Here is a 121,896-nt window from a genome sequence, read left to right on the forward strand (position 1 = left end):
CTGTTGATGAAAATTAACGTATTTTATGAAGCTGCCATCTGCTGACCAAAAAGAGGTAACAGAGCAGTTTGCAATTCCCCACTTTAGTCAGCAGATGGCAGCAGAAGTTGAAGAAAGAAATCCTCCCGCACCCTCAGTGCGAGCCGCGAACCATTTGAACCAATCAACGTCAATTTCCAGATTTAGACTGCGGTTACACACCGTAGTACCACAGATGAGACGATGAGACAGAACGATGAGACAGATATTTCTTTCGATGTATAAATGTGAAGCATCCGCTTGGCGTTTCCACTCACTACCAAATATGGTAGTGAAAGGAACCCCACTGGCGGGCAGAGGGAGAAGATGGAACGAGATTAATTTTGGCCGATATTATGCACATTTTCTCATCGATGAAACATTTGATCTCAATACAGTTTTCTGTTCCCAAACTAAAATCTGTTATGAACAGAGTGGACTAAGGTGTGTAGATTTTACCCTACCCTATATCGTTGTTTAGAAGGAGTGCAAATGCGAATTGAGTCGTTGCACACGTAAACTTCACAGAGTAGGCGTTCCCAAATGGAAATATCTAGATGATGCTAGAACGCGCCAATAGGATCTCGCTAGCTGTGCTTGGCTCTACCCCCCTCCTTGCTTGTTCTGCCCACTATGGCTCGTTTGTTCCCATTGGAAACGACAGGCTTTGTTTTATCTTGGTTCAGTTATAGAAATCTTTGGTAGTACCGTACGAAATATGTTAATTTACATTTCGTTATGAGAATTAGGTATTGGTTAGGGAAAGGGTGAGCTAAAATGCAACTGACTGAAATGATTTAAATATATAGCCCATCCATAATCCTGAAATGAGAGTATGACTCAGGCGCAGCAGCAGTTTTCACATGCCACATCAGCAGGATTTTAAAGGTGCAGCCTATGTACTTTTGGCAATCGTTTATTGATGGGTAAAATACATTTATTTGTCATTTTAGTAACCTAACCACTGAATGTGTATTCTAACTTGCATTGTCACCGATACCCAATTTTAAGCTATTTTAACAATTGGCATCAATTCAGAATTTGTATGAAAATAAAAGACAGCACATATTTGCCTTCTAAGTTTTATTGACTGTTTCAAGTAAAATATTTGACAACAAGGCAAATATAGTAAATAAAGGAAATTCCTAAAAACCATTAGACAAGACAACTGACAACAGTTGTCTATGGTAAAGGGCCTTCTATGATGTAGACCAGTCAGTTTAGCTAATATGGTTGAGTTATGACACTTGAAATTGCACTTGAAAACAAGGATGTAAAGCAGAGTGAGCAATGGGTTGTTTTTAATGGTTGTTTTCAACAATATATCCGTGTTTATTGTTCACCTTGTAAAGTGTTTTGTGCTAATGATATTAAACTGTTAGCAACAGCTACTCTTCCTGGGGTCCAGCAACATTAAGGCAGTTATATACAATTTAAAATATTACATGACATTACATTTCATAACACTTTTCACAACACATTCATTGGGTTCCCTCAAGCCACTACTCTACTATCACATATCTATAATACAAAATCCATGTATACGTGTGTGTAGAGTGTGTGTCTTATCATGTGTATTTCTGTCTGTGCCTGTGTGTGTCTCTTCACAGTCCCCGTGTAACGGATGTGAAATGGCTAGCTAGTTAGCGGGTACGCGCTAATAGCGTTTCAATCAGTTACGTCACTTGCTCTGAAACCTAGAAGTAGTGTTCCCCCTTGCTCTGCCTTTGTGGAGTGATGGGTAACGATGCTTCGTGGGCGACCGTTGTTGATGTGTGCAGAGGGTCCCTGGTTCGCGTCGGGGCGAGGGGACGTACTAAAGTTATACTGTTACACCCGCTGTTCCATGAGGTGTATTTTTACCAGGGGAATAAAGTTCCAGGTAGCCATGGCTCTATGTAGTACTCTGCACCTCCCATAGTCTGTTCTTGACTTGGGGATTGTGAAGAGACCTTTGGTGTCTTGTGGGGTATGCATGGGTGTCCGATCTGTGTGCCAGTAGTTTAAACAGACAGCTCGGTACATTCAGCTTGTCAACACTTCTTACAAAAACAAGTAGTGATGAAGTCAATCTCTCCTCCACTTTGAGCCATGAGAGATGGACATGTATATTATTATTGATAGCTCTCCGTGTACATTTAAGAGCCTCTCCGTGTACATTTATTCTGAGGTCCCTCTTTGTGGTAGGTGTGACAAAGGCCTGTAGGACTTGCCTTGTTGATAGTGTTGTAAAAAGGCAGAGTAGCGCTTTATTATGGACAGACTTCTCCCCATTTTAGCTACTGTTGTATCAATATGTTTTGACCATGACAGTTTACAATCCAGGGTAACTTCAAGCAGTCAATCAAATTAAATCAATCAAATGTATTTATAAAGTCCTTTTTACATCAGCTGATGTCACAAAGGGCTATACAGAAACGCAGCCTAAAACCCCAAACAGCAAGCAATGCAAATGTAGAAGCACAGTGGCTAGGAAAAACTCCCTAGAAAGGCAGGAACCTAGGAAGAAACCTATAGAGGAAACAGGCTCTGAGGGGTGGCCAGTCCTCTTCTAGCTGTGCCTAGTAGAGATTATAACAGTACATGGCCAAGATGTTCAAACGTTCATAGATGACCAGCAGGGTCAAATAATAATAATCACAGTGGCTGTAGAGGGTGCAACAGGTCCGCACCTCAGGAGTAAATGTCAGTTGGCTTTTCATAGCCGAGCATTCAGAGTTAGAGAAGGCAAGTGCGGTAGAGAGAGAGAGAGTCGAAAACAGCAGGTCCAGGACAAGGTAGCATGTCTGGTGAACAGGTCAGGGTTCCATAGCCGCAGGCAGAACAGTTGAAACTGGAGCAACAGCACGAGCAGGTGGACTGGGGACAGCAAGGAGTCATCAGGCCAGGTAGTCCTGAGGCATGGTCCCAGGGCTCAGGTCCTCCGGGAGGGGAGGGAGAGGGAGAGAGAGAGAATAAGAGGGAGCATACTTAAATTCACACAGGACACAGGATAAGACAGGAGAAATACTCCAGACATAACAGACTGACCCTAGCTCCCCGACACATAAGCTATTGCAACATAAATACTGGAGGCTGAGGCAGGAGGGGTCGGGAGACTAAACCTTAACCTGGTCAATTTCCACATGATTTATTACATTTATTATTTATTTAGTTAAGGTTTAGGGTTTAGTTAATGATTTGTCCCAAATACAATGCTTTTAGTTTTTGAAATATTTAGGACTAACTTATTCCTTGCCATCCATTCTGAAACTAACTGCAGGTCTTTGTTAAGTGTTTCAGAGATTTCACTCTCTGTAATAGCTGACATGTATAGTGTTGAGTCATCCGCAGACATAGACACACTGGCTTTACTCAAAGCCAGTGGCATATCATTAGTAAAGATTGAAAAAAGTAAGGGGCCTAGACAGCTGCCCTGGGAAATTCCCAATTCTACCTGGGTTATGTTGGAGAGGCTTCCATTAAAGAACACCCTCTGTGTTCTGTTAGACAGGCCACTCTTTATCCACAATATAGCAGGAGGTGTAAAGCCATTACACATACTTTTTTCCATCAGCAGACTATGATCAACAGTGTCAAAAGCCGCAATGAAGTCTAACAAAACAGCTCCCACAATCTTTTTATCATACATTTAATTTGTGTAAGTGCCGTGCTTGTTGAATTGTCACGTTCCTGACCTATTTCTGTTAGTTTGTTGTATGTTTTAGTTGGTCAGGACGTGAGTTTGGGTGGGCATTCTATGTTTTCTGTTTCTATGTTGGTTTATGGGTTGCCTGGTATGGCTCTTAATTAGAGGCAGGTGTTTGGCGTTCCTCTAATTAAGAGTCATATTTAGGTAGGTTGTTTCACAGTGTTCGTTGTGGGTGGTTGTCTCCTGTGTCTGTGTTTGTCGCACCATACGGGACTGTTCGGTTTGTTTTGTTATTCGTCATTTATGTGTAGGCTTTTTTCCCTGTTCGTGCGTTCTCGTGTGTTATGTGAGTCCGTCGTCCAGATCTGTCTACACCGTTTGTTGTTTTGTTAGTTTATTAGTCAAGTTCGTGTTTTCGTGTTTTTCTTTAATAAATCATGTCTTCAAACTCCGCTGCATTTTGGTTCCCTCACTACTCCTCCTTTTCGGATAAAAAGAAGGAGGAAAACCGTAACAGAACCACCCACCAAATCTCCAGAACCAAGCAGCGGTGTAAACGGAGTAAGGGACATAAAAAGAAGGAGGAAAACCGTAACAGAACCGCCCACCGATCCAGAACCAAGCGGCGCGAAGTCGAGCAGGATTATACACAGGACTACTGGACTTGGGAGGACGAGCTGGATGGTAAAGGTCCTTGGGCTCAACCAGGGGAATATTGCCGCCCCAAAGCTGAGCTGGAGGCAGCGAAAGCAGAGAGGCGGAGATATGAGGAGGCAGCAAGGAAGCAAGGCTGGAGACCGGAGAATCAAGCCCAAAACCGGTGTTATGAGGGGACGGTCTTGCACGGAAGCCCGAAAAGCCCGTGAGTACCACCCAAAAATTTCTTGGGGGGGGGATAAGAGGTAGTGGGCCAAGAGGTAGTGGGCCGAGGGCAGGTAGGAGACCTGCGCCCACTTCCCAGGCTTACCGTGGAGAGCGGGAGTACGGGCAGGCGCCGTGTTACGCAGTAGAGCGCATGGTGTCTCCTGTACGAGTGCATAGCCCAGTGCGGGCTATTCCACCTCCCCGCACTGGTAGGGCTAGATTGGGCATTGAGCCAGGTGTCATGAGGCCGGCTCAACGCGTCTGGTCTCCAGTGCGTCTCCTCGGGCCGGCTTACATGGCACCAGCCTTACGCATGGTGTCCCCGGTTCGCCTACATAGCCCGGTGCGGGTTATTCCACCTCCCCGCACTGGTCGGGCGACGGGGAGCATTCAACCAGGTAAGGTTGGGCAGGCTCGGTGCTCAAGGGAGCCAGTACGCCTTCACGGTCCGGTATTTCCGGCACTACTTCCCGCCCCAGCCCAGTACCACCAGTGCCTACACTACGCACCAGGCTTCCAGTGCGTTTTCAGAGCCCTGTTCCTCCTCCACGCACTCTCCCTATAGTGCGTGTCTCCAGCCCAGTGCCTCCAGTCCCGGCACCGCGCACTAAGCCACCTGTGCGTCTCCTAAGTCCTGTGCACACTGTTGTTTCTCCCCGCACTCGTCCTGAGGTGCGTGCCCTCAGTCCGGTACCACGCACCAGGCATATAGTGCGCTTCGAGAGGTCAGTGTGTCCTGTCCCTGCTCCCCGCACTAGGCTTGAAGTGCGTGTCCCCAGTCAGGAGCCTCCAGTTCCGGCACCACGCACCAAGCCTACAGTGCGTCTCAGCCGGCCAGAGTCTGCCGTCTGCCCAACGGCGCATGAACTGCCTGTCTGCCATGAGCCTGCAAAGCTGCCCGTCTGCCATGAGCCTACAGAGCCTTCCGCCAGACAGGAGCAGCCAAAGCCTTCCGCCAGACAGGAGCAGTCTGAGCCATCCGTCTCCGCAACGCCATCTGAGCCATCCGTCTCCGCAGCGCCGTCTGAGCCATCCGTCTCCGCAGCGCCGTCTGAGCCATCCGTCTCCCCAGCGCCGTCTGAGCCATCCGTCTGTCCCGAGCCATTAGAGCCGCCCGTCTGTCCCGAGCCGTCAGAGCTGATAGTCAGTCAGGAGCCGCTGGAGCCAGTCGTCAGTCAGGATCTGCCAGAGCCGCCAACCAGACAGGATCTGCCAGAGCCGCCAACCAGACAGGATCTGCCAGAGCCGCCAACCAGACAGGATCTGCCAGAGCCGTCAGTGAGCCATGAGCGTCCAGAGCCGTCAGCCAGCCATGAGCGTCCAGAGCCGTCAGCCAGCCATGAGCGTCCAGAGCCGTCAGCCAGCCATGAGCGTCCAGAGCCGTCAGCCAGCCATGAGCGTCCAGAGCCGTCAGCCAGCCATGAGCGTCCAGAGCCGTCATCCAGTCATGAGCTGTCCCTTAGCCCAGAGCGGCTATTTATTCAGAACTGCCCCTCAGTCCAGAGCTGTCTCTCTGCCCGGAGCTGCCTTTCAGTCCGGAGTTGCCCCTCTATCCTGAGTTACCTCTCTATCCTGAGTTACCTTACTATCCTGAGCTATCCCTCTGTCCTGAGCTATCCCTCTGTCCTGAGCTATCCCTCTGTCCCGGTGCTGCCCCTGGTGTCGATGTTACCAAAAGGATTTAGTGGGGGTAAGATGAGGGTGGTCATTCATAGGGGGAAATGGAAGCTGGGAATGACTATGGTGGGGTGGGGACCTCGCCCGGAGCCTGAGCCACCACCGTGGTCAGATGCCCACCCAAACCCTCCCCTAGACTTTGTGCTGGTGCGCCCGGAGTTCGCACCTTATGGGGGGGGGGTTATGTCACGTTCCTGACCTATTTCTGTTAGTTTGTTGTATGTTTTAGTTGGTCAGGACGTGAGTTTGGGTGGGCATTCTATGGTTTCTGTTTCTATGTTGGTTTATGGGTTGCCTGGTATGGCTCTTAATTAGAGGCAGGTGTTTGGCGTTCCTCTAATTAAGAGTCATATTTAGGTAGGTTGTTTCACAGTGTTCGTTGTGGGTGGTTGTCTCCTGTGTCTGTGTTTGTCGCACCATACGGGACTGTTCGGTTTGTTTTGTTATTCGTCATTTATGTGTAGGCTTTTTTCCCTGTTCGTGCGTTCTCGTGTGTTATGTGAGTCCGTCGTCCAGATCTGTCTCGTTTGTTGTTTTGTTAGTTTATTAGTCAAGTTCGTGTTTTCGTGTTTTTCTTTAATAAATCATGTCTTCAAACTCCGCTGCATTTTGGTTCCCTCACTACTCCTCCTTTTCGGATAAAAAGAAGGAGGAAAACCGTAACATGAATGTCCTTCCCTATAAGCTTGCTGACATCTGCTGACAGCCTTGTTGTCAATTTGTTTACAGTAAAATAGCATTGTTTCTGGTCAAACACAATTTCTTCCAAAAGTTTACTAAGGGTTAGTTGGTCGGCTATTTGAGCCAGTAAAGGGGGTTTAAATATTCTTGGGTAGCGAAATTACTTTTGCTTCCCTCCAGGCCTGAGAGCACACACTTTCTAGTAGGCTTAAATTGAAGATATGGCAAATAGGAGTGGCAATATCATCCTCTGTTATCCCCAGTAGTTTTCCATCCAAGTTGTCCGACCCCGGTGCTTTGAATCAATGAATGATTCAAAGCTATTTACTATCATTCTTTATATCATTCATCTTTGTTTCATAGTGTAGTTTCTTCTTCATTTTATTCAGTTTAGTCACATGGTTTCTCAATTTGCAGTACATTTGCCATCAGCCAGACATTTTTGCCATTCCTTTTGCCTCATCCCTCTCAAACATACAATTAGTTAATTCCTCATCAATCCACAGGGATTTAACCATTTTTACAGTCATTTTCTTAGTTGGTGCATGCTTATTATTAACTGGAATTATCAATTTCATAAATGTGTCAAGTGCAGGGTCTGTTTGCTCCTCATTACACACAACAGACCAAAAAATATTATTTACATCAACAACATAGGAATCACTACAAAACTTATTGAATGACCTCTTATACACTAAACATTTATATGCAACATAAGTGAAAGTACTATTTCACTTATAGTGAAAATATAATGTAAACAACTGCATCCCACCTGATGTTGAGCACACCAACTCAACAGGTCTGTGTGGCTGGCTGCACTGACATCAGATACGGCAGCTTATGAGAAGGTTACATTGGTGTGGAGAGGCTTTTTGCGATTGTGACGTGGGAGGCAGGCAGGGGCAGAGGTCCACAGGACTGATGGTACTTGGTGTTCAGAGATAGGAGAACAAAGAAGTCTGGATCCTTGAGGAGATGCAGAGTACTGTTATCCATGGAGGAGATCAAGGTCTCTGATTTAGAGCAAGTCAAGAGGACAATCGGGGGACATGTCTTGGGGGTGAGATTTGTCGTGGTTCTGCTCAGAACTCTGGTCTTACCAGGGCCCAGTAAGGGTGCTGCTGGAAACTTCTTCTTCTCAAGACTTCTGGTCTCTGACTGTTCTGCTTGATACAGCCGCTGGAGTACACTGTGGGAGTATGTTTGCCTGTTCTGCAAGTTGGACTCCAGACCCTTCAGAATCTGGCCTGTGTAGACTTGCATTTCTATCCGCAGTTGGGTTATCTGCTCTTTAAACTCACCCCTCAGTACCTCTTTACTGGCCTCCATCTACTGTTGAAATAACGCTATAAGCTCCTCCCTTTTGACATCCATCTCACCTGTACACTCGTCTTCCAAAATCTCTGCACCTGCCTTCTCAGTGTCATTGGGGCCGTTCACCTATGCCATCTCCAGCTCTCTGCTTTTGACCTTCTGAACTAGTTCCCGAATGCCATTCCTTGGGACGTTCATGCTCAGCTGGGATTTGACCTGCTTGCGCACCTGCTGGAAAACAGACTGCATCTTTGCTTGAGTAGTCCTCTCTGCAGGGATGCAGTCCTCCAAGCCTTCGTCACTGAGTTTGACAGAATTAATTAGGAGAGAGATGGGTCGAGAAACGTCCACTGCTTTGTCAAGAGACTCCTCTCCATCCTGTTCTCCTGGTGTCCCCGCATCTGAAGATAACTCACTCATTGTTATACCTCAACTCTGTGCTTGGTCTGTGCTGCTGTCTTGTTCTCCTGCACTAAATAGATACACTGATCTGTAAACTCTGTGACTATACACTGTTCTCTAAGCCCTGTGACTACAAGGGTCTTAATTGACTGAGGTGTTGCTTATTTCCCCTGAGGGGTCAAAATGTCATAGGAATACACTGCAATCTGCCTCATATTCAGTTATATGAATAGTTCTCACAAAGCTGGAATTTGTCACAGGCCTTTGTGTTTAAAGTGAACAATCACTTTTGTATTTTTTAACAGTTTGGATAATTTAGGCTTAGAAATAATGACAGCATTTGTAACACAGTCTTGTACTCAGCTGGCCTCTCCCCGGATTTTGTGTTAAACTCTCTACAACAAAGCTTTCTTAGTGTCCAACAAGCTTTCTCTGCCCTTAACCTTGTTCTGAACACCTTTAAAACAAAGGTAATGTGGTTTAGTAAGAAGAATGCCCCTCTCCCCACGGGTGTGATTACTACCTCTGAGGGTTTAGAACTTGAGGTAGTCACCTCATACAAGTACTTAGGAGTATGGCTAGGCCTCCTGGGTGGCGCAGTGGTCTAGGGCACTGCATCGCAGTGCTAACTGCGCCACCAGAGTCTCTGGGTTCGCGCCCAGGCTCTGTCGCAGCCAGCCGCGACCGGGAGGTCCGTGGGGCGACGCACAATTGGCACAGCGTCGTCCGGGATAGGGAGGGTTTGGCCGGTAGGGATATCCTTGTCTCATCGTGCTCCAGCGACTCCTGTGGCGGGCCGGGCGCAGTGCGCGCCAGCCAAGGGGGCCAGGTACACGGTGTTTCCTCCGACACATTGGTGCGGCTGGCTTCCGGGTTGGAGGCGCGCTGTGTTAAGAAGCAGTACGGCTGGTTGGGTTGTGCTTCGGAGGACGCATGGCTTTCGACCTTCGTCTCTCCCGAGCCCGTAAGGGAGTTGTAGCGATGAGACAAGGTAGTAATTACTAGCGATTGGATACCACGAAAATTGGGGAGAAAATGGGATAAAAATAAAAAATAAATAAATAAATAAAAGGAGTATGGCTAGACTGTACACTGTCCTTCTTTCAGCACATATCAAAGCTGCAGGCTAAGGTTAAATCTAGACTTGGTTTCCTCTATCGTAATCGCTTCTCTTTCACCCCAGCTGCCAAACTAACCCTGATTTAGATGACCATCCCGTGCTAGATTACGGAGACATACTTTATAGATCGGCAGGTAAGTGTGCTCTCGAGCGGCTAGATGTTCGTTACCATTCAGCCATCAGATTTGCCACCAACATGAACTCTATACTCCTCTGTAAACTGGCCATCTCTGTATACCCACTGGTGGATGCTTATTTATAAAACCCTCTTAGGCCTCACTCCCCCCCTATCTGAGATACCTACCGCAGCCCTCATCCTCCACATACAACACCCGTTCTGCCAGTCACATTCTGTTAAAGGTCCCCAAAGCACACACATCCCTGGGTCGCTCCTCTTTTCAGTTTGCTGCAGCTAGCGACTGGAACGAGCTGCAAAAAAAGCACTCAACCTGGACAGTTTTATCTCCATCTCTTCATTCAAAGACTACCAAGCTGTGTTGTCATGTGTTGCTGCCATGCTACAGTGCCTTGCAAAAGTATTCACCCCCTTGGCATTTTTCTTAATTTGTTGCATTACAACCTGTAATTGAAATAGATTTTATTTGGATATCATGTAATAGACATACACAAAATAGTCCAAATTGGTGAAATTAAAAAAATTACTTGTTTCAAAAAATTATAAAAAATAAAAAACAGAGAAGTGGTGCTTGCATATGTATTCAACCCCTTTGCTATGAAGCCCCTAAATAAGATCTTGTGCAACCAATTACCTTCAGAAGTCACATAATTAGTTAAATAAAGTCCACCTGTGTGCAATCTAAGTGTCACATGATCTCTCACATTATCTCAGTATATATACACCTGTTCTGAAAGGCCCCAGAGTCTGCAACACCACTAAGCAAGGGGCACCAACAAGCAAGCGGCACCATGAAGACCAAGGAGCTCTCCAAACAGGTCAGGGACAAAGTTGTGGGGAAGTACAGATAAGGGTTGGGTTATAAAAAAAATATCAGAAACTTTGAACATCCCACGGAGCACCATTAAATCCATTATTAAAAAACTGTAAGAATATGGCACCACAACAAACCTGCCAAGAGAGGGCCGCCCACCAAAACTCACGGACCAGGCAAGGAGGGCATTAATTAGAGAGGCAACAAAGAGACCAAAGATAACCCTGAAGGAACTGCAAAGCTCCACAGTGGAGATTGGAGTATCTGTCCATAGGACCACTCTAAGCCGTACACTCCACACAGCTGGGCTTTACGGAAGAGTGGCCAAAAAACATGTGGGAGACTCCCGAAATATATGGAAGAAAGTACTCTGGTCAGATGAGACCGAAACTGAGCTTTTTGGACATCAAGGAAAATGCTATGTCTGGCGCAAACCCAACACCTCTCATCACCCCGAGAACACCATCCCCACAGTGAATGTTTTTCATCGGCAGAGAATGGGAAACTGGTCAGAATTGAAGGAATGATGGATGGCGCTAAATACAGGGAAATTCTTGAGGGAAACCTGTTTCTGTCTTCCAGAGATTTGAGACTGGGACGGGGGTTCTTCTTCCAGCAGGAAAATTACCCTAAGCATACTGCTAAAGCAACACTCAAGTGGTTTAAGGGGAAACATTTAAATGTCTTGGAATGGCCTTGTCAAAGCCCAGACCTCAATCCAATGGAGAATCTGTGGTATGACTTAAAGATTGCTGCACACCAGAGGAACGCATCCAACTTGAAGGAGCTGGAGAAGTTTTGCATTAAAGAATGGGCAAAACTTAGCGTGGCAAGATGTGCCAAGCATATAGAGACATACCCCAAGAGACGTGCAGCTGTAATTGCTGCAAAAGGTGGCTCTACAAAGTATTGACTTGGGGGGGTCAATAGTTACGTACGCTCAAGTTTTCCGTTTTTTGTCTTATTTCTTGTTTGTTTCACAATAAATAAATAAAAAATGCATCTTCAAAGTGCTAAGCATATTCTGTAAATCAAATGATACAAACCCCACAAAAATAAATTTTAATTCCATGTTGTAAGGCAATAAAATAGGAAAAATGCCAAAGGGGTGAATACTTTCGCAAGCATGTATGTTGTTGTCTTAGGTCTCTCTTCATGTAGTGTTGTGGTGTCTCTCTTGTCGTGATGTGTGTTTTGTCCTATATTTTTTATTTCTTTATTTTTTTATCCCAGACCCATCCCCGCAGTTGGCATTTTGCCTTTTGGAAGGCAGTCATTGTGAATAAGAATTTGTTCTTAACTGACTTGTCTAATTAAATAAAATGTAAGCATTTCACGCCCAATTGTCTCATTCTGACTTGGGTTTTTGCAAATGACACAAGCCATTCATTGCAAGGCTATCAAACTGATGTTAATACAGTTGAAGTCGGAAGTTTACATACACTTAGGTTGGAGTCATTAAAACCCGTTTTTCAACCACTCCACAAATGTCTTGTTAACAAACTATAGTTTTGGCAAGTTGGTTAGGACATCTACGTTGTGCATAACATAAGTCATTTTTCCCCAAAAATTTACAGACAGATTATTTCACTAATAATTCACTGTATCACAATTCCAGTGGGTCAGAAGTTTACATACACTAAGTTGACTGTTCCTTTAAACAGCTTGGAAAATTCCAGAAAATTATGTAAGGCTTTAGAAGCTTCTGATAAGCTAATTGACATCATTTGAGTCAATTGGAGGTGTACCTGTGGATGTATTTCAAGGCCTACCTTCAAACTCAGTGCCTCTTTGCTTGACATCATGGGAAAATCAAAAGAAATCAGCCAAGACCTCAGAAAATAAATTGTAGACCTCCACAAGTCTGGTTCATCCTTGGGAGCAATTTCCAAACGCCTGAAGTTACCACGCAAGTATAAATACCATGGGACCACGGAGCCGTCATACCGCTCAGGAAGGAGACGCATTCTGTCTCCTAGAGATGAACGTACTTTGGTGCGAAAAGTGCAAATCAATCCCAGAACAACAGCAAAGGACCTTGTGAAGATACGGGAGGAAACAGGTACAAAAGTATCTATATCCACAGTAAAACGAGTCCTATATCGACATAACCTGAAAGGCCGCTCAGCAAGGAAGAAGCCATTGCTCCAAAACCGCCATAAAAAAAGCCAGCCTACGGTTTGTAACTGCCCATGGGGACAAAGATCGTACTTTTTGGAGAAATGTCTGATGAAACAAAAATAGAACTGTTTGGCCAAAATGACCATTGTTATGTTTGGAAGAAAAAGGGGGTAGGCTTGCAAGCCGAAGAATACCATCCCAACTGTGAAGCACGGTGGTGGCAGCATCATGTTGTGGGGGTGCTTTGCTGCAGGAGGGACTGGTGCACTTCACAAAATAGATGGCATCATGAGGCAGGAAAATTATGTGGAAATATTGAGGCAACATCTCAAGACATCAGTCAGGAAGTTAAAGCTTGGTCGCAAATGGGTCTTCCAAATGGACAATGACCCCAAGCATACTTCCAAAGTAGTGGCAAAATGGCTTAAGGACAACAAAGTCAAGGTATTGGAGTGGCCATCACATAGCCCTGACCTCAATCCTATAGAAAAGTTGTGGGCAGAACTGAAAAAGCGTGTGCGAGCAAAGAGGCCTACGAACCTGACTCAGTTACACCAGCTCTGTCAGGAGGAATGGGCCAAAATTTACCCAACTTATTGTGGGAAGCTTGTGGAAGGCTAACCAACACGTTTGACCCAAGTTAAACCACTTAAAGGCAATGCTACCAAATACTAATTGAGTGTATGTAAACTTCTGACCCACTGGGAATGTGATGAAAGAAATAAAAGCTGAAATAAATCACATTATTCTGACATTTCACATTCTTAAAATAAAGTGGTGATCGTAATTGACCTAAGACAGGGAATTTTTACTCTGATTAAATGTATTTGGCTAAGGTGTATGTAAACTTCCGACCTCAACTGTATTCGTTTTTCCTAAACTGCCTGTATTGAACATATTTGGATTATGTATTTGGATTATGTCATTATATATCGTATGTGAATTAGACAATAATGTAATATTTGTGCCTTTTCTCGATCAGTTGACTTAAAACATAGAATAAGCAGAAATCAGTAGGCATTGTGTCTAAACCATGAACAATCCTTCTTTATTTTAACCTCCTTTGGGCTAGATGTGTCAATTTGTAGTTCATACATGCATTATCTATGAGCAGAATTACTGTCTTACCTCAATTAGCCATGAAATCCCTAGCTGTGCAGTGCTATTTTCCCTACATTTTCCCTTAAGCGGGCCATCCCCCCAGCAATTCAAGTTCCAGCCAATGAGCTTCAGCCCCTCCCCATTTGAGTGACAGCTAGCAAGATGCACACACAGCAGAGCAAGAGAGAGAGAGAGCAATGACGTGGTGCACATATCTGCAAATATGTGACGTAGTACGCAATTTTCGGGGACCACTTTTTGCTCGTGAGCACTACTTTTAGAATTTCTGGCTAAAAAGTATACAAACGTACCAGAGAATCTCTTTAATGTACAAAATGTAAAGAGTAACCATCTACCACTCCAACATCGCACTGTTGTGTAAGCAGCACCATCATCATTTACTGTCTCTAATTGCATCTCTTGATAGCAAAAGGCCTCCTGGTATTAGTGAGAAAAACAAACCACATCAGGGACAGTTGCAGAGGGAGGGTGTCAAATGCTAATTAGTGTGCACTTTCATTAATCAAATCAAATCAAATTGTATTTGTCACATGCGCTGAACACAATAGGTGTAGACTTTACTGTGAAATGCTTACTTACTAGGCCTTTCCCAGCAATGCAGAGTTAAAAAGTAAGAAACATTTGCCACAAATAAAAAAGGTTACACAATAGTTACAGAATAAAAGAAGAGTAAAGAGACTATTTACAAGGAGGATCGGTACCGATGTAATTGAGGTAATATGTACATGTAGGTTGGGCTAAAAGTAACTAGGCAATCAGGATAGATAATAAACAGAGGAGCAGCAGCATATATGAAGAGTGTGAAAGAGTGAAAGTGTGTGTGTGTTGGGTGTCAGTGTAGTATGTGTGAGTGTGTGGGTAGAGTCCAGTGAGTGTGCATAGAGCCAGTGCAAGAGAGTTAGTGCAAATAAAAAGGGGATCAATGCAAATAGTCGTGACCAGCCTTTCAATGCATTTCATGGCTACAAATATGAGTGCATGGGGCGATAGTCATTTAGACAGGTTACCTTGGCATTCTTGGGCTCAGGAACATGCTTGAAACGTTACAGACTGGATCAGGGATAGGTTCAAAAAGTCAGTGAAGACACTTGCCAGTTGTTCAGTGCATGCTCTTGAGTATGCATCCTTGTAATCCATCTGGCCCTGCGGCCTTATGAATGTTAACCTGTTTAAAGGTCTTACTCACATCGGGTACATATTGGGTACATATTGTTACACCAGAGAGCTTGCATGGTCAAACGTCAAATAGGGGTTGCTTATATTCCACACCTCTCTGGTTCAGAGGGGTTGGGTTAAATGCGGAAGACACATTTCAGTTGAAGACATTCAATTGTACAACTGGCTAGGTATCCCCCCTTTCCCTTTCCCTATATTTGTCTTGTGTCACACATGTACATGTGTATAACCTGTACAAGTGTGTTGGGGGGAAATGGAAATTCGTTTTTTGCATATACCACTCGCCCTGGGACTGGGGTCACGGCCAGAGATCAGCCATTATTGATGGCGACCCTGGAGCAATAAGGGTTACGTGCCTTGCTTACGGGCAGATTGACAGATTTCACCTAGTCGGCTCGGGATTCAAACTAGCAACCTTTTGGTAACTGGCCCAACACTCTGACCACCTGTCGGATAGTGTCACTTATTTCCCGAAAACTGAGTCCTATGAATACAAGGGGTCAGTCAGTGTAATGACCCTATGCTTGAAGGAAATTACAGGGTTATGAAATGCATTGTTTCATTGATGTACTTAATCCTATTCACCCCCATTGGGACATAAAGCCACATGGCTGTAAAAAAAAAACTACAATATAATAATCACTATGACAAGGTGCAACCTCTTGTTGTGTCGATCTGGTTGACTCTATGAAACTTAAGCGGCTCACTATCTAGGAAGCAATGAATAGCTCGATCAGTGTCTATTTCTGCTGTAGTGAAATTTGACAATCTGTCAAATGTCATCTTCTGTAGGAATAATACATTTTTCAGCAGCCATCCCATTACATTTCCACACTATGGTTACATGGTGTCCCCATTTATGTAGGAATTTAAACAGTTTATTCCCATCACATTTTGAGACTATTAGGTCACTTGAGAGAAGAACTGTAGTGTTGTAGTGTATCATATTCACTACTAAGTAAATCAGTTGTGCGGGCTGTCAATATTGGCACATTGGGAAAAAGTACATTGTATTCACACACACCAATAGATCAATGAAACATCTCTGGAAGAACCATTTTCATACGAATGTTGATGATAAAGGATTTATAAAGAATGATGTAAGAGGTATAAAACACTTTCTCATACATTCATTAGGCCTATTAATGAATTAACAGATTAGGCCACTGATTGTGAAAAGGGGAGGGGGGCTATTGTAGCCTACCAATAGTAATTACTGCAATGGTCCACAATAAGCATAAACTTGTTTCATGTCAAAATTGTGGATGACTGACTCCAACATACTTCCCAACGAACAGCCAATAGGAAACCTCAATGAGTGAACCTCCTCTCGAGACTAAATACAAACACATGGCCTGACTGTTGAAATTATTGGGAGTGCATTATGTCTGTGTCTTTGCATTTCATTTTGAAATATAACATAAGAATTTAGGTGTTTGAGTAGAGAAGGTAAGTGCGTGCTTTTCTGATATTACTTGATATTATATGTGATGTACACACCTTTAAGTTATGTGATTCACCCAATATAAACGTTTGGTATAAAATGTCTTCAAAGCTCTATGCAGAGTCAAGCGTTCGATAACTATGATTTGTTTATGTATATTATGATGCGACATGATTGTGTAACCTAAAGTGAGCATCACTGTTCTTCTCTCTATCTTTCTCGCTGTCTTTCTCTTTCGCTCCCACTCTCCTCCTCCTCGAACACCGGGGGCGTGGAAGTTCGAACTTGATTCTGAACGTTTAAACACTCGACTTTATTGTACAGATTATATTTTCAAGCAGTTGAAAGGCTAAGGGTACAAGATGGTAAGATAAAATATATATTTACTCGAAAATTGTCTTATTCAATGTCTTATTTCAGTTTCACATTACAAGATTTTGAGCTATTGAAAGAATGGTCTTTAACGTTAATGCTTATATGTAATGTTTTGTATCTATCTATTTAGACTTCCTACATGGACAGAGGTGAAAAGGTTAGTCCTTTAATTACTAATATTTTTGAATTGCCCATAGACATTTAAATGAACACATAATTATTATTAGGACTTTCAACAAGTTCAAAGTATGATTCAGTAGTTGAGAAACTTAAAAATGTATTTAAAATGTGCAAATAGCCTACCAATATGTTTAAATGTGCAATAATATTTCTCTTACATCTAAGAATGTCTAATTGCTATGTCATAAATTAATGAATGGGCTGATGCGAAGTGTACCCCCCCCCCCCCCCCCCCCCCCCCTTACATACCGGTATTCAATTGTTCTGGATTTGTTCATAGCACGACCACGGCAAGTTCGTCTGTTTCGACCACATCACATTCTGGGTTGGAAATGCCAAACAGGTATGAGAATCATGTGCCATTGTGGTTGCTTTTCACATTTTTTTGCATGTGGTAAATATTTTCCTGAACTTTCTCCAAGTTAAAGGAGTATTCACTGAGGGGTGGCTATTGGCTCTCTTAAGGGGTGGGGGAAATAGGCATGAAACCTCAGAGTAGACCCCACCATTCTCCCTGCTCTTAATTTGATCCAGAAACTGTAGGTTTTCCACACCATCACCAGGAGGTGGCGCTCCCACCACAGTCCTTTACAGTTCACAACACACTATTATTACGTTTTTTTGCCTGATAGTAAATGTACAAATATTGTATTGCTTGGGGATTGATTGTGAGTGGCAATAGTGTTTTTTCTTCTGTTTCAACAGGCAGCATCTTACTATTGTAACAAGCTTGGATTTGAACCGTTGGCCTATCGGGGTTTGGAGACAGGCTGCCGTGATGTGGTGTCCCATGTGGTCAAACAAGACAAGGTGAGCAGAGTTGTGGCATTCTGAATTCATTATGGCACATGTTTATAATAGTGAGGTAACTTGATACAAGTGATGGAGGTCCTTGGTTGTCCACCATGAAACTTTTTGGCTTTTTTTCTTTCACAGATTATTTATGTATTCGCATCCGCCCTCAATCCTGGAAACAAAGGTACAGTATGACACAAAAATGTCATCCTTCATGTGGTCAGATATGATGAGATTGGTTGTCACTGACTACTTCACTCACTCCGATTTGAGTATACTTTTGTCCATCTCCTTTATTCAGAAATGGGGGAGCATTTGGTCAAACATGGGGATGGAGCCAAGGACATTGCATTCACTGTGGAGAACTGTGATTACCTTGTGCAGGTACCATAGCAGGCTTACCGTTTAAACCAATATCGCTGCTCTTTCTGGAATGAGGAGAATGCCTCTTTCCTAATGAGATGGGTTAAAGATATTCTGTTGGATTGCAATCGTTTTCTTTGATTTATTGAAAAGATGATTATTTTTTAATCTTCCTGGATCTTCATCACATGCATATGTTTATCTGTCTATTGTACTCTTCAGAAAGCCAGAGAGCGTGGTGCCATCATAGTGAAAGAGCCGTATGTACTGGAGGACAAATATGGCAGGGTAAAACTAGCTGTTCTCCAGACGGTAAGTCTATCAATATCTGGTGAAACTGAGTGCCGAAAAGTAAATTTACAGTTTGCTCAAGATTTGGGATTTTCTCTTATATCTCTATAGTATGGGGACACCACACACACATTTGTGGAGAGGACTGCCTACAATGGGCTGTTCCTCCCAGGGTTCCATACTCCTCTCCACCGGGACCCCTTGTTGGCCAAGCTGTGAGTATGAACTATTTTATCTGGTGTTAGAGATGAGAGTGCTCTTTACAGACCATTGTAAACAAGACATAATTTGAGTGACTGTTTCAGTTAAACAGTTGACATCACTGTGAGGCCTTATCTAACGTTACAGACCCAGTGGATTACTGAACTTCATTGACCATGTTGTGGGGAACCAGCCGGATGATGAGATGGTGCCTGTAGTGGATTGGTAAGGCATTGTGGTAAGGGCACAGGGATGTATTAACACACACACTGGCCTGTACATTTTATTCCAGACAAAAACATCCATGAACATCAGAGTTCTTCTACCACACACTGAATGCAGTATAAAAAACAGCAATGGGTGGATGGGGGAGGTGTCAGTATTATGTAACCCAGGCTGTTTGGCATAGGCCAGATGCTACTATGACTTAACAGTTTTTGAGCTGGGTCCCTGGGGTTCCCCACATCTGGAGTCAGTTAGAGCTCCACCATGCAGCTCTGAGATAAAAAACAGGGATGGGTTTGATCTCTGAAGGGAAGGGCCAGGGAAGAGGGCTGTAGGATAGATATATTGTGGTGTCTCATCTGTCCATCCAACACACAGGGGTTCCTGAGGAGTAGGTTTTGTTTCCATAGGTACCAGAAAAACCTGCTCTTCCACCGGTTCTGGTCAGTAGACGACAAGCAGCTGCAGACAGACTTCAGTGCACTGCGCTCCATTGTTGTGGCCAATTATGAAGAGACAGTGAAGATGCCCATTAATGAGCCAGCCATGGGTAAACGCAAGTCCCAGATCCAGGCAAGTCATCGACATGTTATTCAATATATAATATATTAACTATGTAAAGAGGTGTTTACCAACGTAACAAAGACATGCCATTGTCATCCATACACGTATTCAGTACCGTACCTTTCAAAAACTCAGCATTACAAAAAAAGTAATGAGTAGAACTTGTACCTCGCTAAACTCACTGGACTTAGCAGGAGTATGTGGAGTACTATGGTGGCCCAGGTGTCCAGCACATCGCCATGAACACATCAGACATCATCACCGCAGTAAGTCTTTTCACACATAAAGGCTAAGCTCAACCTGGTTACTTTTACATACACATTAATAGAAGATTGAAAGATTGGTGTGGTTAGTATATTCTCTTTGTTGTAGATCCGTAACCTGAAGGAACGTGGCATGGAGTTCATGTGTGTGCCTGACACCTACTACCAGCTGCTAAGAAAGAATCTCCAACAATCGCAAGTCAGGGTCACTGAGGACCTGGACATTCTGGAGGTCAGAGACACAATTTTCTCTGATGTTTTAATAAATGTTTCAATGATTTATTATATTTCAATTATCAAAATACCTGATAGTTATTTGCATTATAATGATAAATCAGTTCATTTGAACTTCTATGGTAGGTTCTTAGCTACGCAGCCTGACAAGCACTCTTATGTCCTATTGCTCTGACAGGAGCTGAAGATCTTAGTGGATTTTGATGACAATGGCTACCTGCTCCAGATCTTCACCAAGCCTGTTCAGGACCGTCCCACGGTGTTCCTGGAGGTCATTCAGAGACACAACCATCAGGTGAGAGGAGCATGAGATTTCAGAGAGCCTTACCAATGAAACAATATATAACCAGTTTGATTTTAGGACTTTGTTAGTGTATTGAAAACCATTTACAGTATGTAATGTTGATAAAGATTGATGTCCAGATCTACATTTAAACTATGTGAAAACATGTCTTTGTACTCTTCCTAGGGCTTTGGTGCAGGCAACTTCAAGGCTCTTTTCGAGGCCATCGAGGCAGACCAGAACGCTAGAGGGAACTTGACTATCCTGACCCCTAATGGCGTGTCTAACCAAATTTGAAGTATTTCTCTGATTTACACGATTGATATAATGTCCATCATCTCTGAAGCTTACATTTAATTCAGAAATATTGAAAATAATTTGTTCAACAATTTATATCTGAGGTGAACCAGAATCTAGTTGAATGACTTTGATGGATAAATTGCTGCTCTATGCACACACTATTCAAATTTAAATTATGATTGACATGCCTTCTGGAATCAAACGTAGGAATGATTGTTAACTATTCAAATAATATAGTGATGCTAAAATAACATAAAAAATATTTTTCACTTGATGCCAATTTTAAATACAGTGATTTCAGAAAGTATTCATACCCCTTGACTTATTCCACATTTTGTTGTGTTACAACCTGAATTCAAAATATTTATTTTTTACATTTGTCACCCGTCTACACACAATACCATATAATGACAAAGTGAAAACATGTTTTTAGACATTTTTGAAAATGTATTAAAAATGAAACAGAAATATCAAATTTACATAAGAATGTTAGAATCACATTTGGCAGCGATTACAGCTGTGAGTATTTTTGGGTCTCTAAGAGCTTTGCACAACTGGATTGTACAATATTTGCATATTATTATTTTTTTAATTCTTCAACCTCTATCAAGTTGGTTGTTGATCACTGCTAGACAGCCATTTTCAAGTCTTGCCATAGATTTTCAAGTAAATTTTAAGTCAAAACTGTAACTAAGTCACTCAATGTTCAATGTTGTCTAGGTAAGCAACTCCAGTGTATATTTGGCATTGTTTTTTAGGTTATTGTCCTGCTGAAAGGTGAATTTGTCTCCCAGTGTCTGTTGGAAAGCAGACTGAACCAGATTTTCCTCTAGGATTTTGCCTATGCTTAGCTCTATTACGTTCCCTTTTATCTTAAAAAACTCCCTAGTCCTTGCTGATGACAAGCATACTCATAACATGATGCATCCACCACCATGCTTGAAAATGTGAAGAGTGGTACTCAGTGATGTGTTGGATTTGCCCCAAACATAACGCTTTGTATTCAGGACATAAAGTACATTTCTTTGCTACATTTTTTACAGTTTTACTTTAGTGCTTCATTGCAAACATGATGCATGTTTTGGAATATTTATATTTTGTGCAGGCTTCCTTCTTTTCACTCTGTCATTTAGGTTAGTATTGTGGAGTAACTACAATGTTGTTGATCCATCCTCAGTCCTATCACAGCCATTAAACTCTGTAACTGTTTTAAAGTCACCATTGGCCTCATGGTTAGGTAAGACGCCTGTATCTTTGTAGTGACTGGGTGTATTGATACACCATCCAAAGTGTAATTAATAACTTCACCATGCTCAAAGGGATATTCAATGTCTGCTTTTTTTGTTTTGTTTTTACCCATCTACCAAAAGTTGCCCTTCTTTGCGACACATTGGGGAAAAAACCTGGTCTTTGTGGTTGAATCTGTGTTTGAAATTCACTGCTCGACTGAGGAACCTTACAGATAATAGTATGTGAGAGATGACGTAGTCATTTAAAAGTCATGTTAAACACTATTATTGCACAAAGACTGAGGCCATGCAACTTACTATGTGACTTCTTAAGCAAATTTCTACTCCTGAACATATTTAGGCTTGCCATAACAAATGGGTTGAATACTTATTGACTCAAAACATTTCAGCTTTACATTTTTAATACATTTGTAAACATTTCAAAAAACATAATTCCACTTTGACATTATGGGGCATTGTGTGTGGCCAGTGACACAAAATCTCAATGTAATAAATTCAGGCTGTAACGCAACAAAATGTGGAAAAAGTCAAGGAGTGTGACAACTTTCCAAAGGCTGTGTATTTGTTTTTGGCTTTGATAGTCACAAAAACACATTTTTGTGACTATCAAAGTATGATGATGTTGATGTACAATCCAAAGCAACAGCAAAAGAGCAGACAACGTCATTAGATTTGAGCCAGCTATGTTATCAAATCTGGTATTAACAAGCAATTTTTAAGTATGACATTAACTCTGTTGTCTTAGCTTCACATTGTCTTATTTGCCTTCTGAAAAAAAAATCATATTTAAGTGGAAGGAAGTAATAAACCACAACATATGACTCAATAAGATGCACAATGACAACATGTCAGTTTATTGTATCCTTTCCATGAACTAAAAGTCATTTTTACACTTGTTCATTTTGATTCCCCCAATTGCTTTCGTTTACTTTGGATACTTTCAGCATACATTTTTAAGTGTGTGTAATAAAAAATGCAACTGCATTGTGACTCCTTCCTCATTCACAGTGTTTGTGTGTGCGAGAGAGAACTTGTGAAAAAGACATAATGAACCAAATCATTTATAAATATAGTGATTACTCTGCCTAAAACAACCAACCCGAGAGAACAATTACCAAAATAACTTAATAAAATGCTTGACACAAGCTGAATACATCTTCATTAGCTCTCATGAATGAAAACATTTAACTCATCATGTACACATTTGCACAAGAAGGCAATATCATACCCCATCCTGTATAGTATTTTTAAGGGAGAGGAGAACAGCGCCCATCCCTGGTGCAGGGGGTGTGTGTTTTTTCCACAAACTGTTTTAACAAATAACTTTTTTTTAAAGGAACTTCAATTGTCTGCAGAAGAGTTGCTGTACATTTTTGATTCTTCAGCTTGCTCCACTCTTCATGAACCTTGGTTGGAAAGGGAGTTATTATTTTTCCTTTGTCAGGAACTGTACGGCAGCAGAACAGTCAGGAGTTTGAGAGGAGGGCTGGAGACAAGGGTTCAGAGTTCAGTTGAGGGAGCCCTGGCAGTTCTCTGCTCCACACAGACAGGGAATCTTCTCATCCTCGATGGGGAACTTGTAATCATACGTGATCTCCTCATTGACACTGATGGACTGCCGGGAGTAGATCACTATCTTCTTCTGGGATTTCACTGTGATTATCTTTGCATAGCAATTAGGCTGAAGAGAGAAAATATATTACTAAGTCATCAGTGTGATTAGAGTTGCAAAGCTACCGGTAATTTACCAAAGTTAAAGTAATATTCAATCATTTTGGTGATTAACAGAAAATATATGGCAATCTATTATAACTTTGGTAATTTATACTTGAATAACTTTTGGAAAATGTATTAATGTATAGTATTCATTTTTTATATCTATGTCCATATTGTCCATGAATTTGTAGTGGATATAACATATGGCTAAAGAGAAAATATCCTAATGAATGAAAAAGGCATCTAATCAACAATGGCATTATTTTCAATGAACTCTGAAACTCTTCCAACTATTGACTTTTTTCACAACTGCCACCAGTTTGACGCCAAAACATTTACAACAAACACATCTTGACATAGTAAAGTACATAAGTCTGTAAAAAATATAAAGGATATTTCATGCTGAAAACTTTATATTAAACATCAATGGTATTAACTAAGTTGATGGTAAATATTTAGGATAATGTTTTACAGCATTCATCTTATTTAAATATTTAATCAATTATTTAATTAATTGAACACACAGAGAACCAGAGATAATTCAAATGCACTGAAAAGATTTGTCATGGGTCCTCAGATCCTCAAAAGGTTCTACAGCTGCACCATCGAGGGCACCCTGACTGGTTGATTCACTGCCTGGTATGGCAACTGCTCGGCCTCTGACCGCAAGGCACTTCCTGCCATCTAAGTCCTCAATACCAGGCGGTGTCAGAGGAAGGCTCAAAAATGGTCAAAGACTCCAGCCACCCTAGTCATAGACTGTTCTTTCTGCTACCGCACGGCAAGCGGTACCCGGAGCGTCAAGTCTAGGTCCAAGAGGCTTCTAAACAGCTTCTACCCCCAAGCCATAAGACTCCTGGACATCTAATCAAATGGCTACCCAGACTATTTGCATTGCCCCGAACCCCCTCGTTACACCGCTGCGACTCTCTGTTGTTGTCATCTATGCATAGTCACTTCAATAACTCTACCTACATGTACATATTACCTCAACTAACCGGTGCCCCCACACATTGACTCTGTACCGGTACCCGCCTGTATATAGTCTCGCTATTGTTGTTTCACTGCTGCTCTTTAATTACTTGTTACTTTTATTTCTTATTCTTATCCGTATTTTTGGAAACTGCATTGTTGGTTGGGGGCTCGTAAGTAAGCATTTCACTGTAAGGTCTACATCTGTTGTATTCGACGCATATGACTAATAAAATTTGATTTGAATTAGACACCTGTAACAATCTGAAGTACCCAAAAAGGGCCACTAGGTGTCTTGTGCTAGATTGAAAGATGCCAAAAAAGATCTGGTATTTTACTGGTAAACTTTGAACGTTTCCAGTAATATACCCACCATTTGCAACCCCTATGTGTGATAGTCTGACCATTGTATCTGTTTCCAAAATGTTTAATAAATTATCTGTACTATAAATCAAACCATTTACAACACATAATAGTTCTGAAATGCAAAACATTTCCATAGACCATAAACCACTCACATTGCAGCTGTGGTTGATAAATCTGGCCAAGTTCCCATATTTAGTGGCGTCGATGATGGTATCCTGATCGACCCGGAACAGGTAGCTGCTCCCAATCCCCTCATCTTCATAGCGCTTCTCCCGCATATCTGCAACCACCTAATGAGAGGGGTGGCGTGCCCATTCACACAAGTCACTCAGTTAAGAATTAGCTCTAGATGAAATGTACATGTAAATGAATATGTATCAAAATGTTACACCAGTCAGCTGTGCCCCTTCATGTCCCTTATTGTCCTACCTATTTACTGTGTACTTTGGCCCAGTCTGTGTCTCACCTGTCTGATGCACTGGCCCACATACTCAATCACCATCTCATCTGCTGCTATGGGCTCCAGGGCAAACAAGCCCCAGTCATGGATGTGACTGCGGCAGAAACGAATCCTCTTCTTGCGGAACTGAAACACAGGAATATCATCTGTGACTAAAGCCTCATGTTGTCTGCAGAGAGATACACTGAACTGTACTGTCTGTCTGGGCACAGATGAGTGGTTGACTGACCTTCAGCTGGTTAAACCTGAGCAGGTCACTGTCACAGCTGAAGGAGGAGAGCAGACGGCGTTGTTCAGACCTGAACTCAGACCCAGACCGCAGGGAAGGGTGCGGCTGGGCTGAAAGACTCACCCCCTGCAGAAATTAAATATTGTCCATTATCAAAGCTGTCAATTATCAGGTATGGCATACATTAACATGGGGGAAGAGCTGTTCCTCTCTGAATACCTGGGTGTCTGCAGAGGGCTGGTCTGTAGTCAAACACGTGCTTTTGAGGTATTTTATTTTGTCATTCTTGCTGATTTTGTAAAAGCCCTCGCTGCGGGCAGATCCTGTCACATGGTCCCACATCCAATCATTGAGCTCCTTCCTCTTCTCCGTCAAGACTCTGGTGAGTGCAAAGGGGTCAAGGGAACTAGACAATAATTCACTGATGTGTAGAGGAATATGTATGCAATTCTTTTTTTCTTTTTTTTTTTCTTTTTTCTTTATACATTTTTATCCCCTTTTCTCCCCAATTTTCGTGGTCTCCAATCGCTAGTAATTACTATCTTGTCTCATAGCTACAACTCCCGTACGGGCTCGGGAGAGACGAAGGTCGAAAGTCATGCGTCCTCCGAAGCACAACCCAACCAAGCCGCACTGCTTCTTTAACACAGCGCGCCTCCAACCCGGAAGCCAGCCGCACCAATGTATCGGAGGAAACACCGTGCACCTGGCCCCCTTGGTTAGCACGCACTGCGCCCAGCCCGCCACAGGAGTCGCTGGAGCGCGATGAGACAAGGAAATCCCTACCGGCCAAACCCTCCCTTACCCGGACGACGCTAGCCCAATTGTGCGTAGCCCCACGGACCTCCCGGTCACGGCCGGCTGCGACAGAGCCTAGGGGCGAACCCAGAGACTCTGGTGGCGCAGTTAGCACTGCGATGCAGTGCTCTAGACCACTGCGCCACCCGGGAGGCCCTTATGTATGCAATTCTTAATTAATTTCAAAGTGCTCAATGTGCAACAGTTAGTATATAAGAAATTCATTCTAAAACATACACAATAACAGTTGAGATCCCATTAATGTATCAGTGTCCAGTGACAGTATGGTAATAACAGCTCTGTAGTAAAGGATATGAGGGTGGGGGACCCAGAGAGTGTCACTGAGCCAGCTGAAGCCATTGTCCTGCTGTAGCAGCCTGTCATAGGTGACCTGCAGCAGCTTGGAATCCTCCTCATCCAGGCCCTCCTTCCAGACACTGTGGAGGACAGTCATCTCCTCACTTCGTGACCGACGACAGGGACTGGCCGAGAAGACAGAGGGCATGGCTCTCTGCACTGACCTCATCCTTTGCCATCGCCTCATCCTCCGCCTCATCCTCTGCCTCATCTTCCGCATCATTCTTGGTTGTACCCTCCTCCAGGAGCACTTCTCCATCTCTCTCTGGTTCTCCACATCCGCCAGCCCTGACCAGTTCTCCAGGCCCTGCAGGGGTATCTTCCTCTGGGACCCAGGATTAGGATTAAGCCACACACACCCATGGCCAGGAGTCTCTGCTGATGACTCAGACAGGCTGCTAGGAGAAGAAGCTAGAACAGGTGAGTCTGTAAGCATTTCATCACAGGATAAAGGAGCACCATTAGTCCTCTGTGAAGAGGCCAACATAACGGTGGTATTCCTGTGTGTTATCTTGGTTGGGATGAAGTCCCTCCCAGGGGTTCGTGGGGTCCTGATGTAGAGGCCGGTGGACAGGGAGGGGAGGGGGAAAGGGCTACAGGGAGTGGGACTAAACCCCTCTCTGCCCGGTGTCACTGGCACCCTCCAGGGGGTAAGGGGATTCCATAGACCCCTCTCATCTCTGCCTGGTGTTTTGGGCATGTCCTCGTATGTTGGGTACGAGGCTAAGGCAGGGGGATGAGTGGGGCGGCTCTGGGACAAAGGCTCACTGTTTGTGGGGGAGAGGGAGAGGAGGTGGTCCATAGAGTCCTCCTCACTCTCAAGGAGGGCCTCTGCTCCCCGACCAGGAGTGTGTGGCAGTTCCACCTCCTCCACAGCAGGGGGGGTTGGTTTGCTCTTGAACAGCAGGTCTGAGTCGCTGTTTCCCAGAGAGCCAGTAGGGGTGAGAGGCCGGAGGTTCTCCACGTTATCTGGTGACTCAACGCTCCATTCAGGGCTATCTATCTCCACTGCAAAATCAGGCTCCACCACTGCTGGTAGAGGAAAACAAACACTCTGTTTTGTTGAATCTAATCCCTGTAATTGCTGTCAGGCTTAAAATGCATACATAAGAGTTGTTTGAATGTTATTGATGAACACTTTTATTATTATTTACCAATACATGCATGTCTTTAAAATCTACCTGTCAGTCCTATGGGTGAGGGGGCCTGGAGATCATGGTGGTGCTCACTGGACAGGAGCTCCATCCCTGGGTCAGATCGGCTTGTGCTGCTGGTGCGCCCAAAGACATCTCGAGTCAGACAGACTGAGTGCTTCTCCTCCCCAGGCTGATCCCTCGGGACCGGCTCTGACCCATCCAGTAGGTCCAGCTCAGTCCCTGGGGTAAGAGGGGCTGAGGGTGTGGCCGGGGGCTCCAGATCCATCTCCTCCTCATCTGATGACAACACCACACACTCTACCTCCCTGTTGACCTCATCAGCATCTCCATCTGTCTCCTCCTCTTCCTCTGTCTCCTGGTTAGAACTGGAGTCATAGTCTGAGAAGTCTTCACTTTCCTCAAAGGAGGAGTCAGACTCTGAGAGGTATTCACTGTCTTCTGAGGAGTAAGACTCTACCTCTGAGAGGCTTACCCTGGCAACTTCTGGTAAATGAGAAAACCATAATGTGCATTTCAGTATGTGTAACAAATTTATTGAAGTAGATTTATTAAGCAACTATTAAAACCCCTTAAGACAAAAACTCAAAGCTTCTTAAACATTACCCTCATTTGGAGACTGTAATCCTCTTGTAACTTTAGAGAAGACCACATCTTCATCATTCTCTTCATCATCGTCCACTTCTTCCTCTTTTTGTTCACTGTCAGCATCTTCATCCCTCTGCTGAAAAAAAATAAAATGAACTGGTTAATGCAACTTAAACATATAATTTGATAAATACATTTGGCATTTCGGTACTGCTGTTGATTGACAGCTGGAAACCTCTGTGTACCTGGTGTTGGGGAACCTTGTCTGCTGCCACAGTATCCTCCTCTTTGTCTCTTGTTGGCTCCCCCTTTTTCTCTCTGCTCTCCTCTTCCCCCTCGCTGTCCAGCTCCAGTGGCCTTGCATGTCTTCGCCTCACAGCTGGAATACTTCCAGTTTTTGGGGACCTGTCCAATGTGTGATTCGTTATATTACTCTCCAGCTCTGAGGGGAAAGAGAAAGAAAGCGTGCTAAGCATTCACAATATTCTCATTGTAAAACCAATTGAAATCGTACTGTGGAGTAAATATGTTGCCTTGTCCGAATGCACAGCACTAACCAGCACTCTCATGCGCATCATTAACAGGTGTGTAGGGACACTTTCTTTTGGGGTCCTCTGAGGCAGTCGGATCGTCGGACTCTTTCTTCTTTACCTACACATGAACACAAGTCACGATCATCATGATAATCACCTCCACAGACACAGTCACGCTGTACCTTGTTTGAGCTCCTTCATGATACGTTTAGTAGTAGCAGCAGAAGCCTACCTTGAAGGAAGGCAGGTTGGTGGCACCACGTGGGCCAATGTTCTGTCTTAGGGAGTCTCTTGGTTTGGTCCTCACCTCCACTCTACCCTCTCTGGCACTCACAAGAGTTACAGCAATCTGAAAAATGACGAAATGAAGAAGCATTATAAACATTATAGCAACAAACCACAAGTATCAAAACAGATAATTTGCTGTGGTGTAGAAGAGTTCTGTATCTTCAACTATACTGAACTTCAACTAGGTAGTAGCTCACCTTAGCTTTCTGCTCCTGGCCATCCCACCACTCATCAAATGCCCTGAAGGCTACCCCCTCAACCATTTTACGGTTGATGTCTCTCTTCACGATGGACTTAAGCTCCTCCATAATGACTGCCAGCACCTTTTCCACTGTGGCCTTATGTAGGTTCTCCTGCGGAGGCAGGTAGCCTGGCGGGGGCACAGAGGGGTTGAAGGTGGGCATGAAGGGAGGCAGGGGCCAGGGTTGCCCAGTAAAAGACACTGGCACACTGCCACACCCAGGCAGACCATTCACCTTGTCCATATGCACCGTGTGCAGCGTATTCAAGGGATATGGGTAAACTGGATGTAGGATAGAGGGAGGGGCTGCCATAGTTGGAGGAGGCCCAAGGATAGTGAGAGGGGGAGGAATGTGTGGAGGAAGCAGATGGAATCCTGGAGGTGGGATTGGAATAGAAAGAGGTGCAGAAATGGGATGGATGGAAGGGGGGATTTGAGGGTGAGGGTTGGAGGGAGAGAATCGAATGGGGAGATTGGAGTGGGTGATTGGTGGGCGAGGATTGGAAAAGGAAACTGAAGAGTGAGGATTGTAGGGAGGGATTGGAGCAGGGTGATGGAGAGAGGAGATTGGAAGAGGCTGTCGCAAGGAGGGAATGAAGGAGTTGACTGTGATGCTCTTGGAACAATGGCTTTTGGGATTCGACATTGCAGATTGCCTCGCATTTGAGATGTCCTTGTCTTCCCCTGGCAAATGGAGACCCTGTGAAAGAAATGTCAAATTAATAGATTGTAACCCCTCTCCCCAATGTGCAATGCAAGAAATCTGTGCATAATTCTTTATCTATGATGTTGTTTGTTAAATCTCGTTAAAAATATCAATGTGTTCATACTCTCTATTTTCTCCAATACCTGAGAAAATGATAAGGAATGGAGTGCCCGTCCCATATACTTTTCACTAGAGGTTGACTGATCTGCATGGTCCATCTCTGTTCCTTTACTTCTCTCCCTTTGAGTGAGAGATAGCGTCCCAGGAGGCCAGGGGGGCTGTGAGGTCCATATTAGAGAAGGCATCCCTGGAAGGGACTCGTCTCCTTCCCACTCAGGGAGGGGAGTGGGACTGACATCCTCCAGACCATCCCTGGTGGTGGGGTGGGTACAGTTCACAGGACATCCACTACGGGCTGGGGTGTGGTCAGACTCAGGAGAGTACATCGAGACAGGGGAGAATGGCGAAACAGGGCTGTCCTGAGAGTGCACTTCAGCATCCAAACCCCTTTCACCATGTAGAGGGAGGCAGGAACTCTGAGTCTTGCTGAGAAGCATCTCAATGCGTGAGTCCAGGCTGTGGCTCTCTGCCTCTGGGACGGGGCTTCCAGGAGAGTTATTGGGAGGGGAAGGGGGCGGTTCTATAAGGCCCGCATCGTGTCCAGAAGGGGGAGACTGAGGTCTCTCCCTCAGAGGTACCACGTTCATACTTGTGGCACTGGCAGAGCTGCTGCTCAGAGGGAAAGCCTCAGAGGCAGGAGGTAGAGAGGGCACCCTCCAGGACTCCTGTTCAGGAAGGGAGAGGTGGAGGGGAGGCTCTGTGGCAGGGTTATCCTCAGTCGAGGGCAGGCGGTTCTGATACCAGAAGAAGGAAGATTTGTAGCTGCCGCCAGCAACCTGGGTTTGGGGCTGGAGAGGACGGTGAGGTTGGAGGTGTTTGAGGAGAGAGCTCAACTCTGAGCTCTGATGGTGGGATCTCATATAAGGTCTTCCTGGTTGACGATAGCAGACATCGCGCCTCAAGCGTCTGTGAGCACCATATGAGGAGTGTTCACCCTGAGTGACTTGGTGGACTGGGGTGGTGTGCTGGCTAGAGTAGCAAGAGTCCTGAGAGAGTGGGGTCCCAGACAGGCAGGGGGTATGAGGGGTGCCCTGAGAGAGGGGTGTCTGCCCAAAGCTGCCCGGTGTGTCCTGCCAGATACTGGAGTAGGCTGTGTCTAGGGAGAGAGGTGTAGCCACGCTGGTGGGACTGGAAATAGACCTTGTCAATGATGAACTCCCATCAGTCAGTTTCTGCAGAGGTTTGCTGTCCTGAAGATGAAGGAAACAAAACAGACTGGCTAAAATGAAGCAATGAAGCATCTCACATCGCCTCAGCCGAGTCTACTTACATCACCATAACCAAAAGTTGTTTTTGAGCTATTGCTCAAGCTATTGCTCACCTGAGGTAGAGTATCTCATGATAAGCTGTAGACCACACTATCTACCTAGAGAGTTTTCATCTGTATTGTTCGTAGCTGTTTACATACCACCACACACTAAGACAGCATTGAATGAGCTGTATTCCGCTATAAGCAAACAAGAAAACGCTCACCCAGAGGCGGCGCTCCTAGTAGCCGGGGACTTTAATGCTGGGAAACTTAAATCTGTTTTACCAAATTTTTTATCAGCATGTTAAATGTGCAACCAGAGGGAAAAAAACTTTGGACCACCTTTACTCCGCACACAAAGAGACATACAAAGCTCTTCCTCGCCCCCCATTTGGCAGATCTGACCATAATTCTATCCTCCTGATTCCTGCTTACAAGCAAAAATTAAAGCAGGAAGCACCAGTGACTAGATCAATAAAAAAGTGGTCAGATGAAGCAGATGCTAAGCTACAGGACTGTTTTGCTAGCACAGACTGGAGTATGTTCCGGGATTCCTCCGATGGCATTGAGGAGTACACCAGATCAGTCATTGGCTTCATCAATAAGTGCATCAATGACATCTTCCCCACAGTGACCGTACGTACATACCCCAACCAGAAGCCATGGATTACAGACAACATCCGCACTGAGCTAAAGGCTAGAGCTGCCGCTTTCAAGGAGCGGGACTCTAACCCGGAAGCTTATAAGAAATCCCTCTATGCCCTCCGACGAACCATCAGACAGGCAAAGTGTCAATACAGGACTAAGATCGAATCGTACTACACCGGCAATGGCGCTTGTCGGATGTGGCAGGGCTTGCAAACCCTTACAGACTACAAAGGGAAACACAGCTGAGAGCTGCCCAGTGACACGAGCCTACCAGATGAGCTAAACTACTTCTATGCTCGCTTCGAGGAAAATAACACTGAAACATGCATGAGAGCATCAGCTGTTCTGGAAGACTGTGTGATCACGCTCTCCGCAGCCAATGTGAGTAAGACCTTTAAACAGGTCAACATTCACAAGGCTGCAGGGCCAGATGGATTACCAGGTCATGTACTGCGAGCATGCGCTGACCAACTGGCAAGTGTCTTCACTGACATTTTCAACCTCTCCCTATCCGAGTCTGTAATACCAACATGTTTTAAGCAGACCACCATAGTGCTTGTGCCCAAGAGGTAACCTGCCTAAATGACTACCAACCCGTAGCACTCACATCTGTAGCCATGAAGTGCTTTGAAAGGCTGGTCATGGCTCACATCAACACCATTATACCAGAAACCCTAGACCCACCCCAATTTGCATACCGCCCCAAGAGATCCACAGATGATGCAATCTCTATTGCACTCCACACTGCCCTTTCCCACCTGGAAAAAAGGAACACCTATGTGAGAATGCTATTAATTTAATACAGCTCAGCGCTCAACACCATAGTGCCCTCACCATAGCTCATCAATAAGCTAAGGACCCTGGGACAAAACACCTCCCTCTGCAACTGGATCCTGGACTTCCTGATTAGCCGCCCCCAGGTGGTAAGGGTAGGTAACAACATATCTGCCACGCTGATCCTCAACACAAGGGCCCCTCAAGGGTGCGTGCTCAGTCCCCTCCTGTACTCCCTGTTCATTCATGACTGCACGGCCAGGCACGACTCCAACACCATCATTAAGTTTGCAGATGACACAACAGTGGTAGGCCTGATCACCGACACCGACGAGACAGCCTATAGGGAGGAGGTCAGAGACCTGGCCGTGTGGTGCCAGGGAAACAACCTCTCCCTCAACGTGATCAAGACAAAGGAGATGATTGTGGACTACAGGAAAAACAAGACTAAGCACAGCCCCATTCTCATCGATGGGGCTGCAGTGGAGCAGGTTGAGAGCTTCAAGTTCCTTGATGTCCACATCACACTAACAAACTAACATGGTCCAAGCACACCAACACCAAACCTATTCCCCCTCAGGAGACTGAAAAGATTTGGCATGGGTCCTCAGATCATGGGTCCTGTAGAACCCTCAAAAGGTTGTACCCTCAAAAGGTTCTACAGCTGCACCATCGAGAGCATCCTGACTGGTTGATGCACTGCCTGGTATGGCAACTGCTCGGCAGAGGGTAGTGCGAACGGCCCAGTACATCACTGGGGCCAAGCTTCCTGCCATCCAGGACCTCTATACCAGGCGGTGTCAGAGGAAGGCCCTAAAAATGGTCAAAGACTCCAGCCACCCTAGTCATAGACTGTTCTCTCTGCTACCGCATGGCAAGCGGTACCGGAGTGCCAAGTCTAGGTCCAAGAGGCTTCTAAACAGCTTCTACTCCCAAGCCATAAGACTCCTGAACATCTAATCAAATGGCTACCCAGACTATTTGCATTGCCCCCCTCTTTTACACCGCTCCTACTCTCTATTGTTATCATCTATGCATAGTCACTTTAATAACTCTAGCTACATGTACATATTACATCAACTAACCGGTGCCCCCGCACATTGACTCTGTACCGGTACCCCCCTGTATATAGTCTCGCTATTGTTATTTGACTGCTGCTCTTTAATTACTTGTTACCTTTATTTCTTATTCTTATCCGTATTTTTTAAAACTGCATTGTTGGTTAGGGGCTCGTAAGTAAGCATTTCACTGAATACCTGTTGTATTCGGCGCATGTGACTAATACAATTTGATTTGATTTTAATGAGCAGTAATTAACATAAGATTGAATTCTGTCTGTCGAAGGTCTATAAATGGAACACATTAGAACAGTAGAGCAGTAAAACTCTATTACCTGCAAGCTATCAGTTAGGCATTGGAGGGTGTGCTCATCGCTGTCCAGTGGCAATGTTGAAGGGGTGTAGAGTCCACTAACAAGAAGATGGAAGTACCGCATTCTGTTTTTACCTAAAAAAGGATTAGAGTCAGATGGATCACCACCCAAAAGAAAATTGAAAATCATAAATCATAATCTATTATCACATTTATTGACATTAGTTATGTATGTGTAATTAAGCCTATTTTCAATTATCAATCAATTATATTAACCTACCCTTTGGATCAAGTTCCACGTGGATAATGTTCCCCATGACAGAGGTGTCATGAAGGTGCTCCACAGTGTCCTTTGCAGCCTTGACTGTGGCGAAGATGACTTTAGCAATTCCTAAATGCTTCTTGTTTTTAGGATTATACAAGATTTCCACTTCCTCAATCTGTCCGTACTTTATGCACATGTCAGTCAAGAAACCCTCCCTTACGTTGTCATTTAACCTGGCAAATGTCACTTCCTTGGGTGGGCCGACATAGCATTCATCAATCTATAAACATTAATCAGATAACAGATTGTCATTTGGTAAACAATAATATTATGCATCTAAGATTGCATTTCACATGATGTCATCACAGAAAATGAGGTGTTACCTTAAATTTGGGGACCAGCAGGTCAGTGTCTCTGAATTTGGTCCAAAGACGACAGATTCTGGGATCCCTGACAGTATCCACAGGAAATGCCCCTAAGTCCTGAACCTGATATAGCATACATCAAGGAGGTAAATACACTCATGTGGGAACTGAAAAAAAAGTGTGTTGTCAAAAGAAAGTTTAGGTCAAGGGCTACAGTATCTGTAATAACATTTAACAAGTAGCCTAACACAACTAGATGTAAAAATCCTAAATTAAATTTACTCACTGGCATGTTGAAATGTTGCCCATCGTAACGATACACTTTATAAAACCCATTCTTCAACGCAGGGTCTACGATCAACTTGCAGCTCCTCCAGTGCTGAGGATGTTTTTCTCCGTGACTTCCCTGATGGCTGTTTTCCATTACATTCACCACACCTGAAAACGTAAACAGTAGGTCTATTGAACATACGGCATATGCAATAGCCTATATTACACGCCATGTTGAAAATATTTATATAACAGCATGTAAAACAAAAAACATTGTTCTATGCGACACGATAAAATGCACAAATGTGATGGTAGACTGACTACTCGTTAGAGACTTTATCATCTGGTCCAAGCCATTGAAACACGCCCTGACAGGTGATGGAGAGATGGCGATTCACCTGTAGCTACCAATACAATGTTATTGTAATTCGTGGTCTTTTACATTTTTTGCTAGTCTTGAGCACATTTTTATCGCGCTTTTCTTTTAATCGAGAATATGTTTCAATGTTTTTTATTTCTAATTTGCTCTTACCTGCACGGAAAGCTGCCTCCCACGGACCTACATTGTGCACCTGTTGTCATAGCACTTTTTTCTTTCCAGTTTACAGTATTTGGGACTGGGGACGGGAGCCTATTTATGAATCACTCCGCACATTCGATACTTTGAACTGAAGAAAATAATGTCAAGCTTCTGTCAATAAAATAGGCCTACATTAAAATATAAAATGTATACTATATATGTAAATTTATAGAAATATGGAGAGTGTAGGATCTAGACGACGAATTGTTGGAGAAAGTACCTAAATCTACAATCATTCATCAGGTGTCCCCCCCAAAAAGAAAGGAAAACAAACACCGTACAAGCTGTGTACAGGTCACCCACCTCAGTTACTGATCACTGTGTTTTATTAGATCATTTTTATCAAATATAAATTATCAATTATTATTGGATTCTACCTACGGTCTATGGATTCCACAAACAAGCAGAGTATTCGTACATAAATGATCTACAATCTGATTGATGTACATACTTTAGCATTTGATCCACTAGGTGGCATATACATTTAATCTGTTTTGAAAGGGTGGAACAGCGCCAATTGCAACAGACAGCTTTAAGCATTTCCATTTGTTCACTCTCCTGCTAAAGGTTGATTTTGTTCTGGAGATAATGAACAAGGGCTTTTCAGGTTCTTTTGATTATATCTCTTCTGGCTTTCATGTGTTCCTTGACAGGGTTGGGGAGTAACGGATTACATGTAATCTGTTACAAGTAAGGGATTACAAAAACCGATAACTGTAATCCGTTACGTTACCAGCAAAAATATTGTAATCAGATTACAGATATTTTTGAAAAACTAGATGATTACTTCGATGATTACTTATAAATTCAGAAAGGATGTTTGTGAAAAATAATCTTGGACACTTCTGTTTTCTCAATGACATTCAAATCAACATTGAAAAAAAGGCGCAATGTAAGTTTGTTCCACCTGAGCGAGTCTGAGCACAAGTCAGAGACCACTATGAAGACATTCAAATGTGTTTGATGGATCGCGGGAAAAGAGCAGGAATAGGCTTTTGTGGGCTACAGTCCAATCTATGTCTTCCAATGGTGCGACTGCTGTCGGCATCCAAATTTATCAAATTTTACTAAAAGTTTAGCTTGGGGGTATCAGGATGACAGCAGTAGTGTCTACTGTGATACGGATATCACGTATTATTGATATCTACATAGCGCATTGATGTGAACTGCTGCTCTCTCATTGAGCTATTTGCGCTTTACGGACTGTGGTTGTTGTGGATAGCTGTTCACAAATCTAAATGTGTATTTGAACCTACTACTGCTTATCAATCATTGTTTTTGAAACCAGTGGACAGCCAGTGAAAATGCATTCTTGCAACAGCCACGTAGTGCGGATCCCAGCCTATGGAATAAAAGTGGGGCTTTTATTGTTCAATCTAATTCATGCTTATAAAAAAAATCCTAGGCCTAATGGACAAACTCACACACTTTTGATAGACTCAAATCTGTAGCTGGAACATCCATATATCCATTGATTCTTGAAGTATATAAATGCCTCATGAGCTTAGTTCAACTGTCACACTCCATGAGACCCCAAAAGACAAGCTTGTTTTTCTCCAATGTTTGTAAACATTGTCAATGTAAACAAACACTGTATATCCTCATAACATGGTTAAAACAATAATTTACAAAAAACAATAAATCCATATCATGGATGGTCAGTCCTTGCATCCATAGCTCTGTCTATTAATCTGAGTATCACACGTCAGGTAAGACCCGGATGCAGACAACATCGAAGGAACAACAGTTTATTAATCGAACAGAGGCAGGCAAGAGACAGGTCAAGGGCAGGCAGATGGCAGTAATCCAGATAGGTGGAGCAAGGTACAGGACGGCAGGCAGGCTCAGGTTCAGGGCAGGCAGAATGGTCAACACCGGGAAAACAAGGAAACTGGAACAATCGAGAGACAGGAGCAGAGGGGAAAATGCTGGTAGGCTTGACAAAACAAAACGAATTGGCAACAGACAAACAGAGAACACAGGTATAAAAACACTGGAGATAATGGGGAAGATGAGCGACTCCTGGAGGGAGGTGGAGACAATCGCAAAGACAGGTGAAACAGATTAGGGTGTGACACTGAGAGTGGTTAACTTCTCCAGACACATCCCTCAGCTTTTTACCAAAACAGAGTGACTGGAATTCCTTTAGGTTTTTAATGTAAAGATATAATTTAATCGTATTATTTTATGTAGTAGAAAGCGATGGGTTAGAAGAAGCCTACATAACCAACCCATAAAGTAAAATGTAATATCCATATATGGCCAGCTATGTAATCTTTAACATTGATTTATCCTGCAATAGATGTCGTTCAATTGGTAATACATTTTGGTCTTCTTCTAATGCCTCTTAATTAAGAGGAAAGTAATCTAAAATAACTGAATTTAATCAGATTACATTACTGAGTTTGGGTAATCCAAAAGTTACGTTACTGATAAAAATTATGGACAGGTAACTAGTAACTGTAACGGATTACATTTAGAAAGTAACCTACCCAACCCTGTTCCTGGATAAGGCATTGGTGATGTGCCCATTCATTAATAAATGGGTGGGGTGGGGCAGAGAAAAGGGGAGGCCCTACTTTTCTGTCGTGGGAGGGGTAAGTACTCAACCAAGAGGAGCGTCCTTAAAACCACTAGATATTCAGCCCAGGTATATACAAGGTGACAATGGACAGTGCTATGTTAAGCTAGTTTTCTCACTCAGGGTTTGTTGTAATTTATTCTTATCTCAAGTGTCTGCGGCCATTATCCAGATAACCAAATCTTCTTCAACAAGAGGAGGCTCTTTGTCACATTTTCATCTAGCTTCTCAGAGAGAGGCATGCCACAGAACGTGTCAGGCATGAGCAGTGGGCATACCAGGCGGCGAGAGGAGTTGAAGGTTGTGATATTAGGTGATGGTGGATGTGGGAAAACCTCCCTCCTCATGGTTTACACTAAAAAATACTTTCCAGAGGTAAGACAGTTGACAAAGCCAGCTCATCATCTGGCTGTTCTCTTCTCTTTTTACACTTGCTTTAAGTGAAAAGTGTCTATGTATTTTTATTCGTTTTTCAGCACTATTTTTACTCTGCATGTAAGCAAATTATAGTGAAAGTACTTGACTATATGTGACAAAAATAATATTTATATATCCACAGAAAATGATGAAAAGAGCAAAGTTAATTTCAACCTTTTTAGCTATCATATCTGAAATAAAAATAAATAAATACAGGACTTGAAATATAACTACATTTTTGTCTATACATTTCAGAAATATATTCCCTGTGTTTGAAAAATGTGTCGCCAAGGTGAAGTACAGAGGGGCTGAGTTTTGCCTGAACCTCTATGATACTGCAGGACAGGTCTTGTATACCCATGCTTTTGAAAGCACCAGTGCACTTACACCTGGCTAAACAGGTATCCCAAGTCTTGGTGGGCGTGTTGTACTATTATTAAGTTGTCAAAAATATCTTAGAAATGCAATAACAAACACCCTCTGGTTGCTAAATAATCTTAAAATTTACGATAGGCCTAAGTGAAATTCAGGAGAGAGTTAAACACATTTATATTTTAAAGAAAGATAGAGATATAACAGATTTAGCAATAACAGATAAGGCTGCCATTGATTTAAGTAACTAACGTCTTAAGAGAGTGATTTTTTTGCTATACGATTATTTTCATGGCAGACTAATAATGCACATCCATCTGTTTCTGTGTATTTCTGTGTATTTCAGGTCAAGAGGACTATGACCGATTACGGCCTCTGTCCTATCCGAATGCCAACCTGGTGTTGATCTGCTATGATGTAATTTGCCCCTCAAGTTATGACAATGTCCTAATAAGGGTACTGCACTGTCTTCTCTTCATACTTTACTGCTTGTTTGTCTGTTTAAATCCCCCGAATGAGGAAAAAACCTTGTTAACATACATGCCATATAAAGTTTTATGACATTTACAACAGAATTAATGTCGCTGAAGCTGTCAGTATCATATATGAATATTATATATACAGTGGGGAGAACAAGTATTTGATACACTGCCGATTTTGCAGGTTTTCCTACTTACAAAGCATGTAGAGGTCTGTAATTTTTATCATAGGTACACTTCAACTGTGAGAGACGGAATCTAAAACAAAAATCCAGAAAATCACATTGTATGATTTTTAAGTAATTAATTTGCATTTTATTGCATGACATAAGTATTTGATCACCTACATTTACATTACATTTAAGTCATTTAGCAGACGCTCTTATCCAGAGCGACTTACAAATTGGTGCATTCACCTTATGACATCCAGTGGAACAGCCACTTTACAATAGTGCATCTAAATCTTTTAAGGGGGGGGGGGGGGGCAGAAGGATTGCTTTATCCTATCCTAGGTATTCCTTGAAGAGGTGGGGTTTCAGGTGTCTCCGGAAGGTGGTGATTGACTCCGCTGTCCTGGCGTCGTGAGGGAGTTTGTTCCACCATTGGGGTGCCAGAGCAGCGAACAGTTTTGACTGGGCTGAGCGGGAACTGTACTTCCTCAGTGGTAGGGAGGCGAGCAGGCCAGAGGTGGATGAACGCAGTGCCCTTGTTTGGGTGTAGGGCCTGATCAGAGCCAGAAGGTACTGAGGTGCCGTTCCCCTCACAGCTCCGTAGGCAAGCACCATGGTCTTGTAGCGGATGCGAGCTTCAACTGGAAGCCAGTGGAGAGAGCGGAGGAGCGGGGTGACGTGAGAGAACTTGGGAAGGTTGAACACCAGACGGGCTGCGGCGTTCTGGATGAGTTGTAGGGGTTTAATGGCACAGGCAGGGAGCCCAGCCAACAGCGAGTTGCAGTAATCCAGACGGGAGATGACAAGTGCCTGGATTAGGACCTGCGCCGCTTCCTGTGTGAGGCAGGGTCGTACTCTGCGGATGTTGTAGAGCATGAACCTACAGGAACGGGCCACCGCCTTGATGTTAGTTGAGAACGACAGGGTGTTGTCCAGGATCACGCCAAGGTTCTTAGCGCTCTGGGAGGAGGACACAATGGAGTTGTCAACCGTGATGGCGAGATCATGGAACGGGCAGTCCTTCCCCGGGAGGAAGAGCAGCTCCGTCTTGCCGAGGTTCAGCTTGAGGTGGTGATCCGTCATCCACACTGATATGTCTGCCAGACATGCAGAGATGCGATTCGCCACCTGGTCATCAGAAGGGGGAAAGGAGAAGATTAATTGTGTGTCGTCTGCATAGCAATGATAGGAGAGACCATGTGAGGTTATGACAGAGCCAAGTGACTTGGTGTATAGCGAGAATAGGAGAGGGCCTAGAACAGAGCCCTGGGGGACACCAGTGGTGAGAGCGCGTGGTGAGGAGACAGATTCTCGCCACGCCACCTGGTAGGAGCGACCTGTCAGGTAGGACGCAATCCAAGCGTGGGCCGCGCCGGAGATGCCCAACTCGGAGAGGGTGGAGAGGAGGATCTGATGGTTCACAGTATCGAAGGCAGCCGATAGGTCTAGAAGGATGAGAGCAGAGGAGAGAGAGTTAGCTTTAGCAGTGCGGAGCGCCTCCGTGATACAGAGAAGAGCAGTCTCAGTTGAGTGACTAGTCTTGAAACCTGACTGATTTGGATCAAGAAGGTCATTCTGAGAGAGATAGCAGGAGAGCTGGCCAAGGACGGCACGTTCAAGAGTTTTGGAGAGAAAAGAAAGAAGGGATACTGGTCTGTAGTTGTTGACATCGGAGGGATCGAGTGTAGGTTTTTTCAGAAGGGGTGCAACTCTCGCTCTCTTGAAGACGGAAGGGACGTAGCCAGCGGTCAAGGATGAGTTGATGAGCGAGGTGAGGTAAGGGAGAAGGTCTCCGGAAATGGTCTGGAGAAGAGAGGAGGGGATAGGGTCAAGCGGGCAGGTTGTTGGGCGGCCGGCCGTCACAAGACGCGAGATTTCATCTGGAGAGAGAGGGGAGAAAGAGGTCAGAGCACAGGGTAGGGCAGTGTGAGCAGAACCAGCGGTGTCGTTTGACTTAGCAAACGAGGATCGGATGTCGTCGACCTTCTTTTCGAAATGGTTGACGAAGTCGTCTGCAGAGAGGGAGGAGGGGGGGGGAGGGGGAGGAGGATTCAGGAGGGAGGAGAAGGTGGCAAAGAGCTTCCTAGGGTTAGAGGCAGATGCTTGGAATTTAGAGTGGTAGAAAGTGGCTTTAGCAGCAGAGACAGAAGAGGAAAATGTAGAGAGGAGGGAGTGAAAGGATGCCAGGTCCGCAGGGAGGCGAGTTTTCCTCCATTTCCGCTCGGCTGCCCGGAGCCCTGTTCTGTGAGCTCGCAATGAGTCGTCGAGCCACGGAGCGGGAGGGGAGGATCGAGCCGGCCTGGAGGATAGGGGACATAGAGAGTCAAAGGATGCAGAAAGGGAGGAGAGGAGGGTTGAGGAGGCAGAATCAGGAGATAGGTTGGAGAAGGTTTGGGCAGAGGGAAGAGATGATAGGATGGAAGAGGAGAGAGTAGCGGGGGAGAGAGAGCGAAGGTTGGGACGGCGCGATACCATCCGAGTAGGGGCAGTGTGGGAAGTGTTGGATGAGAGCGAGAGGGAAAAGGATACAAGGTAGTGGTCGGAGACTTGGAGGGGAGTTGCAATGAGGTTAGTGGAAGAACAGCATCTAGTAAAGATGAGGTCAAGCGTATTGCCTGCCTTGTGAGTAGGGGGGGAAGGTGAGAGGGTGAGGTCAAAAGAGGAGAGGAGTGGAAAGAAGGAGGCAGAGAGGAATGAGTCAAAGGTAGACATGGGGAGGTTAAAGTCACCCAGAACTGTGAGAGGTGAGCCGTCCTCAGGAAAGGAGCTTATCAAGGCATCAAGCTCATTGATGAACTCTCCAAGGGAACCTGGAGGGCGATAAATGATAAGGATGTTAAGCTTGAAAGGGCTGGTAACTGTGACAGCATGGAATTCAAAGGAGGCGTTAGACAGATGGGTAAGGGGAGAAAGAGAGAATGACCACTTGGGAGAGATGAGGATCCCGGTGCCACCACCCCGCTGACCAGAAGCTCTCGGGGTGTGCGAGAACACGTGGGCAGACGAAGAGAGAGCAGTAGGAGTAGCAGTGTTATCTGTGGTGAGCCATGTTTCCGTCAGTGCCAAGAAGTCGAGGGACTGGAGGGACGCATAGGCTGAGATGAGCTCTGCCTTGTTGGCCGCAGATCGGCAGTTCCAGAGGCTACCGGAGACCTGGAACTCCACGTGGGTCGTGCGGGCTGGGACCACCAGGTTAGGGTGGGCGCGGCCACGCGGTGTGAAGCGTTTGTATGGTCTGTGCAGAGAGGAGAGAACAGGGATAGACAGACACATAGTTGACAGGCTACAGAAGAGGCTACGCTAATGCAAAGGAGATTAGAATGACAAGTGGACTACACGTCTCGAATGTTCAGAAAGTTAAGCTTACGTTGCAAAAAAAAAAAAAAAAAAAGATCTTATTGACTAAAATGATATAGTACTGCTGGCTGGTGAAGTAGCCTGGCTAGCAGTGGCTGCGTTGTTGAAAGTGAAGCTGGCTAGGTAACCTCGACAATTTCTCTAAATTTCTCTAAACTACACAATTATCATGGATACAAGGACAGCAAAGACAACTAGCTAACACTACGCTAATCAAGTCGTTCCGTTGTAATGTAAGTTTCTACAGTGCTACTATTCGGTAGAAGTTGGCTAGCTAGCAGTGTTAGCTAGCGGTGTTGGCTAGGTAGGAGGACGGCAGCGCGGCAGGCGAAAATAGCTGGCTAGCTAACCGATAATTACCCAAAGCTACACAATTATCTTAGATACAAAGATAGCAAAGAAAACTATGTAGCTAGCTAACACTACACAAATCAAGTCGTTCTACCAACCAGTAAGAATTCCGGCTCTCACAGACATGTTAGTTTTTCTTTAAGAAGCCCTCCTGTTCTCCACTCATTACCTGTATTAACTGCACCTGTTTGAACTCGTTACCTGTATAAAAGACACCTGTCCACACACTCAATCAAACAGACTCCAACCTCTCCACAATGGCCAAGACCAGAGAGCTATGTAAGGACATCAGGGATAAAATTGTAGACCTGCACAAGGCTGGGATGGGCTACAGGACAATAGGCAAGCAGCTTGGTGAGAAGGCAACAACTGTTGGCGCAATTATTAGAAAATGGAAGAAGTTCAAGATGACGGTCAATCACCCTTGGTCTGGGGCTCTATGCAAGATCTCACCTTGTGGGGCATCAATGGTCATGAAGAAGGTGAGGGATCAGCCCAGAACTACACGGCAGGACCTGGTCAATGACCTGAAGAGAGCTGGGACCACAGTCTCAAAGAAAACCATTAGTAACACACTACACAATCATGGATTAAAATCCTGCAGCGCACGCAAGGTCCCCCTGCTCAAGCCAGCGCATGTCCAGGCCCGTCTGAAGTTTGCCAATGACCATCTGGATGATCCAGAGGAGGAATGGGAGATGGTCATGTGGTCTGATGAGACAAAAATAGAGCTTTTTGGTCTAAACTCCACTCGCCGTGTTTGGTGGAAGAAGAAGGATGAGTACAACCCCAAGAACACCATCTCAACTGTGAAGCATGGAGGTGGAAACATCATTCTTTGGGGATGCTTTTCTGCAAAGGGGACAGGACGACTGCACCGTATTGAGGGGAGGATGGATGGGGCCATGTATTGCGAGATCTTGGCCAACAACCTCCTTCCCTCAGTAAGAGCATTGAAGATGGGTCGTGGCTGGGTCTTCCAGCATGACAACGACCCGAAACACACAGCCAGGGCAACTAAGGAGTGGCTCCGTAAGAAGCATCTCAAGGTCCTGGAGTGGCCTAGCCAGTCTCCAGGCCTGAACCCAATAGAAAATCTTTGGAGGGAGCTGAAAGTCCGTATTGCCCAGCAACAGCCCCGAAACCTGAAGGATTTGGAGAAGGTCTGTATGGAGGAGTGGGCCAAAATCTCTGCTGCAGTGTGTGCAAACCTGGTCAAGAACTACAGGAAACGTATGATCTCTATAATTGCAAACAAAGGTTTCTGTACCAAATATTAAGTTCTGCTTTTCTGATGTATCAAATACTTATGTCATGCAATAAAATGCAAATTAATTACTTAAAAATCATACAATGTGATTTTCTGGATTTTTGTTTTAGATTCCGTCTCTCACAGTTGAAGTGTACCTATGATAACAATTACAGACCTCTACATGCTTTGTAAGTAGAAAAACCTGCAAAATCGGTAGTGTATCAAATACTTGTTCTCTCCACAGTATATATGATATGAAGATATGTCAGTATCAGAAATATATTTGAATACTTGCTCAAGCAAGTATTATCAGGTTCATGGTGAATTATTTTTGCACAGTAGATGCAGTCACTCTCACAAGAATGCATGACATAGAATGTTTATAAGATCTAACTCTGTTTACATATATTTCAGTGGTACCCCGAGGTGCATCACTTCTGCCATGGCGTTCCCATTATCCTGGTAGGATGCAAAACAGATCTGCAGAAAGACAAGGTCTTGGCAAGGAAACTATGGTCCTCAGGCCAGAACCCCATCACATACATCCAGGTAGATTTCATACATAGCCATACAGTATGTATGTATAACTTATATACATTGAATGTACATTTGTCATGCCACTTACATAATAAGTAATTTGTATTGGGTTTATTGAAAATGCAATACAAGTGGTTGAATTAGGGTTGTGTGATTGGAATGGGAGACTTTGATCAGAATTGTTTGAACAAAAACATTTTCAAAAGATCAAGAGCATTGATGATATTATGTTTATGACAGTAATTACAAGGCGAATCCTCACATTTGTGAGTGGTAATCCAATTTCTGAATAACCATTTTACATGGACTCAATTTATTTATCTGCCATTTGCTTTTTGACAACAGAACTAGTTCATGTCAGAGAGGGAACTTTTGTCATACAATATTTTTTCGAATAAGCAGCATGAGCTGGCGCACACCCAGAGAAAATGATTTAGTGTAGAGGTGCTGACTAACAGAGAATAAACTGTAAGCTATAAAAACCAAAGAGTCCATATATATAACCTCCCAGTTATTTATTGGTTAAAAAAACACCAATGTTTCAGCATCACTGTGCCTTCAGGGTATTTTCTAAAAACACCTAACAGGAAGAGTTACCTCAGAGTAGTAGGACAAGGTTTATGTTTTTTTGGCCTCTCAATTAGGAATATCACAACTTTTTTCAAAATCTGAGCAGGGTGAAGAGACCAAAAGGAAGATCAAAGCTGAGCTCTACTTGGAGTGTTCAGCCAAATACAAGGAGAATGTGGAGGACATATTCAGAGGCTACCAAACGAGCCCTTGCAGCAACAAGGAAATCCAGAAAGGCAAAGAGGAACGGATTCTGTGCCCTTCTGTGACCCAAGAGATAATGCTATCCACCACCGTGAGCTCCTGATACAGACAATACTCTAGCCTTACTCAGGGAAAACACAGATGATGACAGAGTCCTTCTCCCTACGAGTCCTCTTATAATATTGTTGCTGCATTTTACCCTTCTGCTAACCGACTTGTTTTTCCTTCCTGCTAATTCTTGACATATTGTCAAAATGTGTTTCTTTAATAGAAATGAACAACGGACCTCAAGTTATAGAACCACAAATGGGGACATTTGGTCTTCGAAAATTAAGGATGCATGAGGAAGAAGTTGAAGGTACCATTGTATAAAAATTGAAAGTTCCATTGTATTTTTCATTTTGACGCATCCAAATCTTTGAATTTATACAAAAGAGAAGGTTGACTCAAACAGTAATTCATATAGTACATCTCATAGTTGTAAAAACAAAACAAAAAAAAGAACCTTAATATGATTAAATGAAGCAACATAAATCTGGATTAGCTTGTAGAATTCATTCTTCGGTAAGCCTAGCGTTGTTATGCATAATAACAATTGCACATTGACTCCAGTCCTTCCAATGACTATGAATGTAATCAGATATGACATACAAAATATGTATAATGTATTTCATAAATGTCAATGATTGTCTAATAAAGAGGTTCTCAATCCAATTCACTTACCTTTGGGGAGACTCAGCACATTGTAACAGATTTACAGTATACGACTAGAAAACTATTCAACCTCTTGGATTTGGCAACAGACAAGGCAGTGCAGTCAGAGTTTATTAAGCGTGGGGCTTAATAAACCCTCAAACAGAACATCTTAAAAACATCAAATGGCATTTAAAGGGGATGTTTTAAAAAAGGCGTCAACCCTCATCCAATATACTGACGCATAAATAATAAAAAACGCAAATAATCATATGCCATTATTTTATTAAAGTAATAAAGTGGAGCAAAAAAGTATTTAGTCAGCCACCAATTGTGCAAGTTCTCCCACTTAAAAAGATGAGAGAGGCCTGTAATTTATCACAGGTACACTTCAACTATGACAGACAAAATGAGAAAAAAAATCCAGAAAATCACATTTGTAGGATTTTTAATGAATTTATTTGCAAATTATGGTGGAAAATAAGTATTTGGTCAATAACAAAAGTTTCTCAATACTTTGTTATATACCCTTGGTTGGCAATGACAGAGGTCAAACGTTTTCTGTAAGTCTTCACAAGGTTTTCACACACTGTTGCTGGTATTTTGGCCCATTCCTCCATGCAGATCTCCTCTAGAGCAGTGATGTTTTGGGGCTGTTGCTGGGCAACACGGACTTTCAACTCCCTCCAAAGATTTTCTATGGGGTTGACATCTGGAGACTGGCTAGGCCACTCCAGGACCTTGAAATGCTTCTTACGAAGCCACTCCTTCGTTGCCCGGGCGGTGTGTTTGGGATCATTGTCATGCTAAAAGACCCAGCCACGTTTCATCTTCAATGCCCTTGCTGATGGAAGGAGGTTTTCACTCAAAATCTCACGATACATGGCCCCATTCATTGTCCTTTACACGGATCAGTCGTCCTGGTCCCTTTGCAGAAAAACAGCCCCAAAGCATGATGTTTCCTCCCCCATGCTTCACAGTAGGTACGGTGTTCTTTGGATGCAACTCAGCATTCTTTGTCCTCCAAACACGACGAGTTGAGTTTTTACCAAAATGTTCTATTTTGGTTTCATCTGACCATTTGACATTCTCCCAATCTTCTTCTGGATCATCCAAATGCTCCCTAGCAAACTTCAGACGGGCCTGGACATGTACTGGCTTAAGCAGGGGGACACGTCTGGCACTGCAGGATTTGAGTCCCTGGCGGCGTAGTGTGTTACTGATGGTAGGCTTTGTTACTTTGGTCCCAGCTCTCTGCAGGTCATTCACTAGGTCCCCCGTGTGGTTCTGGGATTTTTGCTCACCGTTCTTGTGATCATTTTGACCCAATGGGGTGAGATCTTGCGTGGAGCCCCAGATCGAGGGAGATTATCAGTGGTCTTGTATGTCTTCCATTTCCTAATAATTGCTCCCACAGTTGATTTCTTCAAACCAAGCTGCTTACCTATTGCATATTCAGTCTTCCCAGCCTGGTGCAGGTCTACAATTTTGTTTCTGGTGTCCTTTGACAGCTCTTTGGTCTTGGCCATAGTGGAGTTTGGAGTGTGACTGTTTGAGGTTGTGAACAGGTGTCTTTTATACTGATAACAAGTTCAAACAGGTGCCATTAATACAGGTAACGAGTGGAGGACAGAGGAGGCTCTTAAAGAAGTTACAGGTCTGTGAGAGCCAGAAATCTTGCTTGTTTGTAGGTGACCAAATACTTATTTTCCACCATAATTTGCAAATAAATTCATTACAAATCCTACAATGTGATTTTCTGGATTTTTTTTGTTCTAATTGTCTGTCATAGTTGAAGTGTACCTATGATGAAAATTACAGGCCTCTCATCTTTTTAAGTGGGAGAACTTGCACAATTGGTGGCTGATTAAATACTTTTTTGCCCCACTGTATGTGCACTTGGATCACATTCAAAGGTTGACGATAAAGATCTGAAGTTTTGCCTCCATTGAAATTAATTTAGAAGTAGCTACTTGTGACTTCACATAAATGCAAAACAATCAGTGCTTTACAGTATTGTTAAAAGGAAGTACATTATGTTGAGGACAATATTTCAGCCTAATATTTTCACAACCACAGTATAACAGTTCATCTATCATGTAACAACAGTATGATGAGTGTGCTTAAAATGCATTAACTTATCAAAAAAACATCAGAGCATATCTTCAATTATCAATAGTGTTGAGTTTAAAAAGTTATAAATATAAATATTCCAACCCTGATGGACAGATTAAGGTCACCTGAAACAAAATATCTGAATTCTGCACTTTGCTTGCACCATAACTATTACAGCAGCTAATACAGGTTATACTCTCCTGGGGAGTTTTACTTTCATGGAAATTGGCCGGTTATCGTTTGTAAATGAATAATTCTAGCTACTTCACAAAATGTTCATCCCACACTTTTGGTGTTCCGTAGCCGCCATAGACAAAACGTAGTTTAGTCATGCGTATGTGATAAAAATACAAATATCATCTATTTAATGAAGATATCCAAAAATATTCAACTACAAATTTCACACTCACGTTCAGCTATTCAGATCTGTTCCTGAAGACATAAGGAAGACAATAGACATGCAGCAAAGCAATAAAAGTTGCTTGAGTCCAATCGAATGAACAATACAAAGCAAATTCTCCTGACCTCTCCACAACCATTTAAGCAAATAGAAAAAGCCTAGAGCAGTCCAAATCCCAATACAAAACATCTGTAGAAATTATTTATTACTATATAAAGTATCCTTTCTCATGGTGCTCATGCAAATAGATATATAAAAAAAAGCTTCATTATAGATTTCTTACAGCTGTCTAATGCTCTATTCTCTCTACTCGTGTATGTTCCTGTTAGGGGAAGTGGACAGAGGAGGGCTGCAGACTGGTCGTCTCTGCCCTGTGGTCCAGCTGGTTCTGCAGCCGGGTGATATTGGACAGCTCCTCCAGCTCCTGAAACTGACGGTCAGTTTTGTGACTGACCAGAGAGCGATAGAAGTGCACAGCGAAGACGATGAACACCAATCCAAATGGCACCATGATGGAGGTGGAGGCAATGGCTGCCGCCTCACCAGAACTGATGGTGCCATTATCAGTGGGGCGCCTGAGGGGCAGGAACTTGACCCAGCACAGCAGAACCACCTCGGTCAGGAAGAGCAGGGTACCAATAACAGTGGAGAAGGCCCAGGCCAGCTCAATGTGGCGGTGCATGCGCTCATGGGGTGACTCGTTGACCGAGTTTAAGTTGTGAACGTTGCTGACGGCCTCCAGGTTTGGCAGGATACAGGTGCTGATCATCAGGGCGAAGAGGTGCACTGCCACTAGGACAGTGGTGCAGGCGCTGAAAGCTATCAGCAGCCCTGGGGGATACACATGATCTGGCTCCAGCTGCACCTCTACCATAGCCACCTGAAATACAGAGAGGCATTTTAACACGAAACACTGACCGAGAGAGCAACGACCAGGATTTGATTCAGAACATTTTGAACACAGACAATTATCTATTTTATAGCTCAACCACGGCAAGTGACAATTTCATGTTTTTCTCTGTTGAATGCCGGCTGCACAGAAAGATGTAGCCTAACCCTTGAGGCCAGGTGACAACTGTACTGGGTCTAACTGTCTGTTGGGTGAGTGACTGTCAGATTAAATGTTATTGGCTTGTATGGTACAGTAGGATATTCTGCAGTTAATTTGTGATAGGTTAAGGTTTAGATATGACTCTGACTCACTAATGGCATCCTTACTTTGCATCTGGCCTTGCATAGAGGTTTAAACTTGCAGAGACATTTCAATGCATTCAACTATGCCCCATCCGTGGCCGTGGGTACGCAAATCTATGCGTCACAAATTGCAATGTATCCGGTTTCATACCTATTTTTTTATTTTTATTGTATCGTTAAATCTGTCCACCGGTTATTTTCAATCAAAAAGTTGTGGTTTATCCAGCATTATAAACCAGGTAGCTTGGGTCCTGGATGCTGAAACAACATTCCAGCCATGTGTAAATCAGAAAATATACCACAGGTATGAAGCAAAACTAGTTGTTTACTATTATATTTATGTTGGTATCCTGTTTATAATAGCAACAGATACCTCTGGGGTTTGTGGTTTACGGCCAATATGCCACTGGTAAGGGTTGTATCCAGGCACTCCGCTTTGCGTCGTACTTAAGAACAGCCTTTAACCATGGTATATTGGCCATATACCACAACCCCTCGTGCCTTATTGCTTAAACATACCATGTCTGTTCTTAAGCATGACGCAACGTGGAGTATCTGGATACACCCCTTAGCCGTGGTATATTGGCCATATATCACAATCCCCCGAGGTGCCTTATTGCTATTATAAACTGGTTACCAATGTAATTAGAGCAGTAAAAATAAATGTTTTGTCATACCCGTTGTATACGGTCTGATATACCACAGCTGTTAGCCAATCAGCATTCAGCGCTCGAAGCACCCAGTTTATAATGGCCATTATAAATCAGGTGGTTCAAGCCCTGAATGCTAAAAACAAGATCAAATCATTCAGGTCTAGAAAGATGCCGGAGTTTCCGACTTGGATAATCCATCAAATTGCTAATTCTTGAATGCACTGTAGTCTGAGATTTCCAAATTCCCAGTTGATTTGAATGAGACATCATCCCTGAGCTCCGACTTCTCCCACATGCTGACCTCTGACTTCACCTACTAAGGGAATGCCCTCGATAACATTTTCAGCAGATACATTTAACAAAATATTATTTATAAAAAGCAAAATATTATTTATAAAAAGCAATCTATTAATTATGGTTTTTGAACAGTATAATTTGTTTACAGACATGATAGCTGTGAGCCCACTTTCAGTTGTTTGGTTGACACGGCTTGTTGGCCATTACATTAGCCAATCGGCGTTTCTAAACAAGTTCAAAGCACTTGAATTGGTATTTACTACCTTCCCACTCGGTTACGAACGCTACATTATTAGATAGTCAAATAGGCCGGTAGGTGTCATGTGTCAAGAAATTGTGCGTCATATAACTCAATTTTGGCAAAGTTGCATGAATCCTCTCCAATCTCTGAGTCCAGTACTCACCATCGCGAAACCCGACAGGAGAGCTGAAGTTCTGCTCGTAGCTTTCAGCTTTGCTCGACTCAAGTAAAGTTTTCTCCATGACAGAGCTTGCAAAGAGTGTTCGTTCAAACTCATTGCTGGCTACCGTTATAACTTTTCAAGCAGTCAACCTGTAGTTCTACACAAGATGCGGTCTCATGCGAATTGACATACAATTGAACTTCTAAACTAATGAAAAAAAAACGTTATTTCTATAAACGTTAACCTTCTACTACTGTTCCCATAACTAATTCAGGAAACACAAGATATTATCTTACCCACAATCCAATGCTGTTTCTGTGTGCGGCGCAGTTTACTGCTTGCGGTAGTTGTAGTGCGCCTATGAACAATCCTGTATATTTCCTCGATGGGGTTGTATGTCTAGATCTGTGGGTGCACTTTTGAATAGGTCACATCAACTTCGCCTAAAGAATGCAAACAACGTGTTGAATACCGTGGGATGATTATATTGAAATGTGTGTGTCCATCGCCTATAGAATTGCATAAATGCTACCATACTTTTTCACTTGCATTTCAGCCATAAAATATTTACATTTAAGTCATTTAGCATACCCTCTTATCCAGAGCGACAGACGCTCTTATCCAGAGCGACTTACAAATATTGACAATATTCTAGTACCAGAATTCCATCTGTAATAATTCGATGCATCTGTGACATTGGACGTGTTGGTAAGCTATCTCTATATGTGCTGTTGGATGGTCGCATTCATTAAGGCAAACTATCACGTTTTTATGGATTAATTATCCAATTAATGTATATGATGGAAGACATGCTATTGAGCAGCCATCTTTGACTGACACCTAGTGGATGCCATAAGATATTATGACAATTCAATAAAGCCCTGAGAATAAAGGCCTAGAAATAATTTTGTTGGCGAGTGATTTTTATCAATTATTTTCATATGTTTCACTTCTTTATTGGTCTCCCTCTTTAGCTATTTGGTGAACATTTTCTACTAGTACAATATGTTTTGCCCTTTTTATTGCTCTGATTTTATGTGCGCTGGATCTCAATACTTGTCTCTTCCCTCACACACAGGTGCTGCTTGCTTTGAGTATCTGCACTGTGAAACTTCTCAATGGTTTTGGGAGCAGGTTTCTGCACTGACCAGGTATTAAAGACAAGGTAGGTGAGGACACAATCATGTACTATGTCCCTGATGTCAGGGAACATTTCACTGCATTTCACTGTCTCCACCTGTTGTGTTTGGCGCATGTGACAAATAACATTTGATTTGATTTTTGATTTGAACAAGGCCCAGCTAGGCATGTAGAACAATCTAATCACAACTGTTAATGCCAGTTGTGACCAGATTATACTGCCCCCAAGAAAATCCCATAAATCTTTCTTACCTCTTACCTAAACACACTCTTTAGAGGTTTGTAGAATTGTTGTCCAGTATAATGGACATTATACAGAGTATACAAAATATTAAGAACACCTTTTCTTTCTATTACATAGACTGACCAGGTGAAACTAAGTACAGTATCTGTTATTGAAGTCACTTGTTAAATCCACTTCAATCAGTGTAGATGAAGGGGGGGACAGGTTAAAGAAGGATTTTTAAGCCTTGAGACATAGATTGTGTATGTGTGCCATTCAGAGGGTGAATGGGCAAGAAAAAAATGTATGTGCCTTTTGAACTGGGTATGGTAGTAGGTGCCAGGTGGCTCACTGGTTTGTGTCAAAAACTGCAACGCCGCTGGGTTTTTCCACGCTCAACAGTTTCCCGTATGTATCAAGAATGGTCCACCACCCAAAAAACATCCAGCCAACTTGACACAACTGTGGGAAGCATTGGAGTCAACATGGGCCAGCATCCCTGTGGAACGCTTTCAACACCTTGTAGAGTCCATCCCCCGACAAATTAAGGGTGGGGGAGTGCATGCAACGCAGTTTGAGGAATGCAATAAATAGAAACTAGTCAGTGTATTTTCTATTTAGTGGGATACTTAGTATGATGGAGAGATTTTGGGAAGGAGTGTGCAGCTGACTCTTTGTCCATCATATTTTAATCTAACAATTGTATTAGAATGTCCTACTGTGTAATCTGTTCATATGCATAGATGCAAGAATTTCACAAAATGTCAACAAGAACAAATAGGGTTCTGTACATTATTAGATCAGACTTAAACAGTATAATGACGGTCATGATGACACTCTTGTTAAATTGGTAATACTTGTGCAGAAATTAGATGTAATTCTTCCAATGAAAGCACTCAATAATGTCCTACATGAGTACTTTAGTTACTGGCAATTAATTATTTCTGCTTTGAACTACCAAGAAACTATGAGATGGGTACTTTGTCCTCTATCTGTAGACATTAAGGGCAGAGCAATCAAACCCAGAGCAGCTGATGGCTTCCTGTGTCTGTCGCAGTTTAGCGTTTTTCCTCATGAATCTTGTTCTGGAGGCAGAGTGGTCACTAGCTGGCACAGCCACTGCCATAACATCTGATTTTAAACCTACTCTTAATCACACTGCTAACCCTAACGCTTAACCTTAAATTAAAGACCAAAAAGCATATGTTTTGTTTTCATGAATTTTTACAATTGAGCCAATTTGGACTTTGCAGCAGGCCTATCTAAAGGGAAATCACTAAATTCTGCCTCCAGGACAAGACTCATGACAATAAACGTCAACCTGCGTGTCTGTCACTGTAGTAAAGTGAAACATGTCCTCAATCATTATGATTTTTTTTTGTGTGTGATAACATGCCACTCCCTTTATTCCCAAGGAGCCAGATGTCTTCCCATTGCCCATCTGTACTATTCCTGACCATTCCCTCCCTACCACCCTCCAGTCCCATTCTGACTCTGGGTGCCCTTTGTAACCAACCCTGTAAGCAAATGTAATCTGCCTCTCCATTGGCTTTGCCTGCCCCCTGTCTCTCCTGACCTTTCCTGTGCATATTCATGAGGCTTCCTGTCGCCTTGTGTGTGCCTGTACAGCTGCTTGGTCCTGAACTGTGTGTGGAGAGAGGGAGGGAGAGAGACGGAGAGAGGGGGACGAGTGAGCAGGGAACAGCAGCAGGGCTGGAGGCTTCAGCCATGTCAGTTTTCTCTACAACGCTAGACAGACGATGAGAAGAGAGGAACCATGGCCTTGTCACTGAGTGCAGATGAAGAGGATTATGATTCAGAATCTGAACAGGTCAGAGAACAGAACATTAGCCACGTTGGGTTTCTAATCTGCATGCTGTTTTGTCTTTCTCAAAGGGGGGGGGGCTTTAGACCAGTAATCCTGTGAGTAGAATGTATTTTCTCTCCCTGCCTTCTATCTCTTTCTTTTCTCGGTCCCCACTCACTCAGCACCATAAGCAGGAATAGGGTAATAATTTGACTAGGGAATGGATGGAAAAGGGAAACATGGTGTGTTGTTTTGGTAAGAGAACTAATCCACTGGGCAAGAGATAGCTATTTAAGAGGTCATACAGACACCTTCTCCTGTCCCTGGCTCATGTTGTTGTATCCAGATGACCTATCTCAGACCCTAGCAAGAAAAGAATGAGCTGCTCACCAGAGTAGTTAGTTGATCCCAATAATTGCTTGGCTTTAAATGTGATCCAGAATCCTCTCACCTTTGGAACAAACCTTTCTCAACAAAAACCATGAAGAGGACACAATGAATATACATTGTCCCCCTCTGTTGTCTACCAGCTATTTGTCACACACTGGTACCTGTCAGATTGTGTTCTTGGTCAAGTTACTGTGATCATGGAAAAGGATCGGTCATTGTGACTGGTATTTTTGTGTGAACAGTCAGGGTGTGGGAGAGTAGTGTAGGAGGCAGCATGACTATACATGTGAGGCCTTTCACTACACTTCACCTGAGGCCAAGTGTTGACTTTTTCTAAAACTAAAGTAAATAGATTACGCTAAATCAGACCATGCCTGATGTAGCACCATTGTCACATTCAGGTCTAGCTCTCTGGACAGACATACTTATTCCTTCAATGTTTAACTGCTCATACTCGCACCTAACCATGCTCTGTGCCTTTAAGAGGGCTAGAGGCAATGTTATTTCGCAGGAACCGAACTGAGGAGGGGGATGGGGAGAGGGAACAATGAGCTGCTCTTACAGCGGTTGACCGCTCTTGCCTGTTTGGAGACTTTTAGTTGTACATTACGCTACAATAGTGCTGAACGATTAACCGATATTCCGTTTTTTTTCGGTTATTAAACAACAAATTGAGCGACATTGGTTCAGTTATTTGAATTCCATTTAGTTATGTTTATTGTGAGCCCATGGTGTCTTCTCAAGGGAAATAAAATAATTGACGAGAGAATTTAAGTAAAGAACTATGCGGGATGCTGGGTTGATGGGAGTTGTAGTTTTCATGAAGCAAATAATCAACATAGTTCAGCGCAGAAACATGGTATTTAACTACACACAGTAGCTAGTTTTCCATCCAATTTGCGACAGATTTTAATGCGAATATTCTAGTATTCAGTATGCACATTTCCCCACCAGAGATGTTTAAATCAAACGGACTTTTTGCGGATAAGAGGCTGGGCGTCATGACGTAGCGCACAAACAAATAATTTACCATCAGTCCTATGTACCGAATGGAAAAGTTAAATGGGTTTCCATCGCATTTTCAACTCTGAGAGCTTTTTCACAACTGTTATTATAGAAAATGTGACCACTCTTGTCTTTGAATATGCGCTCTAGCTAACAGCTCGCAGATATCAATGTAGGATTATTATGGATGAGCGCTATTATTTGAATTTGTCAAACGGCAGCCAAGCATCGATCATCATGTCACCAGAATAAGACCCTGGATATTTATTGGAAAGGAGCATCAAGCTCATCACCTTGCACATTTACTAGCTGTGAAATTCATCATGTATAGACCCCTTTCAGTGTTTACAAACATTGCCGTTTGTGGTCAGAACAAGGGAGAGTTCTAGAACGCCGCAAAAAAAAGCCTTTATTTACATGTTGTTTGAATGCATTTCATAATACAATCAAGAACCAAAACTTAATTGGAAGGGTATGAGAAACCATTTTTTAAAATTTTGTTTAGAAGTAATAACGTAAATGTAGGCTATGTTGAATGGGTGCAGATGGCGATCGATTCTTACTGCCGCCAAGAGTCGCGAGCATCCGTGTACTGGAAAAGTGTATATTATTCCAGCTGTAGCCTAATGAACTGCATCCTTTCCCGAGTCGTAATGGGAGTACCACACAACATATTGTAATGAAACAGGCAGGGAGCAGGTCTCGAACCCTCGACCTCCTAGCCCGAGGTCCGGAGCGCTATCGACTGTGCCGCAAAAGCATGCTCGAGCGGCAGAGTCGATTTCCGCGCTTATAAACCCAGGGTCGTTACACTACTCCCTCCTTTCAAAGAGCGCGTCCTCGCGCTAGCTTGCGACTTTACGTCTTACAGGAACGCGCTCACCGGCCAAGCACACGCACTGTCGTGGATGCGAGGTCCGATCACTTCTGACACCAATGTAATGAAACAGGCAGGGAGCAGGTCTCGAACCCTCGACCTCCTACCCCGAGGTCCGGCGCGCTATCGACTGTGCCGCAAAAGCATGCTCAAGCGGCAGAGTCGATTTCCGTGCTTATAAACCCAGGGTCGTTACAATATCATCGCGTGACTCCATGTTTATTTCCATGTGATGGTTGTTATATCAATATTTGTGCATAAAGGCGTTTCCACCGACATTTCTCCATGTCAGATAACTTTAACGCCTGCTACAGGTTAGATACACACAGACCGCATAGACTTTGAGAGAGGAAAGTACACAATATGATGATGAGAGGGACAGACATTTCGTGAAAGCATGCCTCATCTATTTGATGAACTAGTCAAATGATTTTGTCAGACAGCCCTGCAGCATACTTAGGCATGCAACCTAGCAAAGGGATAGTTCGATTTTACTGGAGGGTCCCTCCCCTTGTACTGTAAAATATATAGCCCCCCCCCCCCCCTCTGAATGAACTCAAAATAATATTTATGACCACAAAAAACAATCTCGACCCTGTGTTTCAGCATGCTTCAGCATGCTCTTGTGGCACAGTTGATGCCACACAGGGTTATGGGCCAATGCACCAAACAACCAATAAACTAAGTATACTGACTTTGTGTGCTTCAATACCATGGTTTGCATTGTCAGCACCAAAATAAATGATTGATCATAGTCTGCTGATGGAAAAAATGTATGTTATGGCTTTACACCCCTGCTGTGTTGTCAATAAAGAGTTACCTGTTTAACAGAACACAGATGGTGTTCTTTAATGGAAGCGCCGCTAACATAATCCAGGTAGAATCAGGTGTTCCCCAAGGCAGATGTTTAGGCCCCTTTGCTTTTTTCAATCTTTACTAACAACATGCAAGTGTGTCTATGTATGTGGATGACTCAACACTATATACGTCAGCTACTACATCGAGTGATATGACTGCAACACTTAACAAAGAGCTGCAGTTAGTTTCAGAATGGATGGCAAGGAATAAGTTAATCCTAAATATTTCGAAAAATAAAATCAATTGTATTTGGGACAAATCATTCACTAAACCTGAACTAAATCTTGTAATGAATAATGTGGAAAATGAGCAAGTTGAGGTGAATAAACTGCTTGGAGTAACCCTGGATTGTAAAAATGCATGGTCAAAACCTATTGATACAACAGTAGCTAAACTGGGGAGAAGTCTGTCCATAATAAAGCACAGCTCTGCCTTCTTAACAACACTATCAACAAGGCAGGTCCTACAGGCCTTAGTTTTGTCACACCTGATTATTGTTCAGTAGTGTGGTCAGGTGGGGCAAAGAGGGAATTAGGAAAATTACAATTGGCTCAGAACAGGGCAGCACGGCTTGCCCTTAAATGTACACGGGGAGCTAACATCAATGATATGCATATCAGTCTTTCATGGCTCGAAGTGGAGGAGAGATTGACTTCATCCCTACTTGTTTTTGTAAGAGGTGTTGACAAGCTGAATGTACCGAGCTGTCTGTTTAAACTACTAACACACAGTTCGGACACCCATGCATACCCCACAAGACACCAAAGGTCTCTTCACAATCCCCAAGTCAAGAACAGACTATGGGAGGCGCACAGTACTACATAGAACCATGATTACATGGAACTCTATTCCACATCAGGTAACTGATGCAAGCAGTATAATCGGATGTAAAAAATCAAATGAAAACGGGTAAAAATACACCATATGGAACAGCGGGGACTGTGAAGAGAGACACAAAGGCACAGACACGCATACGCACACAAGCGCTAGCACACACGTACATTGTAATGTTGTTGTATGGTGGTATTATACATTTTGTATTGTAGATGTGTAATAATGTTATAATGTACAGTTTATGTTTTATATGTAATTTAAGTGCCTAAATGTGTTTGGACCCCAGGAAGAATAGGCATCAGCTAATGGTGATCCCTAATTAATACAAATAAAAAGACTATCAATCTCGACAAACAGAAAATTCATCCCTCCCTACCTTGAAGGCCTACCCAGTATCAAAGGTTTGGCTTGACAATCTCTGAATATCATTAAACGTTTTGGTGTTTCTTAACAGATGTCTATTTCCATTCATCAAATGACCGTGCTGCACAGTTTGGATTGATTAGATTTCTATTTGCCAGTAAAAATAAATACATACAGAGTACAACTATTTTTTAAAGTGACTGGAATTACACCATAAAGTCGGGGCTTATTTCCATTGTGGTTCCTATTTGTTTTTACATAGATACAGACACATTACAGAGATTCTACTGTTCACACATAAGCCAGCTTTTGACATTCTTTTAAAAAGTGGTTATGGTTGTTATGACTTTGAGTTCCTGTGGTAGTTTGTTCCACTCAACAGCGCCAGTATATACAAATGTGTGCTTACCAGTTAGACTCTTAAATTTAAAACATTGAATATTAGTGTCTCTGGCTCTGGTATTATGCTGACAGACATCTCTGACAAAGTAAAACATGTTGGTTAGTACCAGGGGGCTGAGTCTGTGATAATTTTGAATTAATTCTACTATTTCTTTCTACAGATAGCCAGCCTAGCTGCTTAAAATGCTCAACCTCCAGATGAGTATGAGGGAGGAGTTTAAGTACAATTCTTACAAGCTTGTTTTGGCTGGTCTGTATCTTATTCTTTAGATGTTTGGGGCTGCTGGTGAACCATGATGTGCAGGCATAATCAAAGCGACACTGGACTAGCACACTTGGCAGAGTCTTTAGTGTGTCTGTAGCTAGGGTTCCATCCAATTGGCAGCAGATTTTCATGTGAATATTCTAAAATCTGCATAAAAACAATATGCACATTTTCAGAGTTGTTTCCATGAAATTGACTTGTTGCAGATAAAAGTCTGTGCGTAAATACATAGTGTACATGAAAATTGCTTTTGCGGTTACATTCCCATGTACGGTTAAAGTTAAATAGGTTTCCATCGCATTTGTCACAAAATGTGACGGTATATGTGCCCAAATGTGCCCACCCTGGTATTGGCACATTGTATTTGTCAAACCAGCAGCCAACCATCGATCATCATGTCACCAGAATAAGACCCTAGATGTTTATTCAGCAACAAGCTCATCCCGTGCACTTTCACCAGCCTGTGAAGTTCATCATTTATTTAATCTGTAGCCTAATAAATTACAAGCTTTCCCAAGTCTTAGTGGGAGAACCACACAACATACCATCACGTGACTCCATGTTTACTTGTATAATATGATATAATAATCATGTCTAATCCTGATGGCTGATTGGTTAAAACATATTACCACCGGCTAAATCTATGACGCTAAAATGCCTGTTTACTCTGTTCCATCTGACTGCACAATCCACTGTCTCATCAGCCCAGCCAGGCAATTTATAAACTTGATCTTCACTATAAAAAGTATCTAGACATTCTCACATTTCCTTTAGACTAACATTTCGTTTTCAACAGCAGAGATTTATATATACCTTGCTGTCTGTCTCTCCAACATTTTGTAACATTGTTTCAATATTCAAATTCGATCTCCAGCTGTCCAATAGTAATGAACTCAGGAGTTGGGACAAGACAGAAAGGCAGGCAGCGTTTCTCAGCTAGTCGAAATCATGAATCAGCTGGCATCATTTTTATGGATATATACAAAGAAATATAAATTGTAGAAAAGTCAAACGAAATGAAGTGCAGCTAGTTTGCAGTCTTTCCAGCTTCAGTTTGGAGTGATTTTGTTATCTGTGTTGTTGGTTAGCTGTTGTTGGCTAGCTCCTCTGAACAACAGTGTCCTGACGAGCGAGCACATTTTCTATGCAAGGCAAAATCGTGCCTCATTAGCTCATTGTTATGGATGTATCCATATAAATATTGGCACGATTAGCAAAATGGCTTTACAAAACGTAATTCTAGTATCCTCAAAATGGCTTCAGATTAACCAGGTTTCCATCCAATCTTTTTATGCGAGTCAAGTACATGCCGGATAAAAATGGCATGACAGTCCTGATGGAAGCGGCAAATGTCAGTATTTTGTTGACAAAACAGAATACGCTAGACAAGGTGGGATCTTTTTGTGTCATTAAAATGTGTTTGTGCGAAATTATTATGTGTGGTTATTTAAGTGATAATGCCCAAGAAGACATGTTTGGACAATATATTGGCACGGGGGTTGCAAACCGCATGCCTACAAGAGACTTTTGAAGTAGCCTAATCAGATTAAAACATTGACTGGTTGTGTGTTTATGCCACACACAAAAGGTAATACATTTAAAAAGGTAAATTACAAATATTTAGCTTATTGTTAAGCATTATGTTCTAGGTGTGCTAGCAATAGGTACTCTGATTGGAGGAGGCAGAGTGCACGTTATGCTTCCGGCAGGCCCAGTTATTCAGGTAACATGCTGACCACACCGCCTGCGTCGTGTGCATTGCAAAATAAATGTACACATACATGTTAATCAATCATTGCACCCACACTGCTCGCGCGTTTCAATAAGCATCTGCGTAGCCAGGCGCTTAAATAGAACTTGGTTCTATATGTGATGCTTGACGCACTGCAAGTCCCACCTCTCCCATCTCCTCATTGGTTTTTAGGACCATATACCCACGTGGGTGATTGAAAGATGAACTGAGGTTCACACTCCAGTCCAATTGGTGGTGGTAATGCACCTTGCCAACCGCCATATAAAGTCGGAAGAAGAAGAAGCCTGGCTGTGTCAGTCGATTGTAAGTTAAACTTAGGCATCACACTACCCATGAAGGAATACCTTAGACACATTTTTACTGTCAGTCATTAGCGGCCATTTAGAATCTAAGTTCCTTTTTCCTTCTTCCTTTTTTGTCGGAATAAAACAGGATATAATGAGGACTAGATAAAATATGTCTTGCATGTAATGGACATAAAGAACTGGTCTTCTATATATGTATGTATATATATATATATATTCGGCTTATATATATATATATTGGAAGTCGGAAGTTTACATACACCTGTAACGGTTTTCTTCCAGGGGTGAAGGAGAGGACCAAAGTGCAGCGCGGCTAGTGTTAAACATGTTTAATAAATAACAAGTGAAACATTACAAACAACAATACAAAATAACAAAGGTGCAAAAACCGACACAGACCTATCTGGTGCAGACAATCACAGAGACAGGAAACAAACACCCACAAAATCCCAACACAAAACAAGCCTCCTATATATGATTCTCAATCAGAGACAACGATTACCATCTGCCTCTGATTGAGAACCCACACTAGGCTGACATAGAAACAGACAAACTAGACACACAACATAGAATTCCCACCCAGCTCACGTCCTGACCAACTAAACACATACAAAACAACAGAAAACAGGTCAGGAACGTGACAACACCTTAGCCAAATACATTTAAACTCAGTTTTTCACAATTCCTGACATTTAATCCTAGTAAACATTCCCTGTCTTAGGTTAGTTAGGATCACCACTTTATTTTAAGAATGTGAAATGTCAGAATAATAATAGAGTGATTTATTTCAGCTTTTATTTATTTCATCACATTCCCAGTGGGTCAGAAGTTTACATACACTCAATTAGTATTTGGTAGCATTGCCTTTAAATTGGGTCAAACTTTTCGGGTAGCCTTCCACAAGCTTCCCACAATAATTTGGGTGAATTTTGGCCCATTCTTCCTGACAGAGCTGGTGTAACTGAGTCAGGTTCGTAGGCCTCTTTGCTCGCACATTCAGTTCTGCCCACAACTTTTCTATAGGATTGAGGTCAGGGCTTTGTGATGGCAACTCCAATACCTTGACTTTGTTGTCCTTAAGCCATTTTGCCACAACTTTGGAAGTATGCTTGGGGTCATTGTCCATTTGGAAGACCCATTTGCGACCAAGCTTTAACTTCCTGACTGATGTCTTGAGATGTTGCTTCTAAATATCCACATCATTTTCCTAGCTCATGATGCCATCTATTTGTGAAATGCACCAGTCCCTCCTGCAGCAAAGCACCCCCACAACATGATGCTGCCACCCCCGTGCTTCACGGTTGGGATGGTGTTCTTCGGCTTGCAAGTCTCCCCCTTTTTCCTCCAAACATAACGATGGTCATTATGGCCAAACAGTTCTATTTTTGTTTCATCAGACCAGAGGACATTTCTCCAAAAAGTACGAGTTTGTCCCCATGTGCAGTTGCAAACCGTAGTCTTGCTTTTTATGGCGGTTTTGGAGCAGTGGCTTCTTCCTTGCTGAGTGGCCTTTCAGGTTATGTCGATATAGGACTCGTTTTACTGTAGATATAGATACCTTTGTACCTGTTTCCTCCATCATCTTCACAAGGTCCTTTGCTGTTGTTCTGGGATTGATTTGCACTTTTCGCACCAGAGTACGTTCATCTCTAGGAGACATAAAGCGTCCCCTTCCTGAGCGGTATGACGGCTGCGTGGTCCCATGGTATTTATACTTGCGTACTGTTTGTACAGATGAATGTGGTACTTTCAGGTGTTTGGAAATTGCTCCCAAGGATGAACCAAACTTGTGGAGGACTATAATTTATTTTCTGAGGTCTTGGCTGATTTCTTTAGATTTTTACATGATGTCAAACAAAAAGGCACTGAGTTTGAAGGTAGGCCTTGAAATACATCCACAGGTCCACCTCCAATTGACTAAAATGATGTCAATTAGCCTGTCAGAACCTTCTAAAGCCGTGACACCATTTTCTGGATTTTTTCAAGCTGTTTAAAGGCACAGTCATCTTAGTTTATGTAAACTTCTGACCCACTGGAGTTGTGATACAGTGAAATAATCTGTCTGTAAACAATTATTGGAAAAATGACTTGTCCCATGCACAAAGTAGATGTCCTAACCGACGAGCCAAAACTATAGTTTGTTAACAAGAAATTTGTGGAGTGGTTGAAAAAGGAGTTTTAATGACTCCAACCTAAGTGTATGTAAACTTCCGACTTCAAGGTCCTAAACGATATCATAACCGCCATCGATTAGAGACATTACTGTGCAGCCGTACTCATCGACCTGTCCAAGGCTTTCGACTCTGTCAATCACCACATTCTTATCGGCAGACTAAACAGCCTTGGTTTCTCAAATGACTGCCTCGCCAGGTTCACCAACTACTTCTCTGATAGAGTTCAGTGTGTCAAATCGAAGGGCCTGTTGTCCGGACCTCTGGCAGTCTCTATGGGGGTGCCACAGGGTTCAATTCTCGGGCAGACTCTCTTCTCTGTATACATCAATGATGTCGCTCTTGCTGCTGGTGATTCTCTGATCCACCTCTACGCAGACGACACCATTCTGTGTACTTCTGGCCCTTCTTTGGACACTGTGTTAACTAGCCTCCTGACGAGCTTCAATGTCATACAACTCTCCTTCCTTGCCTCCAACTGCTCTTAAATGCAAGTAAAACTAAATTCATGCTCTTCAACCGATCGCTGCCAGCACCTGCCCGCCCGTCCAGCATCACTACTCTGGACGGTTCTGACTTAGAATATGTGGACAACTACAAATACCTAGGTGTCTGGTTAGACTGTAAACTCTCCTTCCAGTCTCACATTAAGCATCTCCAATCCAAAATTAAATCTAGAATTGGCTTCCTATTTCGCAACAAAGCATCCTTCACTCATGCTACCACACATACCCTCGAAAAACTGACCATCCTACTGATCCTCGACTTCGGCGATGTCATTTACAAAATAGCTTTTACACTCTACTCAACAAATTGGATGCAGTCTATCACAGTGCCATCCGTTTTGTCACCAAAGCCCCATATACTACCCACCACTGCGACCTGTACGCTCTCGTTGGCTGGCCCTCGCTTCATACTCTTCGCCAAACCCACTGGCTCCAGGTCATCTACAAGTCTCTGCTAGGTAAAGCCCCGCCTTAGCTCACTGGTCACCATAGCAGCACCCACCCGTAGCACGCGCTCCAGCAGATATATCTCACTAGTCACCCCCAAAGCCAATTCCTCCTTTGGCCTCTTTTCCTTCCAGTTCTCTGCTGCCAATGACTGGAACGAACTGCAAAAATCACTGAAGCTGGAGACTCATGTCTCCCTCACTAGCTTTAAGCACCAGCTGTCAGAGCAGCTCACAGATCACTGTACCTGTACATAGCCCATCTGTAATATAGCCCATCGAACTACCTCATCCCCATACTGTATTTATTTATCTTGCTCCTTTGCACCCCAGTATCTCTACTTGCACATTCATCTTCTGCACATCAATCACTCCAGTGTTTAATTGGTATATTATAATTACTTTGCCACCATGGCCTATTTATTGCCTTACCTTCCTTATCTTACCTCATTTGCACACACTGTATATACATTTTTTTCTACTGTGTTATTGACTGTATGTTTGTTTATTCCATGTGTAACTCTGTGTTGTTGAATGTGTTGAACTGCTTTGCTTTATTCTTGGCCAGGTTGCAAGCCTACCTGGTTAAATAAAGGTGAAATAAAAAAATTAACCCACACACCCACTCAGTCATTGTTTATGAAGTGGGTTATTTTGATCTTATTCTTTTGGCGCAGTTGTGGACATGTCATGGACTTCCCTCCCTTTTGTGTGCATTGTTGTGGTGTGCTGTGGTCCATTGAAGCCAGGCAGATGGTGAACACTGTGACTTCCTCCCACAGCACTGGGATCCACAGTGAAACTGATCAGATAAGGCCCCCATCTCGGCCTAGTGTTTTAGGGCCTCATCAAACAAACCTAACATTCCTAGCACATTAGTCAGCCAAGTTACAGTAAGTGTTGGTAATCAGTCTGGATCTATTATAGGTCAAGATGCTTTTGTAAACAATCAACACATTAGTGTTTCATAGTCCTACTTTTGACTCAGACGACTTTAGTGTTTTTTTTTAAAGACAATACACATGTCTTAAAGATTGGAGTTATGATTTCTTGGAAGCGAGGCATTGGAGGAGGATCACTCCTCATTTTAGCCACCATATTTAGTACTTTCTCCTGTAATTCAGAGGTTTCACATAACATGGCATAGATGGACCATACACTTGTTGATTAAAACAAATAAAAGATAAACAAACTCATGCCCCCTTGGCAGAAGAGATATTCGAAAAATAACTCACATACACAGAACACTTTGTCAAGCATTTTGTCATTCCAACGCTGTTGCACAATTAACTTGAATATTTGGACAAGAGGGTATCAGCTACTTTATTCAAGGACTCCTTCAGGGTGAAGAGGAGTTTGTTTGAGAGGAAAATAGGTCATATAGCACACGTGGGTTTGTACTAGTCCTACATTGATTGCTTTGGTGATCTGTTGTGTTGGATATAATGTTGTAGAGATTTCTGTTAAAAGGTCTCTAAAAAATCAGTTAGAGGAATTTCAACATTTTAAGACAATGCCAGGAATGTGCCAATCACACTTGAATGTTGTGCAATGCTGATAGTCATAGCATTTGCAGCCTCAGCCCTCCTTCTGATGTCTTCCTTGTACACCTTTCCATACACTCCTTGGTTGAACAGATTTATTAGGAAAACTATCAGATTGTAGTCTGTTTCCCATTTCCAGTTGGATGTTGTGTCAACAACAACCGTGTATGCTTGAGAATCTGTTTAGGATCTGGAATTATGCTTGAGGATGGCCAAAGATGAGACGAAGGTAAAAGGTTATTATAACAACTCTCTTTCCAAACCTGAAGAAAAGCTTCCCGGTGAAGAATCGTCTTGTGGTATGTCTCTCCAGTGACATCTTATTCTAGTATTCATGAAGGAATACTTTGTTCTCAATGACCCTGGTCTAGTGTTTTTCTTCTCTCTCTTTAAGCCCTCTGCAAGAATTCCATCTGCTTTTAAATGATGGCGGTTTGGTCCTTATTAGCTATATCTGTTCCAGGAGGATGATTATGTAAGGGCTGTGACGTGACAATGTTTCTCAGTATTTGTTTGGGAGTGGAAGGTTTTCACTGTTGTGTATTAATCCTTAACTGAGGAGCATTGCCAGGTGGTAAGACATTTTTTGTGGACCTGTGTGTGTTGCTGTCTTGTGATTTAGTTTCTTTAATGGATGGACCTACTGGCTCACACAGTGGTAGATCATTTTGCCAGAAATACACACGCAAACCTCCAAATTAAATCATTCATATTTGACACCATGCAATTGGTTGTACCTTTTATTTTGGGGAGTAGGTTGTGTAAACAGCGTATCAGCCTTATAGATGTCCTTTGCAGGAGATCAGAGGCAGGACATAATGCTTGACTGGGACTGAGTGACAAGCAGCAGATTCTACACTACACTAATCGATCTCGCCCCATAAAGTGTTTTTAGTGCCAGTAAGAACAGCTTCCAGGGGAATGAATGACCCAATCTACAGTAGCACATTCAACTCTGTTTTTCCAGCGTGTCTCCTAGGGCCAGAAGCAATATGTGCACTTTATGAGAAAATAAAGTAAGAGTTTTACTTCTGCCAGAGGAGCCATGAAAATGTTCAATTTCAAAACAATCCTAACCTGTCCACAGCCCTCCCATTTAATGCTAAAGTACACTATGTCTCTGCTAGTTCTCATCTCCTTTCATTATTCTATTCAAATGGTTAGGAAAAGCAGGAGAACTGTGTTGCCAAGGAAACACTCGCCTCTGCAGCAAAAAATACATTTCTCAGTAATGGCGTAGGGAATATCTAATTTTATTGTTCTGGTGGCTCTAGGCTCGGGTAAAGAGCATTGAAATGAATTTTTACCTGTGAACCTCTAACTATCTGTGGTGTCACGGGGTAGGAGAGAATCTTTTTCTTTTCTTGGACAGAGGCTGATTTACAGATTTGGCATTTAGAGAGGTTTAGAAAGGTAATGTATGTGGCTCGCAGCCGGTGGCTTCAGTGCAGTACTGTTTCACTAGCTTTATGACTGTCAGGAGTAGAACATACTAGATGTTTTGTGTTCCATAATGAAGCAGAATGTAGGTTATTGTCTTAGGCAATAGTACTCATTTGAATTGCCTTTCTAAAGTAGTTTCCAAATACTCAGGATGAATATTGGTTGGAGAGGACCAGGGAGCCAATGACCGGACTCAAAAAGTCTACTTCCAGGGACAAGAGGTAATGGATGTTTTAACATAAATTGTATTATTTTTCTCTCTGCAGCAACAGGAAGCCAACCGGCCAAAGCCCAAGATGGGGACTTCAGCAGCGGTCAAGCTGCCGTCCAATCGCAGTGCGTCTGGTGCCAGACGCAGGAGAACACGCTGCCGAAAGTGTGAGGCGTGCCTCCGAACTGAGTGTGGAGAATGTCACTTCTGTAAAGACATGAAGAAGTTTGGAGGACCTGGGCGCATGAAGCAGTCCTGTATCATGAGGCAGTGCATTGCAGTGAGTAAAGCCATAGTAACCACACAGGCTTTTCATCGTTCATACGATTTAGCAGATATTTCAGTTAGCCTATATTGTCTTATCCAGTGCTACAGTGCTGTGCCACAAATGCAAAAGACTGCATTTGACATGAAAACTATAAGACAGGTTCAAAGTTCAGGGTCTGAAAGACGGGTCAGTGTAAGTAAGAACCACCCAGACGTACAATGATACAGAGCGAGACCTCAGGAAGTGAGTGCTAACATTTTTATTTTTGCAACAGTATGACTCATTCATGTGTCAAAGGTCTCTCGATTCTGTTGAGTCCATTCAGTGGATATTTGTCTACGGCTTGGCATAGTCGCCAATGTCTGTTAATGATTTTCCTAAAACAGGAAACAGAATGACCAGTAGCAGCTTATCAACACTATTTGCAAATATTATTGCACACCGGCATAATGGAGACACTGTGTGTGTTACTGTCAATGAGTTTGACAGTTGTCAGTGAATGTGTTTTTGTATTTGTCCTTTGCAGCCTGTCCTGCCCCACACAGCTGTGTGTGTGGTGTGCGGAGAAGCAGGGAAGGAGGACACATTGGAGGAAGAGGACAAGTTCAACGTCATGCTCATGGAGTGCTCCATCTGCAATGAGATTGTCCACCCCAACTGCTTAAAGGTGAGACAGGATGAGCATGTCGAGTCGTGTTGAACACAACCATGACTGAACACGAGGCCAAGCCTCCACCTGATGAGTTTGATGATTTATTATTTGTGTGAGTGAGATTCACCTGAATGTTTATGATACGGTTGAGTGATTTATATGCTTTGACACACAAATGAAGGCAAAATCCTGGAATGTTTGCCTTTGTACTAACGGCAGGTGATTCACTGTGTTTTGACTGTCAAACAGTTTTACAAGGCAACTTGATGAGTCATTGGTGTGGTGGGGACTTCCTGTTGTTGTTTGACACTGAATCACCTCATCACTTTCCCTCCTCCAGCCAGACTTGCAGTAGGCTGTGTCCAGTTGAAATCACATGATGCTAGAATACAACTTTTCAGTGTTGTTGACATTGCTGGGTGGAGCCGGATGCAAATAAAATGCAAAGCTGCTCATGCACTCTTAGGAGCCATTCAGCCAAAGCATAACATGTCATAGCATGTCCTTGCTCAAGCCTGTTCTAATGAAGTGAAGTTGTGAACTACATCAGATATTAAGAACACGGCCTTTGTGTTTGTTGTATTCCAGGCACATAACACACTTATGGTAAGGTATTTCTGAAGAATATTGATTTTTCATTGTTAGAGGTTGTAGTTTGCTAGAGTTTCTCACTTTTTAAATGTGTCAGAAAATAAAGTGTTAAACTGCCTCACACAAAGAGGTGACAACAGTCACTTTCAGTTCCCTGTTCATTTCTCTCTGTGCTGAACACATTGTACATTAGACTGACTCCCCTTCTGCCCTTTTTGTCTTAACTCTCTCTTTTACTTCATGCTTTTCAGGTGAAGGATGCTTCTGGCGTGGTGAACGATGAACTTCCTAACTGTTGGGAATGTCCCAAATGCAACTACGCTGGGAAAACCGGAAAAGTGAGTACCTACAAATGCAGGATCTTAATTTGAGCCAGTTTGCTACAGCAGGAACTTAATCCTGCAGCAAAAGGATATGTGGATTATAGTTAATTGATATTTTGTAGCGGTTGATACATTTGAAATTATAAACTTCAGAAAAAATTTAAAATCTCAAATTCACTACAAGTTTTAAATGTCCTGCTTTGCAGGACAGTTCTCCTGCAACAGGGTGATCATACATCTGTATATGAATGCATAATTTTAAGGATTTACTGTAGGCAGCTCATCATAGAATATTATCTATTCTCAAGTTTATAAGCATTAACATGAAATGTATATTTTAGTTTCCCCTTTCTCCAAAGATAAAGCACACACCAATTTTGTCATCTGATGTTGGATTAGGAAACAGTGCTGTGAACCATCTTTGGAAAACACTCTCCAAATAATTATTCTTTAAAGTCAGAGGCATTTCATAATGTCTTTACTTTGTGGTTTCTTACTTCCTGTTCATCTACTTACTATATCACATGGTTCAATGCCCTGTGTCTGTTACACGGGAAGGAAACAAACCTCTAATTCTCTAGAAGTGGCACAGTCACAGTCTAAGTAGTTTACAATGTCTGACTTGTTTCACCATTGAAACAACTACAGTATCTCAGTTTGGTGACCCTGTCGTGATAGGAGAAATATATAAAGTTGTCTTCCCTGTTTTTCCACCTTTTGGTCTGCAAGCAAAAAAGGGGACCAGGGTTCAAGTATGCGTCTAACCTCCCTGGCTCCCTGCTGAAGGAGCAGAAGGCAGTCAAGGAGGAGGGTGAGGCCACATCTACGTCTACAGCCAAGAGGAAGACTGAGGGGGGTGATATCTCAAGACACAGACCTGAGGAATGGGAGCCCCTCCACAGACACCCCCCTGTCCTGACCCCCAGCACCCTGCCTCGGCCCAGACCTGAGGACAAACTGAGGAAGAAGAGGAAGCTCTTCGACGATGACGAGGAAGAGGACTTCAGTGTGAGGAAGAAGGTAGACTCCGATTTCATAATGTGGTTTCTGTTTCAGTGTCTGTTAGTATAATGTTACTCATTGACTATGCATGGCAATTTTCATGCTGTGCCAAGCAACTCCTTTTGTAAAATGTTTGGATGTTGATATGTGCTCTGGTATCCATAGTTGAACATGCTCTCTAACTAAACCTCCCTCTCCCCCACAGGGAAAGGCAGATGAACCTCTGTTCCCCAAACTCCTTCATCAGATCAAGACTGAGGAGGAAGACCAGGAGGAGGAAGTGGATGAGGAAGAGACAGACTCTCTGTTCTGGCGAGGCCTGGAGAGGAGAGATCGTTTAGGATATACCGAGGACTGGGCAGAGGACGGGGATGTCAAAGACACAAAGACAAACTTTCCAAGGCCTTCTCTCAAAACTCCTGTTCTAGACAGTGACCAGTCTCACTGCAGCTCTCCACAGGCTGGCCCCAGCAGCGAGGGTGGCAGTGAACCCCAGGAGAAGGGCCCACGCCCCAAAGCGCGCCGCAAACGCCGTTTACCCAACAAGGAGCTGGGCAAAGCACTGAACCAGGAGATCCAAAAGAGTGAGGACTGCCTAGCCAATGAGAACCGCCAGCCCCTCAAGGTGGAGCCAGAGAGTGAGAATGAGGAGCCCAAGAGGGGCTTCTGCATCGGCAGTGACCTGGGAGGGGAGCGCCCCCACCTCCGGACCAAGGAAATGAACGGCACCCCCTGGGAGCTGCGCCACTTCTACCCCAGCCAGATCACCCCTCTGGGCTTCAACAGGAGCTCCCCTGGCACCCGGCCCCTGCCCCCACGCTCCCCACCCAAGTGTGTCCAAATGGAGCGCCACGTAATCCGGCCACCCCCCATCAGCCCCCCGCCGGACAGACTGCCCCTGGTGGATGGGAAGACCCATGCGGTGCAGCGAGAGGTCTGGATGAAGCTCTTTGGGCACTTCACACACAAGGAGCTGTGTGTCTGCATGCGTGTCTGCAAGACATGGAATAGATGGTGAGAGCTCTTACTATTCCCACTCATATTTTTACTTTACATTTAAGGGCCTATAAAACATAAAATAAAGATGCGTTATAAAAGTTGGGTCCCTGAAAATTGTGCACCATTGTGCTCGTCATCCATTTCGTATGATGTGTTACATCCTGCAGAAAAAATTGTTAGGAATTCCAATTTGTAAAATATGTTACTAATTTGTAAGTGCTTAAGATCCCGTTCAATCTCTTTAACACTCACATTCAAATATACTAATTATCTAGAACATTGTGAATTTTAGTCCAAGCCAGATATTGAGTGTGTATTTCTATTGTCTATTTCTGACAGGTGCTGTGATAAAAGACTGTGGACCAACATCGATCTGAACCGCTGTAAATCTATCACTCCCCTCATGCTGAGTGGCATCATCCGCAGACAGCCCCTCTCACTGGACCTCAGCTGGACCAACATCTCCAAGAAGCAGCTGAGCTGGCTAATAAACCGTTTACCAGGTACATGCCAGGACCGCGTGAACCTCTGATCTATGGGAGAGGAAAATGTTTCGGCTAGACACCAGAGACTGTCCAATTGTGATTGTGTCTCAGCGTTGAAACCCGTCTGACGCTACTTCGCTCTGTGTCCTGCAGGTCTGCGGGTGTTGCTGCTCTCAGGGTGCTCGTGGGTGGCTGTGTCTGCCCTCTGCACCTCTAGCTGCCCTCTGCTGCGCACCCTGGATGTGCAGTGGGTGGAAGGGCTCAAAGATGCCCAGATGAGGGACCTGCTCTCGCCCCCGACCGATAATAGACCAGGTAACCACCTGCAACAAGAGGGGAGAGTTAGGGGAAATTGACATGAGTGTATAATAGCAGCCTCTGGTGGTTCTCCTGGGTGTGACAGGACTGGGAGGCTTTTCTTTCTAAGAACCCATTAGGAAGAAAAATAAGTGTATCTTAAGATAGTTCACGTTTAATTAAAGGAGGTTAATGAAAACGTATGAGATTACTCGCCATGTTTGACTGCGAGATGAGAAATCACTCCTATTTTGTTCCTGCTCTCCACCCTCAGGTCAGTTGGACAACCGCTGTAAACTGAGGAACATCCTGGACTTGCGTCTGGCTGGACTGGACATCACAGACGCCTCTTTGCGTCTGATTATCAGACATATGCCGGTACTTTCACAACTGGACCTGAGCTACTGCAACCACATCAACGACCATTCAGTCAACCTGCTGACGGCCGCAGGGACCACAACCAGAGATTCCCTCACAGAGATCAACCTGTCAGGTAGGAACCCTCAGTCAGTCACACCACTCACACAACCTCAGTATTAGCACTAGGGGCTAGAGTCATACAAAAGCACAGAGGCTGTTTTTATTTACTCTGCTATGTCACATGTTTATTTTTTGGGGCTACCTTCGGAGGGCAAAATATAACTTTTTACAGCTTTTTCTTTTGTTGCTACATGTACATTCTAAACACATTTTAGATACATACCACTTTTTTTTTTACAGTAGTTACATTATACAATTTTACATTATACATCGTGTTTTCAGTCATAACTATTATAGAATAAGATATTTCACTTATTTGTCTCTTAATATTAAAGAATGTCAAAGATGTATTTATTTTCTGTCTTATCTGATTTCAGTTATTTTTCATTTTTATTATAGTTTGCAAGTCTATGTTGCATTTAGGCTTCATAATATTCAATCCGGTTCTCTACAGCTTCCTCATGCCTGGCTCTGTTTTTGTCTCCGCCTCCAGTTTGTAATAGGGTGACAGACCATTCCCTTACCTTCTTCAAGCGCTGTGGAAGCATCTGTCACATTGACCTGCGCTATTGCAAACAGGTGACCAAGACGGCTTGTGAACAGTTCATAGCAGAGATGTCTGTGAGTGTACAGTTTGGACTCAAAGAGGACAAATTACTGCAGAAACTCAGCTAGACACTGACATTAAGGCCAAACTGTGCACAGCAAAAAATAACTACCCTTTGCACTTAATGGAGCAAGACAAGGTTTCCCCCATCAAGCCTGCACTGGTTGGTTTTGTATGTTCATTTCTTCTTCATTGGAGAATCTACTGTGTTAGATTTGTGAACGAACAATGTCACATGAGTTGATGAGAGAAGCAGAAGTGTGTAAATTAACGAGGGGGATGGTCAAAATGTTTGCATCAATGTCTTTCTGGATGTTACAAACCCATCCTTGTACTGAAAGGTAAAGATGTACTGGGCAGAGGGAGATGGGGAGGGAAAACAAAGCATGCATTAGTTTATTTTTGTGTTATTAAGATTGTACCTTTTTCAAAGGCTTGTGTTTGTTGCATTTAATTTGTTGGGGGATTTGTTTTCTATTACTCATACATGTTAAATGTTTAAAACATTTTTTTATACAACAATAATTCACCTATTGGGCTAACATTTGAGGTTATAGTGAAGCTTTATGTATGCAGTACCATACACACCCCAGATTTCAACTCTTAGAACTGAATATTGACCTACACTACTTTAAATCAGTTTGCCTTGACACCGATGGTAATATGTATTTTTGGATGCTGTTTTTTAGCTGATATCATGTGCCAAATTCTGAAGGTGACATTACAGGTTAATGGTAGTTACTGACTTGGACTGGATTTAATTTAATACTTTACTTAAAAAATTAACATAAGACCATTATTATAAAATAATACATGCTTTAAATGTTTAAATAAATACAAATTTAAATAAATATTGCAAAGACGGTTAGGTTAATGAATATATCTTGAAAATAATCAGTCAATAAATATTGACATAAGGAATGTTAGTCAAATGTATTTTTTCAATCTCTCAGTACTTTCCTCATTTTCCTGTTTCGTACATATGTCAATCTCATTGTGTTTCACATGTTTTAGCACTCAAGAGCCCATCATGTAAGATTCTGTCAAGTAATTGAATCATCTGCTTTAATGGGCCAATCCACATTTAAAACAATAATAAAGCGTTACCCCGCCTCTGTTTGGTAAAAAGCTGAGGGCTGGGCCTGGAGAAATGTAATCCCTCTCAAATCGAAGACTTAGAATAATGCAAAGACTGACCATCCATGATATCATAATTATAGTTTTAACCATGTTTTGAGGCAATACAGTTTGTTCTCATTTGTTTACAAACATTGGAGGAATACAAGCTTATATTTTGAGTTCTGATGGGATACGACAGTTGAACTAAGCTCATGAGGCATTTGTAAGTTATCTCCTATATTCAAGTCCAAAATGGGTGTAGCAACTGCAGACTGCCCCTTTTACTGTTTCCAAAAGTGCATACAGTAACGGTGGCCTCCACAGACTTGGCATGTAATGAGTTTCTTTGAAAGAGCATTTGATCCTATTATTAATTTCAAGATTGACTATCTATTCATTTTGTATTTATTTATATTAGTTATCATCCATAATTGTGATGTAATTATAATTTGCCATTATCTGTTGACCGTGACCTACAATGTCACAAGTGAATGATATTGGCCACCTTGAATACACATGATGTAGTTGTTTATATTTGTAAATCTAGTGCTATGATTGTCATTAAAAGTATATTTCTATGTATAAAATGTATTTTCATATACCATAACATTTTTTTTACCCTCAGTTGTGCCTTTTGATAGGGCACAGCAGAGAATTTCCTAAATGCCAGGGTAACTGGTGATCTCGGGTGGCTTAGCTTTCAATGAGCAGGAAAGAACATTGGTATATGGACATTTGTGGAACCTTCTTACCCAACTCGGGTCATGTATTAACCATGTTTTTTAGTTTTACATTCAAGCGTTTGTCACATGGAAGCTGCTGTCTGCAGCTGTCCTCTCCTAGACAAAGGCATAATCTGGCACTCTAAACACTAGTTCAACCTACAGCAGGTATTCCCAAACTGGGGTAGGCGTAATGCCGTCAGGGGTACGCCAAATAGAAATGTGATTTACATAAAACATTTAAAAAGTTATAAAAAATAAAATTCTTCACATTTTCAAACAGTCCATTTAAAGATCCCAACGGGGCTATACATTTGGGTGAGTTTTTTATTTAAATATCCCAACGGGGCTATACATTTGGGTGAGTTTTTTATTTAAATATCCCAACGGGGCTATACATTTGGGTGAGTTTTTTATTTAAATATCCCAACGGGGCTATACATTTGGGTGAGTTTTTTATTTAAATATCCCAACGGGGCTATACATTTGGGTGAGGTTTTTTTCTCAACTGAGTAGCCTCGTTTGACTGCCAAAAACCAAGAACCATCTAGTGTTCAGCGAAATAACAATGTCAAATACAGGTAGCCTAGTCAAATAATTAACATCCAATCACATTAACTGTTACTCTCTCACGGGAATTCCACTAACGGTCCATATGTAGCCAAATGTAGCTGCTGCTCATTCAGTTTGCTCGAAAAATTGATAAATGGTTAAAAAAAGTAAGGCCCTCATCCATAGACACATACCAGCTCTACTGGTAGTACTGCTGGTAGTAGCAGTACTGCACCTGTCGACGACACAAGTTGTTCTGCTTCCACGAGCACATCCAATGTTAGCATCAGTAATTCTACATTTGTTGTTAGCCCAGCTAGCATGGACACTGACGGTTGTGAATCTGATGCAGCCGAAGAGCTACTGCCTCCTTACCTGGGAAAGCACAGAAACAACAGACAGGGATGTTGGACCATCAAAGAGGCTCAAATATGATGAGAACTAAATTGATTTGGGGTTCACTTGTATTGAGAGTAGTGCCTTTCCTCAGCCACTGTGTGTTATAGTACTTTTGTACATATCTCACAACTCGATGAAACCTTCACTCTTGCGCAGACATATAGAAACTAAACAGGCTTATTTGAGTGAGAATTAAGATGACTTTCGAGTAGTAAGACATGCATAAAACCAACAGATACCATTAATAAGAAGGGGCTAGAAGCGTCTTATATGGTGAGCTACTGAGTGGCTAGGACAGCCAAGCCCCATACTATTGTGGATGATTTAATTCTTCCTGCTACCGCGGATATGGCTGGGACAATGCTGGGGGAAAAGGCCCAAAAAACTATACAGACAATGCCAACAAACAACCCTGTTTCACGACGCATCAGTGACATGGCAGGAGATGTTTTGAAACAATCACTGCTTCACATACAAGCCAGTGAATTCTGTGCGTTACAGCTGGATGAGTCAACAGATGTGGCGGGCCTTGCACAGCTCCTGGTATATGTCCGTTACGTTTATGGGGGGTCGATTAAGGAAGACGTCCTTCTGGAAACCAGGACAACAGGAGAGGATATCTTTAAAGTACTGGACAGCTTTGTGACATCAAATGGACTTTGGTGGTCAAGATGTGTTGGTGTCTGTACTGATGGCGCAAAAGCCATTACAGGGAGACATAGTGGAGTGGTAATGCGCGTGCAAGCAGTAGCTCCCGACGCCACTTGGGTACACTGCAGCATCCACCAAGAGGCTCTCACTGCCAAAGGAATGCCTGACAGATTGAAAGATGTTTTGGACACTACAGTGAAAATGGTTAACTTTGTTAAAGCAAGGCCCCTGAACTCTCGTGTATTTTCTGCACTATACAATGATATGGGCAGTGACCATGTAACGCTTTTATAACATACAGAAGTGCGCTGGTTATCAAGGGGCAAAGTACTGACACGTTTTTTTAAATTGAGAGATGAGCTTAAAGGACAACACACAGGTCTTTCCATCAGTGTATGATTTTTTGTGTGCAAATGAACAATGTCAAATGTGATATAACGAAGCACCTGAGTGAGTTGGGTGTGCAATTACGCAGGTACTTTCCCAAAACGGATGACACAAACAACTGGATTTGTTATCCATTTCATGCCCTGCCTCCAGTCCACTTACCGATATCTGAACAAGATAGCCTCATCGAAATTGCAACAAGCGGTTCTGTGAAAATTGAATTTAATCAGAAGTTACTGCCAGATTTCTGGATAGGGCTGTGCTCAGAGTATCCTGCCTTTGCAAATCACACTCTTAAGACACTGATGCCCTTTGCAACCACGTACCTATGTGAGAGTGGATTCTCGGCCCTCACTAGCATGAAAACAAAATACAGGCACAGACTGTGTAGAAGAAGACACTCCAATACAGCCCAGAGTTATGTGCATCCTTTCAAGCACACCCTTCTCATTAACCTGTGGTGAGTTATTCACCATTTTTGATGAACAAATAAGGTTTCATATTTAAGATGGCTAAGTAAAGAACAAAATTATTATATTTTATGCCCTGGTCCTATAAGAGCTCTTTGTCACAACCCGGCTAGGGGGAAGTGACAAACTCACACTCATTCTTATGTTTAATAAATGTATCGTATCGTGTGTGTGGCAGGCTTACAATGATGGCAAAAACAACATTTGAGATTGTGCTGACCCTGGTGCTAGGGGTCAGCGTACCGCAGCTGGAGGTTGAATGTTTGAAGGGGTACGGGACTATAAAATGTTTGGGAACCACTGCCCTACAGGATTGCTTTCATTTTCTTAAAGCATTTCCCCATTAATCAAATTATGTTAATTTCATTTTTCAGAGGGGTGCCAAGAACAAGTGGTCTGGGCATCACAGCATACTAGACAAGTAAACAATAATGTATTTTAATAAAAATCTTTAATTACCAAAATAAAAAGTTCAACGTTCCCAGACCAGACCTTACACACTGTTTAGCATACCATTCCAAAGTGAAGTGCAACCTGCTCAGCTACTCTAGGTGCTTGCATGTGACATTTTCTGAAATAGCAGCAACGTTGACTTTGTGTGATACAGTACAGTGCTTAGTATTTTAAAAGGGTAGAAAACAAACAGATCATTATGCAAATAATATCTCTAACCCTATGTAAGAAATGGCACCCTATTCCCTGGCCTATATAGTGCACTACTTTTGACCAAAGCCCCATAGGTTCTTGTCGAAAGTAGTGCACTTGATAAGGAATAGGGTGCCATTTCAGACGCAACTGTGCATGTCTTTATACTCTGCTTCTCATTTGGGAACACAGCTCAAGCAAACCAATGCAGTAACAGCACATTTCAATCCACCTGACAGTGAAACAACTCTTTAATTATAAACTAGCCTAATCTGAGGGACATCTTAAATAATTCAATATTACACGTTCAAATCAAATGGAAAAAAATATAGATATGAACATCTCATAGTGATGTGAAACATATGCAAATGTACAGCAAGTCACCTCTTTCTCACTCACACTCTGTTTGGACACACCTACTCATTCAAGGGTTTCTTTATTTTTACTATTTTCTACATTGTGGAATAAGTGAAGACATCAACACTATGAAATAACACATATGGAATCATGTAGTAACCAAAAAAAGTGTTAAATCAAAATATATTTGAGATTCTTCAAAGCAGCCAACCTTTGCACACTCTTGGCATGTGTTATTTTATAGTTTTGATGTCTTCACTATTATTCTACAAATGTAGAAAATAGTAAAAAAGGTTCCAAGAGTGTGCAAGGCAAAGGGTGGCTACTTTGAAGAATATCACATATAAAATATATTGACTTGTTTAACACTTTTTTGGTTACATGATTCCATATGTGTTATTTCGTAGTGTTGATGTCTTCCCTATTATTCTACAATGGTACTAATATTATATATATATATATATGATACACTTTATATTACAGTGTCAGTTAAGTTGCAGCTCTCTTCGATTAGTTAGTTGTGTTAACTACAATCATTATCAATTTAAAACAAACTATTCCTTCCACTTTCAAAATAAAATGGAAAATATTAATGAAAGAAAATCCACAATTTTTAAGTTGGAAAAACATTTGAATGTATTTAGCACCTGTTTTTCTTTTCCATCCTAACACTCAGTGCTAAGACATGACAAAAGAGCAAATGACATTGGATATTGCTGTTTTGAATTAAAATCCAAATAGACCTATAATTTGCTCATCCCCCATCCTGTTGCACAGTACAGTATTTTCTTCAGAATTACTAAGATATGCAGTTATTTGCAGCAAATGCTACAGTTCATAGCAGGCAGATTCGAAAGTGATACGTCATGTTAGACAACAATGCACATGTGATTGAATAGCTCACATTCTTGATAGGAACAAGGCAAGGATGTGTTTAGTAATGGAATGGATTAATACGAGGGTAGACTGCTGCCCTTTTTTCCCTTCAAACACTGATTAGTCAGACTAAATAATACAAGGTAAAAAGAGAACACTGCATTTTTTATAGTCACGTTTAAGTGTGCAAATAATGTAAGCGTTTCAGGGGATGAAAACATGAACATCCACAACAAGAAGTATTGGTGGTGAGAGCATGGAGGCAGTCTCCCAGTATGGACCGTGACGGAACAACAGATCTCCGTTTCTCTGGAGATTAATGTTTTGTTGAAGATGTTCTGAGACGGTGGTGATGGGTTGAGACATTAGGACTTGAAGACGTGCACAGCTCTCACAACGTACTGCCTGCAGATGGGACACTCGCTCATCCGCTTACCACACTTGGTGCAGGTGATCATGTGACCACACTCCAGAAGGACGCAGTCAATCGCAGCGTCCATGCAGATCCTACACAGGCTGTCATCCAGGTTGGTCAGCTGGGCCTTCTCCCCATCTGGAGGAAGACAGAGGGGAGGAATCAGAAAAAAGAAAAAGAACAACATTACATACAGATCAGAGTGGAGGAGAGCAATGATGATGTCATGCCCCGAAGAGGTAGAAGAGTGACACTGCCTTGAAGAGAGATCCCAATATCTCCTCTCTCTCTTATTTTAGGAAGGTCATGGCTGGTACAAAGCAGAGGGCAAGCTCCATACAGGCTCCTGGAAATAGCAGTGCTGGATAAAAAGGCTTCCATATGAGGAGTTTCCATGACAACAAGACCTCTTCCTCATCCTTCAGGGGATGTTTGAATTCAGACCCCAGACATCATACAGCTGGACATATTTAGCTTTATAGAAATACAGTGCCTTCAGAAAGTAAATTGAGATTTTGTGTCACTGGCCTAAACACAATGCCCCATAATGTCAAAGCGGAATGATTTTAGGAAAAAAATTATAATAATAAAAAATGAAAAGCTGAAATGTCTTCAGTCAGTAAGTATTCAACTCCTTTGTTATGGAGAGCCTAAAAAAGTTAAGCAATAAAGCATTTCCTAAGTCACATAAATTGTGTGGATTCACTGTGGGCAATAAGTGTTATAACATGATTTTTTAAATAATGACTACCTCATCTCTGTACCCCACACATACAATTATCTGTAAGGTCCCTCAGTCGAGCAGTGAATTTCAAACACAGATTCAACCACAAAGACCAGGGGGGTTTTCCAAAGCCTCGCAAAGAAGGGCACCTATTGGTAGATAGGTTTTAAAAAAAGCAGACATTGAATATCCCTTTGAGCTTGGTGAAGTTATTAATTGCACTTTGGATGGTGTATCAATACACCCAGTCACTACAAAGATACAGTCGTCCTTCCTAACTCAGTTACCACAGAGGAAGGACACCGCTCAGAGATTTCACTATGAGGCCAATGGTGACTTTAAAACAGAGTTTAATGGCTGTGATAGGAGAAAACTCAAGATGGATCAACAACATTGTAGTTACTCCACAATACTAACCTAAATGACAGAGTGAAAAGAAGGAAGCCTGTATAAAATACAAATATAACAAAACATGCATCCTGTTTGCAATAAGGCACTAAAGTAATACTGCTAAAAATGTGGCAAAGAAATAAAGTTCATGTCCTGATTACAAAGTGTTATGTTTGGGGCAAATCCAACAACACATCACTGAGTACCACTTTTCATATTTTCAAGCATGGTGGTGGCTGCATCATGTTATGGGTATGCTTATCATCGGCAAGGACTAAGGAGTTTTTTTTATTAGGATAAACAGAAACTGAATAGAGCTAAGCACAGGCAAAATCCTAAAGGAAAACCTGGTTCAGTCTGCTTCCCAGCAGACACGGAGACAAATGCACCTTTCTGCAGGAAAATACCCTAAAACACAAGGCCAAATATACACTGGAGTTGCTAACCAAGATGACATTAAATGTTCTTGAGTGAACTAGTTACAGTTTTGAATCTGCTTCAAAATACACAGAGCAAAAATATAAACGCAACATGTTAAGTGTTGGTCCCATGATCTAAAGAAAATTACAAATACATCTCTGTACAGATGAACATGCTCTGCATGGTACTTCACTGCCTCAAACCAGCTATTCCATCTGGAGCTCACTGCTTCAAGAGGAGCCTTGTCCTGCACAAACTACTTAATAATGAGGAAGCTCACCCATCTTTTCTTTCTGGCAGGCTTCTCGAAGAAGACAGATCTCATCCATGTCACAAGTGATGCAACTTCAGAGAAGTATTTGTTGTGCTGCCAGGTCTCACCCACCTGATTGATGACATGGCAGAGACAGGTTACATGGACACTGCTGGGCATCGCTCCTTTCAGAACCTCCTTGTATGCCTTCAGTCATGACAATGCCACCAGCTATACTGCTCATTCTGTGTGTGATTTCCTGCAAGACAGGAATGCCAGTGTTCTGCCATGGCCAGCAAAGAGCCCAGATCTCAATCCCATTGAGAACGTCTGGGACCTGTTGGATCAGAGGGTGAGGGCTAGGGCCATTCCCCCCAGAAATGTCCGGAAACTTGCAGGTGCCTTGGTGGAAGAGTGGGGTAACATCTCACAGCAAGAACTGGCAAATCTGGTGCAGTCCATGAGGAGATGCACTGCAGTACTTAATGCAGCTGGTGGCCACACCAGATATTGACTGTTACTTTAGATTTTGACCCCCTCTTTGTTCAGGGACACATTATTCCATTTTTGTTAGTCACATGTCTATGGAACTTGTTCAGTTTATGTATCAGTTGATGAATCTTTTGTTCATACAAATATTTAAACATGTTAAGTTTGCGGAAAATAAACACAGTTGACAGTGAGAGGACATTTCTTTTTTGCTGAGTTTACATGTTATGCAATCATTGCACCCACACTGCTCACGCGAGCCAACGAGCTTCTGGGTTGCCACACGATAAAATAGAAGTCAGTTCTATTTGTGACGCTGAACACGGTGCAAGTCCTGCCTCTCCCGTCTCCTCGTTGGTTTATAGAAGCAGATACCCATGTGCCATCTCCTCATTGGTTATACCCAAGTGGGTGATTAAAAGATGAACGGAGGTCAGTCGGTCGTGGTAATCCTATGAGTTTAGATGCCAACCGCCATATAAAGTCCAACGAAGAAAAAGCCTGGAAGGAGAGATGACTAGAAACGATTCGGTTGACCGTTTTATGTGTAGATTAATTGTCGGAGTAGAGGACCTTGTGCATTTCAGGTAAAATAACAACTCAACATTTCTATCCCAGGGCAAATTAGCTAGCAACAGCAAGCTAGCTAACTAAATTGCCATAAATGTTTAATGCTTTTCGACCTGTCGCCAAATTAATATAACTGGGTCAGAGTTTGTTTTGATATTTCAACCTGCGTGTCATGATCGCGTTTGGTGTGGTTGGACAAAATAAATTTGCGCACGATAGCACGCGCGCGTCCAGTTTGGGTACGGCGTAAAGGGATGTCAGACTCGGCGCACACAGCCACAAAGTCCTGAATAAATTCTCATCTTGAATCTGCTGATGCGCTTGCACAAGTAATGGTTGTTTGAAGAAGCATGCTCTGGCTAACACGGTGCTTTTCCTTGTTCTTCACATGAGCTTTACACTTTAATTGGTCGTCACACATATTTTTACGGGTCCAATCAATAGCATGTTGACAGAATTTGCAAAACAGCTTATCACCTGACTCATAATAGTCCTTTGGGCATTGCTCTGTTCTGAATTTAGGGGTTAGGGTCAAATCTTTCAGTTTTTTTGACGACTTGGTCATCTTAGACGACCCCTTCGAAATGTTTCTCAAAGTGACAGCCAAGTTGTGAGGTGACGTAAGGGTCTCACGCACGACTGACCCCCCTCAAAACACCCCAATCGAAAACTGAATTATTTCTCTAGGCCTACTCATCTGTAATTTTACAATTATTCAATAATTTAGGTCACTACAAGAATTAGGCCTACTTTATTTTTTAAATACATTTCAGGCAAATTATGGACAATTCTGCAATATTTCACATTTTACAGTTGATTCCATTTTTATTACCAAATTCAGCGATTCCATCCGTGTTTTCCGCACCGTGGAAATCATAGGCCCTAATACTTTCTGAAGGCACTGTATGTGTGTGAAGTTACTAAATACTATCTTGGGCTTTCCAAGAGGTAATACACTTATACAAGGATTGCACTTGGGTGACCGGTTCTTATACACCAATGGAAAGGGGCAGTGATGGCGTGCAATAGCTAGACATGCTCAGAATGCATGGAGGTACCCTTGGTATGGATGAGATACAAAAACACCATGATTGATGTGCAGCAGTAGTACGGTAGTAGTGGTGGTGGTGGTGGTGGAACCAGACGTAGTAAGCAAGGTGAAACTCCTGCATGCATCACTAAGGGCTGTATATGAGGATGGATGCCTGTGTTACATGCATGCTGAGGGGCCGGGCCATGAGATGGTAAGAGTGACCAGGTCAACAGTAGGAGTGACCAGGGGAACACTTGCCTTTTTCAGATACCTTACCTCCAATCCCTCCAATGCAGATGGGAGGAAGGGGCAAGGCCACCACTTGAAAGGAAGGAGTAAAGCAACTGTCATTAAATACTGATTCTGATTTTTTTTATAAACACTACAGAAATCAACTCAGAATCAACCCCTGGTACAAAGCATTGATGATATACAGGAACTCTGAAGGTACAATATTAAAGGCAGCTACAGTAATGAACATACTGTACGTCCTGTTCTAGAATAACACTGACGAGACAGAGACAAAAGGGTTACTTGTCAAGTAGGACCATCACAAAAGACAGACAGAGCAGTGATTTCTTACCTGAAGTTATAGCTGTGTTCACGTTTTCAACTAGAGGAAAGTAAGAAAAAACATTTAGGTACTCAAGCTAATAATTCCCGTACACCATTTTAAATGGACAAACATGGTGTGGTAATGACCATAGGAGTTGATGGGACAGCTCAAACAGATCTGGGACCAGGCTCACTGCAACTCACATGACTTCCTGTTCTCCTCTGTCTCTCTGTACAAGCGGCTGACGCGCTCTACCAGCTCCCACTTCTCGCAGCAGCCTGAATAGTTGACAAAATTCCTGGCCAGGATCTCCTTCAGTTGTCTGACGGACAGGCCCTCGATGTCCCTCAGGCAAGAGATGTCTGAGAGAGAGGCCCGTGCTCGCTGCCACATCTGAGGGATCACCTGCAGGATGAGAGAGGGGAGCCATTAGCCATTACATACAGTTGAAGTCGGAAGTTTACATACACCCTGGCCAAATACATTTAAACTCAGTTTTTCCACAATTCCTGACATTTAATCCTAGTAAGAATTCCCTGTCTTAGGTCAGTTAGGATCACCACTTTATATTAAGAATGTGAAATGTCAGAATAATAGCAGAGAAAATTTTTTATTTCAGCTTTTATTTATTTCATCACATTCCCCAGTGGGTCAGAAGTTTACATACACTCAATTAGTATTTGGAAGCATTGCCTTTAAATTGTTTAACTTGGGTCAAACGTTTCGGGTAGCCTTCCACAAGCTTCCCACAATAAGTCGGGTAAATAATGGCCGATTCCTCCTGACAGAACTGGTGTAACTGAGTCAGGTTTGTAGGCCCACAAATGTTCTATGGGATTGAGGTCAGGGCTTTGTGATGGCCACTCCAATACCTTGACTTTGTTGTCCTTAAGCCATTTTGCCACAACTTTGGAAGTATGCTTGGGGTCATTGTCCATTTGGAAGACCCATTGCGACCAAGCTTTAACTTCCTGACTGATGTCTTGAGATATTGCTTCAAAATATCGACATAATTTTCCTTCTTCATGTAGCCATCTATTTTGTGAAGTGCACCAGTCCCTCCTGCAGCAAAGCACCCAAACAACATGATGCTGCCACCCCCGTGCTTGATGGTTGGGATGATGTTCTTCGGCTTGCAAGCCTCCCCCTTTTTCCTCCTAACATAATGATGGTCAATATGGCCAAACAGTTCTATTTTGTTTCTTTAGAACCGAGGACACATCTTTATCCCCATGTGCAGTTGCAAACCGTAGTCAGGCTTTTTTATGGCGGTTTTGAAGCAGTGGCTTCTTCCATGCTAAGCGGCCTTTTAGGTTATGTCGCTATAGGACTCGTTTTACTGTGGATATAGATACTTTTGTACCTGTTTCCTCCAGCATCTTCACAAGGTCCGTTTCTGTTGTTCTGGGATTGATTTGCACTATTCGCACCAAAGTACTGTAACGACCCTGGGTTTATAAGCGTGGATATCGACTCTGCCGCTCGAAGCATGCTTTTGGGGCACAGACGATAGCGCTCTGGACTTCGGGCTAGAAGGTCGAGGGTTTGAGACCTGCTCCCTGCCTGTTTCATTACAGTACGCTAATCTTTAGGAGACAGAACGCGTCTCCTTCTTGAGCGGTACGACGGCTACGTGGTCCCATGGTGTTTATACTTGCGTACTATTGTTTGTACAAATGAACTTGGTAACTTCAGGCGTTTGGAAATTGCTCCCAAGGATGAACCAGACTTGTGGAGGTCCACAATTTTTTTTCTGAGGTCTTGGCTGATTTCTTTTGATTTTTAAATGATGTCAAGCAAAGAGGCACTGAGTTTGAAGGTAGGCCTTGAAATACATCCACAGGTACACCTCCAATTGACTTAAATTATGTCAATTAGCCTATCAGAAACTTCTAAAGCCATGACATCATTTTCTGGAATTTTCCAAGCTGTTTAAAGGCACAGTCAACTTAGTGTATGTAAACTTCTGATCCACTGGAATTGTGATACAATGAATTATAAGTGAAATAATCTGTCTGTAAACAATTGTTGGAAAAATGACTTCCTAACCAACTTGCCAAAACTATAGTTTGTTAACAAAAAATGTGTGGAGTGGTTGAAAAACAAGTTTTAATGACACCAACCTAAGTGTTTGTAAACTTCCGGCTTCAACTGTACATGACACATACTGCATTGGAGAGAAAGTTGCACCCCTCTGAATAAGATCCAGATGCTGTGAGAGGTAGAGCCTACTGGGTGATGTTTATTATTTACCTCTGGTGTGTGCTCACTGGGTTCCAGGTTCAGGGTGGAGAGAGACGTGGCGTCTCCTATATCCTGTACAGCCAAAACAAACACAAAAACACATGACTCGGAAACCTCCACAGAGAACTATAAATACTTACTGTACAGTCCAGGCAGGGATTAGGATTAGTCACTCGCTGCTTAGTCCATATATACCTTGGGGACTACTATGTTTACCTTCCATTCATAGTAAAGCTTATACTGCTGTCTGCACCAGCTGAGCTTTTTGTTTACAGGAATAGAAAAACAGGACAGGGCTACTTCCTACATCTTTGAGAGAGGAGGCCAGGGGAGAGTCCAACAGGAGGCCTCATCTCTCTATGGGTGTGGGGGGAGAGAGTCTAACAGGAGGCCTCATCTCTCTATGGGTGTGGGGGGAGAGTCCAAGAGGAGGCCTCATCTCTCTATGGGGGGGGGGGGGGGGGGGGGGGGGAGTCCAACAGGAGGCCTCATCTCTCTATGGGGGGAGAGAGTCTAACAGGAGGCCTCATCTCTCTATGGGTGTGGGGGGAGAGTCCAAGAGGAGGCCTCATCTCTCTATGGGGGGGGGGGGGGGGGGGGGGGGGGGAGTCCAACAGGATGCCTCATCTCTTCAAAGGGGGAGACACTCTAGGCCCAAACTGTTACAGACCTATATCCATCCTGCCCTGCCTTTCTAAAGTCTTTGAAAGGCAAGTTAACAAACAGATCACCAACCATTTAGAATCCCACCGTACCTTCTCCGTTATGCAATCTGGTTTCCAAGGTCCTAAACGATATCATAACCGCCATCGAACAAAAGACAGTACTGTGCAGCCGTCTTCATCGACCTGACCAAGGCTTTCGACTCTGTCAATCACCGTATTCTTATCCGCAGATTCAACAGCCTTGGTTTCTCTAATGACTGCCTCGCCTGGTTCACTAACTACTTCTCAGATAGAGTACGGACCTCTGGCAATCTCTATGAGGGTGCCACAGGGTTCAATTCTCGGGCCGACTCTCTTCTCTGTATATATATCAATGATGTCGCTCTTGCTGCGGGTGATTCTTTGATCCACCTCTACGCAGACGACACCATTCTGTATACATCTGGCCCTTCTTTGGACACTGTGTTAACAAACCTCCAAACGAGCTTCAATGCTATACATCACTGGTTCCGTGGCCTCCAACTGCTTTTAAATGCTAGTAAAACGAAATGCACACTCTTCAACCGATCGCTGCCCGCACCGCCCGCCCGTCCAGCATCACTACTCTGGACGGTTCTGACTTATGTGGACAACTATAAATACCTAGGTGTCTGGCTAGACTGTAAAGTCTCCTTCCAGACTCATATTAAGCATCTTCAATCCAAAATTAAATCTAGAATTGGCTTCCTATTTCGCAACAAAGCCTCCTTCACTAATGCTGCCAAACATACCCTTGTAACACTGACTATCCTACCGATCCTCGACTTCGGCGATGTCATTTACAAAATAGCTTTTACACTCTACTCAACAAATTGGATGCAGTCTATCACAGTGCCATCCGTTTTGTCACCAAAGCCCCATATACTACCCACCACTGCGACCAGTATGCTCTTGTTCGCTGGTCCTCGCTACATATTCGTCACAAAACCCACTGGCTCCAGGTCATCTATAAGTCTTTTCTAGGCAAAGCCCCGCCTTATCTCAGCTCACTGGTCTCCATAGCAACACCCACGCGTAGCAGGCGCTCCAGCAGGTATATTTCACTGGTCATCCCCAAAGCCAACACCCCCTTTGGCCTCCTTTCCTTCCAGTTCTCTGCTGCCAATGACTGGAACGAATTGCAAAAATCACTGAAGTTGGAGACTTATATCTCCCTCACTAACTTTAAGCGTCAGCTGTCAGAGCAGCTTACCGATCGCTGCAGCAGTACACAGCCCATCTGTAAATAGCCCATCCAACCAACTACCTACCTCAATCCCATATTTGTTATTGTTTTTCTGCTCTTTTGCACACCAGTACTTCTACTTGCACATCTATCACTTCAGTGTTAATTGCTAAATTGTAATGACTTCGCCACTATGGCCTATTTATTGCCTTACCTCCTTACTTCATTTGCACACACTGTATACAGATTTTTCTATTGTGTTATTGACTGTAAGTTTGTTTATCCCATGTGTAACTCTGTGTTGTTGTTTTTGTCACACAGCTTTGCTTTATCTTGACCAGGTCGCAGTTGTAAATGAGAACTTGTTCTCAATTGGCCTACCTGGTTTAAATAAAGATGAAAAAAATTATTATAATAAAATTCTCTCTCTCTTTTGGGGGCGGGGGGAGTCCAACAGGAGGCCTCATCTTTCTAAGAGTCCAAGAATGAGGACGATGGGTCTATTAAATCAACAGAATTTACCAAATCACTCCCATCGATTTAGTCACCAGGGGTTGACAGTCTGATAAGGACAAGCAAAATAAATGATTTCTAAAGCTGACATAAGTAGAAAGGAACTGTGAAGCTCCATATTTCAGACATGTCTTGAATGTACTTTCACACACAGAACATCAACAGTCAGTGTTCACCTGCTTTTTGCTAGTCTGAGTACCAGACATTCCGGATTAATCCATAAGAATCACAACCCTGAAATGTATACCTCAGTCACAGAGTTTGAGAAGTCAATGAGAAAAGTGAAAAGATCTTCCTTAGTTGTTAATTTTCTCGAAATCTAGAGGCACAATTCAATTCGAGCCAATGTCTTAAGTAGTTTAACATGTTATTACTCAAACCTCTTGAAAGTGTCAAACTGACCCGTTCTCATTTTTGTCAAAAAACAACTTTATATTGAAGGAATGCCTTTGATTTGACGGCCTGCACATGCACAGTTCGGCGTGAGACGACCGTTAGACCCGATTACGTGTTTCTGTGCATAAGCTTTGAAAGCGGACGACGCCATGACATCACCTACAAGTGTGATCAGGATTTCTATTGGAGAAGCAGTTTCTGCCTATCTTCATACTGTAATGTCTTTGCCTCAGTCACTTCCAGAGCAGACCTAATACTTTTTACACACTCTCTACCTGCATGACATGTACTGTACCTGGTTGGTAGTTGGGGAGGGTGTAGAAGAAGTATGTGTACCTGGTTGGTAGTCCCTGAGCTGTCGCTCCTGCTGAGCGCTTCCCCCTGAGAGGCGGAGAGCATAGACAGCTCAGAGGCGGAGCGTGTGGCGGAAGGGGGCGGGGTGTAGAGGGAGCGGGAGTTGAAGCTAGCCATGTCGGGGTCCCCCTCCCTTTCGGTCCCCTGGTGACACAGCACCAGTTCCACCAGGTCCTCCTTCTCCCTGCATGTGTCTGTGGGGACGCTGCGTAGCAGCAGGTACTGCCGCAGGTCTCTGACCCTCAGCCGCATCAGCTGTGGTCTCTGGAAGGCTGTCCCCTTCAGCAGGTGACACGTGGCACATATACGCAAGTTCTCCTGAAGCATGGAGCACAGCGTGCAGAAGCTCTTCTTACAGTCGCAACAGGTATACTGGGAGAGAGAGCGATAGAGAGAGTGAAGGCATTAAGCAAGAAAAGATACAGGAGAAGTGACATTGACAGTAATGTAGGCTCCAGGGCACACTGTGCCTTAATAGGATCTGCAAAGCCTGCCCAATATTCAGCATTTAGAATGTATCTCCATTAAAACATTAGTGCGGAAGGAAGATTCAACATGATTAAATCTCAGATAAGCAATCACCTCCCTCATCTGGCTCTATATACAGTACCTTGAGCGGTCGTTTGTTCTTAACAAAGCTACACTCATGTTTAATCTTGAATAGAACCTTCACAGGCTGTGGTGGATAGATGAGAGGAATGTGGGATATTGGAGCTCAAACAAGGCATGAGGAAGCAGAATATCAATGTCTTGATACTGTTACTACATTTTTCAATCTTGTGCATCTGTTCTACTCCCTCTCTAGACAGTCGGACGGGAGGCAGGCAGTTCATTTCTTTCATGTCACAAACATCACACAGTAATAACATGCAAGCCTCGGGATTAGACGCTGTATTGGCATGGTGACTCAGAGCATCAGAGGGACCAAACCAGACAAGTATTGGAATTCAACCCTGCAATATGGAGAGGATCTCTCCCTCTGTCATCACAACAGAACAACCCCCCCTCCCATATCACAGACAGGTGTGTCTCACCAGTGGGAGGGGACCACAATACATTTTATTAAATTCTGGCTAGAAATTTGATGAGAAACAGTGGCACATTGCTTACCTTTTCAATTTTACATTTTGTTCTAACAAACTTTATAAAACCATAGCATTAGGGTGTATCATCAACAAAACCCCAGACTGATCTACAGTGCATTCGAAAAATATTCAGACCCATTTACTTTTCCCACATTTTTTTACTTTACGGCCCAATTCTAAAATGGATTTAAATCTTTTTTTCCTCATTGTAAGAATATTATCAACCAGCGGAATGGAAGAAGAATTCCTCACTACCGGCAGACTGTCAGAACATCATCTGTAAGAGTTCTCCATTTGGGACTGATACCAGTGTGGGAGAGCTGGTCACTTTTACAGGACTTGTCTACAAGACAATAATATTCAATCATCCTATTGGCAATAATTGTTTTGTGTGAGTTTCCTCCTAATACAGGATGTGGTAGGAATCGTAAGGGACATCATCATTACACCTGTTAATATTTATTTTCTATAACTTTGTTTGAAATCTATTTCTGATTGTAAAAAGTAAAATAAGTAAAATATGCCCTTTGTGTTTTACAGAAATGCAATGTGTTTAATGTAAATGATTTTTTGTTTAATGCTAATGTTTTTTTATACTGTCTATTGTTGTTTTCTAAAAATACATTTCAAGTATATTTCTTTTTTTAAATGGTCTAGGGGGGAGTGTAAGAATATTTCCAAGATAAATACACAACGCAGAAGACAAAAGGTCAATAGAGTACTAAAGTTCAAGAGGAATAAAAGTCAGAGTACTAACGATCCATGGAAATAGTGTTTTTTCTGTAATAGGAGATTAATGATTAATGGGTCAGAGACATGGGAGGAATTTCAGTCTGGGACTCATAGCTACATGGCAAGTTCTCATTGGTCCAAATTGTTTATACATTGAACCGGAAATAGGATACTTGATTTGGCCATTGCCCCAGTTTTATTGCAAGGAATTCTAATTGGTCAACCACAGGCTAGGGCTGGGTTATAAAACTACATCCTGTCCCTTTGTTCTGAAGAGAGAATCACAGGAGAAAATCACTGAGGACAGGAGAGAATGAACATCTACCTCCCCGCATGATTTGTCCTATTTGAATAAAGCTATTTTCCTTCCTCTGATTTGCTTTGGGGTCTGTGTTATTGAAGAGTAACATCAACTGCTAACATCCTCAATCTACACACAATACCCCATGATGACAAAGCAAAAACTGTTTTTTAGACATTTTTGCAAATGTATTAAAAATAAATTACAGTCTTCTTGGGTATGACGCTAAAGCTTGGCACACCTATATTTAGGGAGTTTCTCCCATTCTCTCTTCAGATCCTCTCAAGCTCTGACAGGTTGGATGGGGAGCATCGCTTCACAGCTAATTTCAGGTCTCTCCAGAGATGTCACGATCGTGTGGCGGATTGACGGACCAAAATGCAGCAGTTGGAAAATAAGCCATCTTCTTTTATTTTAAAAGATGACATACAATAAACACGAAACACTTTAACAAAATAACAAAACGACCGTGAAGCTACAAACGTTGTGCACATACATACAGGCTACAAACGTTCTACATAGACAATTACCCACAACCAATGAGAGCCTATGGCTACCCTAAATAAGGCTCCCAATCAGAGACAACCGAAATCAGCTGTCTCTAATTGGGAACTCATTCAGGTAACCATAGACTCTCCTAGATAACTAACCAACATAGACAACACTAGACATATACACTCAACACAAAACCATCTACTACACCCCATAACCCCTTTACCAAATAAACACCCAAAACCAACAAAACATAAACATTACCCATGTCACACCCTGACCTAACTAAAATAATAAAGAAAACAAAGAATAATAAGGCCAGGGCGTGACATAACCCCCCCCTTGAGGCGCGAACTCCGGGCGCACCATACACAGTCTAGGGGAGGGTCTGGGTGGGCTCCCCTCCACGGTGGCGGCTCCGGCTCTGGTCGTAGTCCCCACGTCACCACAGTACCTAACCACCTCCTAGGCTTCCTCCAAACGACCCCCCTCCACATTAACCCCATTGCATTAAGGGGGAGTTCCGGACTAAGGGACAGCTCCGGACTAAGGACCAGTACCAGGGTAAGGGGCAGTACCAGGGTCAGGGGCAGTACCAGGGTCAGGGGCAGCACCAGGGTAAGGGGCAGCACCAGGGTAAGGGGCAGCACCAGGGTAAGGGGCAGCACCAGGGTAAGGGGCAGCTCCAGGGTAAGGGGCAGCTCCGGACTGAGGAATGGCAGCTCCGGACTGAGGGACTGCAGCTCCGGACTGAGGGACTGCAGCTCCGGACTGAGGGACGGCCCATGGCTGGCTGACAGATCTGGCTGCTCATGGCTGGCTAACGGATCTGGCTGCTCATGGCTGGCTGACTGATCTGGCTGCTCATGGCTGGCTGACGGATCTGGCTGCTCATGGCTGGCTGACGGATCTGGCTGCTCATGGCTGGCTGACGGATCTGGCTGCTCATGGCTGGCTGACGGATCTGGCTGCTCATGGCTGGCTGACGGATCTGGCTGCTCATGGCTGGCTGACGGATCTGGCTGCTCATGGCTAGCTGACGGATCTGGCTGCTCATGGCTAGCTGACGGATCTGGCTGCTCATGGCTAGCTGACGGATCTGGCTGCTCATGGCTGGCTGACGGATCTGGCTGCTCATGGCTGGCTGACGGATCTGGCTGCTCATGGCTAGCTGACGGATCTGGCTGCTCATGGCTAGCTGACGGATCTGGCTGCTCATGGCTAGCTGACGGATCTGGCTGCTCATGGCTAGCTGACGGATCTGGCTGCTCATGGCTAGCTGACGGATCTGGCTGCTCATGGCTGGCTGACTGATCTGGCTGCTCCTGTCTGGTTGGCGGCTCTGGCAGATCCTGTCTGGTTGGCGGCTCTGGCAGATCCTGTCTGGTTGGCGGCTCTGGCAGATCCTGTCTGACGGACGGCTCTAGCGGCTCCTGTCTGGCTGGCGGCTCTAGCGGCTCCTGTCTGGCGGACGGCTCAGTGGGCTCATGGCAGACGGGCGGCTTTGCAGGCTCATGGCAGACGGGCGGCTTTGCAGGCTCATTGCAGACGGATGGCTCAGATGGCGCTGGGGAGACGGATGGCTCAGATGGCGCTGGGGAGACGGATGGCTCAGATGGCGCTGGGGAGACGGATGGCTCAGATGGCGCTTGGCAGACGGGCAGTTCAGTCATTGCTGTGCAGACGGCAGACTCCTGCCGGCTGAGGCGCACTGTAGGCCTGGTGCGTGGTGCCGGGACTGGTGGCACCGGGCTGGGGACACGCATCTCAGGGCTAGTGCGGGGAGCAGCAACAGGACGCACAGGACTCTGGGGACACACAGGAGGCTTGGTGCGTGGTTTAGACACTGGTGGTAAAGGGCTGGAGACACGCACCATATAGCTAGTGCGTGGAGGAGGCACTGGTGGTACTGGGTTGGGGCGGGGAGGTGGCGCCGGTAATACCGGACCGTGCAGGCGTACTGGCTCCCTTGAACGCCGAGCCTGCCCAACCTTACCTGGTTCTATGCTCCCCGTCGCCTGACCAGTGCGGGGAGGTGGAATAACCCGCACCGGCCTATGTAGGCGAACCGGGGACACCATGCGTAAGGCTGGTGCCATGTACGCCGGCCCGAGGAGACGCACTGGTGACCAGATGCGTTGGGCCGGCTTCATGACATATGGCTCAACGCTCAGTCTAGCCCGGCCGATACGTGGAGCTGCAATGTACCGAACCGGGCTATGCACGCGTACAGGAGACACCGTGCGCTCTACTGCGTAACACGGTGTCTGCCCGTACTCTCGCTCTCCACGGTAAGTACAGGGAGTAGGCGCAGGTTTCCTACCTGACTTCGCCACACTCCCTTTAAGGCCCCCCCCAAGAAATTTTTGGGTTGTACTCACGGGCTTCCAGCCTTGTCTCCGTGCTGCCTCCTCATATCGCCTCCTCTCGGCTTTCGCTGCCTCCAGCTCTTCACGAGGGAGGCGATATTCTCCAGGTTGATCCCAAGGCCCCTTACCATCCAGTATCTCCTCCCATGTCCAGAAATCCTTTGTGGTTAGGTCCTGTTGCCGCCTTCCATGCCGCTTGGTCCTATGGTGGGTAATTCTGTCACGATCGTGTGGCGGATTGACGGACCAAAATGCAGCAGTTGGAAAATAAGCCATCTTCTTTTATTTTAAAAGATGACATACAATAAACACGAAACACTTTAACAAAATAACAAAACGACCGTGAAGCTACAAACGTTGTGCACATACATACAGGCTACAAACGTTCTACATAGACAATTACCCACAACCAATGAGAGCCTATGGCTACCCTAAATAAGGCTCCCAATCAGAGACAACCGAAATCAGCTGTCTCTAATTGGGAACTCATTCAGGTAACCATAGACTCTCCTAGATAACTAACCAACATAGACAACACTAGACATATACACTCAACACAAAACCATCTACTACACCCCATAACCCCTTTACCAAATAAACACCCAAAACCAACAAAACATAAACATTACCCATGTCACACCCTGACCTAACTAAAATAATAAAGAAAACAAAGAATAATAAGGCCAGGGCGTGACAAGAGATGTTAGATCGGGTTCAAGTCCGGGCTCTGGCTGGGCCACTCAAGGACATTCAGAGACTTGTCCCAAAGCCACTCCTGTGTTATATTGGCTGTGTGCTTAGTGTCGCTGTCCTGTTGGAAGGTGAACCTTCACCCCAGTCTGAGGTCCCGAGCGCTCTGGAACAGGTTGTCATCAAGGATCTCTATGTACTTTGCTCCATTCATCTTTCCCACGATCCTGACTAGTCTCCCATTCCCTGAAAAACATTCCCACAGCATGATGCTGCCACCACCATGCTTCACCGTAGAGATTGTGCCAGGTTTCCTCAAGAAGTGACACATGGCATTTAGCCCAAAGAGTTCAATCTTGGTTTCATCAGTCTTTAGGTGCCTTTTGGCAAACTTCAAGGCGGGCTGTCATGTGCCTTTTACTGAGGAGTGGCTTCCGTCTGGCCACTCTACCATAAAGGCCTGATTGGTGGAGTGCTGCAGAGATGGTTGTCCTTCTGGAAGGTTCTCCCATCTCCAGAAAGGAACTCTGGAGCTCTGTCAGAGTGACCATATGGTTCTTGGTCACCTCCCTGACCAAGGTCCTTCTCCCCCGATTGCTGAGTTTGGCCGGGCGGCCAGCTCTAGGAAGAATCTTGGTGGTTCCAAATTTCTTCCATTTAAGAATGATAGAGGCCACTGTGTTCTTGGGGACCTTCAATACTGAATAAATGTTTTGGTGCCCTTCCCCAGATCTGTGCAAAAAAATCTAAAATAAAGTTTTTTGCTTTGTCATTATGGGTTGGTGTGTGTAGAATGATTAGGGGGAAACAAACAATTTAATCAATTTTAGAATAAGGCTGTAAAGTAACAAAATGTGGAAAAGGTAAATGGGGTCTGAATACTTTCCGAATGCACTGTAAATCTACACTAAATACATAGCCTAAGTCGTTGTCTATTTTTAGCCCACTTAATTAAAACATGTGGTTTTCACAAAATACCTATGGTGGTGGAGTGTAGCAATTACAACTGATGTGCCCCAGGCCTGTAGTAAGTGCAGTCTCATGACGTAACTGGCTGCTTTTGGCGTCTCTTATCTTGGCTCTCTGCAAGGACAGTTTATGTATTAGGACGTAACTAATCAATACTGGCCCTCACTTTACAACATGTACTGTAGTAGAGTGTGTTGGTTTGAGGATGAGTGGCAAAATAAACATGAGGGCTACTCAAAAGCCTACTCAAATAAAATATCAAATAATATTGGTGTATTAAATGTAATAGCCTCTCAGTCCATACCAATTATAAACTATTCCTTGGATCAAAAACCCTATCAGGTTCCTTCTTGATCACCCCAAGCCTATCAAACAACCCCTAACCATCACCCCAAAGCCCATCAAACACCCCCTAACCATCTGGGACTGGCCTACAATCATATAGGACATTCACAGTCAGTCTACTAGCTACCCCAATAGTCCCCAAACCAAACACCTACCTTCCTACTGAAGACAGAGAATGCCTGGCCACAGGCCTTACATACAAGGCTGGGGCTCCCTGAGGTTGTGGGCGGGTATGTGGAGTATCCTGCGCTGGGGGCAAACCGGAAGGGTCCAGCACTGGCTCCGAACCCGGGCTGCTGGCCTCTCACTGCCCCTGTGCCCATGACTTCATTCAGCAGACCACAGCACGAAGCCCACATGGACGAGGCCCCCGCCTGGAGAACACAAAAAAACAGACAGCAGATTTCACATCTGCAGAGCTCCACAGATGTGCGAAGGGGTCTCCCCCTCCTCTCCTTGAGCTGAGACTTATATGTGCAACACCACACAGCCTATAGTCATTTTCACAGTGATACCTACAAACGGATTGGTTAGGTTCTGCAATGTATTGCACAGATTATTGCAAGTCTGATAACATCTCCTAAAAATAGAGTGGTCATGGTAACACCGACTATTATACTATTATGCAGCCACATGAGAAACTGGGGGCATCACTTTGTTATGGCTGAGGAAATGAAAAGCACAAGTTGAGAATGGCACAATAGAATAGACATGCCCAGGGATCGCATGCAGACCAGCCCTAATAGACCTACATCTAGCACATCCTATCATTCTTTCTCTAAATTGGATACTTTGTCTGCAGGGGAAGATTTGGGAGAAAGCAAAGGCATGTAGTGGAGAAATGATTAATGTATCAGATGAACTAACCTTGATGAGTGGCTAATTATAACTCTATATCTGTTCCCTGGAAATATAACACTAGAGAATGCATTCCCCTGTATTACCATGGGAAAATAATTCCACATACTCAATTTCTGTTCAGCTCCTATCTCTATCAATGTTTCCGAACTAGGCTCTATCAAATGGCCATTGCATATTATAATGGTCTCTGTTACATGAACTATAGTACTGTGCAATAGTTTTTAAAAATTCAAAAGGAATATGACCAAAAGTGAACACCTGCTCTCATTCCAAAATCATGGCCATTAATATGGAGTTGGTCCCCATTTGCTGCTATAATAGCCTCCACACTTCTGAGAAGGCTTTCCACTAGATGTTGGAATATTGCTGCAGGGACTTGCCTCCATTCAGCCACAAGAGCATTAGTGAGGTCAGGCACTGATGTTGGGCGATTAGGCCTGGCTCGCAGTCGGCGTTCCAATTCATCCCAAAGGTGTTCCATGGGGTTGAGGTCAGGGCTTTGTGCAAGCCAGTCAAGTTCTTCCACACCGATTTCAACAAACCATTTCTCTATGGACCTCGCTTTGTGCACGAGAGCATTGTCATGCTGAAACAGGAAAGGGCCTTCCCAAACTGTTGCCACAAAGTTGGAAGCACAGAATCGTCTAGAATGTCATTGTATGCAGTAGCTTTAAGATTTCCCTTCACTGGAACTAACGGGCCTAGCCCGAAACATAAAAAACAGCCCCAGATCATTATTGCTCCTCCACCAAACTTTACAGTTGGCACTATGATTGGGGCAGGTAGCGTTCTTCTGGCAACTGCCAAACCCAGATTCGTCCGTCAGACTGCCAGATGGTGAAGCGTGTTTCATCACGCCAGAGAATGCGCATCCTCTGCTCCAGAGTCCAATGGCGGCGAGCTTTACACCACACCAGCCGACTATTGGCATTGTGCAAGGCAATCTTAGGCTTGTGTGTGGCTGCTCGGCCATGGAAATTAATTTCATGAAGCTCCCGACGAACAGTTACTGTGCTGTCGCTGCTTCCAGAGGCAGTTTGGAACTCGGTAGTGAGTGTTGCAACTGAGGACCGAAGATTTTTACACGCTACATGCTTCAGCACTCGGCGGTCCCATTCTGTGAGCTTGTGTGGCCTACCACCTCACGGTTGAGCCGTTGTTGCTCATAGACCTTTCTACTTCACAATAACAGCACTTACAGTTGTCCGGGGCAGCTCTAGCTGGGCAGAATTTTGACAAACTGACTTGTTGGAAAGGTGGCATCCTATGACAGTGCCAAGTTGAAAGTCACAAAGCTCTTCAGTAAGGCCATTCTACTGCCAATATTTGTCTATGGAGATTGCATGGCTGTGTGCTCGTTTTTATACACCTGTCAGCAACGGGTGTGGCTGAAATAACCGAAACCACCAATTTGAAGGAGTGTCCACATACTTTTGTATATATTAGTGTATTTACTCAGGCAACAGGTCAGTTGGTATATTACTATTGTTACTACTGTTGTAATAACTTTGCATTTTCTGCTCTCAAGTTGTTAGTCTAAATGGGAGTCTGTATTCACTTATTTTTTAATGGATGTGTTGCCGGGGTGTTTCTTTTGAAGATGCAGTTTCTCCTGGTAAACAAGCTTGTGTACATTGACCTGTATCTGCATTGAGACCCCTGCTGATCTAGTTCTACTAATAATCATTCATTCATATTAGCAAAATGCCTCAGTTGTCTCTCAGTTTGAGATTGTATTATGATGAAATGAAACACAGTACTCGTTCAATAATCTTTACTAATACATATTGATTGAAGAGAGATAGTACAACAATTACAAAATTGCATTAGCTGGGCAACAATGTGATGATTGTTTTTGAACATTATAACTCCCGCTATAAACTTGGCTAAACATAATTTGATAGAGACGGACGGACGGACAGACGTTAATATTTTAAATGTATGTAAATTGTGAAGTCTTTTGTCTGTAATGTCTTTTTCATCATGTGTCGGACCCCAGTAAGACTAGCTGTCGCCATTGGCGTCAGCTAATGGGGATCCTAATGAATCAAATCAAAATTATGCCCAATGAATGAACTTCATGAGTTCTACAGATGTGCAACCAAACAGCCTACAGACAATGGTAACATACATTAAAAAAATAGAATCATTCATTGACAGGAAGCGTGCTTCCTAGGAGGGAGGATTTGAACTATGCTATAAATATCCATTCAAATCACAAATATCAGTCACAAGCAAGGAAAGATTTCAATCAATCTGCTGTGCTTTCACAAAGCTGGCTACAACTAGCAGTAGGTACAGATGCAAAACATCAAGCTACCCTTGGTCTTGGGGGCAATCTTCAATAGTACTGATATTGCAAATTAAAGCTGGTTAATGAGAATTTCCTGGATGAGTAGATAGTGTAATCTAGCTAGCTCTTACAGTTAGAAAATAAAATCTAGCTAATAGTAGCTAGCTAATCTTATTTCGGCATCATTGTAACTTAGCTAGCTACAGTGCCTTCTGAAAGTATTCATACCCCTTGACTTAATCCACATTTTGTTGTGTTGCAGCTTGAATTCAAAATGAATTAAATATTTTTTTAAATCTCACCCATCCTCACACAATACCCATTATTGACTAAGTGAAAAACAAATGTCCACGTTTTTGCAAATGTATTGAAAATGAAATACAGAAATATCTCATTAACATAAGTATTCACACCTCTGAGTCAATACTTTATAGAAACACTTTGGCAGTGATTACAGCTGTGAGTCTTTCTGGGTACGTCTGTAAGAGCTTTCCACATCTGGATTGTGCAACACTTGACCCTTATTATTTTCAAAATTCTTTAATCTCTGTTAAATTGGTTGTTGATCATTGCTAGAGAACTATTTTCATGTTTGTCATAGATTTTCAAGTACATATAAATAAAAACTGTAACTAGGCCACTCAGGAACATTCAATGTCATCATGGTAAGCAAATGTCGTCATGGTAAGCAATATCTGGCCTTGTGTTTAGGTTATTGTCCTGCTGAAAGGTGCATTTGTCTCCCAGTGTCTGTTAGAAAGGAGATTGAACCAAGTTTTCATCTGGGATTTTGCCTGTGCTTAGCTCTACTCTACTTTATTTTTATCCCAAAAAACTCCCTAGTCCTTGCCGATGACAAGCATACCCATAACATGATGCAGTCACCATGTGGTACTCAGTGATGTGTTGGATTTGCCACAAACATAACACTTTGTATTCAGGACATAAAGTATATTTATTTGCCACATTTGTGCCTTAATGCAAACAGGATGCATGTTTTGGAATATTTGTATTTTGTACAGGCTTCCTTCTTTTCACTCTGTCATTTAGGTTAGTAGTCTGGAGTAACTACAATGTTGTTGATACATCCTCAGTTTTTTCCTATCACAGCAATTAAACTCTGTTTTAAATTCACCATTGGGCACATTGTGAAATCCCTGAGCCGGCAACTGAGTTAGGAAGGACGCCTGTATATTTGTAGTGACTGGGTGTATTAATACACCATCTAAAGTGCAAATAATAACTTAAACATACTAAAAGGAATGGGTGCCCTACTTTGCGAGGCTTTGGAAAACATCCCTGGTCTTTGTGGTTGAATCTGTGTTTGAAATTCACTGCTCGACTGGGGGTCCTTTTACAGATAATTGTATGTGTGGGGTACAGAGGTGAGGTAGTCATTCAAAAACCATGCTGAACACTATTATTGCACACAGAGTGAGTTCATGCAACTCAAGACATTTCAGCTTTTAATTTTTGATTAAAAAGAATCTAAAAACATAATTCCACTTCGACATTATTGGGTTTTGTGTGTTGGCCAGTGACACACATTTCAATTTAATACATTTTAAATTCAGGCTGTAACATAAAATGTGTAAAAAGGACAAGTGATGTGATACATTCTCTAGTACATACTGACAGTACAGTAGCTGGCAATAACGTTAACTGCATTAGCTAGCGATGCCAAGCATCTATGCCAAGAGCTAGAGATGATTGAGCTCAGATCATTCAACATAGCTAGCTAGCTATATCTATCTATCTGGGTAGATAGCTGGAGCTAGCTGGCTAGCTAACACATTTGCTGACAGTCAACTAACGTTAGCTTGACAGCAATCACCTATTGATTATTGAGGAAAGTATAATTTCAACTACAAATAATTGGGAAATAATTGTACCTTCATAGCAACTCCGAGTTGTGGAATGTGTGGCAATAAATGGATAGTCTGACCATTGCAAAAACTCAGGAATCCTCACTTCATGTACATCTTCCTTCTTTCCACCAGCATTTTGAGCATTAAACTAGACAGCGAGAGTAACATGATGGACATAAATTCCACCAATTGAATCGAAGTCTTGTGCAGCAGTATCCATAATGTCCAATCACAATTTTAAGGGCGTTAACTTTACTGCTGCTGTTCACTGCTATCCACCATTGTACGTTTTAATAATTTAGCAGACAACGTACAGGAGCAATTAAGGTTAAGTGCCTTGCTCAAGGGCACATCGATAGCTTTTTAACCTAGTCGGCTCGGGGATTCGAACCATAACCGCTAGTCTACCTAATATTTGTGCTCGTTTAGTAGAGAGCCGTCTTAAGCTTGATTTGTGTAGGTATGTCTTCTTCACTAGCTAGGTTTCCATCCAATTGTCGACAGATTTTCATGCGCATATTCTCAAATCCGCATAAAAACAATATGCCAATTTTCTCACCAGAGATTTGTTTCCATCAATTTTACTTTTGCTTTTACATTTTCATGTACCAAATCAAAATATTTCTACCGTCATTTCTTGCATAACTAATTGTACCACAACAAAAATATCCCGTCATGTCCAATAGTGTACAACTGCAGCCCGCAATTAGGGGCGTTTCTGCATGTGGGCATCGAGCATGAACAGTGTCCTTCGCTCCCAACTGCCGAACACCTGCCCTCACTTCGTTTCATCCAACCATACATTAATCCCTCCATCCATTAGGTCTTCCACCCCTGTATCCTTACTTTCTTTATCTATCCATAACTTTGTTTTAACAGCTTTATCATTTGATTAAGAAATTAATGTATGTTTGAATTAAAGGATAAAGTTTTTTAAACTCAAACTTGGCTTAAATTGTATTTGTAGGGGGTTGATCAGCTTTAATATTGCATATAAATTATGGCTTCTATCAATGTAATGTCTGCATCATCTAATAAAATATATACTTTTAAAATGTATTTTCCCCTAACTCGACCCCAATTGGAGTAAACTAATGGACAACGACACTTAGGCTTCTACTTCCAGTTTATACATACTATATACATTTTACAGGCACAATATATTTTACAGTAGTTATCTTTTGTTTGTTTTAAGTCCTATCCTTCAGCTCCACTCAACCCCTCCCATTCATCTATCTCTGAACAAATCAAATCAAATCAAATGTTATTGGTCACAACACGTGTTGAGCAGATGTTATTGCGTGTGTTGCAAAATGCTTGTGCTTCTAGTTCCTACAGTGCAGCAATATCTAACAAGTAAATTTGAACAATTTCACAACAAATATCTAATACACACACATCTAAATAAATTAATGTAATTAAGAATATATACATATATGGATGAGCAATGTCAGAGCGGCATAGACTAAGATACAGTAGATAGTTTAGAATACAGTATTAGAGCGTTTGACCAGTAACCAAAAGGTTGCTGTATCGAATCCCTGAGCCACAAGGGGAAAATCTGTCGTTCTGCTCCTGAACAAGGCAGTTAACCCACTGTTCCCTAGTAGGCTGTAATTGTAACTAAGAATTTGTTCTTAGCTGACTTGCCTTGTTAAATAAAGGTAAAAAAATAAATAAAAATGAATAATACAATGAGTAATGCAAGATATGTAAACATTATTAAAGTGACATTATTAAAGTGACATTAATAAAACACCATCCAGTTTTGATTTCTATTTGCCATATATTGTGATGTTTCACAAAGTTCCGAACCTTTCTTTTCTCATAGTTTCTACAGATTGTAAATTAAAGATAAACATTTCTACTAAGAGTATTATTAGATTTTTGATCCATGTAAATGTTGCAATTCTTCAGCTGCTGAACCTGCGAACCTTCTTAACGTTTTTGAATTTATTTTAAACTTCAACAATGCCTACTTATCTTCTGTACTCTATTATTACAGGTGCATATACTGTGGTATTCTAGTAGGATAGTTTATAAAAGTGTGGTAGGCTAGTCTGAGTGTAGTTATTTGTGATGTGATAAGTGCCCCATAATCCAAAGTAATAAGGTTGATAGTGTAGTCTATCAAACGAATCAGACCAATTATTTTACTAAATGTAACTTTGACAATATTTAACTGCTTGGCTTAAGTAAAACATTTTAAACTTCTACCACTACCAGAGAAATACTTAAAATATGTATTACTTTTCTATTATTTCTCTATTTTCTCTCTCTCTGCATTGTTGGGAAGGACCCGTAAGTAAGCATTTCACTATTATTTTACACTTGTTGTTTACGAAGCATGTGACTAATACAATTTCATTTGATTAATCTGTAATCGACTCTACAGCATGTACTGACATGTAGGGTTGTGGCCATATAGCTACGTCACTAGGTAGGGACAGAAAAAGGCCAGGGTGTTCGTTAGATAGAGCAGTGGGGTTATTATTATTTTTATTACTTATTTGTTGTTGTTGGAAGAAAACACAAAAAATAAGCATAATATAAGGGAGTTATAGTCCAATCTAGTAAGTGGCGGCAATGGAACATTTATTTACCGCCGTTTAAAGTCATCGAAGAAGTTAACATATTTTCAAATTCATACAAGTACTACTGTCAATAATGCCATATGTTGCAGACTTCAAAATTGCTCACTACAGTATAAGATAGGTAGCTAGTCTCTCAAGTAGTTAACTAATAAGCAAGGAAATCAGTCTAGCTAGTTAACGTTTGCTAGCTACAGTAGCTTGATAACATGGTTTGCAAATTGATGCATGTTTTTCTTGATTATTTAGCTTCATACAAGGTTGTTGAAAAGTAACTTTATAATATTTAGAAGCTAACTTAGCTAGTTAACTTTTCAATTTAAACAATGTCAAGCGTACATGAAAGTTTGTATTTCAACCCAATGATGACCAATGGGGTGGTCCATGCCAACGTGTTTGGCATCAGAGATTGGGTGACTCCGTACAACATCTTCGTTCTGGCCTACTGTACGAGATGACCACGTCAAAAACAATTGCTCTTCGGGAAAGAAGACGCTTGAACAAACTCATCCTGCCTCTACAACAGGTTGGAATAGCTTATTGTTCACCTTTACAGCTTCTACTTTCCACTGTAAATTGCTTGCTTTTCTTTATCATAGGTTTTGTCTGTGTATTAGGGTCCAGACTTGACTCATGGCCAATTCCTGAAGACTGGAAGAATTTTGCCCTCAAACAGCATATGCTGTGAAACTCCAGTATGGATGAGTCCTCGATTCAACTGCAGTTACCTAGGCCTGTAATGTAAGAGGTCAGTGCTGCATGTCACCCTCCCCACTCCTTTCAGTACTATTGATTCTGAGGCATTTAAGACCAGTGTTTTTGGCAAGTACACATCATTTGAGCCAAAGGTCAGATCAAACGAACACTGTGTCTAGTTAGAGAGCACTGCTATATGAATTTCCTTTGAATTTATGGGACAGATTGTAGGATTGCTCACTGAATGCTAGTCTCTCATCATGACTGCGTCCTCTATGTTTTTAGGTCTGTTCATGAGACACATGCTCCTGGCCTACATCAAGCTGCCCTTCAAACAGGTGTACAAACTGTACAAAGCCCTGCAGCACTACTACCACAGTCACTACGCCCAGCCTGGTGATGGCCAGGTGGGGCTGCCTGCCCTGACTGCAGATGACTCTGACATGGACCTCACCAGCACAGAGGAGACTGTAGGGGAGAGGATGGAGGAGGAGGAGCTGGACACAGCACCACTGCATGAGTTATTAAAAGTAGAGGTGGTAGTAGAGGGGAGTACTGTGTCATCAGCTTATCCTTTGCAGTTTGCATATTTCTCATTTTCCCTATTTGAGACCTTGAAGTCTCCGCTACGCTGCCCTCAACCTGGCAGCACTGCACTGTCGCTTTGGTCACTAGTGAGTAGTGATGGGCATAGATATGGAAAGTCTGTATCAATATCAGTTGCAATTTATGTATGCAATATTGATTCATGTCAAAATGAAAATCAACTCCAACTCTTGACTCAGTCAACAGGCTGACCTGGCTCTACATGAGGCAATCCGCATCGCCCAGGAGTCCAATGATCACGTGTGCCTGCAGCACTGCCTGGTAGGAGCTTTTACGTTTGTGTTATATGCCCAACATACAGTATTTACACAATGTGTAGTCAAGGTTGGTCAGTGTCTATTTCACTTTCTCAGCACCAATACTGTACCTGTGTAATCATCCATGAATGTATTTGTCTCTTTCAGAGTTGGCTTTACACGCTGGAACAGATGAAAGGACCTGACAGCTCTGCGCTAACTGAAGACTCTGTGAAAATGGCCGTCCACTTCTGTCTACTGGTAAGAATTTCATATGCCTGCAGATGAGACTGGAGCACTTCAGGTTTACTTACCGTTTTATGCAATATCCTCTCAGTTTCCTGACTCTATGGCGGTTCAGTAGATCCAGGTGATTACTAACCCTCACATTACCACCATCCTCCTTACCAGTGCACCAAATCTGGAACCAACAAGACCCTGAACAGCTTCTACCCCCATGCCATAAGACTGCTAAATGGCTAATAAAATGTCTACCCGGATTACCTGCAATGACCCTTTTTTGCACTGACTCTATGCACCCACACACACTGGACTCTACCCACACACTCACACATGCTTCTACTGACATCCCCACACACAAATACACACACACGCTACATATGCCAACACGCACACACATGCATACTGATACCTCACTCACACACACACACACACACACACACACACACACACACACACACACACACACACACACACACACACACACACACACACACACACACACACACACACACACACACACACACACACACACACACACACATACACACACACACACCACATACGCTGCTACTACTTCCTATTGTCTATCCTGTTGCCTAGTCATTTTATCCCTACCTATTTCTACATAGCTACCTCAATTATTTTGTACCCCTGCACATTGACTCAGTACTGTTACTCCCTGTATATAGCCATGTTATTTTTACTCATTATTGTTATTTGTTGTTCACTGTGTAATAATTCCTCTTAACACTATTTTTCTGTAAATATATATATATCTTTTTTTGTAACTCTGCATTGTTGGAAAGGACCCGTAAATAAGTATTTCACTGTTAAGTCTACACCTGTTGTTTATGAAGCATGTGACAAATAAAATAGTTTTCAGAGGGGCTTTCCTTTCATTTGATTTTCTCTCCTCAGTACGTGGCATATCTGGGCATTCAGTCCCTGGTCCAGCAGGGGGCGATCCAGGGCAAGACAGACCATGAGCTCATGGATGCTCTGAAGGACACAGACATCCTGCAAAGTGCTGGAAGCACAGCCTGTCAGAGCTCATAGACATCAGCCTGGCTCAGACTACATCCATATGGATGATGAATGGCAAGAGGTGGGTCTCCTTCACTCATTCTGACATTCCCTGACATTCCCTGAGTCCACACTAAAAATAAAAGATTCAAACTGCAATGAATTTAATAAAAAATAACAAAACCTGGTTGTCACTCACATATTTGGCAGCAATGTGAACCACAATTCCCTCTGCCACCTGGCTGAGCTGCATGCTGAACAGATACTGTAGTTAGTACACCTCTTCCCACCTCTCTCTGGCTCCACTTCTGTCTCTGGCTCCACCGTGTATCTGTCTTCTGTCACATGTCCCTCAGGGCTGTTTCACAAGCATTGATGTGATCCAGATTACATCTCAGGAGATGTGCACTGGTACTGACTGTGAGTGAGACTTGTTTTAGTTCCTGTCCCTCTCTCCCTCCAGGGCCTGTATGGGGCTGTGTCTGAGGTCCTGAAGCATCTGAAGGAGCAGTTTCCCCCTCACACCCAACATGCCATGGTGAGGCAATCTGAACTCCTACTCATCTCTATCCATCAACTTTAGACTTGACCTCGATCACCATGTTTGGCACTTTTCTATCGATATAGTATACAGAATCACCATTGCCTCCTTATAGTTGGCAATGGCACCGACATGGCTGGTATGATGTGGACTTTAGTCAATTGTAAAGGTTTGTCTCCTCTATCACCCAGCTGTTGATGCTATGTGACCTCAAGATCCAGTTTGACAGAGCAATGAATGATGGGAAATACCACTTGGCAGAGCCCCATGTCACAGCCATTGCTGCCTTTAACAAAGCAGAGAGTCTCTATAGCTAAGGAAGTGTCTTGACTCAGAACACCTTTACACTTTCTTCCAGTGTTCTAGTTCAGGGGTTGCCAAACTTTTTCACTCAGGCCCCCCTTCCAGCATTGGGAACCCCCCCCCCCTCCCCTGTGCACGCGTCTCGTCTGTTTCTATAGGCACTGTTCATGACAAACTGTTCACACCCCCCTTGTTGGTGAAGATAAGTTTGCCGGTTTAAAGCTTATTTTCTGCAATTCTACACAATTTGTCATGGGGTGCAAAGAAAATTGTGCACATTTTCTTGCAATTCTATGCATTTTGCCATGTCTACTGTGTATTCATGTGATATTTGAGTCACAAAAAAATTACAGCAATATATATGGGCTAAAATAAAAATAAATAAAAATAATAACATTAGCTGACATGGGCTTGTTGATCTGGACTTTTCTGACAAGTTATAAATAGCTCTCTAAGGTATACAATGACTGACATGACAAGAGGAAAACTGATGATGCACTACCCAATTTTGAAATTGCACCTTGTGCATTCTACTATAACAACTTTCAAGAGTAAGTTTAAAGCCGTGCTGAGTCCCCCCCTCCCCCGCCAACCCCTCGGTCCCAGAGTTTGGGAACCACTGTTCTAGTTTACTGTATGTACAGGTACTGCCAAAATTAGGGAAACACTTGAGGAAATGAGGGTTCTGGCGGCTCTTGTGGTGTGGGGTACATTTTTCTTTAATGGTTTTGGTCTACTCAACCCCTTAGTGGGCAAGTTAAACGGCAATACATTCACAGCCATTCTGAGTGATCACCTTTAACCTATGGTGAATAATTTCTATACTGATTGGAGTGGTCTCTTCCAGGATGACAATGCCCCCATCCACAGGGCACAAGTGGTCAATGAATGGTTTGATGAGCATGAAAACTATGTAAACCATATGCATGGCTGTCTGTCTTCACAACCTAATTGAACACATAGGAGATTCTGGAGCGGCACCCGAGTTCTTTGACCATCAACAAACGCCAAATGATGGAATTTCTTGTCAAAGAATGGTGTCGCATCCCTTCAATAGGGTTCCAGACTCTTGTAGAATCTATGCCAAGGTGCATTGAGGCTGTTCTGGCGGGTCGTGGTGGCCCAACGCTCTATTAAGACACTTTATGTGGGTGTTTCCTTTATTTTGGCAGTTACCTGTATATGTGTTGTGTTAACAGGAAAGCTCAAGTGCCGAAGGCGCTGAACCGGACCACTAAAGCGTACAGTATCCTGCAGAGGCTGCAGCTGAACTGTGAGAAGACCAAGTACTCAGAGATGATCATCAGGTAGGCCAGGACACTAAATAAAAACACCAGACCTCCTCTGTCGATGGAGTCCTAGAATGTTGTTTGAATATGTGTTTATCAATTTGTCAAAGCTACAGTATTTGTTTGGCTAAGGATTGTGTGGCTGTGTTTATATTTGTGTGTGTGCCTTGTGCAGGGTGATGCTGGCCATTGCAGAGTTGCATTGAGAGTTGTCAGGTGTTGCCACAGCCCTTGCTCTCTTGCTGCAGGCCCTGGCCAGACAGCACCATCTACATGCCCTGGTCTCTGACTATCCTGCACCTGGCCTTCACTCAGGTGCAGGCAATATGTAAGCCTGGCATGGCCTACATACCACTGTATGCTTGGTGTATACACATATTCTCAGATATACAAATCTTTAATCTCTTGATCTTAATCTCTTGATGGAACTGCATACTGTATGCAAAGCAAACTCCCACATGTAGGCAAAACAAGGAAATTCATACTGGGTTATATTTAAAAACTCCATCAATAGTTTGTGTTGTTTTCTGTCACCTGTCCAGTTGATACTGGGAGTGTTGGAACAGACTCTGGGTGTCCTTCATTATCCCATCCTGGCCCATGAGCAGTCATGGATAAGGGCAGAGCTCTGATGCTGGCAGCCCACTGTCAGGTGGCCACTGCTGGGTCCCAGCCCAGTGGTCAGAGGCATGCACGTACCACACATCCCCAACAACAAAGCTTCATATCACTGTCTCAAAGAAATGTAAATGTTTGTTGGTGGTTAGGAGGACTTTACCATTTGAGTACACATAGGAGTCTCTCCGCATTGTATTTTCTTTTGAGTCACATAAGCAGTATCAGCAATGAGAATTACACTATAATTTTGGATATTTACACAACCCAAACGTCTGATTCCCTGTTGTCTCCCTCCAGGTCTGGGCCTGGCTATGCAGACGCTGGTTGAGGCTGTAGCCTACTTCTCCATGCTGGACCGTAAGGGGTGTCTGTGGGACATCCACTACCTGCAGGCCCGACTGCACCACACCCTGGGCCAAACCCCCCAATGCAACAAATGTGCCATGCTGTTCCACCTGCTGGACCAGGAGCTGCAGGCGCGGGGGCAGCCGTCGCCATGCGACTCTGAACAGTCATCACCACCCTGTCTTCACCACCCTAACACAGACCAGTACATATACTGGTGTACTCTCTTTGTCATGGACTTCACATTTCATGCTATCTTTTGTTTCAAATTGCTGCATTAGTAGAGAAACAACTGGTTTAGGCACTCCCAATTTACATTGCAAACGTGTATCATTTTTATACAATATAAAGATCAAACTTCAAGTGTCTCTAATCTTATCTCCCAAGTTTGTTGTCCTTTTTTCTTGTGAAACTGCGAACCTGAAAATCACTAATTTGTTCCACCTGAAAATGTTTCTGACTACACTACCACTAGATGGCGATCACAGCTATTGGAGAAAAAGTGCAGCCTGGCTGGGCCTCCCCACAATTTTTGTGTATTTTAATTTGCATACATAACACCCACATAGTATTTGAATTTCAGCATAGGGTACATACTAGTAGTCAACAAGGAGTTTAACCTTATTCAGGAAAGAATCCTTTCGAGGTTGTCATTGCCTCTGTTGTAGGATGTCAATAGAATAGATATCATCAACATATTTTTCCCAGTGGTGGGATCTCATCAGAGGTCAAGACAAAGATGTCTAGCATAGAGCATCTAATCATCTATGCTTATAGAATGAGGAAGGCTTACCCGAGCTGTCAGGGAGAGTCAGTTTTACCCACCACACGATGTGATGAATGACCGTAATATCAGAGCCGGGCAGAAGATGAATACGTTTTAGAGAGCAAGGTGATTATTCTTCAGTTAGAGCATGCCAATGAACAATGTAATTTCAACTATTTTAATGAAGTGAAAATATTTCCTAATTTTAATGGGATAGTTCTTAGATTAACTGAAATTAGATCTCTGTGTGTGTGTCATAACGTAACACATTCTGTGGGAAACTGAGTTAAGCAATGACACTGCATATTGTTTTGGTTAGTCTGGTGTAGATTTATGCAACCTCTGAGTGGTCATTTTTAAATGTGCCAGTCATGAGCGCCACTACGTTCACATTGTCTCTTCATAATGACACTGATCCAAGAAAAGGTCTTGTGAAACAATTTGGATCTTTTGAATATCCTTAATTGCCCTTTGGTTTGTATACAGAAGAAGCTTAGTCTAATAGCATTTAAAACATTACCTAACGTTGGTTTGCAAACACAGAAGTCTTATTACTGAAAGGAAGCAGTGACATGCTGAAACAGCCCTGAGCCTTCAAATATTTCATTCTGGCTCTTTAACCATTTCAGAGGTACAAACTAGAACCAACTTAGGTAAAAGGCAATTGACTATTTAACATTTGAGTGGGTTTGTTTTTCATAAATTCTTCATGTCCCTCTCGCATGAAAAATGCATTGTCATCATTACTTGAACTTTTTTGGTTGATTTCAACAGTTTACATTAGACAGGAAGAAAGTTTTTCTGTTCAATTGCCCAATCACTCTTACCATTAACATGTAGGTTTAGTCCAGGTGTGAAAGTTCTACAATTGAAGCTGTATGTTTCTGAATGTTTGCACAAGAAGCACTCTGTAAGGCCCCAGGCATGTTTAGCTACCTCACTCTATAAACACAGAGATGGTGGGCCTCATGGAACAGAAAGGGGACAGAGCCTGTGTAAATACACACAGTAAATATACACACGCTGCATAATTCACTCTGCTCTTGTGTGTGTGCGTGTTTATATCTCTGGAGATGAAGAGAGCTGCAGCCGTGGAATGGCCGGTCTTTTCATCAGACAACTCTAGATGGGCTATGTGATCATTGACGCTAGATGTTCTCTGCACCAGTGGCCTCCCCTGTATGTGAGCACTGAGCCTTAACATTGACACTAGACTGTTCAGGCCTGTGCTGTCATGAGGATCACAGTAGTCGGGGGTATGGGATATGTTCTATTAGCACAGTTAAGATGAGCTGTGTCAAAGGTTGAAAAACACTTGCTTTACTATTTATGTATATAATGTATAGCTTCATTAGCCATCCTTTCCCATCTGCCCACAGGCCGAATGCTGTCTGACTGAATATGAATAATTTCGCTCTCACAAGGAAGCAGAGAGTAGAGTTTACACAGAAAGGGTCTCAGGCCACATTCCTTTAATTTGTCTCATCCCCTTCATCTACACTGATTTTGAAGTGACATCAATAAAGGATCATAGCTTTCACTTGGATTCACCTGGTCAGTATATGTCGTGGAAAGAGCAGGTGTTCCTAATGTTTTGTATATTTAGTGTATATCATTCTCATGGAGATTTTCACATCTATGTTGTTAAATGTTTGACTCTTTATTCAACTGCCAAGTCACCAACTTTGCCACCTATGGTCCTACTGGTGAGGTCTATTAGCATGCTTGTCTTTTCAGTTATTGAGAACCTCATAAAAGAGAAGAGCAATTTGATAGAGAGGAAGTATTTAGGGTGAGTCCTATACGTGTGATTTATTGTCTATTTAGCTTCCTATACTTCACTGGTCTATGGAAGCACAGGCAGTTCAATGGCTTCAGTGATTAATCCAATTGGAGGTTTTTGTAGAAGCCACAGCTGGTGCCAAATGCCACATCTTGCCAAGATTTGTCAGAAGGAAACTGCTGGGTATTTTGTTCTTCAAACTGTTAAAGGCCAAATGTTTTTGTATGAAATGGTACTTCAGTCAGTTGGTTAGACATAATGTAGCTGTTATTAACATATTGTGTACTTTAAAATGTTCTGCTAAAACCTTGCTTCAATAATTTGATTTCATACCACAGTAACATTAGTTCAGCAGTTAGGTTACAGTTATCAAAGCAGAGAAGGATGTCCCTAAGAATATGGGGAACAGGCAGAGTAATGTGAAATATGTATTTGTTTAAAATGTTTAATAACAAGCATGGCAACAAGCATGGCATGAGAACATTGCAAGTTTAAAAATATATAACTGCACATGTATTGTTTTTAAATACACTACATTCACTTACTCGATATTAAACATTAAAAATGTGTCTTTTTAACAATCCTCATCACAAAGAAAAAAAAAAAATACCATTTGAATAGGTCAATGGCAGCCATATTTGAGCCCTTATTAACAGCAGGCCCCCATGGGCAATGGGCAGAGTTGAGATGAAATCAGTAAAACAGAAATCACCATTTTAGAGTTACAGATCAGAATTCTCATGAAAATAAAAATGTAGCTACCTGTGACCAACATCTTCATAAGGCAGATGGTAGACCTGTAGCCTGGTTGCCAGATCTGTTTGTGCTTTAGCCAACCCATAAAGCACAAACAGATCTGACAACCTGACCTGTTAAGACCTGAGGTGGAAGTCGAGGAGTTTTCAGTGACCAACTGTGGTATTTTACATGGTTAAAACATACAGACCATTTTTCCTTGATGGAGAGACAAAACAGTAATTTCTCTATATTTGATTTATTCAATGGACAGAGACAAACTACTTTGACAACCTTTCATATTGGTGTTCACATTATCCCCTAAAACATGACCTTTCTTAAATCTCAGACAAATGCCTATTTTTCTGTCAAACAGAATGATTGCTCATCATCACAGAGTAATTTGACTAATATGTTGGCTAATATTTCATAAGCAAACTATTTCAGAATGTACATCAGGGGATCCATGGCGTCCATTTCAGTTCTGGCCCATTGGTATTTACATCCAGCAGGAAACGACAGTTACAGTGCAGCGTTCTGCTACCCCACTGCATTGCATAAATACACTTCTTTCTTTAGGATAATTGACAATGATCTCTTGATACAGCAAGGATTTAAAAAATGCCACTCTCAGAGTTGCAATCGCACTTCTTTTTCAAAACACAAAAATAAATAATACTGAAATAAAAGCAGAAATGTTGCCGATTATTTGGTGTGAAGGGAGGAGGTATTGATGTGGGGTAAAGTCATTTTCCAGGTCTTGAAATGAATTTAGGCTGAAGAAAAAGTGGCTGTGCCTCCTTGAGGAGCCATTGTTTGCGTCTCATTGCAGATACATGGCCTCTATGGCCCTGTCTCTTAATGTCCCTGTTTCTTTATGGAGACTCAGTAGCCCGCTGGATAACCCCCTTTTCTGGGGTCGGACTCAGCACAGAGCCGCTCCCCCTGTCGCACCACCGCCTGAACTACTGATCCAGGAGTCATCAGCAGCTCTGTGACATGGTTCTTCTGTACCAGACCATCTAATACACTCTATTACACACACACACAGATTACATTTCAGTTACCCAAAAGCTTTTTCAAATGAATTTGTATTTTTTTATCGAACAATATTCTATGCAACATTGTACAAAATTACCCACCTTTTCAAAGCCATGCTCCACTACTGTCATATTTGGGTTAAGTTGATTGTGAATTCGAGGTTGTGCCACAGCTTTTTTGAGGTCGTAGTCAAAGAACAAGGAATTCAGAATCACCTATGTAAATGTGAAAAGGAAGCTACTTATACTCTGATTCATCACAATATCACAATGTAAGGATAGATGGCTGTCATGTGTAGGCTTTATCTGTTTTAGATTATCAATTTATTTGTATGGCTCAAGACTTACTAGGGCTGTCGCTGTGGTGATCTTTGTTCCACCAGAGGCTCCCACCACCATTTTCACTCTATTGTCTTTGTCCAAGATAATAGTTGGGCACATAGAAGATAGAGGCCTTTTACCTAAAACAGAGAGACAGCTAAATATTCAAAGTTATTCTCAGAAAACAAACCAGCCAAGGCTCAAATTGGGGCCATGTATAAATTGAGAACTTTCAGTAGCTTACCGGCAATAAGGATATTGATTTTAGTTCCTATACTATCTCACCAGGCTGGATGAAGTTGTTAGGAGATGGAGGGATTCCCAAGCCGTTGGTGATGTATGGAGAGCTGAAGTCATCCATCTCATCATTGAAAATGATGCCAGTTGATCGGGACATGACTTTGGAGCCAAAACTGAAGATGGGAAATGATAGGAGTTACGTATCCTATGAATGTTATTTTACGGTTAAATGAAAACAGAGAATCCTCAGTAAGACCATCGGCAAGCAAAGGGTGTTTAGAGTGCACGTATGCTATATTAATGATCTGTCTCTGGATATCTATAATCTACCCTGTAGCATTGTGTATTCATCAGTCCTATTGTCTCAGGAGGTCTTGCCTTGTAGGAATCTTACTATAGATTGATTGTGCTGGTGGCAGCCACAGCACTTCCATCCTCTGCTATGATGGACAGGTGTGCTGTCCCGTGATTGTCGGGGACAGAATAATCTGGCTCATAGTAGCTGTCGGGATGAGTGGTGTCATCTGTGATCTTACTCCTGATCCCATCAGCAAAGTAGTCTGAGGTCATGTTGTGGATGAGCTGGAGAGAAGATGAAATCATCAGTAAAAAAAATAGGAATTCCGTTGGTGAACAGCCTATTCTTTAAACAACTACAAACCATCTTTATTTCAAAGTCAAATATATATTTGTGAGTGAAACTGTGTATTTGAAAAATGGGATTCAGGGTTCTCACATCAGTGATATTGAGATAGCGTGGGTCCCCTAGTCTGCTTCTCTTGGCATAAGCAAATCGGAATGCTTCCACGATACGGTGATATGTCAAAGTCCTTTTCTCGGACGTAGAGACACTCGTGCCAGTAAAATTATACCCTGAAGAAAAAAACACCAAAAATATTGATGTAATATTTCAGCCTAAAGAATAACAATTTGTTCATTTATCAGCGATACAGTAGATTTAATGTACAGTACCAGTCAAAAGTTTGGACACACCTATTCATTCCAAGGTTTTTCTTTATTTTTACTATTTTCTACATTGTAGAATAATAGTGAAGACATCAAACTATGAAATCACACATATAGAATCATGTAGTAGCCAAAAAAGTGTAAAGCAAATCAAAATATTTTATATTTGAAATCCTTCAAAGTAGCCACCCTTTGCCTTGATGACAGCTTTGCACACTCTTGGCATTCTCTCAACCAGCTTCATGAGGTAGTCACCTGGAATGCATTTCAATTAACAGGTGTGCCTTGTTAAAAGTTAATTTGTGGAATTTCATCCTTCTTAACGCATTTGAACCAAGTGTTGTGAGTGAGTGTTGTGACAAGGTAGTGTTGGTATACAGAAGATAGCTGTATTTGGTAAAAGACCAAGTCCATTTTATGTCAAGAACAGCTCAAATAAGCAAAGGGAAATGATAGTCCATCATTACTTTAAGACATGAAGGTCAGTCAATTCGGAAAATGTCAAGAACTTTATTTTCGCTCTTCTTCACTAACAGCAAATTATTGCATCTTTTTATTATATTTAGCTACATGTTTTTTTGTCATGAATAAGACATAATTTATTCCCCATTTGGACAAGGCTACTAGGCTACTGTTGCCTTCTTGCAATGCAATACTTCAACCCCTGCAAACTGTGCCTTCGTATGGTCTAAAGTTTACGAGAGGATAAGCACATTCTCACAGTCAACTTCAGTTTTTATAAATGTCAACTTTTGAGTGAAAACTGGTGCATGCATGTTTTGGGGCATATTTTGTGCATATGCAACGTTTATAAATGAGGCCCCTGGTGAATTAACTGTGGCTGAATTAGTGTATAGGGTTGGTGGTCGTTACGGAGGGGGTGGAAACAGTGTCCAAGCGGAATACAGTGGAAGGAAACCTGACAGGGGAAGGAAACCTGAAATCCTCTGGTCTGCATGGCTGAGTTCAGACTCAGAGTTAGCTAGGCTGCTGCTCACCGTCCACTATGTTGAGTATGAGTGCCAGGACTGGGCCGCTGGAGGGGGCGTCTGGGACGCGCATGGTGTACTCTCCCACGGTCAGCTTCAGTGGGTTCTCATTCAACACAGGCCGGTACTCGAGCAGGTCCTCCAGGGTTATAATCCCACCTGAGAAGAGGAAATAACTGCTCAAGAAGCACATCGACACACTGCCTATAAGATCTGTCTCGCTTGATCATCCTCATAGTGTACAACAAGAATGATGAGATGTAATAGGATTTTATAATGCACAAATATAAAGACCTGCTGCCTGGATGTCATCCACAATTGTCTGTGCCATTGTCCCATTGTAAAAAACATTCGGTCCCTCCTCTGCTATCCTCTCGTAGGTGTCTGCTAGTTTGGGAAATTTAACGATGTCATTTTCCTTCAGGATGTTTTTCTGGGAGTCACAGAACACTTCACTGGAATACAAAATCAAGAACAGAGAACTTATTATCAGGAGTTATTCAAGCAAACCCATAGAATAAAAGGACCAGAATTCCCATCGCTTTGTCATCATAGGTTTTACAGTGGCCAATCAAATACATCATCAGTGGTCATAATAAATCACAGAGGAAGCCATGAATGACATCAAAATAATCACATTTTATTGGTTGAAATATGTGGTACTCTGTGATAAAAATCAACTAATCCTATTACAGCACTTCAAAGTGCATTACATTCACGCTGATATTAAAAGGTACATTTATAGAAGTGGTTGTAGTTGTAATATTGCATTTACAGATAAAAAACCACAACATTTCAGTGTTTGTCCTGTCCTCACCACATGTTGGCATCTCCTTGAATAGCGTCCTTGTTCTTGGAGATGGCTTTGGCCAGGGCTTTGCCTATAGGGAAACCGATGCGTGCCAAAGCAATGCTTGGCTCAAACAGCTCCTTCCATGGCAGCCTGCCATGTCTCCTGTGTGCCATTTCGTAACCACGGATCTCCCCAGGAATGGCAATAGACAATCCACCTGTTATGCAGAGAAGACTTTACCACCATTTGCACAAAGTTGAAACCCTGCTCACAAAGGATTTGAAATACATATCAGTATATTTCCTCATTTTGACAGATGAAACTGTTGCCCTCTTGTTGTAGCCATGCATATGATGGAGACATTTAGACCCAATGTTCCTTAGAATGATGGAAAACCAGGGAAGAGGATGCCAGAAGGTTCTACTATTCCCGCAGTGTTATCTTCTCTCTATCCCCATCTCACTGTGATACACTACAGCTATCGTATTACTGTTCAGCTGTTATCTTAGGATGGATTGAACCACAGAACCTGCCTAACCTATCCTGTACCTGACGTACATTCCAGAACAGTAGAACTGGTACCTTTCCGAGAAAGCTGGGTGTTATTGCCAAACATGTCTTCTGTCGCGTTCATGGGTGCTGTCTCCCTCGCGTCAATGGTTTCAACCTTCCCTGTCGAGCAGTGATACAAAATGCAGACATGGATGTGTTTATTAGCATTTTTTAATTTGTGGAGGCTTGAGGACACACTGACTCACCTGCGGAAGCGTTATAGATCGTGAAGAAGAGCCCCCCTCCAATGCCCATGCTGTGAGCGTTCAGGAGGCCAACACACAGCAGGGCGGCGATAGATGCATCCACCGCTGAGCCATTCCTCTTCAGAATGTCCCTAGGTACACACACACACACACACACACACACACACACACACACACACACACACACACACACACACACACACACACACACACACACACACACACACACACACACACACACACACACACACACACACTCCTTGTAGAGCTTAATCATGTCCTGTCATTTGACTGCGTACCATGAATCATTGTATCTCAGTAGGAATTAGTTGGCTAGTGTAACATTACTTACCTCCCCACCTCAGAGCACGTTCCAGCATCTGCAGCCACGGCAGCTTTGGAGTAGAAATGGTCTGAGGGGGAGATGGGGCTCTTGTTTCCCACCCCCATGAACACCCCCACGAACACTCCCACTGCAGCCACCAGCAAAACTACCAGCCCAGCCACCAGGGATTTTCTGACCATTTTCCTGCCCAGGGGAACCAACACACCAACACATCTTACAGTTAGACAGGAGCCTTACAGGTATATTTATTCTTGATTGATTGAATTTATTAGATCATTAAAAGTAGTAGGCTGTGGGTGGTTGATTTAGCGGTTTAGCCGCTAGATGCACATGTCTCCGGTGCACATGTACTGCTGCAGCATGGGTTCTAATCCAGCCCACTGCTATTTCACCACTCTATACTTCACCTTGATCTCTCTATCAAATAAACAAACAAAGACAAAAAGAAAAATAGATACAAAACAATATATATACAGTACCATTCAAAAGTTTGGACACACCTACTCATTCAAGGGTTTTTCTTTATTTTTTACTATTTTCTACATTGTAGAATAATAGTGAAGACATCAAAACTATGAAATAACACATATGGAATCATGTAGTAACCAAAAAAGTGTTAAACAAATCAAAATATAAATAGATTCTTCAAAGTAGCCACCCTTTACCTTGATGACAGCTTTTGTGTTGTTGTTTGTGTCACACTGCTTTGCTTTATCTTGGCCAGGTCGCAGTTGTAAATGAGAACTTGTTCTCAACTAGCCTACCTGGTTAAATAAAGGTGAAATAAAATAAATAAATAAAAAATGGTGGGATTCGAAATGGTCGGTAATCTGTTTGTTAACTTGGCTTTCGAAGACCTTAGAAAGGCAGGGTAGGATTGTCACGTTCCTGACCTGTTTCTGTTAGTTTTGTATGTGTTAGTTGGTCAGGACGTGAGTTTGGGTGGGCAGTCTATGTTTTCTGTTTCTATGTTTGTTTAAGGGTTGCCTGGTATGGCTCTCAATTAGAGGCAGGTGTTTGGCTTTTCCTCTAATTGAGAGTCATATTAAGGTAGGTGTTTTCACACTGTTGGTTGTGGGTGGCTGTCTCCTGTGTCTGTGTATGTCGTTGCGCCACATGGGACTGTTTCGGTTTTGTTTGTTCGTTCGTTTTATGTAGGCAGTTTTCGTGTTCATGCTTTCTTCGTGTTTCATGTGAGTTCGTCGTTCAGGTCTGTCTACATCGTTTATTTGTTTTGTATCTTCAAGTGTTCGTTCGTGTTTTCTGTTTTGTTTATTAAACATCATGTCTAAGTAACACGCTGCGTCTTGGTTCAATCCATGCTCCTCCTCTTCGGGAAGAGGAGGAGGAGAACCGTTACAGAACCACCCACCTATCCAGAGCCAAGCAGCGTGAGTTCGAGCAGTGGACATGGGAGGACGTGTTAAATGGAAAAGGTTGCTACACATGGGAGGAGATCCGAGCCGGAAGAGATCGCCTTCCATGGGAACAGCTGGAGGCGATTAGGAGAGCGGAGTCAACGGGAGAGAGAGACCGGATTTATGAAGGTAAGCGGCTAGCACGGAAGCCCGTGAAGAAACCCCAAAAATGTATTGGGGGGGGAGGGTAAGAGGTAGCGGGCCAAGGGCAGGTAGGAGACCTGCGCCCACTTCCCAGGCTAACCGTGGAGAGCGGGAGTACGGGCAGACGACGTGTTACGCAGTAGAGCGCACGGTGTCTCCTGTACGTGTGCATAGCCCGGTGCGGGTTATTCCATCTCCCCGCACTGGCAGGGCTAGATTGAGTATTGAGCCGGATGTCATGAAGCCGGCCCTACATATCTGGCCACCAGTGCGTCTCCTCGGGCCGGCATACATGGCACCAGCCTTACGCATGGTGTCCCCGGTTCGCCTACATAGCCCTGTGCGGGTTATTCCACCTCCCCGCACTGGTCGGGTGACGGGGAGCATTCAACCAGGTAAGGTTGGGCAGGCTCAATGCTCAAGGGAGCCAGTACACTTGCACAGTCCGGTATTTCCGGCGCTACCTCCCCGCCCCAGCCCAGTACCACCAGTGCCTACACCACGCACCAG

General features: G+C 43.0%; 7 protein-coding genes and 1 pseudogene across 10 annotated transcripts; 4 read left to right on the plus strand and 4 right to left on the minus strand.

Annotated features, from left to right (window-relative positions):
* Window positions 1-16,394: 16,394 nt before the first annotated feature.
* On the plus strand, window positions 16,395-22,834 carry LOC129853350 (4-hydroxyphenylpyruvate dioxygenase-like). The gene is made up of 14 exons (XM_055919295.1): window positions 16,395-16,885; window positions 17,026-17,052; window positions 17,356-17,418; window positions 17,781-17,885; window positions 18,012-18,054; window positions 18,172-18,254; window positions 18,456-18,545; window positions 18,636-18,739; window positions 18,873-18,950; window positions 19,361-19,523; window positions 19,709-19,780; window positions 19,887-20,009; window positions 20,190-20,306; window positions 20,481-22,834. The coding sequence occupies exons 1-14, from the start codon at window positions 16,883-16,885 to the stop codon at window positions 20,589-20,591; spliced, it is 1,182 nt and encodes a 393-aa protein (XP_055775270.1). The 5' UTR covers window positions 16,395-16,882; the 3' UTR covers window positions 20,592-22,834.
* LOC129853349 (histone-lysine N-methyltransferase SETD1B-A-like) lies at window positions 22,813-35,468 on the minus strand. Its single transcript, XM_055919294.1, has 17 exons — window positions 35,331-35,468; window positions 35,063-35,167; window positions 34,695-34,959; window positions 34,437-34,549; window positions 30,396-31,562; window positions 29,503-30,246; window positions 29,250-29,366; window positions 29,042-29,135; window positions 28,730-28,926; window positions 28,503-28,617; window positions 27,924-28,382; window positions 26,701-27,771; window positions 25,807-25,973; window positions 25,588-25,713; window positions 25,365-25,484; window positions 25,051-25,188; window positions 22,813-23,525 (listed from the first exon to the last, which is right to left on the minus strand). The coding sequence occupies exons 1-17, from the start codon at window positions 35,466-35,468 to the stop codon at window positions 23,352-23,354; spliced, it is 5,310 nt and encodes a 1,769-aa protein (XP_055775269.1). The 3' UTR covers window positions 22,813-23,351.
* A 3,112-nt stretch (window positions 35,469-38,580) lies between these two features.
* Window positions 38,581-46,879, plus strand: LOC129853352 (rho-related GTP-binding protein RhoF-like). The gene is made up of 3 exons (XM_055919297.1): window positions 38,581-38,850; window positions 45,288-45,422; window positions 46,087-46,879. Exons 1-3 carry the CDS (start codon window positions 38,716-38,718, stop codon window positions 46,285-46,287), a joined length of 471 nt encoding a protein of 156 aa, XP_055775272.1. The 5' UTR covers window positions 38,581-38,715; the 3' UTR covers window positions 46,288-46,879.
* Window positions 46,880-47,145: 266 nt separating this feature from the next.
* LOC129853351 (calcium release-activated calcium channel protein 1-like) lies at window positions 47,146-52,267 on the minus strand. The gene is made up of 2 exons (XM_055919296.1): window positions 51,941-52,267; window positions 47,146-50,272 (listed from the first exon to the last, which is right to left on the minus strand). The coding sequence occupies exons 1-2, from the start codon at window positions 52,052-52,054 to the stop codon at window positions 49,718-49,720; spliced, it is 669 nt and encodes a 222-aa protein (XP_055775271.1). The 5' UTR covers window positions 52,055-52,267; the 3' UTR covers window positions 47,146-49,717.
* A 2,550-nt stretch (window positions 52,268-54,817) lies between these two features.
* LOC129853354 (lysine-specific demethylase 2B-like) lies at window positions 54,818-75,897 on the plus strand. 3 transcript variants are annotated; one of them, XM_055919298.1, is made up of 10 exons: window positions 54,818-55,134; window positions 68,539-68,763; window positions 69,278-69,418; window positions 70,246-70,332; window positions 71,038-71,337; window positions 71,525-72,333; window positions 72,658-72,821; window positions 72,957-73,118; window positions 73,375-73,593; window positions 74,074-75,897. In XM_055919298.1, exons 1-10 carry the CDS (start codon window positions 55,081-55,083, stop codon window positions 74,253-74,255), a joined length of 2,343 nt encoding a protein of 780 aa, XP_055775273.1. In that variant the 5' UTR covers window positions 54,818-55,080; the 3' UTR covers window positions 74,256-75,897. The 3 variants fall into 3 exon arrangements, with proteins under 3 accessions (XP_055775273.1, XP_055775274.1, XP_055775275.1); XM_055919299.1 differs by having other exon boundaries at window positions 71,047-71,337; XM_055919300.1 differs by lacking the exon at window positions 54,818-55,134 and adding an exon at window positions 68,002-68,242.
* Window positions 75,898-78,919: 3,022 nt separating this feature from the next.
* LOC129853355 (E3 ubiquitin-protein ligase RNF34-like) lies at window positions 78,920-103,283 on the minus strand. Of its 2 annotated transcripts, none has more exons than XM_055919303.1 (8): window positions 102,621-103,283; window positions 97,730-97,948; window positions 90,574-90,963; window positions 87,469-87,531; window positions 85,419-85,620; window positions 85,243-85,272; window positions 84,936-84,980; window positions 78,920-80,918 (listed from the first exon to the last, which is right to left on the minus strand). In XM_055919303.1, the coding sequence occupies exons 1-8, from the start codon at window positions 102,624-102,626 to the stop codon at window positions 80,731-80,733; spliced, it is 1,143 nt and encodes a 380-aa protein (XP_055775278.1). In that variant the 5' UTR covers window positions 102,627-103,283; the 3' UTR covers window positions 78,920-80,730. The 2 variants fall into 2 exon arrangements, with proteins under 2 accessions (XP_055775278.1, XP_055775276.1); XM_055919301.1 differs by having other exon boundaries at window positions 84,918-84,980.
* A 2,269-nt stretch (window positions 103,284-105,552) lies between these two features.
* LOC129852831 (anaphase-promoting complex subunit 5-like) lies at window positions 105,553-111,445 on the plus strand (annotated as a pseudogene).
* A 3,169-nt stretch (window positions 111,446-114,614) lies between these two features.
* LOC129852771 (glutathione hydrolase 1 proenzyme-like) lies at window positions 114,615-120,003 on the minus strand. Its single transcript, XM_055918430.1, has 12 exons — window positions 119,831-120,003; window positions 119,479-119,609; window positions 119,303-119,392; window positions 118,745-118,937; window positions 118,222-118,382; window positions 117,937-118,086; window positions 116,709-116,845; window positions 116,367-116,554; window positions 116,018-116,145; window positions 115,760-115,872; window positions 115,514-115,627; window positions 114,615-115,403 (listed from the first exon to the last, which is right to left on the minus strand). Exons 1-12 carry the CDS (start codon window positions 120,001-120,003, stop codon window positions 115,257-115,259), a joined length of 1,725 nt encoding a protein of 574 aa, XP_055774405.1. The 3' UTR covers window positions 114,615-115,256.
* Window positions 120,004-121,896: the final 1,893 nt, after the last annotated feature.

The sequence above is a fragment of the Salvelinus fontinalis genome, chromosome 4 (genome assembly GCF_029448725.1).
Source record: "Salvelinus fontinalis isolate EN_2023a chromosome 4, ASM2944872v1, whole genome shotgun sequence".
Lineage (NCBI taxonomy): Eukaryota > Metazoa > Chordata > Actinopteri > Salmoniformes > Salmonidae > Salvelinus > Salvelinus fontinalis.

Bases quoted from the DNA above. Each gene is read 5' to 3' on its own strand.
- LOC129853350 (XM_055919295.1), top strand. The intron at 17,053-17,355 runs GTTAGTCCTTTA...ATTTGTTCATAG, and splicing joins ACATGGACAGAGGTGAAAAG to CACGACCACGGCAAGTTCGT. The intron at 18,546-18,635 runs GTAAGTCTATCA...ATATCTCTATAG, and splicing joins AACTAGCTGTTCTCCAGACG to TATGGGGACACCACACACAC.
- LOC129853349 (XM_055919294.1), bottom strand. From the start codon at position 35,468: ATGGAAAACAGCCATCAGGGAAGTCACGGAGAAAAACATCCTCAGCAC. The intron at 29,367-29,502 runs GTGAGCTACTAC...GTCATTTTTCAG, and splicing joins GCCAGGAGCAGAAAGCTAAG to ATTGCTGTAACTCTTGTGAG. The intron at 28,927-29,041 runs GTTAGTGCTGTG...CTTTCCCCTCAG, and splicing joins TGATGCGCATGAGAGTGCTG to AGCTGGAGAGTAATATAACG.
- LOC129853352 (XM_055919297.1), top strand. From the start codon at position 38,716: ATGCCACAGAACGTGTCAGGCATGAGCAGTGGGCATACCAGGCGGCGA. The intron at 38,851-45,287 runs GTAAGACAGTTG...CATATATTTCAG, and splicing joins CTAAAAAATACTTTCCAGAG to TGGTACCCCGAGGTGCATCA. The intron at 45,423-46,086 runs GTAGATTTCATA...AAATCTGAGCAG, and splicing joins ACCCCATCACATACATCCAG to GGTGAAGAGACCAAAAGGAA.
- LOC129853351 (XM_055919296.1), bottom strand. From the start codon at position 52,054: ATGAGTTTGAACGAACACTCTTTGCAAGCTCTGTCATGGAGAAAACTT. The intron at 50,273-51,940 runs GTGAGTACTGGA...TCTGTATTTCAG, and splicing joins TCCTGTCGGGTTTCGCGATG to GTGGCTATGGTAGAGGTGCA.
- LOC129853354 (XM_055919298.1), top strand. From the start codon at position 55,081: ATGGCCTTGTCACTGAGTGCAGATGAAGAGGATTATGATTCAGAATCT. The intron at 55,135-68,538 runs GTCAGAGAACAG...TTCTCTCTGCAG, and splicing joins ATGATTCAGAATCTGAACAG to CAACAGGAAGCCAACCGGCC. The intron at 72,822-72,956 runs GTACATGCCAGG...TGTGTCCTGCAG, and splicing joins GCTAATAAACCGTTTACCAG to GTCTGCGGGTGTTGCTGCTC.
- LOC129853355 (XM_055919301.1), bottom strand. The intron at 85,273-85,418 runs GTGAGTTGCAGT...ACTTTCCTCTAG, and splicing joins AGAGGAGAACAGGAAGTCAT to TTGAAAACGTGAACACAGCT. The intron at 80,919-84,917 runs GCAAGTGTTCCC...GTCTTCCTCCAG, and splicing joins AGGTAAGGTATCTGAAAAAG to ATGGGGAGAAGGCCCAGCTG.
- LOC129852771 (XM_055918430.1), bottom strand. From the start codon at position 120,003: ATGGTCAGAAAATCCCTGGTGGCTGGGCTGGTAGTTTTGCTGGTGGCT. The intron at 119,610-119,830 runs GTAAGTAATGTT...GTGTGTACCTAG, and splicing joins ACGTGCTCTGAGGTGGGGAG to GGACATTCTGAAGAGGAATG. The intron at 115,628-115,759 runs GTAAGTCTTGAG...ACATTTACATAG, and splicing joins TCACCACAGCGACAGCCCTA to GTGATTCTGAATTCCTTGTT.